The 144179-nt window shown below is 37.8% G+C and overlaps 4 protein-coding genes across 12 annotated transcripts; 2 read left to right on the top strand and 2 right to left on the bottom strand.

The window, feature by feature from the left end:
* Window positions 1-8475: 8475 nt before the first annotated feature.
* Window positions 8476-15816, bottom strand: PRDM13 (PR/SET domain 13). The gene is made up of 4 exons (XM_031679872.1): window positions 15673-15816; window positions 14075-14206; window positions 13651-13771; window positions 8476-10223 (listed from the first exon to the last, which is right to left on the bottom strand). The coding sequence occupies exons 1-4, from the start codon at window positions 15814-15816 to the stop codon at window positions 8476-8478; spliced, it is 2145 nt and encodes a 714-aa protein (XP_031535732.1).
* A 30169-nt stretch (window positions 15817-45985) lies between these two features.
* CCNC (cyclin C) lies at window positions 45986-67176 on the top strand. 2 transcript variants are annotated; one of them, XM_072965657.1, is made up of 12 exons: window positions 45986-46278; window positions 50377-50483; window positions 51339-51423; window positions 51635-51704; window positions 53254-53305; window positions 58033-58088; window positions 58826-58861; window positions 59538-59629; window positions 60240-60307; window positions 63273-63352; window positions 64366-64484; window positions 65297-65760. In XM_072965657.1, the coding sequence occupies exons 1-12, from the start codon at window positions 46247-46249 to the stop codon at window positions 65346-65348; spliced, it is 849 nt and encodes a 282-aa protein (XP_072821758.1). In that variant the 5' UTR covers window positions 45986-46246; the 3' UTR covers window positions 65349-65760. The 2 variants fall into 2 exon arrangements, with proteins under 2 accessions (XP_072821758.1, XP_006200317.1); XM_006200255.3 differs by lacking the exon at window positions 65297-65760 and adding an exon at window positions 65935-67176 and having other exon boundaries at window positions 45989-46278.
* Window positions 67177-70881: 3705 nt separating this feature from the next.
* Window positions 70882-80578, bottom strand: LOC102525001 (thiosulfate sulfurtransferase like domain containing 3). The gene is made up of 6 exons (XM_072965930.1): window positions 80350-80578; window positions 75833-76100; window positions 75572-75666; window positions 72907-73080; window positions 72647-72806; window positions 70882-72357 (listed from the first exon to the last, which is right to left on the bottom strand). Exons 1-6 carry the CDS (start codon window positions 80576-80578, stop codon window positions 72285-72287), a joined length of 999 nt encoding a protein of 332 aa, XP_072822031.1. The 3' UTR covers window positions 70882-72284.
* Window positions 80500-139063, top strand: USP45 (ubiquitin specific peptidase 45). Of its 8 annotated transcripts, XM_072965650.1 has the most exons (19): window positions 80507-80544; window positions 84840-84949; window positions 88622-88794; window positions 89997-90100; window positions 94104-94204; window positions 106654-106796; window positions 107180-107275; window positions 108587-108717; window positions 115545-115632; window positions 121531-121612; window positions 123640-123731; window positions 125441-125497; window positions 125833-125976; window positions 127298-127970; window positions 129608-129705; window positions 132355-132441; window positions 134358-134514; window positions 135321-135471; window positions 137469-139063. In XM_072965650.1, exons 2-18 carry the CDS (start codon window positions 84850-84852, stop codon window positions 135449-135451), a joined length of 2457 nt encoding a protein of 818 aa, XP_072821751.1. In that variant the 5' UTR covers window positions 80507-80544; window positions 84840-84849; the 3' UTR covers window positions 135452-135471; window positions 137469-139063. The 8 variants fall into 8 exon arrangements, 7 of the variants coding, with proteins under 7 accessions (XP_072821754.1, XP_072821756.1, XP_072821751.1 ...); XR_012074879.1 differs by lacking the exons at window positions 135321-135471; window positions 137469-139063 and adding an exon at window positions 130844-130935 and having other exon boundaries at window positions 80504-80544; window positions 134358-134419; XM_072965649.1 differs by having other exon boundaries at window positions 135321-139063.
* The last annotated feature ends 5116 nt before the right edge of the window (window positions 139064-144179 follow it).

Below are 144179 nucleotides of genomic sequence, written 5' to 3'. Positions count from 1 at the left end.
TGTACCTGCTACGTACCACAGGCCCACACTCCAGTCATCCAGTTACAGAGCTGAATCATAATCCCAAAGATGGTTTAGCATAAGGTACTTTTAAATAGTACACATGATAGGGAAATCAAAATTTGTTGGTAGTGTAGGTAGAAAAGAACTTTAAAGGTTCAAATGCACACAAACATATGTTTTCATTGTTAGCCTAACAGGATTTCCATGTTCCCTAGCCTGACGAAGTACAGTCCTAGAGCTAAGGTCACCCAAGGATTCTTTGCTAAATTCCCAAGAGAGCAAAAGAATGGGATAGAGGCCCTATTCTTGCCTCCCTTTGCAGAATATGGTCAAGAGCTAAAAGTGCTCTGAGTGTTTCCAACCACAGAGAGAAGGGGCAAGTTGAACAGTCAGCCAATCATCCATCTCCTAGAGGGTGGTCTTCCCCTCACACCATCCTGGCAGGCTAAGTCCTCACTGACCATCTCCCCACTGTAATCAGAAGTGACACCTTCTGAAAAATAACTGGACCCCACCTATAAACTCACTTAACACAAGTTATTCATTGAAGCATTCTCTATAGAAAACAACTCAACTGTCCATCAACAGAACAATTGGTTAAACAATCTATGTATGTCTACACACTAGAATACTATGAGAAAGCTCTCTTTGGACTGCTATGGAAAGAGGTCTAGAGTATATTATTAAAAGGAGAAGAAAAAAATGTAAGATACGGGGGAAAAATCTTTAGCTTAAGAAAAGGAGGATAATAAGAATATATCCATTCTTGGGTGTTTACACGTATGAAAGAAACACTGGAAGTATACAAGAAACTAAAATAGATAGTTATAAAGTAAAGATCCAGAGTTTGTACCCTCTGAAACTCACAGGATTTCTTTTTTTGCAGGCGCAGAGGGAGGCCACTTTAAGAAAAAGAAGACAAAATTAGATACAGGTCTTGAAAGGAGCTTGTGCCAGAGGGCTTCACAATAAATCTACCCCTGAAATTACCTCTAGGACAGGAGTACACAGAAATGAGGTGAAACTAAGAGTCCTAACTATAAACCTATTTATACAGTTTTTATCTTTGAGCATGTTAGCATATTACCTATTTAAAAAGCAAAAGTAACTTTTTAAAAAATACCTATATCCACACTCCTACATTGTTGGTAGGAATATAAATTGGTGCAACAACCATGGAACAACAGTATGGAAGTTCCCCAAAAAGCTAAAAATAGAACTACTATATGACCCAGCAATTCCACTCCTCGGTATAGATTCAAAAAAAACAAAAACACTAATTCAGAAAGATACATGCTCCCCTATGTTCATAGCAGCATTATTTACAATAGCCAACATATGGAAGCAACCCAAATGTCCATCACCAGATGGATGGATAAAGAAGATATGGTGTATATATGTGTATATATACATATATATATGTATACACACACACACACATATGCGCGTGCAATGGAATACTACTCACTCATGTAAAAGGATGGAATTTTGCTATATGCAGCAACATGGAGGGACTTGGAGGGCATTATGCTAAGTGAAATAAGGCAGACAGAGAAAGATAAATACTGTACGATATCACTTATATGTAGAATCTAAAAAATACAGTAAACTAGTGAATAAAACAAAAAAGCAGGCTAACAGATATAGAGAACAAACTAGTGGTTACCAGTGGGGAAAGGGGAGAGCAAAGGGCAATGTAGGAGTAGCAGATTAAAAAACAGGTTATTACGGGATTATATGAAATCATGTGTGTGAAATTTTGAAAATTGTAAAACACTGTAGAATTTAAAGAATCTTTCATTCAACTGGGAAAAAAAAAAAAAACAACCTGTACCCAGGCTCCAGTCATTCAATGTCTCACTCCTCCACCTCCTTCATTCTATCCCAATCTTCTTGTTCTAGTTTGACTTCAATCTGCTTTTCATTCTACTGCCTTGGATCTACTGGGATTCTGTCTCAGCCTGGCTCTTTCCAGATGATAATGTGCCTGGCATTCTATTTTGATTTTGCCCTTGTATTTCTCTCTTTCTGATCACCCTCAGTTCTACCATTAGCAGGGCAGCTTCAAGGAAACTTGGCTCCACCACTGTACCCTGCCTGGCCCAGACTCCATGAAATCCAGCCTGCTATATGTGAAAAGAGTATGAAAATTGACTGAATTGTACCATAGGTGATCAGTCCCAAGGGATGCTAGGAGACTGTGGGAAAAAAAATTGAGTCCTAACTTGGGAATTGGGTGGCAGTGCACAGTTAGTCCTAAAATTCTCAACAGAATCAAACTATCACAGCTTCCTTTCTACAGTCCTCGGGGTCACAGGTGGGCCACTCTAGATTCACCACTATACACAGATATTTGTGTTGAGTGAGTCCAAGCCAGGCTAGACTAAACTGAACCCAGACTTACAGGGATTTACCAGAATTCTAATAATTTTAAGTATATAACAAGCCAAAGATGGTCTCTAATTCAGATCTGTTTCTAGCTGAAAAAGCCTAGGAACCATTGATCTTTCAACTCACCTCATCATTGTCCTGTAAAACAGTCATTGGATCCAGCTGTAAAGGACTCAAATTGAATTTCTAGACATTTCTTACATCAGGTGACAGCTTTAAAGAGGATATGTAGTATACCGAGAGGCTGTGGATTCGACAGGTCTAGGAATGAATTCTGGAACTATTTCTAGTTGGCTGGGCAACATAAGCTTCATTTACCTTATCCGTAAAATAGGTTGTTACAAAGATTAAGTGAGATAACGAAGATTTAATGAATGAGAACTCTCTGCTGGAAAAAACCTCAAAGCAAAGCTATTTTTTTCCTCACTTTATAGGGAGAGTATTGGCCAGTATGTATATCATGAAGTCCCAAACTACCAATTCAAGACAATAATACACACATTGATTTTAGAAACAAATATAAGGCACTATATATATACAAACGCCTACAGATGGCAAAGCCAGTCCCCTGAGCTCACATTTCAGCATGTCACCTTTAAATCATTCAGAAAGCCTTCCCTTAACAAACCCCCTAATGTATTTTCTTTTCTCTATGTCTCCTTGGTTGCTAAGGCATTTCTTTCTCCAGCTTTTTGAAAACCACAAATAAGCTTATAAAATGAGACATCCTGCATTGACTCATTTCTCATTGGACTGACTTTTAGCATACCTGAAAGCATTTTGTTGCTCACAGATGTGTTCTGCTACGGTCCAATGCACTCAAGTAAGCTTTAAACTGACCTGGTCATGTCTCATTTTACCTTAAGGTGATAAGTAAGGAATCAACTGCTCAGTGTCAAGTGTAGAATCTTATCTTTCTGCCGGTTGTCAGGGATTTAAAATAGAGAGAGAGAAAGAAACTATCTTTGACCTTCACTATGTTCTTATGTAAAGTCATCTGCTATTGCATCTCTTTACTGTATCTCCTGTCACATAAGACATTGCCACCTAAGGCTTTCTACTCAAATCACTGGATTTGAGTGTCTCCCATTCAAATGCAACTTGCCACGGAACGCTGGATTTTAAATCATTCTCTACTTAAACTAACCTCCAGGAACATTACTGTACCACTAACATTAAAAATAAGAAATGTACATTTGCAGCCATTTCCTACAATACTGAATTATGCAAAAGTGTATGTGGATACCAAAAAAAAGTAGAGAATAATTCATGATATTTGGATATCAGATATACTTTTAATGAAGTTTCCTCACTCTATATGAAAACATTCCTCTCAATCTATTTGATTCTAATTACAAAAAAAAACCCGTCTTTTATGCTATCATTTTTATATTCTTTAGTGAACTTGTGCTTTAGTTTTCATCTATGTATATGAAATGCTAAAACTGAACTAATTAAAACATATTGTACTGGAGATAAAATCAGTGTCCTTAAAGGGTTTCCACGCATACACGTAGTCCACCTAATCTCGTTCCCTTTTTGAAGCGCCCTGGATCTTTTGCAAGCCAAAGGCATTAACAAGTTGTCTGTCGTACAACGGTTACACCTAATTTGAATTAAACTACAGTCGCAGATGACAGAAGCGCTCCTTTCATCTTTTGTAGGAAGGTCACCCAGCCCAGAGCGAGCGCCACGCTCCTTCTGGAACTAAACACATTGGCCCCGCCGTCTGTTGAGTCCTCCCCTTCACAACTCACACCTGGGTGGCCAAGGGTCACGTCTGACATCCCGACGGCGCCAGCGCCTCTGCCCTCTTCCCTTTGGGGAAGCAGCAGATGGCGAGGGCGCGCAGCGCTGGTGCCGCAGCTCCCCGCCTCCGCGGGCCAGCGCCACTTCAACAAGGACTGGTTCGGCGCCGGGAATTCCCTCGGCCGCCTTCTGGGCGCCCCCGGTGGAGGAGGGTGGGGGTTCCCCGCGTCCCTCTCCCTTCCAGGGCTCTGGGACTGTACACCAAAACGCGGCGAGATTCCCTCACTTCTCCAGGAACCGGGCCCCGGAAACCCTCATTCCCAAGAGCTAAGCTGTAAAACTCAAGAGCGCCACACACACAGGCGACGCCGCAACACTCACCCAAGCGGCTGCACCGCCACTGGGCCCGGGGTTCTCTCGCGGCGGCGCCTGCCCCGACCTTCGCGCGCAAGCAGCTCGCCACCAATAGCAACACTGGCTCCAAGGGATGAGCCAATGGGATCACCCGGACTGAACGGGAGCACCGCCTCCCGGCTCTGGAACCCCGCAATCTGTACCACAACCGCTCTTCCAGCTCCCGCGCACTGCAGTCCTAACCTGGAGGGCCGCCGCCGCTCACCCCCTCCTCAGAATCCAGACAGTGAATAAATTTTCCCCAGAGGAGAACCTTGGGGAACTGAAGCTCTTACCCTATGCTCTGCTCTCTGCTCGGCTCAGGAGGGGAGGTGTACACGCTCTCAAATTTCTCTGCATTCTTCTGCTTAAACTCAAGGCTCACCGCCCTCACAGCCAAGCATTTCAAAAATTACTGAAAATAGACGAATAACATTCTTCTTCCCTTTCACGTAACCACTATGAACCATCCGAACCGGTGTCTGAGTTTAAAATGGAAAGAAGTTCCTCTTTAGCAAAAATGTGAGAGGCCTTTATTTACTGAAGTTGGTGAGCATTTGTCCGGGGCAAGAAGTGAGCCAAGGGGAGAGCGAGTGTCCTGCAAAAAGGTGCTAATGCTTATGAAAGGGGTCTCCCCTTATGTCCTTCTTTGATGTCTTCCTAATGAAACCACAAAAAGTAGCTAGAGTTTTTTAAAATACTGTTTGAGAGCTTACTATGTCAGGCTTAATTCTGAAGTCAGTTTACCTGCATAAACTCATTCAGTCTTCACAACCACCCTATTGTTCATTTCAACCTGTTTCACAGATGAAATTGATAAAGATTGGCCGGAGATGCCAAGCAAGCCAAGCAAGTAAGGGGTGGAGACAAGACTAGAACCCATGTCTGTGTGATTTATTCAGGTTAGCAAAACATTTTAATGTTCAAATTGACTAGCCCTAACAATCTAGAGTCTTTCACTTCTGAAAGGCATGAATTCTATTTTTTAAAAATCTTTTGGTACGAAATATCCAGTTAAAATCTCAGGAACTTCCATTGGCTTCAGTGTAACCTTCATAGTTTCTGTCACCAGAATGAGAAGAATTGAGGGTTAGGGGGCGGAAGTGGAGTGAAAGAGATAGGAGACTGAAAGAAGTAATCTGAGAAACATGAAGTCCACTGAGCCAGTTAAAATAAGTAATACTGTTACTGATTGTAAATCACTGATTGATTTTCACTATTAAAATAAATAATTACATTAATTTTGCATGATGGTGTGCCCACCCACAGATAAATATACAGGTTATCTGAGGCAACCTATCAAGAATTACAAATGACCTGTGATTAAGTGCCTTTTAAATCTGTATTCAATTTTCATTTCTTATATTAGAATTTATTGATAGTAGATTGATATAAATTGATAGTAGATATCAGTTTATAAAGGTGAAAATAGAAGGCTGGGGGTTGTTTGTTTTATAAAATACTTATTGATTCTAAATGTGTTTCCGTTCCAAACTATTCTTAATTTTTTTTCTTAAAGGCTATTTCAAACAAAACAACAAGTTATAGGACTTAGGTACTGAGTTAGGATATAGGAGAAAGAAATGTGACTTTTTTAGCTGATGAAACGTCCTATGTTTCAAATCTGGGCAGCCTTTTTGACTTTCCCTGAAGACTTACACGATCTGATTTCAGAAAAGTTTTCCAATATTTCTGTGTAAGTGTGAATTTGACTTTAAGCAATAATTGGTTTGGTTCAAAGGGCAGGACCATGATACTAAGCAGACAGTGAGAAGCCCTGGGCTCCTGGAGCCCAGGCTGCCCACAGGCAGACGCTTGGGCTCACTTACAGTTCTGTGTGGCAAGGCCATCACTAAACCTGGTTCTTCTGTGGAGAAGAAATACAGATAGCATAAGGATCTGACACAGGGTAGATCCTCAATAAATGGCAACATCATTGTCACCACGTGTAAATGTTAATCCACACTTTTTCTCTTTATTTTTCTTTGGGCTTTTCTTTTACAAAGCGAAACACTTTCAGGTCAACTGATACTAAAAAGCCTACAATTCCCAGCATAAGTTTTCCCTCAGAAGAAATGTTTTTTGCTGATCATAACCCATAGAACTTAAATGCCCTTCACCTGCCACTCATACCTCCTGCTGTGACAGGTTAGAAAAAGTCTCTGCCAGCCACCTAGTAACTGAGACCGTGTTCCCAACTGTAAGACAGCAGGTTGGAGACTGCCAAGGTACTCAGGATGCAGAAAATAAAGGACATTTTTAACTGAGTCAGGCCATCAGGATTTTATCCAAGATCCTTTGGTGACCCACTAGAATCTTGCCACCAACCTCTGGGAAGAGCGCTGGCAGACCTGTGACCTTAGGGTATCTGCCCTTAGCTGAGGGATGTGACTAATCCTCCACGCCTACACAACTGCAGTGAAATCCTCCCCAGAGAGTATGTGGGGAGAGAGGATTGGAGGTAGTGGAGAAGGTGCTTTCTCATTTTCACACACAAAATGATATTCTTTTAATATCCTTCCATTAGTTAGCATTAATTTTATACCCATAAATAAAGTCACTGCTTCTAACTTTGTCTTCTAATTATGGGCCTCCCAGTAGTGACCTTGGAAAGTGTATTTTCTCTTCTGTAAAATGGAACCCATATGAACAGCAGTAAATTGTTGAAAGGGAAAAAACCTACATAGAGCAGGTAGATTGGCACCTCCAATAAAATAGATCCTCCTTTAGTATTTGTTGAATGAATACTAAAGTGTATGAATCATAAAAGTCACTATGCAATTTTTTTTTCTTGTTTCTCTTTTTTTTTTCTTTGCTACCCAAGGAAAGTTTTGTCAAAATGGCACATAACAAGAAATAGTGGTTCTACACTTCCATAATTCTTAGCTTCTTTCCATGAAAACAATTAGCATGATCAACAATGGTTTCAGAAAACAATTGTTTTGCCTGCTATCTGGGAGCCTGAGAAATGCATGTATTGAAAATGGTATGCTTCCTTATTACAACACTACTTAACATTTATTTAATGAATAATCAAAGTATTCAAGGGTCCTCTGATTGATTGCATTATGGCGTCTCCTCCAAAATTGCTTTCAAATTAAACTATTTCTTTTAAAAAATATGCTGAAATTGCTAAGTGAACAAATTCTCGCTTTTATCTTTATTTTTATTAAAGATTGCACAAACTGGAACCAAGACCAAAATACTGAATCCACTGTACATCATTCATTACAAAACAACATACATCACATTGGTACTCTACCAAATAGGACATTTTCTTTAAAATTATATATTGCGTGCTCTTAGATTCATGCTTTAGATATTTTACATTTGTCATTATTCTTTTATAAATAATTGCAGCTTGACCAATTTGTACACCTGCTACCACTATATATTCAGTGCAGCAAGGCGTCGTCTTTGACACGAGAACAGATGAAATGGAAACAAGTGTACTGATGTCATATCTACCGAACCGTGATCACTGTTCTGTCTATGCAGTGAGATGCTAATGTAAAATACACACAAAAAACATCGTTTCAAAAGGCACAATTTTCTCCACAGAAAAGAACAATTTAAAAATACGTGGCAGTTAAAATCAACGTCCTCGGGGGCGTTGTGACTTCACATTAATGTGATCCTAAACCTCGAGAGCAGACCGCCTGGGCTGGGAGGATCTATCGCGGAGTCCAGAGGCCTGAAACGCGCTGGTACCCGCCTCCCTCGGGATGCTCGAAAGTCAAGATTTCTTTAAGCCACCTCTAAAATTTTTTCAGAGTTTCAGCATCAGACCTGAGACCTCTCACGGTTCCAAATCAAAAACGGTTTTCTCCGCTGGGCCCTTCTTCTCACCACCACGAACTCCTTTTTCCCCCAGAACAGAACCCCCACTTCTCTGTCCCCGTCCACGCCCCCGCCCCCACAACACCTTCCCGGGAATTCTTATGAGTCGCGCTCTCCACCGCCTCCGGCCTCAGGTTCGCTCTGGTCGTCGGTGAAGCAGACGTCCACGTCGCTGTCATTGTCACTCTTGGGCTCCCCCGGCTCCGGAGGGTAGTCAGGCTCCGTGCCCGGGCCGTCGGCCGCCTTGGTGAGCAGGTTCTGGCCGGGGTGGCGGGACTTGACGTGGCGCTCCAGGTCCCGGCGGCGCACCAGCACCTTACCGCAGAACTCGCAGCGGTAGGGCGTATTGCCCTCAGCATGCAGCCGGATGTGCTTGTTGAGATTGCTGGGGTCGCCGAAGGGCCGCAGGCACACTTTGCACTTGAGAGGCTTGTAACCCGTGTGCGTTCGCATGTGGATCTTGAGTCCGTACTTGCGCGAGTACAGCTTGCCGCAGTAGAGGCACAGGTGGCCCGTCTTGGGCTTGCTCGCGCCGCCACCCCCGCTGCCGCTACCCCCAGTGCCACCCGCCGCCACGACGGCCGGGGGCAGCGTCCCCGCGTCCAGGCGGCTGCGGCCTTTCCCGGCGGCCATCTCCGACAACTGCTGCGTGTGCATGGCGATCTCTCGGTCGATGCTAGCCAAGGACCCCAGCTCGGCCGGACTTAGAGCGGCCGCCGCCGCAGCCGCTGCGGGCCCGCTGAAATAGGAGAGGGATTCCGGATACTTGAGCAGCCCACCAAAGTGCAGTTTGAAGGGGTAATAAGCGGCGGCGGCCGGTGAGCCATATAGTAGCTCCCCGTTGTAGACTGTAAAGGCCGGCATGACGGCGGGCAAGTGGCTGCACTCGCCGCCCGGGTAGCCTTTGAGGCCGCCCGCGTCCAGAGCTGGTAGCGCGCAGCGCTCGAGGGGAAGCCCGGTTGCCGGGGGCAGCTGTGCGTAACGCGCTCCCGGCAGCGCGGCGGCGGCGGGCGGGGCGCGCTCCACGTGCTTGAAGGCGGACGCCTCTTCCGGGGGCCCGGGGAGTAAAGGGAAGCCACGCAGAGACCCCGAGCAGGGCAGGCCAGGAGGCGGCGGTGGCGGCGGGTCCCCGGCGAGCAGGCACTTGGGGTGGTGGTGGTGGTGGTGGTGCCCGTGATGGTGATGGTGGTGCCCCGCTCCGCCCGCCGCCGGGTTCTCCGCGCTTCCCGGGCGTGCGCCCGCCCGGCCCCCACCCAACAGCCTGCTTAAGGCCAGGCCAGCCCCCGGTTTGCCTCCGCCCTCCTCCCGGTAGGGGTCGCCGTGCGCGGCTGTAGCTGCCCTGGCCAAGCCAGCGGGTTTGAAAGCCGAGCGCACACCAGGGTAGAAAGCCAGGCCGCCGCCCCCCGCTGGGGAACCGCCCATGATGCCGAGGAAGTGGCCGTGTCCCCGTGTGGTTCCACTCATATCCAGGGCACGGTCCGGCTGCTCCTTGCCCTTCTTGGACGGCCCCCACTTGGCCGGGGTCGGAGAGGTGGCCGAGGGCACGGAGGAGGCCTCACGCTTGATGCTCTCCCGCGCTCCGCAAGCCTGGAGGGCTGGTGGGGCCTGCGGGTGGGGCCGCAGAGTGCCCGGCGGGGCGGCCGCGGCGAAGTCTGGAGCCGGGGTTTTGGGGGAGAGACAAAGGCCATCCGCGGCCGGGGCAGCGCCTTGGCGAGCCGCGTGCTGGTGGTGCAGGTAGGCGCGGCCTCCGCCGCTGCTCAGGACGCAGTGGAAGCGTAGGTGCGCCTTAAGGCTGTTGGGGTATCTAAACGTCCTCCAGCAGTACCAGCAAATGTAGCGCTCCTCCCCTGGGCAAGAAAGAGTGAAAAAGCGACTCGGTGAGAGGCAAACAAGGGAGAGAGAAAGCGCTAGAGCATTAAAAGCAAAGCCCTGGTTTTGACCATAGGTTTGGAGAGAAGCAGAAGAATTCTTGGGCCCCGGCGAATAAGTGAGTTCTGGGGATTGCAAGGACGCCGAGAAGTCCAAAATGGCCAACTTTGTCACCATCTCCATCCTCTGGGACTACTCAGAGGCCAAGAGGGGTGACCTGGGCCTTTTCAACGAAGACTTCCTCCGGGCCATCCGAGCAAACCTTCGTTGGTCGGGTAGCGCTCAGACAGGCTGGCCCGGGAAGAGCTGAGAGCAGCTGTTGCTTTAAATCAAGTGTTGGGGCTGTGCTGTGCCTGGGCCCATCTGTTGGCGTTTGCAGAATAGGTGGCGTATGTCAAGGAGTTTGGATAAACTGAACAAAGGCCAATCTAATGGTCGTGAGCGCCTCATTACCAGGCGAGACAATATCCTGTATGTATGGGCCATATGTAATCATTCCTTTTCATAGAACAATGTCTTTTATGTCCACTACCCACCGTCCCCATCCCCTCCCAGCCTTAAACACTTTGCCTGAGGTTTTCATGAAGCGTGACCAGCTGAAGGACCACATAGGGGCTATGATTTGCTATTCTTCAAAATTATTTGTATCTTTATTTCCTCTTTAACCCCATTTAACTTGATAGGAGAAAAGAAAATTTTCTATGTCCTAATATTGTAAAAGTGGAAGGTTGATGTTGCGTTATCTTGTCAATTGTTCCACCTGGTAATTAATTCCTAGATAGCTGCACAAATCCAAGCTTAGTATAGTCCTTTGGAAATGTATATGGTGTGTGTATATGTGTGGGTATGAATAATATAGATATTCAGCTTTTTAATAAGTGCACAATTCTCTACCAGGAACTATGTACATGCTTTTGGTGTCAAACCTTTCCTTGTGTTTAATGTTATTAATGCTAGTTGTTTTTAATTTTGCTGAAGTATGAAACAGATTATGATCACATGGTAGAAATCAATTTGCAATCAAAAAGGTCATGTTACATCTCTACAGAGCAAAGTGAGCCTGCAACTAGGTTTCTTTTTAAATGTTATGGTTGATTGATAATACTGATGAGAAGGATATCGACGAAAAAGAAGGTAGTTGAGCCAAAGGAAGTAGCCAAAGTAAATGTCAGTTTCATTAAATGTAATGGGAAAGTTACATTTTTCCTCCTTGCACACGCTTGCACAGGCTTAAACTTCTAAAACATTACTACAGAAACAACAATGGTGGAAAAATTTCAGATCTTCCTCCCTTCATGTATTTTACTTCTGAGTTTGCATAAAGCAAGTAGTCTTCCCAGATAACTAAGGTGGAAGTTCAGGTAAGGAGCATATTATTCCAGCTGAAAACAGGGGAGAGCAGAAAGAAAAAAGAGAAGAGGGGAGGGTTTGCCTATGTGCCTTATCCCAATTGTTTATGAAAGATTTAGTTAAAAATCACTTCAACATTTCTGTTACCGTGTATTGAACAGCCAACCATGTAAAATAAATCTTGGAAAAAAGAGAGAAGAGACTTCTTGAGTTCTCTTGGTAGGTATGTTGATTTAATATCTTAACCTATTTTCTCCTAAGTTCAGAACCTCTCTCTTATCACCTCTTTTTAAAGAAGGCATTTTCAGAGGCTGCTCAATGCAAAGCCAGCAAAAGCTTTGTTCCTAAAACAAAGGGTCAGTATTTTCCTTAATCTTACTATGGAATTGAAACCCACTGGGGGTAGTCAAAATTGGAAGAATAGCTACCATCCCTACTTTTCTTTTCACCTACTTTTTTCTGTTCAGAGTTTAAGCAAGTGTATGTTTTCTGTTTCACTATGTTCATTTTTCAGTTTATCATAACTGACATGTTCTCTGGACTCTGAAATCCAACCCATGCCAAAAGTATCAAACACACTTCATATGTGATTTTGCCTCCTCTCCTGCATGTAACTCTAAGGTGGTCAAGATTCCAAGCATCTCAGAGCTGGGGAAGTCAGGGTTCAAAATAACTCACAATTCCCTAAAAGGAAAATGGTGTCTATTTTGATATCTGTGACCATATGATGTTTATAAGCTCCGTTGACTGAAATGAAAACACAGGGGCCACCACTCAAACAAGTTGCTTTTGTACTATTTGAGAGTGTCTAAGGAAGGGTGTTCTGCGCAGAAACTCCTGGTCCCCAAAGGCCAGTAGTCCTTGGACTTGTTCTACAGTGGCAAACTTGAGAGTTCTCCACTGTGAGGTTTTTGTCGTGTCTCTGTTTTACTGGAAGAAGTTGATAAGAGAATGTAATGTGATGCAGGGAACAAACTAGGCTAATTTTTTATGAATACTGTACATAAAAACCAACCCACAAAATTAACAATTAATTTACAGGAGACAGTGATACTCTGAAGTGAAGTGATTCATCATTTTGAATAAACTTCATTCTATCTTATTCCTGAAGTGTCTCTTCATTCCCACACTTATTTTAATTCCTTTAACCCTATTTCTACAGGAATGAAATTGAGCAGGCAGTTCTGGAGAATATGTTACAATATTTTACAGCATTCATTATGCTGACTTTAAATATAACTGTGTCTTCAGGAGAAATTACAGACAAACTAAACAACTGGCAAGGAAAAAAGAAAGTCATGGAAGCTTTGTGCATTAAAAGGGAGTCTCAAAATCTTAACTATTTTAGCACCTCTCAGCTTTTCTCCACAGAAAGTGTTCTCCAGTGTTCTAGGGAAGGATTGAAAATGTTTTTCTCTTTAGTTACTGCACCTTAATTTGCATAAATTCACTCTGGGCTTTGGAAGGAATCGAATAAATCTGAGAAGAAACTGGGATACATCCCAGTTTCGATTTAAGTAGGGAAAGGGAAATGAATAAATACCATTTAAATGGAAGGGCCTCAGTACCAGCCAACAGACCAGCTGTAAGTACCGTAATGCTTCTAAAATGCTGTAGAAATACATTACTCTCCTCCAAAGCAGTGAAGAGATGCCCTCCACCTTCTAAAAGCATTCCAGGTTTGAGTTAACGCTTTCTGGAGCTCATGATATGGTTATGCTAATAATACGTTAAAGAGTCTTTATTGATTCTTAAGTGAATTAATAATTATCCCTTTGGGTATGCAGTCAGAAAGGATGACCCCCATGAAGTTCGAGAGTATTTTTTTCCCTGCCATAGCCAGCCGGATTATTATTGTCTGTTGTTATCATTTACTGTTGGTTTAAGGGAGGTAGTAGTGATGTCGCCTCTGCCTACTCTGACAGGGAGCATGAATGCAGTTTTACAAAGTTCAAGAAAAAGACCCTTCAAGGCTGGCGACGTGAGCAGAAGACCGAAGGAGAGCTGGACTCTTTCCCACTTGCGCTGGCCCGGAGGCCCTCCCAGAGGCGGTACCTTTTTCGTCGTGCGTCGGAGTTGCAATTGTGGGGATGTCAAACCACTGTGCCAAGGAGTTGGAATACCACACGGTCAGCTCCTCCCCTGGCTGGACATCTCGCAGCGCTCGGTAGAAGATCTGGGACGTAAGGAACAGGACAGCTTGCTGTCATTTTCTGGGCAATCGGTGAAAACACAACTGAGAGAAAAGGTTCGATTCCCGCTCTGACGCTATGTGAAGCTGGAAAAGCTATTGAACTCTCTGAACCTCACTTCCCTCATTCTTCAAACGGAGAAAATTATAGTATCTACTTTACAGGGTAATTGGGACGTTTAAATGAGACTTCTAGCTAAAGTGCTTTGCTCTTAATTTGGTGGCCACATCGGTGACAGTTTGGTGTGTACAATTGGCAGTGGGGAGGAGGGGGGAAGCCCACAGTACCTGTCCTCCGGGTAAGTCTGCAATAGCTTCCAGAGTCTGTTCCTGGGGGTTCCTGGCTGCCCGGATTAACCCTATCCACTCCAGGGGGGAGCCCCCCGACTCGTCCACCAGCTCCCCTCTCACCATGCGCACCTGCAACACAAGCAGTGGTCGTTCTTCCTCGAGCCACGGCTAGGCTCACACCCAGAGGGAAAATGTATCCTTCACCCCACCCGATTCAGGAAAACGGTTGCGTTCCCTTTGGCCATATCTCTGAGGGCTGCTGGATGAATGGTAATTCCTTAGGATCCTTGCTTGGGGGAGGGAGGAAGAAGGAAGGCTGGCTAGTGTAAGAGTCTTCTGTCTTGTCCCACTTTGACAACACCAGGAGTGAAAGCATCCTCCCTAAGAGCCTGGGCGTGTCTCGTACAAGACGTCCTCTATCCCCACGCCAGGTCTCCCTCTTGCGGTTCTGAGAGAAGCCCGATACCAGGGTAGAGACATTTCGAAGTCGGTTCCAGAACGCAGGGTGTCCCGCACACCCTCGGGTTCCTCCCCATTCTCGATGCACCGCACCGAAATGCCGAGATGCCCCCGAGCCCTTGGGCTAAAGTGTCTGAACAAAGCGGCCGCGAGCTGGCCGGCCATTTAAAAGCAATTAAAGCGTGTTTAAAGTAGGCGTGGTGCGCGGCAAGCTCGGCTTTACTCCACTGGAGAAGAGAATGATTGCGTGAAGATCTGGATGCGGGTCCAGATGCCAGGCCCCAAAGCAATTCCTTACAAGAAATCTCTAGTCTAAGGTCCGCTTTCCATTCCCCTCTTCCTCAGCCACCGGACTCCTGCCTGCATTCCCAGTCGCTATTGGCCGACTTTTGCCCTCTGGGGTGCCTCAGGGCTGGCGTGGGCCTTCTAGAACTCCTCTCTAGTCAGGGGTCAAGACGCTGTTTGGGGAGTCCGAACTGGTGGGTTGGCCCTGACGCCTCCCAGCTGCGACCCTGGCCCCTCCAAGCCCGTCTGCAAGCGCCTGGCCCAGGTGCCCTTGGCGTGTGGGAACCCCTTGCCCTCGGAGCCCGCGTGAGATCCACCACCTGGCGCACCCTTTCTCCATTCATCCCAAACCATCAAGCAGACACCTGCGGAAAGCATCACCTGAGGAGGTTCTAGGAACTGACTTTCCCAAGAATAATTTTTGGGGGGTGCAGGAATGAAATTAAATTATTTGAAGGTAAATTTAAGCTTCAAATTAGCTTTTTGAAGGGCAGAAGGTAAGAAAAGTCTTCAATGCCCGTACGTTGTATAACAGAGAAAAGGCACATTTGCAAGGGAGGCGGGCGGGGGGCGCCTCTGCGAAGGAGACCCCAACGCTCTGAGGAAACCGTGGGTTCGGAGTGGACCGACGCTTAAACAGCCCGCGCACCCCACCCAGGGGCTGCCTCCTCTCAGCCACGTCCTCCCCCCTGGCCCGGCCCACGTCAGCTCCCGGTTAATGCGATTTATGGGGAATGATCAGAGTCCATTTCCATCTGGCAGAATTGGTAGGTAACGACTCAGTCACCCCTTTCCTGGGCCGGGGGAAGTGGAGAAGAACAGCCGAGGGCGGAGGTCAGAATGGCTAATACCTTTTTCTTGGGCCCGGGTTCCCTGCGGTCTGACAGGTACTTGCCCAGCTTGAAGGTTCCGGGCACGGGCCCGAGGCGCAGGCCGGCCGGGATGCAGCAATCGGCACTCACGCTGGTGGCCGGAGCGCGGGCGGCTCCGTGCATCGCTGCCGCCGCCGCCAGGCAGGCGCTTGCGCTCGCGGGGTCCTCGGCAGGGCGCGAGTGACAGAGACCGAGCCGCGTGCGAGCGGGCGAGCCGCGCCCCGACGTGCGTCCTCCGCCCGCGGAGTGACGCGGCGGGACATGCACTGCGCCTTTTCAATCTGGGCGGGCGCCTTTTGGCACCGCGAGCGCAAGGGCGCGGAGTTTGGTGAGAGAGTTGCGCTGTGGAGCAGCTGCAAAGTCCCACCCGAGAGGGTCACATGGAGTGGTTCCCTCAGCCCCCTGCATAATCGAGGCCTCTGAATGGCTGGCGCACAATGGTCCAGGCGACCTTCCCATTCCTAAAAATCCAATTTGTCAAGGGCGAAGAAAAGGCTCTGGTGAATCAAAGGTCCGGCGGGACCATTAATCCTCAGCATGGGGTATTGTCCTCGAGACAGTTACGATATTTTAAGTGACAAATCCACTGTATAATTTCGCCATAAATTTTACTTCCTTTTATTGTTCGCCGACAAACCAGTTTTGGGAAATAAGTGACTACTTTAAGTCTACTTGGCTGATTCTTTTGAGCCTTGGTCTACTTCAAAGATTTTTAATTCTCTCCCCTTGGCTTTATTGTAAAGGAGATTAAACAAAGAGATGGGGACTGTTTGGAGGACTTGTTAACTTCTATTGATTTCTGGCGTGTGCCATACAGAAATTAGGCAGGTACTTGATAGGAAAACACCAGAAAATACCTACACTTTTTAAATAACGACCATATTACCATTTCAGGGGATTGGGTTCAGGCCAGTGGTCTATTTAGAATCGCTTTATCGTCACCCCTGTCCAGTTTCGCCCCAAAGTACGAAGCGTCCAGACCGTTTTGGGGGATGAGGTCAGCTGTGTACCCCTAGGCCGCACTTTCTCTGGAGAATGGGACACGGCCGCAGGGCCGAGCATTGCGGGGTATCGCACCGCATCCGAGAATTGAAAAGGTGTTCTGCTGGCTGCGTTTTAAATCACATCTCACCTATATGCCAACTCACCTACTCAAGCCCTGATTTGCTTTTAAGTTTAAACCGAGGAAGAATGCCTTGGGGCTAGCTCCCCAGAACCAACAAACCGGACTTCTCCTTTAAAAGCACTCTAGCAAAGGTCACAGAAAAGAGGGCGAGGTGGGCTTTGATAACCCCCGCCTTTAGCAGGGTTCATATGTAGGAGAAGGATACTTTGGAGTTAAGCCAGAATGTTCCTCATTGTCTTTTAGGGAAGCTTCCGATTTGTGTGGGGACATTTAATTTCGTAAGACAGCCCAGTGATCGAGTTCATTAGGTATTTGTGACAGTTCTGCCCTCACCTGCCACCGCAAGTGCTCATCTCTAGCGCCGCTCCCCAAATCCTATGGACCAGGACGCGAACCGGACGCGGTATTCCGGGAGAGGCCTGAGTGACTGGTTTCCGGCCTGGTGTTGGAAGCCCCACCACTGTACAAATGGGCAGAGGACTTCTGCTGCTAGCACATTGAAAATCTCCTCCCGGCTCCGCCCCGGGAACGTGCGGTTCTTAGGCCACTGGCGGGGATGACTCTGATTAACAACGGCGACAGGACGCAAGGGGGCGACACCTATAATTTAGCATTTCGTCCCACGAGGCTTTCAAAGAAGCTCCGCGTGGCACCCTTCGATGGAGACCTGCGTTCGCAGTACTGAGCAAAGTCAGGAGATTCAGGGTCATTCAGTCTGCGCTGTCACTCAGGATTTGGGGAATCTTCAGGGAATTACTGCAGCACCTCAGTCTCATTCGTAAAATGGGAATGATGATGCAGATTCTCGGCTTCCACTCCGAGTTCAGTAGGGTTTGTGCGAAGGGCAACAGCAATGACCTGTAGAGTGAATGAATTTAGGGCTCTCCAAAACTCGTGGCTGCCTAACAGGGGAGTCCAGGCCAAGTCAAGGGTCTCAAGTCTAAGCATCTCAAGTCAGACAGTGTGGTGACACACGGATGACCGCTCAGTGCCAACTCCAAGGCCTGGGTAGAAGGGACCTCTGGGGCGGAAAAGAGCCGCTTGGCGGGTCTGGGCGGCCACACACTGCGGTCCCTCCAGCCGTGCATCCACACTGTGCCCAGGGCCACTTTCTGGGAGCTGCCACAGATTTCCCTCTTAACCTTCCAATTGCCCCTCTTCGGACCGCGAAGGCTGCCTGCGAGAGAGAGGAGGGAGCCTTTGATCCAGCGGCCCATGAATGGCAAAAGCCGGGGGAGGGGAGGAGGAGAGGAAGCCGCTCCGAAGAGTCGAGGGCAATAAATTTAAGCCATGAACATGTCCCTCTAACCTCTGGCCTGGCGACTCCGGGATGACACCCAGTTTAAATTACCAGCACCGCGAGCGGGAAGGGGCGAGCGCGGGGCCTGGGTTCGGGGCTCCTCCCCGGCCCTCCTTAATGAGTGAAAAAGCGTGAACGACACGCGAACAATTTTATCAATAGGACCATGTAAAGGCCGACTGGGAGGAAAGTTATTTATTAATATAGCCAATTGTGGCTGGTTCCCAGCCCCACGAGAAGAAAGGGACTGCGCCAGAGGCATTCACACCAGCTCGCCGAGTTTTATTCTGTCCTGTGGCTCAGAGTTGAAGTTCCCCAAGTGAAATAAATTGTCCACAAAGGAGGAAAGAAACACATTTTCTTTTATTTTTCCTCCCCTAAAAAGCAAGGGTGAAACCAATCTAATGTGCCCAGTGGAGCAAGATGGGCCATGAAAGGCTGGGTGTTAAAAGTAAAAGCGGGCTGTGCAGCAAATGGGATGGAAAATTAAATGAAATTAAATAGCTTGAACGGCCGTATTGTCCCTTATTAAAAAGACACATTAATTACATGGTCTCAGCCTTATTCAAAGACAATGTTGAGACTCAATCAAAACATTCCACTCGGCTTTTTTTATGGACTGAAAATGGGCGTCCAGAGGCCCCGTTAAAGCGAAATCCCTTCTGCACCGAGGTGCGGGGCCAGGCTGGTTGGGGGCGCTGGGCTCGCTGCCCACCTCGGAACCGCGCGGCTACCACCGCCGCCCCCGTAACAGGTTGCCCCAGTGAAGCGTGGGCTCCGGGGAGCGCAGAGACAGTCCGCCGAAGCCGAGTTCCACTGCGCGGCTGCGCTCGGCACGGCTGCGTTAGGGGGCGGCCCCCGCCCGCGCCTGGTGGCTTCCGAGCGCCAGGCTGGAAACGCTGCCAGCGGGGCACACGTGTGACCCGCCTGGGCTCCGCCAAGAGAAAAATAGCCCCCCCCTCCCCCCGAGAACTTCGCGCTGAGTTGCAGGTCTCCGAGGCGCAAAGCCCTTGGGTTTCTGATCCCCGTGGAGAGCTGAGTTGGTTACCCTCCCAAGCCCCGTGGCCCTTGACCTTGAGGAACCGATTGTTGGGAGTCACCAACCCCACCCCACCCCTGGGCGGCTCTCAGAGTCCCGAACCCTGAGATGGAGGGAGCGGCGCGGGGTCAAGGACCACAGGCGAGAACGTGGGAGAGGCAGAGACCTGGGGACTTGGGAGAGTTTGGGCCGGAGGTGGCCCGGGCCGGGGCCCCCGAGGGTGTCCGCTCAGGCCGGGCGGGCAGGTTAACACAGACCAGCTGCGCGGCCCCCGAGGTGCGGGTGGGACATTAAGGCCGGGTCTGAATAGGGCGGCGGCGACGGGCTCTGGGAAAGCCACCAGATGACACGCCGGCGACGGGGCCATTTTCCCCTTAATTGCGAGGCGGGTAGGTGCGCCGCGGCTGGGAGGCTCCAAACGCGCGCCCAGGACGCAGCCGGGACACCGCTGGTGGGTTTTGTGGTGCCTTTTTTGTTGTTTTTTAAGACCTTCATTGGAAGCGGCTCAATAAAAGTATTCAGAGTCCCTCTCAAGTTGCCTTTTAACCGGAGTTCCCCAACTTATTTCTTGGTTCTTTCGGTTGACATGGTGCAAAGAAAAGTCAGCGAGCGTGTTGCTGAATTGCAATGTCTCGGGGCACCTCCACATTCAACGCTCCTCTGCCGGCCGCTGCCGAATGAGCCCGCACTCAATTCGATTTTCCTTGCTGTTGGGCACATTTAGGAGTGCCTCTATTTGTGAAGTTCATTTCTAGGCAAATGTATTCAAGAGCTGATGGGAATGAATAGGACCGTGTGTCAGCCGCCCCTAATTGGGATTAAAGCACTTAGGAGCATATGCAGAGAGTGACAGAAATTCTCAGGTTGCATTGTGTTCAGACTTCCACCCGCTTGGACACTCCTTCTCCAAGGGAGATTTATAAAGCTTGCAGGGAGAAACTGAGGAAAGAAAAGCAAAACGGAAAAGAACCGGACTAATGGCTCACGATGGGGCTGTGGTTCAGCAAGTGGTGGTGACAGCTTCTGAGAAAAGATGCTGGAGGATAATTGAACGCGGGAGGGGGAGCGGGTCTGAACTCTTTAATCAGAAAGGCGGAGAGTTAAAAGGCGAAATAAAGATGTTCTTGAGATTTCCCAGACGGCTTTTCCCCCTCCCCATCCCACCCCGTCAAGAGCTCGGCTTTCTTTCTCTTTATCTCCGCCTCCCATCCTCACCCCTGAAGAACATACCCTCTCCTGGGGCAATCATAAGAACAATTTGGTATTTGAATTAAAGGGAAAAAGTCAAAAGAAACAAAAGTATCCTCTTTTGTATGTTAAAGAGAATTTCACACCCAAATAAGTCAATAAAAATATTTCCTGATGTGTGTGTGTGTATGTAAAATATCCACACGCTATGTAAAAACACAAGCATAATGATAAATATCCCTATACATTCAGATGTGTATATAGTTGTATGTTCTCTAGTAAATCTCCACTCTGAAGTGGCCACTGGGTTTCTGAGCTGATGGAGACAAGGCCTTTTAAAAGCTGGAAATCAGTTTGAGTTGAGGCTGGAACAGTCATCTAAGCAGAAAGCGGTGACAGCCTCTTTTAGCCCCTGAGGAGCAGGGAAGCTGGAAATGGCAGATGAAGGCTAACCAAAAGAATAGTAAGGGGAAACATAGTTAATCTAGATTTCCTTGTTTATTTGTTGTTTAAATCCACCTGGGGGATTGTTTGTTTAAATCCACCTGACTTGATTAAATCATCCTGGAGTCAGTTTCCCTGAGAGATGGGAGATGCTGCATGTCTAAGCTCAGGGACAGGTGGGGACTTCTCACTTTTGGTGTCATTTTGGTATTATAAGAATATATTTCCAATTAAATTTTTTGAGATTTAATATTTTATTTTAAAAAGTCTGCATGGGAGCAAGGGGGAAAGAGGGAGAAAAGAAAAGGAAGCTGATCTGTGGATCTGGACAAGGAATAATTACCAATAGTTTTTGTAAAATAATTTCTACTCAAAATTAGGTTAGCAAACTCAGTATCCCTAGGGACACCTCCCTCTCCCTGCCTGGTGGGAAGGTAAGTTCTCCAACTGCAAGGAGGATTCCGGGAAGAGTAGATAACCATGTGACAGGTAGACAATCCTCAGTGGTGAACCATGAGACAAAATTTTTTCTCTACAGTTCCTCCACAGGCCTAAAACCTTCCTTTCTCCCCAAGCCGGCCCACCTCCTGAAGAAAGAATGTGTAAATCTCTGTTCAGGAGGCACAGAATTTCCCTCATGACCCAGTGGTGTGTGATGGGAGGAAGTTGTCTTGGCAGATATCTATATCATCCCTAGGACAACCTGTGAGTGATGGAAGTTCATTAAGTGGTCATTATGATAGTAATAGAAACAAAACAGTAAAAATAGGCAGCTCATGTCACAACTAAGAATTGAATTCAGGTTCATAACCAGCATCTTTGAATAACAATTAGTAGGTTCACCAATAGGATCCTATGTACGCTTCTAATGTCACCACTAATTATGTGTTTGCCTGATTTAAAATGTGATGCCATCACTTGTGTTACTCATGTTATTCATACTCAGGTTATTCTTGTCTATGACCAAATGATGATACATTTTAGTTTCCTGAAAGCATATGTGAATTTCATAGTAGGGACTTCATTTTATGGTAGGAAATCACATTCAGATAACCTTTCATATATATATACATGATCACAATATAGAAATTAGGTTAGGTTAGGTTAGAAAAGGTACATTTTTATACACATACACATTCTTCTTTGTTAAACAGCTTTATTGAGATATAATTCACATACCATACAATTCACCCATTTAAAGAGTATATTTGGTCAGGGTTTATTTTTTGTTTGTTTGTTTTAGTATATGCACAGAATTGTACAACCATCACCACAATCTGATTTAGGACATTTTCATCTCCCCTCCCCAAAAGAAAGCCCATACACATTTGCTTTCACTCCCCATATGTTCCCAAACTCCCACGTTATAGGCAACCACCAGTGTATGCTCTGTCTCCAAAGGTTTGCTTATGCTGCACATTTTTATAGAGATGAAACCATACAACATGTGGTCTTTTGTGACTGTATTTTTCACTTAGCATAATTTATCAAGGTTCATCCATGTTGTTGCATGTATCAGTGTAGATAATATTTTATTGTATAGGTATATTTTATTTATCCATTTATCAGTTGATAGACTTTCTGGTTGTTTCTACTTTGCTATTATGTGTAATGCCACTATGAACATCTGCACACAAGTTTTTGTGTATATATATCTTCATTTCTTTTGGATATATACCTATGAGTGGAATTGCTGGGTCTATGTTATGCTCTTTGAATAAATGTCAAACTGTTTTCCAAAGTGCTGCACCATTTTAAAAACCCAACAAGAGTGTATGAGTGTTCAAGTTTCTTCATATCTTCCAAAATTTCTTATTATCTGCCTTTTTTAAATTATACCCATCTTAGCAGAAGTGAAGTGGGATCGGAGTTTTGGTTTCCATTTCCCTAATACTAAATAACTAATACCCAAGCATCCTTTCATGTCCTTCTTGCCATTTGTTTATCTTCTTTTGAGGAATGTTTATTCAAATCCTTTTCCCGTTTTTAGCTGAGTTGTCTTTTTATTATTGAGCACACATATATTTTTATAACTTTTTAAATACCCAGCACAAAACAGGCTGTTAGGTTTAACCTTAATAACAACACTCTGAGGTAGATTTTATTATTTATCTTTTACGATTGAGAAAAGTTCAAAGAGGTTAAGAAGCTGGCTTAGAGTCACCCAGCAAATAATAGATTTCCTCCCTCATCCTTGAGTTTAAAGCCCTGGTTCTTTGTATTGGCCACACTACATTCAGAAGTTTTAACTGACTTCACATGTCTGCTCTTCTCTCTAAGGATCATTAAGTTATGATGGGATGTCCTAGTGGTTGAGACAGTGGGCTCTTGAGTCAGAATAGGTCGGTTCAAATTCTGCCTCTGACACTGACCAGCCCTGGGAACTTGATCAAATGTAACCTATTCCTCATTTTCTTTATCTGTAAAATAGGAGTAAGAAGGAGACCTACTTATCGTAGAAGGAGACCCTACTAGCTCAACTGTTGTTGAGATGATTATGAAATGTCAATGGAAGGTGCTTAGCATAGCACTCAGGACGTAGGATGTACTCAGAATGTTGGTTATTAATATTTTTATAATGATACTTGTTCTTATCTTTCACTGAGCCCTATCATAAGGGACTGTACTGCTAGGCTGGAAATGGTACATGAAAAAGTAAATGGGCCAGGACTTCTGACACCAGAGGCCACTTAGTCAGGCAATCACATAAGATACAGCCATGCATATCTCAGGGCAACAAGTAATTGAAGTCCCTTTATAGACGTATTCCAGCTAATAAATGAAGGAAGAGTTCAAGAATTCAAATATTATCATTTTGTGACCCTTATGGAATAATGAATGCAGGCAACGATCATCAGCAGCGGGTAGCTTCACAAAGAGCAAGCCTCTCAGTGGAAGCGTGCAACGCTGCCTGTGACATAGCCTTGTCCAAACAACCAAGCAGGCAAACAAACAAAATTAAACCTGAATCTGATTGCTCTGATAACAGCAAATAGAGGAGACAGATGAATCTGCCAAGCAAGTCCATGGGGGCCCAGTCAGAAACACAAGCAGACTGTGGAACCCTCTAGTAGAAAAATAACCTGTTTTTATTTTTCACAAATAGGTTGCAAGGGGGAAAAGGAAAGGGAGGGGAATTAAAAGATTTAAGGAGGCTTAAAGGATGTGGTAGTTTTAAAATAGGTCCACAGATTCTTTGACAATCCCCCCCCTCCAAAGGTGGAGCCTTGAGTGTGAATCAGATTTAGTGACTGGTTTGTAACAAACAGAATATAAGGCAGAAGTAAGTGTGTTATTTTCGAGAGTAGGCCATAAAAGTCATTGCAGATTCCACCCTGATAATTCTAGAACTGACTAGACATTTAATGATATTAGAGATTAATGTTAATTATAAGTGGAGTAATTGTAGTATATAACTCTTTAATCCTCATTTTTCAGAGATACTTTTCAGAAATATTTAGACTGAATATGTCTAGGATTTGCTTCAAGTAATTCTAAGGTTGGGGGCATTGGGTATAGGTACAGATTGGGTTTTTTAACCTCAGCACTATTGACATTTTGGATTGATAATTCTATGTTGTGGGAGCCATCCTATGAATCATTGGACATTTAACATCATCCCTAGATGCTGGTAGAATCCCTGCACTAATTATGACACCAGACATTGCCAAATATCCCCAAGAGTCAAAAATCACCCCCAATTGAGAACCACTGGGTATAGATGAAACAAACTTGGCCATAAATTGATAATTGTTCTATTTGAGTGATGAGAACATGGGGTTCATTATGTACTATTCTCTCTACTTTTGTTTGTGCTAGAACTTCTTCCAAAATGAAATGTTATTTTTAAATAATTAAAAAAAAACAGTAGAGCAGAAGAGATCTGAGGCAACCAATGGGTGTGTGTATATTGCTAACATTCCATTGAAATCCATGAAAAAAATAGATTCTTTGGTCCTGTGATCTTTTAAGAAGCTATACAAGGGATGAGCCTGAGAGCATGTGTTGAGTTACAGAGTCTGTGATCTAAACGGCCATCTGGAATCCTCACAGCTACCGTGGTGCCCCACCAGGCCCAAAGACCCACAGGCACAGTGTCCAAAGCTCTCACAATCAAGCATGCTAATCCTGTAACATCGAATAAAACTTTTTCTCCTCTTCTCAGCTGGAACAGAAACCACCAAAATATGGTCTGTGCTTGTCAGGTGATCAGGCTTTAAGTCATTTTATTTACAAATTTCTTCCTCTAAAAGAAATCAGTAAAGTTATTTTACATCCACTTTTGACCTCTGAAGGCTTGCAGTTACATTTTGGAGACCAACAGGAAGGAGGGAAGGCAGCAGGGAAGAGGAGGCTTCTGTATCACTACTGAGTTTGGGAGTACTCGGCCCCTAACTTGACGTCCTAAGACATACCTTCATCAGTGAGGGTTCTTATGTATTGTTATGGGTTGAATTGCACCCCTCACAATTCTACACTCAAGTCCTAACCCCCCAATACCTCAGAATGTGACCTTATTTGGAGATAGGGAATTCACAGAAGTAATCAAGTTAAAATGAGGTCGTTAGGGCAGGCCCTAACCCAACATAACTGGTGTCGTTAGAAGAAGGGGAAATTTGGACAGAGACACGAATATGAGGAGAACATCACGTGAACACAAAGACAACCATCTACAAGCCAAATGGTGAGTGAGGCCTGGAACGGATCATTCCCTCACACCCAAGGTTGTTCAGAGAAACCAATCCTGCCAACACTTTGATTTGGAGACTTCTGGCCTCCAGGACCGTGAGACAATAAGTTTCTGTTGTTTAAGCCACCTAATTCATGGTACTTTGTCAACAGCGACCCTAGCAAACCAATCCAGGTACTTTATTAATAACCACCCTAGCAAACCTCCCTTAGTGGTTGGATCAGAAAGGGATGTTAGGTGGTCCTGATTATAAGCAATGCCAAAAAGTCTGACTTGCAGGCTACTTCCTAGGAAAACTGCCCGAATTAGACCACAGTATGGCTCTACTGGAGGCATAACAGCAGGACACAGGCCCTACAAACTGCACTGCCAGCTCTGAGTATGGACCTCTGCCACTGCTGCCTCGGGAAGCATTGTATCTCTGTGCTGCCCTCAGAAACATGGATTTTCACAGGCACTGGCTTCTACACATTAGCTACTTCCAAAACAAAGTCCTGGGTGGTGGTGTCTGACTCAGATTCTAAGCTTCACTGCTATGCCCTGGATGCAAAAAGAAAGCTGAGAGAATGAGATTTTGACTTACACACAGGGGAAGGGTGGGGCCGCAAGGTAGGATACTCCCAGTCGTAACTGAAGAGTCTTCCTAGATCCTGAAGCAAAAAAAAAAGTAATAAAAATAATAATATGATACAATTTCGCTAGATTGCCTTAGTCATTGTAGCAAAGTCTTCTTTTTCCTCCCAAGTTTCCATCCTCACCATCTCCTAACAGAACTCTAATTACATTACGTTCCAGCTGGTTACCTTGCTGTGGAACAGAGGCTGTGTGGCTCAGCCTCTTTTTAGCTAGTTATGGTTATGTAAATTATGGTTAATGTGATATACAGAATGTTGTCTGAGACTTAGAAGACGACTTAACCCACTTTTGCCTTTCCTATGCCTCAGTACAGATACAATGGCTGGTGCTACAGAAGCCATTTTGGTCTATGAAATGACTCTCTGTATGGGAGTCATGTGCTGAGGATGCCCAAAAAGAACATAAAAGGAAGCAGGATCCCAGGTGACTTAATGGAAACACCACACCAAACCTGGATTACCTGTGTCTGGACTTCATTTAGGTGAAAATGAACACTGAGGTCTTTAAACTATTACTATGCTTGTGTGTGTGGAGGAGGAGGAGGGAAGAGGGGCTTATTCACAGCTGAAAGCAGTTCCTCAGTGGTTCTACTGGCAAATGGAAGATACTGGTTTATCTCCTTTGGAGCTTTGGCATGTGCGTGTGTGTGTGTGTGTGTGTGTGTGTGTGTGTGTTATCAGTGAATTGACTCTTTCAATTCACTTGTAATTTAGGGCAACTTTTATAGTTGAGGGGCATATAAATATATAAACCTTTTAAGCTGAGACACCATTTATTTTATTTTACCCAAAATATTTGAAGAATAAAAACAAAATTTCAAATTATTATTAAAACAGAAACAATTCTCTTGAAACTTGCCACTTAAATTTTAAAAATAGAGACATCCTTTGAAACCAGCACACCATTGCTGTATTCATGGATTTGTGTTCTGTGGTATGAATTACAGACATTGTCAGTCGAGCCAAAGTTTAAATATATTTTAGTAGATACTTAATAAAAGACATTCAAATATTCACGTAGCATCTATCTTCTTCAGTTTCTTATTTTTCAAAATTAACTTATTTATTCCTAATATCAAACAGCTGTGTGACATATTTCAAGTTTCTCAGGGGAAAGTAACAAATGCAAAACTGTGTTAAGTGCAGAAGGTAAAAGCAGGTTCCCATCAATGAACAATGAAGGAGATACTCTTACTGGTTTCCAAGATCAAACCAAAGGTCATAACCATATAATTTACCACTGATGGTGACAACAGAGGATTTTATTTAATTTCAGCCACTTCAGTTTAAGTCATGTGAGGAACTGATTTGAGAGAGGGGAATAATAGCAAAGACAAATTGAGAGAGAGAAGTAGATGATAAAAGGGCAGGAGACAGGAAAATGAAGAGAAGGGAGGGAGGGAAAGAGAGAAGCTGTTAGAATTCTTTACAGTTGAACAGCAGAGAAAGATGAAATGATTTGCTGATTACTATGATTGAAAACAGGAGGAAAGATGGATTCTTCCAGGACAGCATCTGGGGTTAACACTTCATAAGGAAAAATATAATTCAGTAAAATGTTTCTCCTGTGATGACTTAACAGACATTTCAGTGCCTACTAGCCACAAAAAGAGTGTTTTAACAAAAGAGTAGCAATCAGAATCTACTTACTCTCTCATAATTATACCAGAGTAAAAAGGACATGTCTTTTTAGGATATGTAGCCAAGTAAATAATGAAGTTGACAAATTGAAGACAATTTTCTGGTTCTTGTTTTAATAATGACTTTTGTTTTCACAACCCAGTGATGCTAGATAGACCAATGGACTGAGAATAAATTAGGACAAAGCCTGGTTGCTTTTCTACATGGAAAAAAAAATCAAGGAAAATGCTTCATTTTCACCCTGTACCTGATTCTTCCATTCTTGAATTCAGTTTTAGATGATTAAATCTTATTAATTTAAAAATGTATAATAAATCATATATAGCAAAAGTTTTACTCTGCAGGCTTGACACTCTCATTCCACTCAGTCACAGCTGAGAGAAGTTATATAGTATTCCCCCAAAGAACAGCTCTTTGATTTTCACAATTCTTCCAGTGATTTTACTTTTCTTTACAACGGTTCATCTCCTGTGGTAAATGTGGAATACTTATCCCCAGTGAATCAAACCTCCTGATATCCATACTCTTGAATAGTGTCATCTTACAAAAAGATTCTGGGCTTGGCCATGTGACTTGCTCTGCTCAATGAGACATAAGTAAATGTGACACAAGCAGAAACCTGGTAAGTATTTGCACACTGGGGCTTGCCCTTTTGATACACTGTTGATTACCATGTTAAGAAGTCAGTTTAGCCTCCTTAAAAATGAAAGATCATGTGGAGAGGGAGATCCAGCCCCCAGCTGTCCACCAAATGATTATATCACTCGAATAAGCCAAGGTGATACCAGCAAAGGATCCGTGCAGGTAAGCCCAGCTCAAGCTGTAGACTCATGTTCTCTGTCAAATGCTGCTGAGAGATGAGGTAAGTCAAGGATTTAAGAGTTGGCCGTTAGATGTGACAACAAGGTGGTCAATGCTGACTTTGGCAGAAGTTTCCACTGGACTGATGGGGGTGAAAGTCTCATGAGAAAGGGGGGTTCAAAAAAGAATAGGAGAAGAGGAAGCAGGGCCAGTGACTACAAGCTACTATTAAAATGAGTTTTCCTATAAAGTGAGCCAGAGAAATATCATAGTAACTGAAGGAGGATATGGGAATCACAGACTTTTTAAAGGCTGGTAGCTACTACAGCAGGCTTGTAGGCTGATGGTTATGATTCACAAAAGAGAGAAATATTAATGGTGCAAGGAAAAAGAGGGGACAACTGCTGAGTTAATTAAGGGTTAAATCAGAATGATTTATAACAACATATCTCTGAAAATGTCTAGCATATTGGGAGACAGGCTCAACAATTCAATCCCTAATACTACTCCTCTTCATCTCTCATCACATCACAAAACTGAAGGCCTTAACCAGCATCTAGTCCAACCCATTTCATTGTACAAAAGGAAACCGACGCATAGGAGGTAGCTACTCTTGCCCAAAGCCATACAACTAGTGAGAGGTGCATACTGCCCCCTCCACCTCACCAAGCTTCTTCTCGTGTAATTAAAAAGGGAGGTAGTGAGAGAAGCAATGTCTCCTTTTCATCTTGGGCCTCTCATGCCTCCTCTTGGAAGTCAGAGGGATTGACCCTGTCCCTTGCAGTCCTCTGCTGCAAGGGAGGAGACTGGCCTGCATGGTCCATCAGCTCTCCTGCCAGCAGCACATGGTCCCAGTCAATTTGGGTGACCAGGATATAAATGAGCTTTTTGATGCATTCATACAAAGAGTTTTGAGTCTGGGGTTTGAAATCAAGATAGTTTTAGTCTGAGTGATGGGGCATTCAGTCTAGTTTGAATTGATCATTTCCTCTGGGGCATCATTAAATTTTCTCCCAAGCCTGGCTGATCTCCCATCCTTTAACACAGCCCTACCAAACACTGCCATAATCTAGTTACTAGGCAACACCTAAAAGCCATTTGTATTGTGTTTCATGAAGCTAAGAGTCTCAGAACCAAAGGGACATAAGAGGCTCCAGGTCTCAACCTTCATATATGTTTATAAAATCCAAACACATACATACATTTATATATATATATATATATATATATATATATATATATATGTCGAATGAAATAAATAGGACTCTTTTAGCTTGCTGAATTAAATGAAATCCCACAGGACATCTTGACTTTATATTTACTGATACTGGAACAGGTGATCATCTGAGAAATACAGGTTCTTATCTCTGTTCCCTCTTTATTCCTCCACTCTAGGCACAATTGATCTCCCTTAGTCTCAATATTTTATGCTCTATCAAAAGAGAGATACTTCCTTTCTCATTTTAACAAATAAATTATACCAAAAGTTGGGGGAACGCCACGCAGGCACTTTAAAGTCATCAAAGAGCAGGCATAAATTCAGGGCAGGTTAGTATTTCCAATAACATCCTCTGTAGAAACATCTCAAGATCTGGTGCATTTAAGGGAAAAACAGTTTAAAAGCTTCACTTAAAAGCCACTGAAATATTTCAAGAGTTATAAAAAGTGACAAAATGTTTATTTAATAATGAGAATACTAGAGACACAAGCTACGTTTTCTTGAATTTTATTCCATTTTAAGGAAATTTAGCTACTCAGTCAAGGCTAAATGGCCCAGGTATCCAAAAAACAATAATTTAAAAAGTTGATATTGTTTAAATGCTGGATATCATTACTCTCAAAATTCTAATTTGATTATTTTACATGATGAAGACGATGACAGTGGAGAATTAACTAGTCTCCATACAACATTAACAAGGAAAATAAATCCAGTATGTGTGTTGACCACTGAAACCATTCCTACTTCTTTCATACTGTCTATGTAATGGAGAATGAATTTTCAAGTCTTCCTGTTATTGGAATAGAAGACTAAGGAGATAACACATGAAGAAGAAAATATTATTTGACCTCAGCCTCTTCCCAGTTGGAAAGAATTTGTGAACTAAGGATGGTTATGATTTATTCAAAGCCTTAACCTATGGCTTTTCATTCTTAGCAACCAAGACAATTAACAAGGGAGAAAATTAAAATTGAGAATATTACCAAATTTATTTATTTATTTATTTATTTATTTATTTATTTATTTATTTATTTCCAACTAAATTTAAGGCAAGAAGTATTTAGATCTGGCCAAATGAAATATTCATTTTAAAAGAAGATATTTGCATAAAATGGTGTTACCTGGAAGAGGAAAGATCTTTTGCTTTCAGCATCATAAACTTGTTCCTTCCAAAACACATTCCAAATTAGGCAGTACTTTCTATCTGCTTGGTAGAATTGTTCAAGCTGAGAAGATCAAGGAAGGTTTAGCTTAGATACATAAATTTGAAAGCACCAGTGCTTCAACTATTGAAAAGTCCTGTCCTAAGGAAAGTTTCTGCCCAACTTTTTTAAGCCTAGGCAATTAGACCTCCACATCAATGAATTAGGAAATGTTTGAATAAGTTGACAATATTTGTAACCCTAAATGTGAGATGTGGGTGTTTTGCTTCTTCCTCTTGTAAATTAGGAGTTGAAACAGAAGAAAGAAAATTGCTGGGAGAAGATTTAAGGGACCAATTTTCATCTGATGTTTTAACTAATTTTTCTAACCAATATTTTCCCTTCTATGCTTGCAAATAATTTACCCTTCAGTATTGTTTGGTCTTTCAAAAACTGGCCAGAGGTTTGTAATAACATTACAACTCTACTTCCTTTTTAGAAATATATTCGAACAATCGGTTCTACATTCTAGTGATACTGCTACAATGAATGCTGGATTCAAAGATTACTCTATCTGCATTTAGTCGGGATCTCTAATGACTAAATGGGTCATCTCCGTACAAGAAATGCTTGGGCATAAGATTTTACGTTATTCCATCAAGGTGATCCTCAGGAGCAGAGAACTCCACACAATGCGCCCTTTGACAAACACAGAAGTGAGTACGGAATGAAGTGTGAGACTCCATCAGTTTCCCCATGTGGTTGTTGAGCCCCCCTGGAAAATTTGTCTGACCTCGGGCTTCGGCAGAAACGCAGGTGCTGAGGGAGCAAGCAGAGAGAGGAACGCTGGGGATCTTTGTGGGTCCGGTCGAGGCCCGCCCCCTGTCGCCGAAGAGAGATGTCCCAATCCCCCGGCAGGGGACTTGGGGCGGCATCACACTCGGCCCTTGGGCGCCCGCAGCGGTGACCAGAATGGCTCCACCCGCCAGCTGGTCTCTGGAGCAGAAGAGCGCGAGGTCTGGCGTGGGCCCCAGGTCCTACGGCCAGGGGAGGAGGAGCTCCTGGGCCTCCTCCGGGGCTTGGAAAGGACGCGGCTCCGTGATCCCTCTGCTCTCCTGCTGGGGTTGGACCCTCCAGTCTGCTGTTTTCCTGCGGAGGCAGAGAGCAAAGGCTGGCCCCAGACTTTCACGCGGGACCTTTGCCTCTTCCCAGTGGACGTCTCACGCCGCCCTAACGCCTTAGTGGTCGGCTTGTGTGGCAGTGGCCCTGGGACTACGCGCTCCTGGGAAGCGGAGCGCAGCGACAGAAGCGCTGGCGAAAGCGCGTGTAGCCGAGCGCCTCAGGGCTGATTTTTGGAGCTGCGAGCGGAGGGCAGACGGCACAGGGTGGCTATTCTGCGGACCCCGCTAGCCCCTGCGCAGCACCACCTCTCCGCGCCTGCGCCGCACCCGCTCACCTACCGGTAGCATCGCTGACCTGTAGAGCGTAGGGCGCAGCGAGCCCAGGCTCAGGGTCCCGCGGCCGCATAGCTCCAAGAAGGTTGGAGGGGGTTGGCGGGACGTGGGTGCCAAAATCGGAGGGAAGCAGGTGTAGCCGTAACTGTACCGGTCTGGGTTGGTACTCCCAAGGCAGGAGGCCTTTTACAATAATTCCATTAAATGCTTTTTACTGATAGACATAAATGACAATAAAAGAAAAGCAGGAGCTCAGGTTTGTCTGTAAAAGTTTGAGTAACCAGCCTCTTGGTGTGCGCACCCTACGTTAATTCACGGCATCACTCATGCTGTCCATGAAGACGTAATGAGCACGTACTGTGGGACAGCTCTACACAAGCTTGTCAAGCATCGTGCTAAGCTCCTCCAGGCTCTTCAAATTATGATTTTCAAATGTTACAAAGACAGTTTTCAAATGGCCTGGAGAGCTTCGTGACCATTATAAAGGCATGCTCACGCATAGAAAAAAAGTTGTCCAGCTCACTGGCGTGGTTCCTGGCTCATGACCGGAGTCAGGCCCAGGTTTTGATGCCTGAGGGGAAAATGGACCAAGGTCAAGGACTTGGTGCTGCCTGGGGGAAGATTAGCAAGACTCCAAAGAAATTTTTTTAAATCATGATTATTATTTCTTTTTTTAAAAAAAGTTTAATTGTATAAAAGTAATTCCATTTAGTCAGAGTTAACAACTACAGCTGAATAAAGCTGAAATCAGTATAAGATTCATATCTTAAGGGAAAATACAGAAAAATCTATAAAACTGTGATTGTAGAAGGTAATGAATTGTTGGTTTCCTTTGCCCACAGTGGGCTGGGAATATGATTCTGTATATTATGAAAGCATGAGTAACAAGAAGGGTTTTTTTCTTTTGTTAAATTTTGTAGACAAAAATGTTGAAATTATCAGGTGAAGTCTAACACTGTCCTTAAGTAAGACACAAGTGGCAGGAGGGTACAGATGCAATATTCCTCGTGGGAGTTTAACTCTTCCTCTGTTAGTCCTCCCTTCCCACCGTACCCTAACCCCCGAATTCTCTGCACAACAGCGGCAGAACTGGCGGTGTTTGGAGATGTCAGGCAGAGGTAACAGGGCTTCAGGGCTCTTTTTGATTAAATAAAAGATACTTTCCTGGGTGCCCAAGGCCGGGCCAGTTGACAAAAAGATGACTCGGGGAGGAAAGAGAAGCACACACCGCCCGGCTTTCGCCTGTCCTGCTGCCGTTGCTGTCCACCGGCCTGCTCCAGCGCGGCAGCCGCGCTCCCTCCTCCTGATCGGTCTGTCGCAGCTGTTGAAGGTTTAAGACACAAGAGAAATTTCAAGTTCTCTCTGGAATTCCGCCCGTGAGGCTGGCCCCTGGGCACGGAGGGTTTCTCTGGTTCCAGCTAAACCTGCCTGGGAGAGGAAGCACCACAGCAGCGATTTTACCCTGCCCGGACCGAAGTGAAAGCACGTCTCGAAGGCCCCTGGGGCACCGGGCGCAGGCACGCGGGGGGAGAAGCGCTGGGCAGCGCAGCGCCGAAGCTGCCCTCTAGGCTGCGCTCCATGCACTTCCCTCCGCTTGGAATCCGCAGAGTCGAGCAGAATTCGGGGGTGAGGGCGTTGCTTGGGCTCCGCTGCTGTTCTGGTCCCCAACCTGGGGCTGTGGAGGGTAGTGCATTGCTCCCTGGATTGCCGCAGGCCTGAGCCGCAGCTGGGCCGACGCTGGGATGACAGGTGTGTGCTGTCGAACCCCCGAGCACCGGAAAGCGTCGGCGAGCGAGAGCAGATCGCCTGGGGACTAGTCCGTCGGGAGGAATCATCTGGCGTTCAAGCAGCTCCAGAGTCTGTTGCCGGCGCTGCAGATCGGTCTGTGCCGCGGGAGACCCCGCAGACTCCCACGCCACCCAGAGCCGCCTTGCGCTGGTCCCAGCCCGGAGTTCCCTCTCTTAGACAGAACACGTAGCGCGTCTGTTTTTGTTCTCTAGTGTCGGCCTCCACAGGAAGTTCAGTGTAGTCGTTACCTTCCTATTCTCAGCTCCTAGAGCGGTACGTGGCTCACAGAAACGCTCAGTAAAATGATGGTTCATTTATTTAACAGGAATTTGTTGAGCGCCCACTATCAGCCAATGTGCCAGGCACAGATAAAGAAGTGAACAACACAGACAAAATATCTGGCCTCAGCAAGCTTATATTTCCAGTTGGTTGAATGAATGAAAAAAGAATCAGGTATCAAGAGCAACTGTAGTAAAGAAGATGCCACCTCTGGACCACCTTCCTACTGATCACCTCAAAGAAGACAGGAAGGGAAAATGGAACCAGGGGGATAAAACTAGAGCCATTCCCCTCCTCCGTCTTCCTTGTTTCTCTAGGGATGATTGAAGGGCTCTTCTGCAATGCATTTTATGGGCAGATTACCTACTTTCTTATAGCATTCAGTGCTATGGTCTGAATGTTTGCATCCTTCCAGAATTAATATGCAAAAACCTAACATCCAATGTGATGGTATTAGGAGGTGAGGGCTTAACGAAGTGCTTAGGCCATGAGGGTGGAGCCCGCATGAATGGGATTAGTGCTATTATAAAAGACACCCCAGAGAGACTCCTTTCCCTCTTGCCATGGAGGGCTCAGGGAAAAACTGATGTCTGTGAACTAGGAAGCGAGTTCTCAACAGACCTCAATCTGTCCGTATCTTGATCCCAGGCTTCCCAGACTCCAAAACTGTGAGAAATAAATGTTTGTAATTTTAAGCCACCCAGTTTACAGCAGCCTAGATGACTAAGATGTTCAGTATATTTTCCACACTGGGGAGAGAAGTCGGTCTTTAAAATCTAATCACAATCTACTATTCTAGTCTCATGAAAGAACACCCAAAGAAGGCAAAGGCTTAATAAATAAGGTGAATAAAAGTGGAGGGGATGAGAAGGGAGTACCTAGGTAGTCCAGAGATTAGAAACAAACAAACAAAAAAAAAACAGTGGGGTTAACATCATGTCCTATTTTCCCTTCTCACAAAGAAACAGTGTGAGTTTAAGTCATGTGAATTCTCCACTGTTTATAGCATAGATCAAGATCTGCCAATTAAAAGAATTAGAATCATAAAGTAGTACATCCTGACAACCTTGCCCTAAAGCGGAAGTCATTACTAAGTACACTTCTTCCTCTTAAGCTATGTTAGCTTCTGGCTTTGAAAAGATGTGCTGGCCTGTATTCTGTGCCTAGGCCTTAATTTATAAAGGTGACTGAGTGACAACACAGAGAGGTCAGTGCTACTGAAAGAAAAGTTTAACGTTATTCTCCATTCCCCTAGAGACAAGAGGGGCAGCTCACCACACAAGGCCACAGAAAGACCAGGTTTTGATCCTGAAGCAAAGGCAGGAGCAAGCAATACACTTAGGCCAGAGGTTTTTTTTTTTTTCTTTTCTTTTTTTTTCAGTGTTGCTGTGGGAAAGGTAAAGCAGGGCAGGGTAAGCAGTTAAGATTGGCTAGTTTGCATAATTTCCTTGGCTTTAGGGGCTACAGGGATGGCCCCCAGTTGCCTGGCACCTAGCTCTGTGATGATTAAGGCAGAGAAATATTACCTTGAGGGTGTATGAGCCAGATAGAGAGGGTGTGGCTCTGGATTCGTTAGTTTACATATCAAAGACATGCATCTTGTTGGACACTTTGTATTCTCTAAGAATTGACTAGCCCTGGTAGGGGCAGTCTCTCCCCAGCCAGACAGACTTCTTAAGATGCCAAAGCATCATAATATTAGAAAATTTTAAAAAATAATTAATACAGCCCAGGGCCATTAAAAAGGGGGGGTGGGGACAGAAGTTTCCTGTGGTCTTTGAACAGATTGCCCCTGAGAGTCTAACCTCTAGGCAGCTCCATAAAAAGCTTCTTTGGAAAAGAAGCTGATTTGTTTGGGTGAAGAGGTGATGAAATCAAATGAAAAATTCAGAAAAATAGATTCAGAGAAGTAGGATCCAGTGAAGGAATGAAATTATTAGCCACACTTATGGTGGGCTTTGTGACAGTTCTATACTATAAATCAAACCTGTGTAGCAGACGTTGAGCTGATTTTTCCAAAGGAATGGGTTTCCTATCAAATGGGCCTCTTCAAACTTAGAATTTGAGACCATAAAGCCTTTCATTTGTTCAACAGATCACATATTCCGAAGACTGCCTCCTTGTGTGGTCCCAACATTGGGAAGTAGGCCCAGCAGTTCTTGTTGTTCTGATTTTAAAACTGAGCCTCAGATAAGTAGTTTGTCCAAGGCCACGTAGTTATTTAACCGAAGAGCCCTTGTTAACATCTGAGTCTGATGCATAGTTCACTGCTCTGCCCAGCATTCATAAATAGTATAGGTCTGTTTCAACAAGGACATTCTAAAAAAATTAATCATAAGCATTTATTGAGGGGGCCACTAGTAAAGAGCTCACTATGGTGCAAGGACCTGTGGGAGTGTGATATTTACTGGTCTTTAATATGTTCAGTGTTGACACATAACCAGATTGTTCCTTCTTGGTACTATCAGTATAATGCAGAGGTCATACCCACTCCAGACACACTGGTATTGTATCCTGGCTCCACTATACGACATATGTAGACCTGGGCTCATTGTTCAGCCTTTCAGTCTAAGTTTTCTCATTCATAAAAAGAGTATAATAATACCTACTTAATAAGCATGCTAATGGGACTAAATAAAATAGGTACATGCAACTGTTATTAACTATGGTAACATTTCCGGTAGCTGAATTCAATTTCATGTAGATAGGAGATTGAGACTTGATTGCCCAGGAGCTGAATAAGGCTTCCTGTATTCAATGGATGTGCATTTAAAAGACTGCTCATATGAAGTGTTTCTAATCATGATTAAATTTACAATTTATAAAGAGAAAGAGAATTAGAGCATGGGCTCACTGAATTCAAATATTTCCTATTACCAACTTGACTAAATCATGGCTTTCAAATTAAGGAAAACTTTAAAATCAGCTTATCCAAGGCATTTCTCTTACCGGCCATGGATGCCTAATTCTCATGTTTCCAGGGTGGTCACTAGTCATCTCCTGTTAAATAAATAGTTCCCAATGACCATTTAAGGCTTTTCGCTATGCTCTGTATTCCTTGAATTCCTCCCTCCTATCACATCAGAAAGAGAAAAAAACAATTTTTTTTCCTACTTTCATTTACCCGTTATTTTAATAATTAACAAAAAAATTCCAAGTTCAGTTCCAATAATTTTTATAAGATGCAAATTTAAAAAGATCATACTATTTCTTTGCCTTTTTCATCATGTTAAATGTCTTTGAACAGAAAAGTTTTGGAGCTGTTTCCTCAAAGAATATGTAAAAAGTATAATATATGTTTCCTAATTTCAAGTCACTTACAGATAAATTTTATTTGATTTTTTGAGAAGTAGAACAAAAAGAAATCAGTGCAGTTTGACAGGTTGGAAGGGTCCAGGTGAGCATATCAACAACTGGAACTTATTTTGGGGGGCTTCCCAGAGTAAGTAAGATTTCAGATTGGCCATTTCTTCTCACCATGGGACACCCTGTGCTTATAGCCCCATCACATTGCTTGCCCTACTTCTTTTCTCTCTTTCTGTGTCAGTTAGGATAATCTTGGTTGTCGATATCAGAAACAGCAACTGAAAGTTGTTTAAACAATAAAGGGACTTACTATTTCCACATAACGAGAAGTCTGGAGGCAGGTGCCTGATAGTGGGTTAATTCCACAATGTTGTTATCATGAACCATTTTTTTCCTTTTAGTTCTGTCATCCTCAGTCTGACCACCTTGTCCACAAGACACCTGCCACATCACATTTATCAAATACATAGTTTTTCAATCTGGGCAGTATTGACACTTTGGGATGGATGATTCATTGTTTCACAGGTGGGCTTTCCTGTGAGGTGTAGGACATTTAGTAACATCCCTCGCCTCAAACCTAACATACTTTTAGCACCCTCCCCACCGCTGTGACAAGCAAAAACGTCTGCTATTGCCAAATACTCCATTGAGGTCAAAACTACCCCAGTTGAGAACCACTGATATACAGACAAAGCAATCAGCAGCATCTGGAGGGACTGGGGTTTTTTCCCCTCCAGATGCTTCAGCTTAAGACCAAGGAAGAGCTCTCAATGGACTTTTCCTTTGTTGCATTGCCCAGAATTGTCACATGCCCGTGCCTTGACCAACCACATGCCTGGCAAATGGGGACCAGTACTGCCCTTAGACTCGGTCAAGTGAAATGATGCTTCAGTTCACATCTCAGGGGCATCTATACTTTGGAGTACATACATTTTTACAATAAATCTTTTCTTTTATTGAAATATAGTCAGTTTACAATGTTGTGTCAATTTCTGACATAAAGCATAATGTTTCAGACATACACATACATACATATATTCCTTTTCATATTCTTTTTCATTATAGGTTACTACAAGATATTGAATAAAGTCCCCTGTACTATACAGTAAAAACTTGTTTATCTTTTTGTTTGTTTAATTTGTTTTCTGGGGAGAGGCAATTAGGTTTACTTAGTTACCTATTTTTTGATAGAGGTACTGGGGATTTAACCCATGACCTCATGCATGCTAGGTGCACACTCTACCACTGTAAACTTGTTTATCTAGTTTACATACAGTAATTAGTATCTGCAAATCCCAAAATCTCAATTTATCCCTTCCCACTCCCTTTCCCTCACTGGTAACCATAAGTTTGTTTTCAATGTCTGTGTGTCTGTTTCTGTTTTGTAAATAAGTTCTTTTTTTTTTTTTAGATTCCACCTATAAGTGACATTATATGGTATTTTTCTTTCTCCTTCTGACTTACTTCACTTAGAATGACGATCTTCAGGTCCATCCATGTTGCTACAAATGGCATTATTTTATTCTTTTTTGTGGCTGAGTAGTATTCCACATATAAATATAGCACAAGTTCTTTACCTATTTATATGTTGATGGATATTTAGGTTGTTTTCAAGTCTTGGCTATTATAAATAGTGCTGTTATGAACACTGAAGTGCATGTATCTTTTCAAATTAGAGTTCCTTTTGGATATATGCACAGAAGTGGGACTGCTAGAAAATAAATCTTTTATTTTGGAACAATTTAAATTCGCAGACAAGTTGCAAAGATAGTAAATTCATGTATAACCTTCACCCAGCTCTCCCTAATACCAGCATCTCATATAACTGTGATACATTTGCCAAAATTAAAAAAGTAATATTGGTACATTACTATTAACTAAATTCCACACTTATTTATATTCTGCCAGTTTTTCCCACTAGTGTCCTTTTTCTGTTCCTGGATCTCACTCAGGACACTACACTACATTTAGTCATGAAGGCTCCTTAGTCTTCTCTTGTCTGCGACAGTATCTCAGTTTTTCCTTGCTTTTCATGACCATCACAGTTTTAAGGAGCACTGGTCAGATGTTCTGTAGAATGCCCCTCAATTGGGGTTTTTCTAATGTTTATTCTCATGACAAGTTATGGGGTTATGGGCCTTTGGGAGAAAGATTAGAGGTAAAATGTTCCTACGATCATATCGTATCAAGAATAACAAAAGCACCGTTGTTGTTAACTTTGACACGTGGTTAAGGTAGTGTTTGCCATGTCTCCGCTATAAAGTTACTGGTTTTCCCTTTCCATAATCTATTCTTTACAAGCAGCTATTAAATTCAGCCCATACTCAAAAGGAGAGGGATTAAGTTCCATCTTATGGATAGGGGAAAGTATTTACATGTATTGTTTGGAATTCTTCAGTAAGGAAGATTTATCTCTTTTACACATTTATTTATTCAAGCATATACTTGTATCAGTATGGATTCAGGTATATTTATTTTATTCTTTGGGTTATAATAGTACAATATTCTGTTGCTGTTGCTCAAATATTTCCACCATAGGCTATTGGGGTCTTTTTCAGCTGACCCCTGTGTCTTTTTGACGTATTTCCATCCTTCTGTTTTCTGAGCATTTCCTTCCTTTCCAGTAGTTTGAGTCAGGACCATCTTGTATTTTCCCTGCCTAGTCTTAGCTATTTCTTCAAGGATCCTGGGTTCCTTTTATTGGAGAATGGTATTTAGAAATCAAGATTTGGTGTGAATGCACTTATTGCAGTTGGGTGTCACTGCTTCTAGCTCCTCTCAGCAGACAGAAATAGGAAATACATGTGTGCATACTAAATCACGTGTACAAACATATCTATAATTATTTCTATGTCTATCTCTGTAATAAACTAACAGTTAATTCTGTGATTTCTGACTCTAATTTATTACCTTAGAGTTCATTCTATCCTTCCTCCCTTGATATTAAAGTATGGTCGATTTACAATTTTGTGTTAGATTCAGGTGTACAGCAAAGTGATTCATGCGTATATATATTTTTCAGGTTATTTTTCATTACAGGTTATTACAAGATATTGCATATAATTCCCTGTGCTCTACAGTAGGTCTTTATCTATTTTATATGTAGTAGTGTGTATCTGTAATCCCAATCTCCTAATTTATCCCTCTCCCCACCCTTTCCCCTTTGGTAATTATAGTTTGTTTCCTATGTCTGTGAATCTATTTCTGGTTTGTAAATTAGTTCCTTTGTCTCTCTCTTTTTTTTTCAGACTCCACATATAAGTGATATCACATGGTATTTGTCTTTCTCTATCTGACTTACTTCATTTAGTATGATAATCTCTAGGTCCATCCATATTGCTGCAAATGGCATTGTTTCATTCTTTTTTAGACTAAGAGTTCTTTTGGTTTTTAATCTTACAGTTTCCAGTGAAGTACATCTTTTAATCAGAATTTTTATACAGAAACAGACTCCACAAAAATTTTTGCCTAAGACTCCACATATTTGGCCCTGTTCTATCTAACCTATTAAGCCCATTATCATTTTAATGTCAATACATATTCTTCCACAATTGTCTCCTGTATCAAACATAAGTAAGCACACAAGCATACAAAGACATGTACATGTACATTTGTTCTACAGAAGACTTTGGTCTGGAGGTAGAGTTTGAGAAATCGGATGTTTTAGAAACACCCCACGTAACTCCAAAGGTCAAGGACCACTACTCTAAGCCAGTCATGGTAATTCTAATCAGGACTGCCTCTAGGTGTGTGGAGTCCCAAAAAAATATTTTTGTGTGTACGAACAAGTTAACAAAAGAAGTACAGAATGAAGTAGAGTGGAAATGAAGCTTGTACAGAGAAAAGCTGAAGAGCGTGAAGAGCACACAAATTAAAGTTACAACAAGAAGTGACTGTGAAGCAGACAAAATATGGGGGGATAATATAGACTAACTCGGGACAAGAAAACATAGAAAACACACGGAAAGAAGTATGCCTCAATCCTGTATAATTTTCTAGTTACAATTCTAGTGTCAAGACATGCTCTTTTTATAGTGAATTGTAAACTCCTGGAAGCAACATTAGCAATCAAAAGAGTCCAATTAAAATATACAGATTTGAAATAGGAATGAATGAAAAGATGGAAGGAAATTGGCCAGTGTTCTAGGGATAAAGGATATGATGGGAGCAGTCAGGAGAGCATTCAGTCAGTAGCTAGATAGTGAGGTCCATTCTCAGATTGAAGAGAAAAGTGTATCAAAGTCAGATTGTAATCATTTGGGAAGACCACTGAGACACATGGATTTCCTCCGGGTTTGAGGACCTGGCTTTTATTCTTGTAGACCCAGAAACCTGAGCTGCCAGCTTACCAAGTCTAGACTATCTCTTAGGTATGGACACACATTAATGAAGCACACAGAAATTTATGTTAAAAACTCAATATAAATTTATTGATCTATGGAGATAATAATAATTGCCAAATTGACCAGATGCTCTTGTTCACTGCTCAGAGCATTATATTTCTATAGGCAAATCCATGCGGAAAGCCAAATTATTACTGGAAGATTGTTAAGTATACAATTGGATCAATAGGAGTCAGTGCTGTCAAGCTATATCCAGGTTCATTCATGTTGCTGCAATTGGTATTATTTTATTTTTTAAGGCTGAGTAGTATTCCATTCTACATATATACCACAACTTCTTTATTCAGTCATCTGTCAATGGATTTTTAGGTTGTTTCCATGTCTTGGCTATTGTAAATAGTGCTGCTATGAACATTGGGGTGCATGTATCTTTTTGAATTAGAGTTTTCTCTGGATATATGCCCAGGAGTGGGATTCCTGGGTCATATAGTAAGTCTCTTTTTATTTTTTTGAGGAATCTCCATACTGTTTTCCATAATGGCTGCACCAAACTCCCTTCCCACCAACAGTGTAGGACCTTTCTCCACACTCTCTCCAGCATTTATCATCTGTGGACTTTTTAATGATGGTCATTGTGACTAGAGTGAGGTGATATCTCATTGTAGTTTTGATTTGCATTTCTCTGATAATTAGTGATATTGAGCATTTTTTCATTGCCTATTGGCCTAGAAACAGTTTTTAACTAGTATGCTTTACTATAAGTTAGAGGGTTAGCCATCTTCAACAAATACAGATATCCAGGAATTAAAATAAAAGGAGGCACAGTGAATGATTAGATAGACTAGAGGACATTTTCACAATAAAGATTGTTAGTACCAAAGTAAATTACAATAAGTAAGCAGATGGTTTCAAACAATAGTGTTTGGGAGGAGAAACCTCTACCAGAAACCTGGGATAATGTGCTTACAGTACATTTAGTCATTACAGTTTTATTGAGGCTATACACTTGGGTGAAAAGTTCATTGCTTTGGGAATCAGAAGAATTGTATTCTAGCTCTTCTTGCCACTGACTAGCTAAGTGTGATTAAAGCCACCAAATTTCTAGGCTCTAGTTTCCAAGAAATAGTATTCATGTTGCTGGAGAAAGCACTGCAAGAAAAATGAAAAATGCTTTCTTGTCACAAGAGACTCAGTATTAGCATCAAGAATTTACTGATAACATTCCTTTTTGAAAAGCACAAAGTAAATGAAAAATTAGAAGGGACAAGATTAATTGATTTCAGTGAGTTTAAATTATGTGGGTAGTGAGGACTGAGAACTAATACGCCTAAAATTATAAAGAAAAGTTTTAAAAAATTATCAGAAAAAGGAAAAGAGCAAACTTACAGGGCTCATCATCTTTTGCATCCAGTTTAGCTCGAATATCTAGGCATTTTAACAGTTTCTGTAAAATGGTCTAATCCACCAGAGATATCCTAAAATGAGTTAGCTTTTGGTTCAAGTCAATTCAATTCAACCTACACTTAGAGGATCCCTCAGAGATGATTTTACTTTGAAACCAATGAAGTCTTAGCTTCAGGGCCCTGACCTGCACATCCACTGGGAGCACTGGGAGCTGCTGGGCATTTGGAGTTCTGGGTGGGAAGCAGAAAGCAGGTTGCACACAGGAAGCATTTCTATGTAGCATTTCTGGTAAATCGCCTAAAAGTTCACAGAAGGAAGGGACTTAAATCTCCAATGCTCTAGTAATTTGTTGTGATTTCTTTTTGCATTCTTTTTGCACTCACTTTTCAAGCTAATTTTGTGTCCATAATACTATGTTCTCTTTTCTTCAACCTGCTCCCCACACCAACCCCCAATTAAATGAGTCAGGTTCAGGTACCAGCATCTGCTGTGCCTAGTATGTGTGATGCCATGAACTAAAGGAGATACAAAAAGGAAGGGGCTTACAGTTTTGTGGGGAGAAGAGTGCAGAATTAGGTATGAAACAGAATGCTAGTCTGGTGGTACAAACAACATGTAATTGGGGTACATAGGAAAAAACATTTAACAATGCTAATTTGTTGCAGTATCCTTATCTTCTGAAAGATGTCATGCTGACAAAAAACCTTAGAGAGTTGAAGAAATTCTGTTGAACCTCTGTTAAGCAGCCTATGACCTAGTGTTTCTTCAGCTACTGCCCTTCAAACTTTTTTGACTTGTGATCTGCAGTGTTGTAGACAGTAGTGTTAATCAATCATACTGCATGCTCCCCTACATTTCTCAGTCTCCTTTGCAGTTAAATTAGAGGCATATGCTTATTATGGTCAACAGGTTATCAGAGAAAGTGCCTGTGTTGTTTCAGATTCAAGTCTCTTATCACTGATTAAAAACCAGTGAGAGTCCTCTGCACTCTCTCTAGAAAGCTTTGAAACCTGGAATCAAAGACCCAAGATGGAGCGTAGTTGACCCTTGAACAACTCAGGAATTAGGGGCATAGAACACTTCTACCTCCAGCCCAGCTGTTGAAAATCAGCTTATCTTTACACTAGGCCCTCTCTATCCTGGGTTCTGCATCTGAGGATTCAACCAATCTCAAATAGGTTCCATATCTGAGGATTCAACAAACTGCAGATGGTTTGGTGCTGTAGTTTGTATTTTTTTTTTAATCTGTCTATAAGCAGACCCTGCAATTCAGAGCCCTGTTGCTCTAAGATCAACTGTAGCTGAAAGATGGAAATGTACTAGATCCTTGACATCTGGAGGATAAGCACGAATGGAGCAGTCCAATCCACATCAGACTTTATGGGAATGGCATGTGACATAAAATATTTTATGTTAAACTACTAGAATGCATTTCACAACTTGATCTAGTACTTATATACATATGTAACTGAATCAAAGTTTTAAAATTATACCACATAGATAAACAACAAAAATCCTACTGTACAGTACAGGGAACTATATTCAATACCCTGTAACTGCCTACAGTGAAAAAGAATATGAAAAGGAATATATATGTGTGTGTGTGTGTGTATATCTATATATCTATATATCTATCTATCTCTGTATCTCACTATGCGGCACACCAGAAATTAACACATTGTAAATCAACTATACTTCAATAAAAAAAAAGAAAAAATATCCTTCCTATTTATGTCATATTTGATATTTTTATTTCATTTAGGAAAATGCGTAACATAAGCACTTAAATTTCACTACAACCTAATAGGTTTCCAAGCACAATGTGCAAAATACTGTCTCAAGCTACCTCAAAACACTGATCTTCTGTGAACAACTTTCAGGTGTGTCTAATTATGAGTTAGCAGTTTTACAAAAAAAGCAATGTTACAACGATAATAGAATGGGAAATACGAATTTCATCGCGTAAAATTAAATTATTGCATATTTGGCTGTACGTTTCTATTTGGTTCACACGCATATAGACACACACATATATACATGTAATAAAGGAAAATGTTTCTAGCTTTTTTGCAAAACTGATGGTCTCTGGCATTAAAAGAAAACACTGCTGCTCTAAAATTTTGTGCTTCACTCCAAAAGAACTCCATTAAGAATGTATTCGCCTTGGTGCCGCTAGGTTTTGGTAGGTCCTTGAGGCCAAAATAATCTTTATTTCTCTTTCCAAACGCAGGAGAAAGAATGAAATCAGAAAAATCTTATACTCTAACACAAAGCCACTGTAGTGCTTTGGGAGACTGTAAAATGGAATAACAAAACCTTGAACTGGGCTTCTGGATTTCAACCCCGCTCTGCGAATGGGAGCTGCCGCAAAAGATCCAGCTGCGCGGGCTCTACGCCGGAACCGGTGCGAAACTCTCGCGAGAGCCTCTCAACAGGCGCGAGCCTTCGTGAGCGCCAGTTTCAGTCTCCTATCTCAGACTGCGTGCGCAAGGGCTGTCTCTTCCCCGCCGGTTTCCTCTGCTACCACGGGGCGGGCCGGAACTTTTCTGCATAGGAACGGATTTACACAGTAGAGTGTTGCTGGCCGGCGTTAAGGAGAATAGGGTGCCATCCTCTTCCTCTCACTGTCCCCGCCGCGGAGCGGAGCCGACCAGATCAGATCGAGGAGCGCGGTTACCGGGCGGGCTGGGTCTATGGTCGCTCCGCGGGCCGCTCCGCCGGCTGGTGCTTTTTTATCAGGGCAAGCTGTGTTCCATGGCAGGGAACTTTTGGCAGAGCTCCCATTAGTAAGTGATCTTCTGTCTTCTCGCCGGAGGCTGGCTTTTGGGGGGCGGTGTGGACGGGGCCTGCGACTCCCCTTGGCCTGGATCCCGGCCCCTGTCCCGAGCGCCGCGGAGTCTCCCGGGAGGCGGCGGCGGCCGGAAGCGGGATGCGCTTTTCTCTGGCGACTCCTCTCGTCTCGTCCCCTGGCCTGGTTTTAGAGGGGTGAAATCTGTTGAGTGGGAAGGGAGGAAGGGGGTTCTGTTGCCGGGGAAGGACAGTTTAACTTCGGATTTTTGGATTAGGTAGGCCGGGGGTGGTGCAGGGAAGGGGTGGGGCCCGCGTGGGTTGGGATGGGAAGGGCACAGGTACGGGAAGAGTGACACAGTTCGGAACTGTGAGGCTGGCTCTTCAGGACAGAAGTGGTTCGGTTTTGCCTGGGATCTTCAGTAGATGGACATCGTAGTCTTTTGTCATTCATCTTCTGTCTTGAGTGGATTTAATATTACTCCGAGAGAGAGGAGCGAGTCAGGCTTGTTTCTGCTCATTAACTGCTTCCTGCAACTGCCTGAAGCCTAAATGGAGTTTTATGTTTGTAAAGTATAGGGCAAGTATCCTCAAAGTGTACCCGTTTCATTAGTCTCTGCCTTATATTTTGTTTTAAAAGTGTGTTTTTCAGTGGCTGCCAAAATATCTTTAACCTTTTTTCGTGAATAAGTTTTTGTTTCTGTCAGTACCATGGAAGAGCTAGAGTAATATTGAGAACATTTCTCCCTAAATACATTGTTTAAACAGGAAGGAAGGTGGGTAATGGGACTAATTGAACTTTAGCTAGGCTTTCCACTGTATAATTGAAAAATGGACAGATAAAAATGATATTTGAGTGTAAACTTTTAATGCTAAGAGAGCATTAGTAAGTAGTTTAAAATTTGAGTTTGTGAAGAAGATGGAGTCATATTATTCAGTTTTTTTAAACGTTTACACTAGAGGAAAAGAAACAGTGGGCTTTGAAACCTATTTTCAGAAAAGCAAGTTTCCTTCTTGTTATAAAGTGATTGGTGGAAATGAGATGCTATGGAAGCTTTAATCCTGGTCATATTTTTATTTGGCACTGTTTTCACTCACTGAAATATTTGCTCGGGTAAAATTTTAAAATATGGGAAATTTAGGTGTCGAAGAAGAGGTATTCTGATAAACTTCGAAAGAAGCTGAGAGAATTGACATATAGTTAACTATGATTATCAGAAGTTACAGCCCTTTTTCAACTTAAAAAAAAAGATTCTGCGCCCTTTTGATAAGCATTCTCATTATGCTTTCATTTTCTGTTGGCTCATCAAAAGGGGGCCAGGATCTACTTTATAAAACCAATTTTTTTTCACTTTTCAAATATAAAATTATTATAATATCAAATGTGCTTTTTTGAAACTGTCCTTGCCTCCCAGTTGAAACAGTTGTGGAGGAAGGGGCCACTTGTCTTACTCAAATCCCTCGAAGAATCATGGAGTCCCTGATCTGCAGAAGGGAACAAGTATGAAAGACAAGATAGTCAATTCTGGAAAAACAAAAAGATTATGAAAGCCATTGTTTTAGGTGATTTTGGTGAAAGAGGAAACTTGACATGGAATATGCTGTATTTCATGGCTTTATATTGCCCGTTTTAACATTTCTGAAATCATGGCAATTTATTTTTAGTAGCACATGAAATGATGGTGACTGCTATAATCAGTGTAATCTTAAACTTGATGATGTGCAGTATTTCTTGGTTTATCATCCATATTACGGGCTGTGAGGGAAAACTTTAAAACATTTGTTTGTGAAATTTATCTTTTTAAAAACATAATGACTGTGGAAAAGAAATTAATGATATATCTGGAACAAAGCAAATGACAGTATTTTCCAGAAAGTTAAAGGAGAATACAAGGCATTCTTTGGCCATGATGTGGTCAAACTAGAAGGATACTAAGTATTGGCTGGTTGACTGAATGTAGTAATGAACAGATAACAAAAATAAAACTACAAAACCAACTCTGGATACTTTGCTGTATCAAAGAGGAAATGGAAAATACAGTAAATAGTATCTAGGAAATAACATAATGAGATCAATATATATTCATATCTGTGGGATGAGGCCAAAACCAGATTTATAAGAAAATTAACATCTTGAATAACTAAAACAGAATAAAAATGAAATATTTTACTTAAAAATATTAAAAAGGAAACAGTGAAATAAACCTAAGGAAAATAGACTTAATAAAATAACACTGATATTAATGTAGTAAAAGGGAAAAAATAGTCAGAAATTATAAGAGCTGGTTCTTTGGAAGGGAAAGCCAAAATGGTAGACTAAACTATGCTAGCTGAATAAAGGAAAAAAGGGATGATACAAAAATACAAAATTAGGAATGAGAAAAGTAAGTAATCCCAGATGTACCTTTGGGTTATCTCCATGGTAATACATTTGAAAGCAAATCAAAATTACCAGAGAGCTACTCCTTTAAAGAATGCTCCAGGCCTACATTATTTCATGGGTAAATTTTTTCCCACTTTCAAGAGAATCTGCTACTGAAGTTGTTTCCGTTCACACAGAAAGCTTGCTTTCTAGTTCTCTTTGTGGAAGTCGTGATAACACTGATAAAATCTAGCAAAGGTGGCACTAAAAACAGTCACTTTTGATTATTGATGCAAACATAAATTATTATCAAATGGAGTCTCTCATTACATTTAAAGTATAAAAAAGTGGGATTGATTTTATTATAGAAATACAGTCAATATTAGGAAGTCTGTTAATAAACAGTGAAGTATTAAAAAGACACCTAATAAAATTCAACATCTGTTCTTGATGAAAGCTCTTACTAAAACAGAAGTAGGATGATGTCTTAACATGATAAAAAGAGCATTAAAAGAGATATCTAATGGTGAAACATTAGGGAAATTAGGATGCCTCTTTAACATTGTTCTGAATATGCTGCTCTCAATGTAGGAATGATAGGAAAATGAGATATAAAAATGGCAAAATTATCAATATATAGAGATAAAATTAACTAGAAAATTTAGTTAATTGAAAAATTATTAGAAATAATGAAGATTTAATAAGATGATCAGTTAAAAAATGTAAAATAGAAAATTTTCTTTAATGATAATGGAAAAAATTAATTTGCCTTTAAGATGTAAATTATTTAAAAGATTGGAAGTAACCCCTACAGTTAAGTATTTTAAGACATACTCATGTGAATGGAAATTGATGTAACTTTTATGGAAGGCAAGCTGACAATGAGTATCAAAATTACCTGCAAAATTGACCCATTAGTTCTACTTCTCAGAAATTATTCCAAGTATTAATCAAATATGCAAAGATGAATTATAAAGTTCATTAAAGCATTACTTGTAATAAAGAAAAAATGATCTTACATGCCTATCAGTAGGGATTAACTAAATAGATAAAGATCCATCCATAATGCTGTGCAGCATTTTAAAAGGATGCTGAATAACAAATTCATTGACAAAACTTTCAATACCTACTGAATGACAAAAGCATGTTGCGGAGTATCTTTTGGGATCATGTCAATTGCATGTGTTTAAAAATAGACTAGACTAGACTAGGCAGGAGAAGGAGGCTATTGGTATAATAAATTCTGAAGTAGCTTTTAACATGATTGAAATTTGTAAAGTAGGGAAATTAAATACTCTAATTACTCATGAACAATCGAGAAAACATATACTTCATCAAATCTAAGTCACCATCAATTAGTGTCAAATAATTTCACCATTATTTACCACAAAGTATGTGTAAACATTACTGCCCATTAAAATGCGAGGCATCACTGAAGATTCATCTTGATACCACAGTCTTAGAATCAATGAAATACTATTTAATAATGATAGGGAGAGACAGACTGAGAAGGAAGAGAGAAAAGATTAGGGCAGATTATTTTCAGGGCATATTTGCATTGTTAGTGAGATAATTCTAGGTGTCAAAGTTTCAAGAAATGTGAAAAACACTGTCTTTAATGGTTACTTGTATTTTGTACTTCTCAGAATATTAACGGCCTGTTTGATCTTAGAAAGTTTTCTGTGATTTTGTTAGTTGATTTTCTATAGGATGTCTGAATCTTTGCTTCTTCTAGTTTACAATGGATTTTGGATAAACAAGATCTGTTGAAGGAACGCCAAAAGGACTTAAAGTTTCTCTCAGAAGAAGAGTATTGGAAATTACAGATATTTTTTACAAATGGTAAACTTCTTTTTTAATTGGTTGAAATGGTACAGTTGGTTACCTCTGAATTGAAGTGTTTTCCTATAGTAATTTGTGATGAACTGTTTTAGTCCCTACTTTACATTTTTACATACACATGTATTCTTTTTACAACTTATATATCTTTCTTTTTAAGTGATTTGAATAGTTTTTTGGACTTATACATCAGAGACACTCAAGACAATTTAGAAGTATTTATCTCTCTAAGCCTTTATAATGCATCATTAAACCCAATGTAAGATTGGCTAAAGCAAAGGACTTTGAGAATAAATGATTATTTGGATTGACATCCTTTATTGGTCATCCCTATCTTACAAAGTTTGCTCTGGAGGAAAGGGGATTTATAGTTAGAAGATCCTCGCTCTGCTACATGGTAGCTTTGTTACAGGATCTTTCTTCCCTCAGTTCATTCTTCTGCAAACCTACCTCTGTTGTTTTGAGGATTTGTTTTTGATTTTTTTATAAACTTTATTAAGCGGTAGTTATAATGCTGATAGGTGTCTAGTAATATGAAAAGCACTGAAAATACTTAGGAGAGGGGAAATACCTATCATTCAACCTCCTTGATTCAAGAATAGTTTTTGTTGTGGGGCATTTTCTGTTTTTTTGTTGTTGTTTATGCATACCTATATATATATATATATTTTTTTTTTTTAGCAAATGTGCAATCCTAGTATTGGACCACTGTGATCCAAGTAGAGCTTTATAGCATGTGTAGGTTTTTCTCTTCATTAAAAGAGAATATAGTCATTATTTAACTGAATGGGGTTACTGTTTAATGTTAATATTATAATGATGTCAGAGATACATTTAACATTATTATTTTTCTTTTAGTTATCCAAGCATTAGGTGAACATCTTAAATTAAGACAACAAGTTATTGCCACTGCTACAGTCTATTTCAAGAGATTCTATGCCAGGTATAAAAAAAATGTTTTATTTGAGGAATACATTATGCCTATTTGAAACTCTTATCTAATGTTTATGAACCATATATAAATGAATCATGTGTTTGCCATAGAATTGTCCTGATTTTTTTCCATATATATGTTTTCTATATGAATTGTGGTTTTAAATGTTTTCTGTGTGAATATTTAACTTTATATTTAACTTTATTTGATCATATTTTAGGTATTCTCTGAAAAGTATAGATCCTGTATTAATGGCTCCTACATGTGTGTTTTTGGCATCCAAAGTAGAGGTATGAAATAATTTTCTGTCCATCAACATATGGTCAACGTGTATTGGCTAATCTGACCCAGTTTTCACAATATCTGTATGAAAGTAATAACAGTGATTTATGTAAAATACTGAAATTTGTACAAAACCAAAGAAATACATACGTGTGTTTATTTTATATACTTAACAAACACTTACTTGGCACTTTACTATGAACCAAATGCTGTTCTAAGTCCTCTTACAAATATAACTGATTTCTGACTATACTTCAGTTAAAAAAAAGTGAAAAAAAAAACCCATCGTCATGACTATGTGATATATAGTTGAAATATTCTCATTTTAAAAGTGAGGAAACTGAGGCACAAAGAGATTTAAGATCACAGAGCTGATAGGTGACAGAGCCAGTATTTGAACCCTGGAGTCTAGGTCCTAATCCCACGCTCTTCGCTGCTTTGCGCTACTGCCTCTAAGACGTTTAATGTTTGGCACTAAGGAGTATTCCCTAAGTGCCACAGCTTGTCTACTATAACCTGAGAGTGTTCTTCCTTTCCCTCCATATGCTTCCTATGTCCTGTGTTCCTTCCTGTGTTCCTTCCCTATCCTCTTGATGATTGCCACCTAGTGAGCCATAGGGAGAGGAAGGATTGGGGTGGCGTTCTAAGGAGGAATAGTTTGGGTAGTGAGGGTAGAGAAATTAGATGAGGGACAGAGAAGAGAAATGGGAACTTGCAACTGAGACCAAATCTCTGCTCACCTTATTTACCTTTTCAGTATTTTTAAGAGAGCTCAGCTAAAATCCCAGATAATAATAGCAGATATTGACTGGCCTTCATAAAAATCCTTGTAATCTTTAGTAATATGAATCCTTTATATTATGTTTCTGTTTTTAGATGATGTCTTTAGAAGAGTAATTGTAATGTAAGTGGTAATTTAAGGAGGTAGAACCAGCTCAGTTGTTTTTAAGTTCTTTATGGAAAAGAAGGTGTCTATAGAAGACCTGTATTCTGGGGTGCTTTTTTCCAAATGTTACCACTAATTTTATGTTTCTGAAGGACAGTCAGTACGGGAAACCAAGACCAGTTCTTAAACTTCCACTCTTGTAGATTGACTTGGAGTTTTAATTTGTCTTTTTGGTAAATATCTTTTGTTACATGACTTACTGAGTAGAACCCTGTTTTATGATTTACTAAGTGAAAGTTTCTGCTTTTAAGAATTTTGGGTAAAGAATTATCCCTGCAAAAAGCTATATCCTTTCATATTTGGTTATAGTATTTTTTTTTAATCTTTAACTGTGACCAGATCTTTCTGTGTTTTGTATTGAAATGGCATTTAAGATGTCTCAGACATTTAATTTTCAGTTTCAGTTATTACTTAAATATTTGTGTTAAAGTGTAGTAATTTTAAGGAAAGTTAATTTAGAGATTTAAGTACATCATCCCTCAAGTAGGTAGAGGAATAGACTGTAAACATTGGAGGAACACAAGAAATACTCTGTTTTGAATAGACCTCTAAATAGCCTTAGGTTCATTGGATTAGTACATACCTAATCTCGTTTACTTTTCTGTCTCTAGGAATTTGGAGTAGTCTCAAATACAAGATTGATTGCTGCTGCTACTTCTGTATGTAAGTGCAAAAATATCTATCTTGATTTAAGAATGTAATTATAAAGATAGTTCCATAGGACATAAATGTTTTTCAGTTTATGACACTTGGGAGAGATTAGTTGGGTCTGTTAAATCCCTTGAGATGAGATTATCTTTATGCCTAATATATTTGGCTAAAAATTTTTTAAACCACTTATAGTATTATTTCTTAAGATATTACTTTTAATGTAAAAAGATGGATAGTAACTGTTGATCCAAAAATATCAACTCAGTGACTCTTAATTTTACAATAAGGATAAAGAAAATTTTATTTTTCAATTGTATAGCTTCCTAGTGACTAGCTATTGTGTCATTCTTGTGGGTAGAGTGAACTATTTCTTTAGCACTTATATTCCATATATTTGATGAGGATTATGTATTTTCCTTCCATGCTGAAAAGTATGGTGCAGAAAAAAATGCTGACTCTAGTCAGTAGAGCTGATTCTAAGCCCCAGTTCTGTTTCTAAGCAGCAGCTGCATAACTGAGCAAGTTGCTTTACCTTCTGGCCTTAGTTCTTTATCTAAAAAGATGGGGTTTACCTGCCTGTGGATCATGGCATTAATGGAAATAGCAATTGTAAAGTATTGTACATAAGGTAGTAACTTTATGCTATGCTTCATTGGTTTAAGCAAAAAGATATCACCTAGCAAAAGATAATTAAAATTTTTTTCTTAACTTTGTGATCTTACACAGAAGAAGAGGCAGAAGGCTTTCTGTGTTAAGTTTCTGAGCCAGATTGACTAATTTTTATATTTTTGAGTCATTTCCCTCTCTGAAATGAATATAATGATCTAATTCAGTCTTTTCCGTGTCATATCTTACTCTTTTAAAGATAGAAGAGTTTTACTGTAGAATTTAATATACCAAATATATCCCATTGATGAAGTTATTGAATGGTCCTCTGGAAAGTCAGGTTATTAAAAAATTGAAAAATGACTACAAGGAAATTTACCAGAATGTTAGTAGTGCTCAGCTCTGAGTAGATTATAGGTGCCTTATTTTCTTCTCATTTCAGTCTCTGTTTTCCAGATTTTTTAGAAGGTATATATTTTTGAAAATGTAAAATACCTGTTGCCAAGGCTTGTTTATTTCTCATGCAAAGGCTTAAAGGCATATTCATAAGAATGTTTGTATCAGTGAATAGGAAACTTTTATAGTAGATTGTTTTATTTATTTCATAAGTTTTATAGCGTTTTATACGACCCAGACAGCTTCAGTGTCAGATTTCAGCTACAGTGCTTTCTGCGTGACAAAGTATAACTTTTCTGTTAATATTGAAGATATTAATACCTATGTCATAGGGTTGTCATGAGGATCAAATAAGTTAATACCAATAAAGCTCTTTGAAAAGTGCTTTGCTTAGTGTGTTAGTTTGCTAGAGATGCCATAACAAAATGTCAGAGCCTCAGTGGTTTAAACGACAGAAATTTATTTTCTCGCAGTTTTAGAAGCTTGAAGTCCAAGATCAAGGTGTCAACATAGTTTCTCCTGAGGACTCTCCCCCTGGCTTATAGATGGCTGCCTTATTGCTGTGTCCTCACAGGGCCCTTTCTCTCTGCATGTTCATCCCTAGGGCTTCTTCCTATTGTAAGGATACCAGTCCTATAGGATTAAGGCCCCGTGCTTATGACCTCATTTAACCTTACTTGTCTCTTTAAGGGCCTTGTCTCAAAATACAAGCACATTGGCGCTAGGGCTTCAACACAGGAATTTAGAAAGTGGGGGATGCAGTTTAATCCATAATACTCAGTCAGTTGTAGTGGCTGCTCTCATTGTCATCAACAACAGCATCATTATCACTGGAAAACAATATACTGGATATAATGGTGGATAGAAAAATAAATACAAAGAATTTAAGGATGAGAAAATAAGACATCCGTATGCAAATAGCAATATAGAGGAAAATAAATGGCATAAGAGAGTAACAGAATGCAGTAATGTTTTGAGTGGAAAAAGATTATTTGTTAGATGAATCCATAAAGGCTTAAACAGAATTTGGTGAAGACAGAATTTGAACCTGGGGAAATGTAGGGGAAAAACAGTCTAGGAACACTGAACAGTTTGATCAAAAATAAGGGAAAGCTAATGAGTTAATATTCAGAAAATGCTGAGTAAGGAAGTAGCGAGGAAAGGCCCTACCTGACTAAGGCGAGATAGTAGACAGCTTTCAGTGAGGAATCTGCAGTTTGTCCTGTTGACAGTGGCGGTACCTTTGAAAGCTTTATTTTTTAACATGAGGGTGATGCCATAATTGTGCATTAAGAAGGTGAGTCTGACAGAATTATGTAAGGCGAATTGGAGGAGAGTGAGAGTGAAGTAGACAGACGAATTTTGAAGTTTTTTATGTGATACAGCATGGGTGAACCTTGAGGATGTTATGATAAGTGAAATAAGTTACATAAGTTATAAAAAGATAAATACTCTGTGATTCCACTTACATGAGGTACTTAGAGTAATCAAATTAATAGAAAGTAGAATGGTGGCTGCCAGGGGCTGGAAGGAGGGGGAAATGAGAAATTGTTGTTTAATGAATATAGGATAGTTTTGCAGGATGAAAAGAATTCTGGAGATGGACTGTGGTGATGGTTACACAACAATGTGAATATACTTAGTACTACTGAACTGTATACTTAAAAAGGGTTAAAATGGTAGGTTATATGTAATGTATACTTTATCACGATTTAAAAACTACCCGAAAAAAGAAAAACCTGAAATAGTTTTATATATACTGCAGACTGTAGTGAGTGCTGTTACCACTGGGTGCTGTGAGAAATAAAGTTAACAATTTTGAGATGGAAAAAAACTTTAAGTTATTGAAATAATCCACATGAGCACTAATGAAGGCTTAAAATAATGTTTTGGTAGCCAGCAGAGAGGCTTAAACAACAGACATTTATTTCTGGAGGCTGGGAAGTCCAAGATCAAAGTGCCTACCTTGGTCAGTTTCTTGATTGGCAGTGATTTGTTTCCTGGCTTGCAGGCAGTTTCCTTCTTGTGTTCTTATGTGTCAGTCTACTTAAAAGTCTACTTTAAAAAAACAGAGGAATATAATTTGGTAGAGGTTTTTTGCTTTTAAGGGAAATTTGAGCATATTAGTAAGTGATGGGACAGATTCATTGGAGGAGGAATGGTTAAAAGTGTAAAGAAAAAAAGAGTAGATGATGAAAGCAGATGCACGAGTGGTAGGGGTAGCAGTAGAGAGGAGAGATGCATTTTCCTCCAGGTCAGAAGAAAAGAGTTAGGAGGTAGAAAATCAAAATGCAGAACAATTTTATCATGGAATAGGAGAGAAGTTGATGGCATCAGGTAAATCTAAGTTCAGTATATTAGCTGTCAAGGTCTAGGGGTTAGGGATATAGATTTGCTTTATGTACGGAGATTATTTTACTTTGTTGATTTGTTAATATTATATAAGTGCCTGTTTTGCTTGTACACTTCACATCTTGCTTACATCAAACAGATTTGTAAAACTCAGAAATCTTGATAGGTACGTTTTCAAATAACTAAAAGAAGAGGAAAGGAAAGTTAAGTAAAAATTTCCTAATGTCGAGTTTAAGTGGTTTAGGATTCAAATCTTGGGAGATGTTACCTATCTAAATTAGTTGTTAGGATATTCGATTACAAAATAAAACTTTGAAAATACAGAACATAGAATAAATGAAATTCTTTTTAATCTCTGTACAGTCACTTGGGCTTTGTACAAATGGAAGGGGTCACAGAACAGATCCTCTGGAACCTGTCAGTAGTCACTTATAGATTGAAATGTTGCATCATAATGACTTGAATTCAGTTTTCTCAAATAGTACTTGAATGTATATACTCATACCATTTTGAGGAAATAGAGGATTGATTGTTAACAGTTTTTTTTGCTTGTGCTTAATGACTAAGAAGAGTGTATATGTGTTTGTGTGTGGTATAAAGAAAGTCCTTAGAGACCTTTGTACATATATTTATGATTTTATTAAAATATATCTCTTGATAAAGAAATACCTATTTATTATTTAAAAAGTTTAGAAAGTACAGATTAGTAAAAATCCTTAAATCTGAGATAACCACTGTTAACATTTTTTGGTTTTATTTTCCTTCCAAAATTTACATATACAGTTGACCCTTAAAAATGCCAGGTTTGGGGTCTGGCCTTCTTCAAAGTTGAAAATCCACATATGCAACCTTGGCTCATGGGGTACATATTTATTGGAAAATCCGTGTGTGCATGGATCTGTGCATTTCAAACCTATACTGTTCAAGGGCAGTTGTATGTATTTACAAATATATATATGCATATACTTACGAACACATATGCAACCTGTGTTCCTTGTAAGGAACTGAGGAATTACTGAGGAATAGAGCAATACCATTCTAGAGCTGGAAAGATTATAGAAATGGTAAAAGCTAGTGATTTTTTTTTTCCATTCCCTTTAATTATTTTCTAAGCAGCAGAACTATTACTAAAATTTTCTTAATATATTAAATATATCATTGAAACCCTCTAATTGTGATATAGTTGGGGGCCAGGGCTTCCTACTGCTCAGTCTTTGGCCTTGCCTGAAAACAAAAAACATCTGTGTCCCTAAGCATCTTCAAGAACTCCTAGTAAAAATGACTTAGCTTTGCCTCTGATATTTTACACTGTGTTAGAGAAATTTTTTGTTAATTCACTTCTCCATTTTCTCAGTTTAAGGTTTTTGTTTGTTTGTTTTCTGCAGTAAAAACTAGATTTTCATATGCCTTTCCAAAGGAATTTCCTTATAGGATGAACCATGTAAGTATATTGTATAAAATAAAACTACTTATCAAAGCTGTATATAAACTAGCTCTGTTTTATATTAGAATAAACTGAATAGTCTCCTAGAAATGGCAGTTTCAAATTCTATAAGGAAATTGATTTTATTTCTAAATTAAAGGTAAATTGCTTCTACTATTTTAAAAAATACTTTATAGCAGTGGTTATCAACCCTTGGTGCCCATTAAATCACCTTGGGAACTTTTTTTTCAATACCGATGTCAGGAGCTCTCCAGATGAACAAAATGAGAATTTTCAAGCTTGAGACCTGGACATTGGTATTTTCTAAAAGCTCCCAAGTGTTACTAATGTGCAACTGATGTTGAGAATTACTATGATGGAACAGTATGCAAACCATACTTGAAATTTTACATTATTTTAGATGAGTTTTTAATTGCCATTTTAATAGGCATTTCTTCTTTTTCCATCTTGCAAGGGATTTCTTTATTCTCTTTAGATTGTATTTTTTAACTTCATTTTCAGTATTCTCTCTTACTGATTTATAATTAATTTGTGATTAAAATGTTTTATAATCATAGTTACATGTATTGTATGATCGTAAAAATAATTTTTATTGCATATGTTCATTCTGATATAAGCTATTTTCTTGATCTAAAAATTTTAATAAAAATGTTTGATAAATATCTCTAAATTCTTATGTTAGACTAAGTAGACTCATCAAATTTGGTTTCATGTTCTCTTTTTTTTTTTTTTAGGTATTAGAATGTGAATTCTATCTTTTAGAATTAATGGTAAGTATTTCTTCCATGTGATTAATAGAGTAAAACTTATTTTCAAATTTAGTGAAGCCATAAATTTAAAGAAATTATTTGTAGGGAGGTGCATTTTAAAAAAACCAAGCGATATGTGATGGTGAAATTGTACTACCTAGTAGCATCATCACCTATATGCTCTTGGAAGCCTGTAAAATAGTTTGTATATCCTACTTAGGATGGGAGGATTTTTCTGTTCTATAGTAACTAAAATATGAGGATTAGAAGCAAACCAGTGAGGACATTAAGCCACTGTAAATTATTTGCACAATTTGTGTATGTGTGTGGTGTTATATTTAAAGATAGATTATGTCTTTGGCAGAATTCTGCTCCTCCAGTTGGGAATTACGGATTAATAGGCTAATAAGAGGTTTCAGTGTGTTGCAGATGTGACACTTTGAGTCTCTAAGGGAATGGATGCTGACTGACTGCCAACCGATTTACCAAGGTATATTCCAGAGAGAGCACTGCCTTCACTATTATAGTAGAGTTTAGGGCTGCCATACTGCTTGCTTAAGAGAATAAGAGGGAAGCAAGCATGAGTTAGAAAAATATATTTTGAAATACACAATTAAAAATCAGTTGGGTAATGGTAAGGTTTTTGTGTTGTAATAAATCTGTTTTTATACATACACATTTTTTAAACTGTTTCTAGGATTGTTGCTTGATAGTGTATCATCCTTATAGACCTTTGCTCCAGTATGTGCAGGACATGGGCCAAGAAGACATGTTGCTTCCCCTTGCATGGTAATTAGAACAGAAGTTATTCATAGTGTAACATGTTGTTAGTGAGGAAGGTTGACAATTAAATATGAAGTATTCTTAAAGTAATTAAACTAGTGCCCCAAGTTACTTTATGTTGAGTGAAATGTCTGCTTGTTGAATTGTAGTAACTACATTGGTATAAATGCCAAAATGATAAAGATCTTTAAATAATCTATTTGATGAATATTTAAATTAAAATTTGATTCTTTTTATTATTTTATGTTTAAAATAATCAGAATATTTTTTGGTGGTATTCAACATACATATTAATTCATTGTATAATTTCTGGTAACCTATCTGGTTTTCTAATTTTGGAAACATTAGAAAAATGTGTTTATCTTATTAAAATTTATTGTGAGGTTTTAAAATTTTAAGTAAATTTAGCTGTAATTTTATTCATTAAAATTGCTTATTCATTGTCACATTCATATATCTTTTTCCTTTGATGTTTTCCCCTTTATATCTGTGTTACAGTAATGTAAAGAGAAATCAGCGTATACAGATATGTGAAATCTGGCCCTCTTTGGGGGGGGAAATGTACAATCATGAGGTAGTTCTGCTTTCAATAATAATATGATTTACATTTCTGTAGGAGGATAGTGAATGATACCTACAGAACGGATCTTTGCCTACTGTATCCTCCTTTCATGATAGCTTTAGGTATGTAAACGTGGTGTACCTTTATTAGTCAAATTGTTATAATCTACTTAGGTCATCCTAAAGAAATTTCACCCTATTGTACTTTATGTTTTTATGTTCCTTGAAGTAATAGACTATTCCTTGCATGCGAACTTTCAATAATATGAACTGCAACTGTCACAAATCAGGATTATTGTAGCCCCACCCCTCTTTTTTGGTAAGTTTTTGTTTTGAAATTGTTTGAAATAAGTTTAACCAGTGTCTGAATAGAACATTTTTGTCTGTTCAGGGAGATAAGTTCAGATTTTAGCCTGCTAATATTAGTTGTAGCTTATATAAAGTAGCCAGACCTGTCTTTAATTTCCTGAGCCCAGTTAACTCCTCAGAGGGCAAGTGAAGGAGCCTTTTTGTGGTCCTTAATGCCTTGCTGGAAGGAAGTTAGCCACCATTCTGTTATCTGGAAAGCAGTACTGGCATGGGTTAGAACAGTCTTTGGAGTCAGATTGTTCTAGGTTTAAACTTTGCTTCCTTTACAATTATGGGAAAATCATCTAACCTTTCTAAGTTTGTTTCCTTAATTATAAAACATGGAGGGTACTAACACTCAGTATAGAGTTGTTACAGGAATTAAATGAGGTACCTTTTACATAATGACTGCCATATATTAGGTACTCATTAGTTTTTGTTCCCTTTTTGTGTTCTATTGATTTCCATGACTCTTGTCTTCTTGATTTTCCCCCTATTCTTTGACCAGTCCAGACTTATTTTCATTGGTTTCGCTTTATTCAGTTATTTCTTAAATGTTACTGTTTCTCAGCCTTCTTACATCAGGGTGGCAAATGGGCTATACTTTTGTAGTACTGGATGCTTCCTGGAAGTACTGTATTTGGAAGGATTCTGAAGTGGCTTCTGGGTTCAATAGGAAGGAATGTTGGGATCTGCATGGGTAGGAAGGCCATGTGCCACATCTTTGTCATCCCTGCTGTCTTTTTTCTACCTGAGTAGTCTCACTGAGGCCCATGGCTTCTACTGTCTTACGTGTTGAAACATTTAAATTTCTTTATTTAACCAAGATCTTGCTCCTGAGCAAGTCTATATATCAATCTCTGCCTTTTGGATAGCTTCCTTTGGCATCTAAAACCTCAGACTCATGATTAGGACTGAACTCATCACTTTGTCCCAAAATATACTCTTTTCAGTGTCTTTGCTAGGTGGTGAATAGCATTAGTTACCTTAGTTGGAAATCCAGAAGTTAGGTTCTTTTATCGCCCATCATACCTACATCTGGTTGGTAACCAGTATCTGTTGTGCCTTCCTCTTTAGTAATCTCAGAGCCATCTTCTCATTTCTATCCAGGTTATCAAAGCAGTCTCCTTTCTGGTTAATTGGCCTCTCATATCCCTCTTTCAGAGAGCCAGTCTGTCTTCCTCACTTGAGCAAGGCTAGTAGTTCTCAACTGGGGATAATTTTGCTCCCCATGTGATGTTTGGCAACGTTGAGATGGTTTGGGTTGTAACAACTGGAGGTGAGTGCCACTGGCTTCTAGTGAGTAGAAGCCAGGGATGCTGTTCAGCATCATGCAGTGGATAGGGCAGTCTCAGAGAACTGTCCAACGTACACTGTCAGTTAGTGCTAAGGTTGAGAAACTCTGAGCTGGAAAGAGCTTTTTAAAATGCAGAATTTGTGCCCCAATTAAAATCTTTCAGTACGCCTCCCAATTTCTGGATAAAATCCACGGCTATTTTTTCATCATTTCTATACATAGATTCTCTGCTCCCACTCTCACTTTTTTTGAAAGATTTGTCTCAGATACCATCTCTAGTGATATCTTCCCCATCCCCAGACTCCCTACATCACCTCAGTCTGGGTTTAGGATGTCTTTCTGTCCCTGATTTACTCTATGTGTGCCCTGTCACAGCATTTTCCACTGCCCACCCCCCTCCCCACCAGCACTGTTTTTAATTACCTGGTTTTATAATTTGTCCTTTGGCCTCTCAGTTTCTCCTAGACCTAAGCCCTAGTTTATAGCTTTGTTTAACTTGAGGCAACCAATATGTCAGATCACATCTGAGTTGCTGTTTGCCTAGAATGTCATTCTTAGCAAAGTCACATGAGTAACCATACCGGGAATATAACACTTAACAAGCTTCTGTAGGATCAGAGTAGCCAGGCTGCTTGGAAGGAATTATACTAGGCAAAGTTACGACGTAGATTATTGTCTTTGGGTTCTTTCACTATCTTTGTTAGTTTATATTGTAAATGATGTATATAATTACATTGTATCTATTGCTTTACATTTTTTTCCTCCGTTCTACTTGATTACAATACTGAACTCACTACTAGGGTGCCTGGTTTTCACATAACTTGATTATATGCTAATAACTTTGAAAATCAGAGAGAGCGCTGCTTTTTTAAAAAATTAATTTTTCCCCCTTAACGGAGGCACCAGGGATCGAACCTAGGCCCTTGGGCACATCAAGCACGTGCTCTACCACTGAGCTATAGCCCCATCCCCTAACACTGCTTTTAATTGAAATACCAAAACATATGCAATATTGTTCATATTTACTAGTGTATTGATTGGCTGTTTTTTTGTTTGTTTGTTTTTGTCACACTGACTTTTGGGTGCATTTTGACCACTACATGTACTGCTGTTCAGGGATTCTTTCCGTGCTCTTAATTTTCTCAGTGGATTTTTTTCCTCTCTGACGTTCCCTAACAGCCAAGGCAACTGCAACATGACCAGCTCACAGTGAGAAGCAGATGTCAAGAACCTTAATATATATATATATATAGCCCAGTAACTTTCTGTATAAGATTAAATTGATGGATGGTCAGTCGTAACTACTATATGAATCCATATAATTTTAAAAAAAATTAGAAAATACACATAAAATTTAAAGTAAATATCTTATCTTTAGTTCTAAGTCTAAACATTCCATGTTTGTAGTTAAACATGGACCTCTGTCTCTCATTTTTTCTCCAGCTTGCCTGCATGTAGCTTGTGTTGTACAGCAGAAAGATGCCAGACAGTGGTTTGCTGAGCTTTCTGTGGATATGGAGAAGGTAATCTTTTAAATTCCATTAGTGGAATATAAAGTTGAACATTTTAATATTGTATTTAATTACCATGAGCCTAAAATCTTTTTAAAATTTTTTTTAATTGAAGTACTGTCAGTTACAGTGTGTCAAGTTCTGGTGTACAGCATAATATCCCAGTCATGCATATACATACATATATTCAGAGCCTAAAAATCTCTTGATGTCAGCTAATCTAAGAAGATTTTTGGTAAAGAAATGTTAAGAAATATGTTGGCAAGAAGAACTGATGTTGACTATTAAGGTTGTATTTCTCTTCAGTTTAGGCTTAAAGAGAATGGTAACCTTATGGTTTGTTTGATTGGTTGCAGAGCAGCCTCTAATTTCCAGGATTATTTTAAAAGCTACCTAATGACTACTGTAATCCTACTGTAAACTTCTATAACACAGCCTTTCTCCTGACAAAGTAATTTTTGCCCCTTTTTTTTTACTTTTTCTGCTAAAATGTTCTAGAATCAGTTCAAGGTTAGATCTACTCAGGTGAAGAAGAAAAGGCTAATTTGGAAACTGGATTTGATAGGTTTATAGCTGCCAGTTTCTGAGCACCTTAACTCCTGTGTAGAGTAGTTAACAGAGAATCAAAATAAAATCATCTGTACGCTACCTCCCATTAAATTGTTTGAAACATGGGTATTAGAGGAGTGTATTCTTTAGTCATCTACTTCATGATTTAGACCTCTGTTCCCAGTATCTCACTGTTTTGTTTTGGTTTAAGGTATCAGTAGGTAGAAGGAAACCAACTGCAGAGATGGATGAGGATAGACCGAGCATACATACTAAAAGATGAGAGGCTGGGAGGAAAAACCTAAATAGCAGTGTGGTGAAAATACTGCTTTCACGTTCATCAGGATTGTCTATTCTAATTTGAAGGACAGACTGTCTTTTCAGTTTTCTGAGGGATGTCTGGTATATGATGTGTGTTCTTATATGTACTAAATGATGTTTGATATTGCCACTGAGAACTTTTAATTTTTCTCTAGATTTTGGAAATAATCAGGGTTATTCTAAAACTATATGAGCAGTGGAAGAATTTTGATGAGAGAAAAGAGATGGCAACTATTCTTAGTAAGATGCCGAAACCAAAACCTCCTCCAAACAGGTACTTTGTAGACTATAATTATTGGTTTTATTTAATTATATATCATATGCATTATCATTTTTTTTCATAAATTATGTTGTTTCGTAAAATTTCTTCCAAAACTTCATGACACGCGTTAATTTTTTTTTTAATTTTGTGACTTGATAGATTGAGAATGTCTCATTTTTAAAACTACATTAATCTGACCATCTATTAAGTAACTTTTCCTAATGCAATGGCAGTCTATTACAGGTATCCCTCAACATATGGCTATATACTACATGTAGATTTAAACAGAACAGAGATAGGCAAGTTCATCTAAAGTTTAGGATAAAGAATTCTGTAGTAGTTCCATGTCGGTTTGACTCTGTGCCATCTCCCCCCCGACCCCCCACTGGCTGTTATCCTTTTTATAAATTTCAGTAGCATTTTCAGCAACGTAGATGATTGCTCCGATATTGTAAAGATAAAGAATTTTGGCTTTAGAGTGACCTGAAGATCCACTGCACCCAGTAACATAATTTTGCTAAGTATGAGTCACTTGTGCTAAGAGGACTTTTTGTTGTGGTGGGGTTTTTTTTGTTTTGTTTTAATAGAATCTATTCATTTAAGTTCAGTGTTCTCAGCTCTCACTATACATCAGGTCATTTGGGGTAGGGAAAAAAGGTTAGAAGGGAAATAAGGAAAAGCTATCCACCTTAACTGTTTGTCAAGAAAAATAAGTTACATAATATTAAGGTAGATTTGTAGATCTGATATTTTAATGTTGACTTATACAAGGAGCTGTTTAAGGCAGTCATTCAAACAGCTGCGTTTGGATGCATTTTTTGCAGAAATTCCCTGAGTGATTCTTCACTAGTGGCAGGGCCTGAAGCTGCAAGATGATGATGGACAAGATAAGGCAATAATCCTATTGCCACAGTTACTGGTATTTTTCAGTTTTAGTTTTTATTTTAAATATTCAGCATTTTCAAGGAAGTTACCATATCTCTTTCTGACTTATAAAGGTTTGCTGTATTTACATACGGTTTTATTATGCCTTTAGATAATAATTTTTTTTGGAAGAACACTTCTTGATTTTCATAATTAGCAGGAATAAGATTTTACATGTACGATTTAATTTTATAAGAAAAGTTGTCTAAAAGAAGCTCTAATCTCTATGTTGAGTGATACCTGTAATGACAATGAAATCCCATACCCTAATTTAAATTTTTTAGTGTATATGGACACTAACTTCCAGAATGCTTGCTATGTGTGAGGGCACTAAGTTACATAAGAATAAAAACATAAAACCAAATGTTAGTCTTCTGGGTTTTAATTTTTCCACATCTGTGTCTTACAATCGGGAATGTCTTAGTTTTTTAGAGTTGTACCACAGAATAACTAACTTTAAAAATTAGTAGGCTTATCAGGGTGTTGAAAAATGAGTCTTTTAACTGGTGTAAAATCTCTTTCTTCCCTACTTGAACAGTGAAGGAGAGCAGGGTCCAAATGGAAGTCAGAACTCTAGCTACAGCCAATCTTAAAACATTCCGAAGAATTCCGTAGTGGACCAGTTGGAAATAAACCATTGGACAGATTTCAGTAATGTCTTCAGTGGAACACAAATGAAAATGAATAGCTTGTTTCTGTCAAGCATACTGGGAAGTGATTTTATTTTTGCAAAATAAGTTTTTCTTTACCTAATTTGATTCTAGTACATAATTAAAATCTATTGCTTATGAAAGTTTGGAAAGGTTCTAAGGGACCTACAGACAGACATACATAGACATTTGACAATAAATAGCTTTTGACTAGTATAATTTTTCTTAATTTGGATAATAGAAATTGTAGCTTTTTATTAAGCCAGGAAACAACGCATAATTTGTTTAAAATTCTCTTTGGTCATTGAACGACCAAAAAAGGAAATAAAAAGTCAAATATATGAGGGTTTTTCCCCCTCCTTAAGTTAAACTTTAAAACTGTATTTAAGGAATCAAATCTTACAAAATCCTGGAAGGTTTTGGTAATGGTGTTGATAATTTCAGGGAAATTAATCAAGTACGTATTGATTTTAAAGTGTATTTTATTCAGTAGTTTTGGTATCTTGCCATGGAAGATACTAGCCCAGCCTAGCAGAAAAGTGCAATATGTATAGCATACTTTGACATTTTAAAAGTTATATTAATTCCATAACCATTTTGAAATGCTGGGCAAATGTTAAAAAAAATCCTATATGAAATTATCTGCATTTAATTCAGTTAATCAGGCATTTTGAAGGCTAATTGGATAAAACACCATAATATGTTTGAAATTTGGTAACATTTTAATATTATTTTTACTCTACTGTGAAAAGTTTTTTATATGACATACACACCCTAGTTTATTTTTGTGTCTCAGTGTGGACTTACAAATTTACTACAGGTATCCTGAGCCAGGAACACAATCAGGTTTCAGGCCAGTTTGATACTGGCTATTCTTAATTCTCATATGAGTAGGACTTCAGACTAAATGTTACGTCAGTGGGACTGTGCTGTCTGTGGAACTTAATAAATTACAAGATCATTTTCTTCAGACTTGAAGGAGAGTAATAAATAAAATTTGGAGTCATAGGATATTGATGTACAATTTACGGATTAAAATTTTTTATAAATCAATTGTGAACAATGGATAATTAAATTAAATGTTGACTTCCTAGTATAAAACTGCAAGAATAAAAGTAAATTCTCCAGCTCTGCTGACTAGTGTCTTGAATTTATCTTTTTCAATCTGCGTTATGTTATTTTCTGAAAGTCCTTCTTCCTTTGCATAAGTATTAAAGCCTTCTATAGTTTAGCAAGTGGATAATTTCAAATGGTTTATAAACAGATTTACAGAGTTCTACTTCCTTGTGGAGAGTATCAGATAAATTGGAAAGAGAGATTATAAAGTCAGTACCAATGACAAACATAAATCTCCTACGCTTATGACATAAACAAAAGCTCTCCTCAGGTCTGAAGGAATTAAGGTTGGGCTTGGGGTGGAAGGGCAGAGTGAATATATATCATCATCATTGATTTAACCCTAATTTTTCCTTTAAGCTTACATATATATTTTTTAAAATTTTATTTTGAAAATACGTATGCCTTGTAGTGGTTTTCAGCTTTTTATTGTGTAAAATTTAAAACAACATATACGAGAGTAGACAGAATAGTGTAATGAGCCTCCATGTTCCTATCAAATCCAAAATACCATTTTGTCCATAATTATTTCAGTATGTGATCCTAAAAGATAATGGCTCTTAAAAAAGATAAAGGTCTTATTGTATCTAAAAGAGAATTAGTCAAAATAATTTTGTAATATCAAATACCCAGTGTTCACATTTTCAGTTACTTCATTAATATCATAAAAAGTTGTTAAATCTCATTTCAGTTATCTCATTAATATCATAAAAAATTGTTAAATAATTCTACTCAGGATCTAAAGACCACACATTGCAATTCATTAATAAATCCTTTACATATTTTTAAATTCATGGATTCCTCCTTTATTTCATTTAAAAAGTTCCCCTTTTGGTTTGCTTGTACACTTAAGTTTCCCACCACATGTATTTTGCTGACGTATCCTTGAGGTGCTACTTAACATCTTAATATGTACCTTTCTTCTCTGTATTTCTATAAATAAGCAATTGAATCCAAAGACTTGATGAGGTTTCAGGCTCAATTTTTTTTTTCCTTTATAGACTGCTGTATAAAGTATCTTTAATCAGGCGTATAATGGCTGGTTGTCTATTCCTGTGATTTAGCAGCCTTGGTGATGTTTTTAAAGATCAAGTGTTACCACAGGCTGCACTGTCCAGTGTGATAGTCACTAGCCACATGTGGCTATTGAGCATTCAAAATGTGGCTAGTCTAAATTGAAATGTGCTGTAAATGTAAAAATACACATTGGATTTCAAACACTTGGTACAAAACAAAAAAATGTAAAATGTCTAATTTGTTTATAATGATTACATGTCTTAAATGATTTTTCAGATACACAGGAGTAAATAAAACCCTATTAAAATTGACTTCACCTCTTTTACTTTTTTAAATGTAAGAAAATTAAAGACCACATAATGGCTCGCATCATAATTCTCTTAGCGTTGCTGTAAGACATAAAGAAAATGTTAGATCTCAGTCCCATTTTCCCTCTCATTCCGCTCCACAGAGCAACTTTCAGACATTTCTCTGCTGTTGTGTTCCTTCCACATTTCCAAGTAACGAGCTTATAATTACAGCATTTATTGAGCACTTAGTATGTGACAAGTATGTTCTAAGCTCTCTACATTATGAAGTCATTTAATTATCAGAACAATCATTTTACAGATGAGGAAACTCAGGAACAGAAAGTTAAATAACTTACCCAGTCACAAGTAAATGACAAGAGCTTGGATTAGATTCTTACTAAAACCTGGGCAGCGGGGTTCCAGGGCCCAGGCTTACCACTTTACCATCCTGCCTCTTCTGCTTACTCTCCAGTTTCTCTTTTCTTTCCGTTTGATTTTTTTCTTCAATTGTAAGTATTATCTATTAAATTCCTGCTATGGAAGATGAAGATTTCATTTTCTCATACACCTATTCTCCACTTCCAACTCCCATCCCATCCTCCAACTCCCTGCGCCCAACCCATTCTACACTGGGACTTGTGTTCCCATGATCGGCCCAATTTAATTGTATAATTCTTGTGAAACTCATATTCAGTATGTATTAAGTTTACATAGAAAATGTGTTCTCTAGTGTTCCTTTTAGAAGAAGTTTTTTGCTTTCTGGAAGTATTAATTGCCTTGCAATTTGCTCAATATACTTTATATCTTTTATTAATTTATCACCAGAATTATTATTTTCATTTATTCCACAGATCACTCACAGGGAGACATTCCTCCTTGACTCTTTCATCTTTTTGTTTAGGTATCCCAGTTACAGGGAATCCTTTTTTTTTTCTTTGCTTACTTATGCCTTTGTTTTAATGGCGTACATCCTCTAGCTTCTTGAGAAAAGGTGCATTGAAGGTTTCTTTTTCTTTTAAGGAGCACCTTGTTTGTGTATGAGAATGCAATTTGTTATCATTCTAAGGATAATAATTTAGGGTTCTTTTGCTTTAAAATTTTTCTTTACTCCCTGCATTCACATTCTTTCCTTGAAGTTCCTTTTTTTCTGTTTGGTTTGATCGGAGTCTTTGAAGTGAGAATCAGGATACTTCACACTTGAGAGGCAGAGAGAAAGCTAACTGAAGGCTTCTGTCCAAGAGTAGGACTTTTCAGTGGTGGGCTTCACAGCATAAGGGAGCAACAGAACTTTTTTATGACCCGTCCCTCCCAACCCCAAAATCATTCTGAAGCTTTTTTCTTTGGGATGGGTCAGTTTTTCTAGAGAGGAAGCGTCTAGCTTTCTATCAGAGGTGGTAGGAGCTGGGTTGTCAGAGTTTTGGAGGTGAGTGAGGTCAGGAGGGTAGGTATCTCATTGTTCAGTACTTGGAGTTTCACTTTATCTTCCTGTTTTCTGTAAGGCATCTCGCTGCCATTCCTGAACCCAGGTGTTTAACTGGAAGTTTCAGCAGCCTTCTTTATCCATTAATGTTAAGTGAATACAAACAGCAACCCCAAATATCAACTACCAATAAGCAAATACCATTTTGTACTGATTAACACCATAACACTAATAACACAGTATTAAATACTTGATGTGCATTATCTGACTTAATCTTCAGAACAGTATTATCAGGTAGGAACTGTTGCCTACACGTGGATACACTTTAACCAGAGTCTACTATTATAATTTATTAAAATTTCTCTCCTTTTTCCTTCTTATCCTTGCTCTTGTTAAAACTTATAGTACTGAGAAGAGCTGGTGGAAAATTACATTTTTCCATTAATAAACTGATGCCCTTTTAGACAAAAGTAAGTCTTCCTGGACGGTGGGAGAAGCATTCAATTTTCCAGTTTGTCTTTAATATAAATTTCTCACAGATTAGCTGCTGGTCCTTCCTCTGTCCAATATTTCTATGGCATAAACATACTAGACAGCAAAATGGTGCATTATCATAGAATCCGAGAGGCCTCACAGATTATAAGGCAGGTAAGAAATGTACAATGAAAAAGAAGGGAACTTGAGACACTTTGTTCAGAACCTGAGGCTGTGCACTGTTGCCACTTTTTCTAGGACATCCTCCTCCATTAAGAAAATAATATATAGCACCTATAATATTTAAAAACATAATCTGGCTAGTCTGCATTTCTAAAACTTTTGATCTCTTGCATTACCAGATTAAAACTGATACTCTCCCATGATTGAAATAAAATAGCTACCTGTTAATGATGTATTAAATCATATGCTATTTTTTCACATTTTGAGGCATCTGATACCAGACTTTGGTAATGGTTTTACTCTTAAGTCAGTAAAAGTCAGTGCAGTTTCAGATATATAATTTGTTAAATTTTTATTTAAGAATACCAAATAAAATCATTTGTAAATTTGATCTGATATAGAAAACAAATCATTCTAATTAATTTGTTAATCCTTTGCTTTTTCCAAAAGATACAAGTATAATTGTATTTGGGTAAATAAGATACATTATAAGTTTTTTTCTTTAAAAAAGTACCAGGAATCCAAAGGTATTATAATTGTAGAATCTGGTTTACATGTCTCCAACTAAGGATACCGAGTTCCTATCCCAAACATGTAAAAGGTAAAAATAAGTATTCATTTACCCACTAAACATGCTAAATAAAATGTTAACCATACTGTTACAACCTCCTGTGTTCTTGTCGCAGAGGAAGCCATTCTGAGTTTGGTATTTATTATTCTCATACTTTATACTTATACTATGTGTACATACATACACATGCATATATAGGTATAAACTAAATACATAATATATAGTATTATTGTGCATATACTGTACTGTATATGTTTCCATAGTTTGCCTTTTCTCACAACATTGTGGGAATCATCCATATTAATATGTGTACCTTATTTATTTCATTTGTATTAATTATCTCATCAGTTGTGTCTAATCTGTTAAACCCATCTACCATCTACTGGGTTTTAAATTTCAGTTACTGTGCACTAGTGTACTAACAAGCAAAATGTAGGACTTAACATTCCAAAGGAATATACTCATGCTAGTGGGAATCATTTATATTTAAACATTTTTCTGTTTTCATTATTCTATTTTTATTTTCATTATTCTAATTGAGATATAATTACAGATAATGTATATTTTTTAAGTGTTCACATCAATGAGTCTTGATAAATGTATATGCCTATGTACCAATACCTCAATCAAGATACAGAGCACTTCCATCACCCTAGAAATTTTCTTCCTTGCCTTTTCCAGTTAATCTCCTTCCCTCCACAGAAGCAACCACTGTTCTGAGTACTATGCCCATGGATCATATTCATTTTTTAAGTTGCAAATTATATCACTGCCATGCTGGTCACCTCTTTGATGAAGAGTACAGTACAGAAGCTATTCTAACACAAATAGTCACACGTTATGTTTAGGTAGCAAAAGAATTCAAGTCTTTTGGAATACTATAGAACTATACTAAGCTATTTAAAAATTAATTCCTAGAGTTCCAACCCTTATATTTCCACGGTAAACCACATGCATTACCTCAATCCTCAATAGCCTTTGGAAGAGGGCAGGGGGAAGTGGGATTCTCAATTTACAGATGAGAAAAAGATTCAACAAATTAACTGACTTATACAAAATCCCCTTCCCATTAATCACTGGTGCCACGGCTACTTTCTTATTCTTTTGTTTCTTCCAGTATCCTGGGCTGCATGTACACAAGGAAAGGGCCAGCTTGTAGTCCAAAATTCAATGTCCTTGTTTCTTCTCTGAAAATTCATAGGTTGCCCACTCCTTCCATCCTCCAGCATAGTTTTGAGCACTAAAAACGTACATCAAATAATTAGTGCTATAAACATTTTCTCCTGCTTTATAGCACAAGGTTGACAGGAACTTTAGAGATTTAGATAGGCAGTGGCTTTTCATCATACTACTTAGACTTTAGGACTGTTTTAAAGATTGAAGGATGGTAAGCAGAGACTCCTAGTCTCGTTATTCTGCCGTTACCAACACAGTAATTATAAGAAATTCTTCAGTAGACCAATAAAAATATACCTGTGAAACAGTGGAATACACATTCTTAAGCCCATTTTTATACTTCATCTACACACCTGTTAAAGCCCAGAGATAATGCTGTGTCCAGAGCCTTCTTGCTTCTCACTCCGGCTAAACAAGAAAACACTAGACTGTCAGATTTGGATGGCTTTACTTCATTGTACTTCTCTTTGAAGTCTTTCGGGTTCATCTGTAGAGCTTCACCTACCTCATCCACTGCAAGAAACATGTTAAGAATTTCAGTTAAATGTTAGATACAGTACATTACTGGATATGTATTTTTCTAACGAATCAGGTTAAGGCACATGTCACTTACGTGGTATATTGACAGACCCGGGGATCTTTCCATACTCAAGAATTTCCCATGTCTCTCTAACATCAATTAACATAATTTTTTTTGAATTCAAGAGTTTTTTAAGTTCCATATAAGTGACATCTTTACAAATAGCAGTACAAAAATTGTGGCAGCTTCCTTTTATTGACTTTAAGCCTGGAAAGAATAAAATAATTTAGTTACCTTAAAAATGACTTTTAAAAAGAGTCGGTCACAGGAATCTTCCCTTTTGTTCCAGTTAGCTAACTATATTGACCCTTTGACTTTACTGAACTGTGTGATCGATATATGTATTTTGTACATGGCCTGACTGAACAGTAAGGTACAGCTCTGTCCTCCTGCCCTGCACACTTATGGCTGGTCTTGTGCCGAGTCCATATTCTGCTCTCTTCAAGCCCTTTAATTGGGGGCAGTTTGAAAATACACATGCAGCATTTGGTAACTGAATCTTGCAAATGATTTGTAAATCTTACCCTAATCCAAGTTTTTCCTGTGTAGTAGAGTCACATCAAATTGACACTTAACTTTCTCTAATTCAGCAAGGGTGGGCGGGCTGGGGGGAAGGGAGAACAGGAGGAGCAATCGGTAAGTCTGGATTTCCTGCCTTCCCATTCAGTAAGCAAAAGCCTGAAGCAAGCATGGTCCCTTGAGAGTCTCAGCTCCCCCAAGCCTCTCACAGTATGAGCCTGTACTCCACACTAATTATTTAAAGCTATTGTGTGTGTGTGTGTACACAACATGGCCTCTACTTGTAAATGAACCACTTCATCGGTGCTCAACCAAAGAAACAAAAGAAAAACTGGCTGTTTGGGATTCCTGAGAGATGATGTGTGGTTCCCTTGAGGGATTTTCAAAGGTAATACAGACTATGCCTAATTTTCACCTTTTGAGCTTAACTTTGAATGAACTCCAATTTTGCTGTTTCCACATTGGTAAATCCAACCTCACCAGGTTAGTCCCTTCAGCCTACATTACAGGCGACAGTCCAAGATTCCTATATGTTCTATAATGTCCTTCAACCCACCTTACCAACGTAATTTACCAAACTTCCTCCATTCTTCTCTGCCCCAGTTATCCTACCCTCCAGCTACACCAAAAGTACACATGTGCTCTAACCTCATTTTTATAGTGGAAAGAACAGGGATTTTAGAGTCAGATAAACCGAGGTTCAAATCCTGGCTTGCCCACTTAGCTCTGTGACCCTCAGCAGATGACTTAAACTATCTGGGAGTTTGTTTCTTACTTGCAAAATGGGAATAATATTATTTAGCTTTTTGAATTGCTGTGAAGTTTAAATAATCTATATAGTGAACAATGAATATCTTCACCTTTCCTTAAGCACACTGTTCCTTCTGAAGGGAATACCTTTCTCTCTCATTTCTACCTGCACACTGTTTAAGTCTCCTTTAAGACCCTGTTAAATGTCACTTGTCACCTCCCCTTTGACCCAACAATTCCACTTGTAGGAAAAATACTTGAACATACACACAAAGAAGCATACAATGATACTTACTGAAGAACTTTTACAAAAGCAAAAACAAAAATGGAAACCAAAATATCCATTAATAAGGGAGTAGTTAAATAAACTATGACCCATACTATGGGATATATCCAGTGGTTAAGAGCTATGTGTGCTGCTATGGAAAGCTCCTGAACACTTAAAGTGAGAAAAAAGTTCCAGAAAAGTAAGCACATATATAATCTTATTATAGATAGATATCTATAGTATATACTATATATAGTACATATAGATCTACATAGTGTATCTATATGTAGTTCTATCTATATATGTAGTGACTTACATACATGTAAAAATATACACGTGGTGTTTTCATGTGTGCATTTATTTACATCTACTCATGGAAAAGTGTTTAGAAGGATGTGTACCAAACCATATCTGAGGAGACTCATGCTGCGCTGTGTTGTTTGTTTTAATATAATGAGAATAAAATCATGTATTAGAAGTAGAATTTTTTAAATGAAACAGGTACCTTTTCTCTAACAACTTCTCCAACTCGGGTGGAGCCGGGAGTTCTCTCCATTGCAGTCTCACTCGACTAGGCTGTGTGTGGTGATTGTTTATCTGTGTCTGTCTGCCCCCCCAATATGGTGAAGTGAGCTGTATCCCCAGCAGGACGCCTGGCTGATTAGGTGCTCAATAAATGTTGATTAAAGGTAAAACCAAACAACAAAGAATCTGCCTGAACAGAGCGTCTTCAACTACAGAAGATGTACCAGGAGTTATAATGGAGTAATTGGGGGGAGGGAGGAGAAAGTGTTGCGCTGGGGCCCCTGTAGCTTTATCCACAAAACTTGTTAAAGGAGAGGCAGCATGTAAAGCAAAGAGAAAGGACTGGAGGCCTGCTCTGAGTTCTAGACACACACCCGCCACCCTCCATTAACGACCTTCGCTTCTCTGGCTTCTGCTTCGCCAGCTGTAAAACAAGGGGTGGTACCGTTACAGCCCCACCGTGTGATAAGTGTAGATTTCATCAACCTATGAGCGCCGCTCTCTAGTGGGTCACAGGTGTCACTCGCAACGCTGCGCTCGTCATCGCGTCTCTCCCGGGCAGGAACTGGCCGGGCCATCAGGCTCAATTCTCTTGAGTCGCGAACTGACCTTCATCGCTCAGTCAAGCACCAGTACCTTTATACATGGTTTCCACGCGAGCTCCCTGGAGCAGTGTGTACCCCTCTCCCTGAGTCCGCCAAGAGCAACCCCAGGCCCCAATAGCCCGGGATCTGAAGGAACAAGAGCGTAAGTGGATGTTACTTTCCCTGGGGCCAGGTGTAATGGGTCTGATTTGTAACAGGAAGTCTTGAAGAAGCGACTGCCCCACTAATGACACCCCTTCCCAGGGGTCCAAGGTTAGGCGTTCTCCATTTCCCCGAGGACCACCGAACTCACCCCAGAGCGCAGCCTCCGCTGAGCCGAGGATCGCCCAGCGCGCACTTGGGAGCAGCAGGAACCGCGGGAGAACCATCCCCGGCTTGCGCTGCGGGGCTACTGACCACTTCCTGCTCCGGCTCCTCCTCCTCCTCCCGCCGCGGGGCGAGCCGCGCGGGCCTCTCGAGCGCCCTCCAGCTAGGCGCCGGCCGAACCGGGTAGTGCCACCAGGAGTAATTGCGGACGGAAGCGTGCCCTGCTTTAAAACTTAAAGTCGTTTGGAAAGAAACTAAGGTCTGGGATTGCTTTTTTGTTTTTGATTATTATTTTTCAAAGGAGGGACATAGTTTACAAGTGGAAAGAAAATATAACAAAGATAATAGTTAAAGAAAAAAGTAAACGAAGTTCTCCAATTCATTTCACAACAAGCTTCTCATGTATTGGATTAAAAGCAAACTCCATGGACACTTTTCTAAAGACTTATTTCTGATTCCCACATCTGGTTCACTGATGTCAGCTTTAAGATAATCTCATGCTGTCGTCTTTTCCCCACAACATGAAACTTTGTCAGGGTTAGGTCCAACTATTTTATAAAATGTGTTAGTTACTAATTGATACTACAAGTTACCACAAATATGTTGGCTTCAAACAACACAAATTTATCATGCACAGTTTTGTAAGTCAGAAGTCACTTGGCTAAAATTAAGGTGTCGGCACCCATGTGTTCCTTCCGAAGGCTATAGGTGAGAATTTCTTCTCTTAACCTTTCCCACCCACTAGAGGCTGCCTGCATGCCTTGGCTATTGGGGTCTCTTTCCCCATCTTTAAAGCCAGTTTAGCATCTTCAAATCTCTATCTAACTCTGATTTCTGCTTCTGTTGTCAGGTCCCCTCTTTTGTTCTAACCCTCTTGCCTCCCATTCATTAGGACCCTTGTGATCAGACTGGGACCACTGGGATAATCTTAATTTAATCCTAAATGCAAAATCCTTTTGCCATGTAAGGTAACACATTCACAGGTTCTGGGAAATAGAACATTTTGGTTTGTGTGTGTTGTGGGGGAAGCATATTCAGCCTATCACATACAATTTCTTATTACCTTATAGTTTCTTATTATCATATTCTTTCTTATTGTTTTTAATTTATTCTCAGCTTGGTTCATTACTTTATTTTTCTAATTTATTCTCAATTTGGTTTCCAAGTATAATTAAAGCCTTATTTAACTGCAAATTGATTCACAGTGAAACATATTTTCAATTGGTTTCTAAATGGCATTATTAAAGTATGTGTCCAAGGAATAATTTCTTTAAGCATGCACTTTTAAATTATTCAGTTTTTAATAATTTAATAATTAATAAAACCACTTCAGATTTCTGTACCAATGACATCACTTACAATCATGTTTTTCCAATGCATTTGGATTTTAACCATAGTCTCTGTGTAATCCATTTTGTGAACTGACTTTGAACTAAAATGTCATTCTATATTGTACATGTATACTCTGTGGCATCCCCATCATAAACCACAGGTAATAAAGACACAAATATGGAAACAATGTACTTGGTCTCAATGAATCACATTTAATCTAATGTACACTTTTGCAAGAGCACATATTACTAAACAATTCTTTTTCTAGTGTTCATGACTGATTACTTGAGAAATATTTTTCTGTATGATTTTTTTTTCTGAAAAGATGAATATGTCCTCCTGTACTTAGCACAGTGCCAAACTGGGTTTATTTAAGAGGTCTTAGAGCAAAAAAATCTTGTCAAACAAGAGTATTGACAATTGCTCCTTGGACACTTTTTCTCCTTGGACAAGTGTCCAAGTTCTTCCTTCAGAGAAGGTGTGACAGAGGGAAATAAGGCTTAAAGTGGGATGAAAAGGAGAGAAATAATTTAACTCTTCTGGGAAAGGTCTATTAGTGCTGAGCTAATGTGCATCGTTAATTCTGAAGCAACTCTTTTTATTTTTTGCCACATTGCAAGTGAGAGACAACTGGAAAGGAGGGGATTTTTAAGAGCCTTGGGATTTTTTCTCTTTCTTTCTAAATCCACATCAAGCCCCCAGACTTTAGATAAATCAGATGAAAAATTAGGAAATGTAGTGCCTTTCATGCAATATTTTTTTCAAGAGTTTCTATCAAAATGAACATCTGTTGACTCAGCATTTTCGCTGCTACCAGTTTATCTACCAAAAATATCTGCACAAGTAGGCAAAGAGACAAAGGCACCCTAACAGGGGACTGATTAGGGGAAAAAAATGATACATCCAGTCCTAAGTAATCAGTCAAAAGAATGAGGCTAATGTGGAGAAATGTCCAAGATATATAATCAAGTGAGAAAAAAATCAAGTTGTAGAATAGAATGTAGACTAATCTAACCTGTGTTCTCTTTTAATAAATGGTAATCATATGAAAATGTGGTACCAATGTACACCATATGTGCAAAGACAATTCCTGAAACTGTACATATGAAACAGCAAATATAGAATAGGAAATGTTACCTCTGAGGAAAGGAAATGAGAGTGTGAGAAAGAAGAAAAGATGAGGAACTTTATACTAAACTGTCATGTATTACTTTTATAAGAAAGAATGTATCTTTAAAAACACAGAATAAAAACTTAAAAGATATATGTATAGACTATACCTTAGCAAAGTATTCCATATGTTTCCAGACAGAACGATGATGGTAAAATTAAGATATTTAACATTATTTGAAATGTATACACAGCTGATCTTAAGCAAATTTATATTTTTATTTGATTTTTTTCATAATGTTTTGCAATAGCACTAAAAATATACTTAAAGGTACCATTTAAAAATAATTTCCTTCCTTCGAAGAATACATCAAATAGTAAATTTTATTTTCAATTAAGTGAAAAGATAAATAATTTGAAGAACGTCAGAAACAAAAACTTAGTATCTGACAAGTTTTCTCTAACTCATGCCACATTTTGAAATGGAGATTGCAGTCTCTGGAGATTTTGACCACATTAAAGGTACATCTGCTAGAAATAGGATAGCTTTGGAATTTTGTAATTTTCATGAAAAATTGCATGGTATTGTATGGTGATTTCCATAATTCCTAAATTTCTTTGTATTAGAAAGATAACTTAAAATTCCATATTCTAATTCAGTCCCCTCCCTTTTTTTCTTGTAAATTGGATTCCAATTTATGAAACATTTTCAAAATCCCTTTTACTGCAATGCAATTTAGCATTCAAATTATTTAGATTTGCTCAAGTTTGCATGTCTTTTTCCTCTCCATATTCTGTTTGAAAGCTGACGTTAAATGATTTATGAAGTAGACAATTTTGAGTTCAAAATTACAGCAAGACCTATTATTATTTGGGGAATATTTTCTTTTCCGTAGAGAAAAATTACCCCTATCCCGAAACACGATTATGTGTCCCAATACTTAGCAGTGACCCACATATTTTCACTCAGTTATAGCTGTTCAATTAATGGTTTCCGTAAGCACAGTGCAGACAACTGTAACCTCCTTTGTCAAGTTCTCTACATGGAAATAGTTTTAACTATTTCATAAGAAATGAACTAGAGTTTTTAAGGCAAAATCAGAGTTTGGGAGATTTATTTCTAAAAACTTTTGACCTGTAATCCACGGCTCTATCCATAGGGCCACACCTGTCCCCTGGATGAAGAACTGCCAAAGATTAAAAGACTTACAGTTTATTCATAACTAATATTGATGCTTGCAATATTATAATTGAGCAGGACCCTGTGGGGCCTTCCAGGGTCAGACCCCTTCCCATATCCTCTGCTGTAGCTCCTCTCTTAAGTACCCAGATAATAAAACTCATATATATTGCCTTAGTTTTTCAGATGCCTAAAACCACCATCAAAGGGAAGAAATTTACTTGATGATGGAGAGTGCATGGCCCTCAGACCTTCTGGCACCTAGGAGTTGATAATATTGACTATCCTGTTACCTCAACATCAACCAATCAGAGAATTGTGCACCAGCTAATCAAATACCCTGGGATCTCCTCCCTTACCTGGCCTTTAAACCTTCAGGGAGTTCAGGGTTTTCTTGGGAATGAGCCATTCGGTCCTCCTTGCTCAGCCCTGCAATAAACCTGCTCAAACTCATGTTTCAGTTTGTTTGGCTTCATGGTACCATGATGGAATTTGCCGTCATGGTAACAATATTCAAACAAAATATTTTCCTACCAACTACTTTTACAAAACACATGCAAAATACAAACCATTTTAATGGATATCAAGCTTCCAAGAGGTATAGCTTAAGAAATATCCTGTCTAATAAAGTGAGAATGACAAGTAAGACAATAATAATGGGGAAAAAAAAGGCAAGAGAATATTCGATGTCAGATGTGACTATACTGCTCAAAAGAGCGTGAGGCAGGGAAGTCTGAGGCTACCTCCGCAGATGCCCAGCAACAAGCGGGACTAAATCCCGACTCGCGGAAGACCCGAGCAGCGAAACAGGCCACTCTCCGGATCCAATCAGGCGTCTACTTACACTATTCTAAGATTAGCCGCAGCCTACCAGGCCCTACGCGTGTAGAGAACGCAGGCGCGACACACGCCGGTCCAGCCCTGTGCCCAACTCAGGGAACGCGGCCACGCGCCGAGCGCCCCGAAGTCGCCGGGACGTGGGGGCGGGCACACACGGCCCCGCCCCTGCCGGCGGGCAGGGCGGCCGCGCAGGCGCAGTCGCTTCTGGTCGTAGCGCGGCCGCTCGTCCGGAAAGGGTGAGTCTCGGGTGCGGTGCTGTGTTCGCCGCATTTCTCCCTCTTCCTTTACGTGACCTCAGCCCCTTGCGGCATGACGGACCTGGGACAAGGCCTCTACATATGTATTTCCCAATCTTTGCCTTCGCCTTCCCAATCCTTGGAGGCACCAGGCGGCTACCGAGGGCCGCGTGAGTGCGGCGGGGCCGGCCCGGTGTCCGGGCGGCGGCGGGAGGAGCCAGCGGAGGCGGGGCGGGAGAGGGGCCGCCTCACCTTGCCCGAGGGGCGCGGCGGCCCGGCACCCTTCCGGCCTGCCTCCCGTGCTCTCTCTTCGCAGCGCGTTTTCTCTCCAACAACTTGGAATGTTTTTGTTAGTGACGGGGAAGCGTGTCTTTCCTGGGTTTCCGGCACAATTGTAGTATTACGAGTCCTGGAGGTGGATTGCCTAGGTTCAGATCTTCATCCACCACTTACTGGTTCCGGGACCTCTCCAAGTCATTTAACCCCTGTGTGTCAGCTGTAAAATGGAAGAAATAATAGTAACCTGTTTCATAAAGTGGTACGTGGTTGTGAGGATGAAGTGGGTTAGTATCTCTCAAGTGCAGAGAACCGAGTGTGATGGACATAAAAGTATGTAAGTGCTGGTCATTTTTTTGAGCCTTGTATCTAAAAGGAAAGTTATGTCCCTTTCTTACTACCCATCCCTTCTCCGAAAATTATTGCCCAAAAGTACGAAAAAAAGGTTTTTTTCCTTTTTGAGAATATGGACTTTTGTTTGCATAACCTGTTTTTAAAAAACATTTCTAAACAGTCTAGTTGCACATTCTACGTTAGAGAAAAGACAGATGTTAGGGTAATGCAGAAGTTGAAAACTGAAAAGTTTTGTTCAGGAAACCCCGTGAGAAAAATAGCCAGAACTTATTTGTGCTGAGAAGAGTTAACATAGTAGGCCTGAGACAGCTCTCCTTAGAAAGGCCTGCTTGCAAGGTTAGCCCATGCTTGGCGTCTGCGAACAGTATGATTTATGCAGGTTACCAGCCAGCCCGCATAAAAATCCTGCACCTGTGAGTCTGTAATAGGCATCCCTGGGCAAAAACATTGTATAGACATTGCTGGATTTTACTTACTGCCTGCAGAGTGTGCTATGTTTGACATCTCCTGGGAGAGAGAGAACCTTAGGGAACTGCAGGATTTCTCTAGACTTCACTTGTGTCTTTTCCGTTATGATCAGGCTGTATGCCCTGTACTACATTGATGTAATAAATACTGGCCATGAATACAAATATATCCTGGGCCTTGTGAGTTTGTCTAGTGAATCTACAAATGTGAGGGTGGTCTTGGAACTCCCCAGACACAATATTGATGATAGGAAGTATTTGAAACACTAATAATTGGACTTTAATTTTTATCTCTTTTTGCCTGAAAGGGGAATTGAAAAAGAAAGCTATACAGATAAGTGATTGCTAAATAGTTATTTACTGCCCAAAATGAGTCTGTATGTTTAGACATACTACATGTGTCAGAAAAATCACTGGAAATTTACCCTACACTGCCAAGTTAAGCTTGAGTCTGTTTTTGAAAAAAGCATAGGCCTTTTACAGATTCAAATACCAAATTCCTTTAGTTATTCTGCCAGCATTCGTTATGTGTTAATGCTCATCTTTATGAAGAGTACCTGTGTAAGGAGGGTAAAAATATGACCAATTTCTCATGGGCCATTTTTCTTGGATTCTGTTGTGTCTATCTCTTTTCAGGACATCAAATTTAAATAGTTGAAGTAAATTTCTAAGTTTTGGGGTGGAAAGATCAGATTTGCCATCTGATTATGTCTCTTTTTTCTCAGTAAAGTAGAAGAATAAATTATATTGGTGGAGTAGGGAAATGAAGGAGTTGGGGGTTTGGGAGAGTGAAAAAGATTTCAAATGGCTGTGTGAGGAGTATGTAAGTTAGTCAGAGGTGTAGTAGGTAAGGGGATGTCTTGATCCATTTGAGATTGCGATGATAAATTTAGTAGACCCAGTCTCGTTTCTTAAAAGACTTTCTCCAGCCTTTTTGGATGCAGACATGGGGAAAGCAGTTAATTGGGTTCCTCTAGGATTGAGGTCCTATTCAGGGGGTGATGTGGTAGTCATTAAACCTGGGCACACATATTCTGTTCTTTCTGAGTACATGATAAGGTCGTACTCTCTGAACACGCACCCCCATGCCCACCCCATCCCCCTTTCTACTTGAAGTTAAATGTGGCCATATGACTTGCTTTGGCCAGGTAAAGTATAAGCAGACGTGTGTCATTTGCAAGTGAAACTTTAAGAACCAGCAGTGGATTTGCCACTTCCCTTCCCCCCTTCCCTGCTATTGTGATCATGGAAGCACTTGTTGAGATGCAGCCCCCGGTCAGCCTGGGCACTAGGAGTGGCTGATCAAACAAGCTAGAAGAACTCGAAGTTGTGATCAGAGAATGGAATTCTTGAATTAGTGATTTTGCAAGGGGGAACTGTAGGGGTAAGTGGGTGAGACAGTCTGGAGGGACGAGGCAGTCAGAAATGAAGTGGGCAGGGGACTCGGAGGTCTTGTGCACCTCTCTAACCCTGAAGGCCTTCATTTATTGCAGCTTAGTTGAGTAGAGATGACCCTTAGACTTAAATGGCTCTTAAGATGATAAACTCAAAAGCGTCCTTATGTGGAACATGGTATGACTGAATCAGGATTCAGAATTGTTACTGAGTTTAAAAATTCTTCAATCTTGATCAAAAAGCAAATAAATAACCACAAAAATTACAGTGAAGCTTAGCCGTGAAGAGCGTGATATCAGGTAGGATTTAGGATGTAGTGGTGTAAAAAGATGTGTAATTTTTATCTAAAATCTTTAGAATTAACTCTGAATTTTCAAGATATATAAGAGATTTCTTAAACATATATTTAGAGGTAAATAACACCATGAATTGAGAGATAAATTCGGTGTGGGACATTATACAGCTCTGCTACTGAGAGTGTGTGTGGTCTGTGGACCCCAGCAGTGGCTTCCTGTTGGGAACTTGTTATACAGGCAGACTCTCAGGTCCTGTGCTAGACTTGAATCAAAATCCACATTTTAACAAGATCTCCAAGTTGACTCCTGTGCACTGTCCTGACCTCTCAAAAAAAGCCAGTGTCTTAGGAAAGTAAAGACACTGTTAACTCTCCATTTGTTATGGGAAGAACAGTTGTAGATTAAAAGATACTTAAGAGACATGACCAATACAAAGTGTAAACCTTGATTGAATCCTTATTCAAAAAACCAGTATGTTGTGCTGAACACTGGAATTTGACACAACATTGTAAAATGATTATAAATCAATAAAAAATGTTAAAAAAAAAAAACCCACCAGTATAGAAGACACTTTGGGTCAGCTGAAGAAATTGGAATATGATAGGATATGAGATGATATTAGGGAATTACCGTTATTTTTCTTAGAAGTGATAATGATATGATTATATAGAAGAATGTCCTTAAGGGATACATGTTCTCTGCAACTTACTTTTAAAAACAGTTAAGGAAACAAAAACAAACAAACAAAAACTCATATACATGTATCTATATATGTCTATATACACATTGATATTTAAATAAAACAGATATGGTAAAAGGTTCTAGATATGGACCCTAGATAGTATGTGAGTGTTCATTATTCTGTTCTTTTCACTTTTGTGGAAGTTTAAAAATGTTCATAATAAAAAAGTGGGGGAAAAACACAAAAAATGCAATAGTTTAAAAAGATAGAAATGTATTTGTCTCTCAGTAGTCCAGTGCTGGGTCCTGCAGTGCAGGTAGGGTGGCTCTACTGTGCTTGGCACTTGGCTTCCATCCCTGGTCCTTTGCAGCATCTCCTAGCCGGTGAAATGGGAGAAAGGGCAAAGGGAGCATGTGAACCAGAAGTGGCGTAAACTTTCGTTTTTTTCATGTACCTGATATCACATGTCTAAGGGAATGGTTGGTACAAGTCATATGTCATGTGCCATTTGTGTATTGGTTTAATAAAGACTTCTTTGATTTTCACTGATGTTCCCCTCTTCCTGTGTTAATCAGTTAAAATTGAAGCCACTTCAGAATGAATGTATGTATATTCATGTATGACTGAAAATTTGTGCTCTATACCGGAAATTGACACAACATTGTAAACTGACTATAACTCAATAAAAAAAAATTGAAGCCTCTTCAGTTTTATTTATTTTTACTTATTTATTTGTTTTTGCCTCTTCAATTTTAATACACATTAAGTAAAATACGTAAAATTTTACTTTTGAGGATTAACGTGTAATTTCCCCCTCCTTTTCAGTATATAACAGATGCGGGTGAAGGAGCCATCCGGAGCTTTACCTGAGAAAGCCAAAAGAAGTAAAAGGCCTCCTGTACCTCATGATGAAGACTCTTCAGATGACATTGCTGGTAAATTGTGATGTCTGGCATCCTGAATAGTGTTGCAGAAAAGAAATAATAATACCTGTTTTAAATTAGTAAACCCTTTGCTCTTGATTTTTACCATTTTTCTGCGTGAACTTTAAAATCAGCTTGTCTAGTTCCAAAAAATCCTGTTGGCATTTTCATTGACATTTTGTTTATTTTACAAAGCAACTTCGAATTGGCATCTTTTCTTATTATTTGTTTCTCACGGCTGTTAAAAGCAAGCCCTCAAGCCAGCGAGGTTGTGGCAGATGACACTGGGGAGCTGCTGGCTTCCTGGCTTGCTTTTCTCTTTAGCCTTATGCCTTGGGTTTTGGCTTCTGCGGATTTTCCTTACTTACCAGTTCAGTACTCCATTTAGAAAAATGTTTTTAATATATTATTTCCAGTTTTAAGTGTTTTTAACTTGGATAGTGTTTCAGGATAGTTAGATTGCTGTATTGAAGGAAGTCTGAATTATATCATTAAATATTTGATCTATTCTGTCAATATGGTTTTCTTCAGGGATTCTGAGTATTCTCATGCTAACTCTCTTTTACCATCTTCCATAGTTATCATTTTTCCTCAAATCCTCTAAAACTATTTCCTTTTCCTTTTGCTTGCTATTTTTATTTTTATTTTTTACTGTGTTTTCCACAGTGTCTCTTTCGCCTTATGTTCTTTTTAGTTTTGCCTTCATTTTTGTGGTGTTTTGTTTTTGTTTTTGGTTTTGGTTTTTTTAACTTCCTCTTCTTTCCTGAACTCTGCTTGTCACTTCCTGTTGTCTTGCCATCTCAGCCAGAAGTGTTTGCTTCTGTTTTGTGTTTTTATTTCATGGCTGTGATTGCTCTGCCATTTTTCCTTTTCCTTTCTTCCTCTTTCTTACATTCTCTTAGCACAGAATTTGTCCTTTGACTACCCGTTCTTCAATGTGGGGCTGCTTTTCTTGGGCCAGTTCATTTTGGAACATCTGTGTAAGAAGGAGGGCTTACACCTAACTGGACTTTCAAGTTTGAGCTCATTTAGCTTTTACTGCTCTCCAACCAACAGGATTATGCAGCCCTGGGTTTTTTTTCAGAATCCAAGTGATCTTTTCTTTCCAGCTGCCAGAGAGATAAGGCTGTTCCCTGCAGTTATGGCTTGCTTTTCAGTTTTCACTTCGTGTATGAGAAATCCCCTCCTTTTGCTTCTTCTCAAAACAAAAGTGGATATAGGGGAGCTCCTGCCACTGTGTGGCAGCTCTGAGGTTAGGTTTTGTTCTATGGCTGCGAAGCATACGTTGTTCTTTGTGAAATCTCCTGAGGGTTCTCTCTGCTTCCTTCTGTACGTACGTACGTGCTCCTGTTTGATCTCTGCTGCTTTGAGGTGGGAGGCTTTCCGCCTAATTTGTGACTTGGGGCTTCAGCTGTCTCCTGGTTTCTCTGAAAATGAACTTTGTGTTTTTGTATCCTGTTCTTTTTGCCCTTGGATAGTTTTGGGGAGGAGAAAGCAGAAGTGTTAGCTTTATACCACCATTTGCAAACTGGAAGACCTCCTTGTGAAGTTTTTATTAATATTTAAAGTAAAAAATATGGAGATTTTGATTATCATTTTTGATTTGTTAATGTGAAATAACTACAGACTTTAATACATTTTAATATTTTTATTCAGGAAGCTCTAGAGGACCTATTTGTCAGATGAAATTTAGACAATTATATGATTAAACAAATTGCAGAAAACTGAGGAAATTTACTTATTAAGTAGAGGGAAATTCTTTTACATTTCTCCCCCACAAAAGATAGTGAATACTATTCAAACACTGGTTAGCTTTTATAGGAGAACTTCAGACTTTTACATTTACTTATACTTATAAAAAGTATATTATGGTTCAGACATTTAAAAGCTAATAGAGTTAATTTAGGGGCCTGAAATTTTTTGATCTTAAATTCACTTATCTCTGAATTCATAAACAATTTCAGTTTTATTACGTCTGAATTGTAGAGTCAGAAAATGATTAAGTTGTACCCCTGGCCATATGCCACACCAGAGATGATATAAACGGTGTGTAGAATGATTTTTTTTTTTCCCTTAGAATTTTAAAATTTAAAAACTCAAAGCAATGACATTTGGTGAACCATCTCTAGGTCCTGTACTTGTGTGGCTATTTTTATCAGTCTTTCCCTGAACAACCCTCTCTTTTAATGGCTTTTCAAACACAGGACTTCAGAATTGTACCTTTTATGTCTATTCTTATAACTTACTTCTTGGGGTAAAATTAGAAGTTTCAATCTATCAAGGGGGGAGGGTATAGCTCAAGTGGTAAAGCACATGCTTAGCACGCAAGAGGTCCCGGGTTCAATGCCCAGTACCTCCTCTAAGAATAAGTAAATAAACCTAATTACCTCCCCCAACCAAAAAAAAAAAAAATATATATATATATATAATATATAAATATATATATAAAAGAAGTTTTAATCTGTCAGATTTACATATTTTTGTTGAAATTATATTTTATTAAATATTTTGTCAGGAATCACATTCTTTGTCTTTAGAATGAAATGGCAATAACGCTTAGTCTCTAGTTAACCGGTAGGCGAAGAGAAATGCTTTGCATTCTGGAAGGGAAGTGGAGAACGTTCAAATGTACATACTCCTTCTGTTTCCCTCTTCAAGGTATTGTCTCTGCCTTTGTTGTTTGATTTTGGCAGGCAGTTGTAGGTTTGGAGTTTGGGATATTTGAGGAGGAGAAATTGAAGTGTTCAGGGAGAAATGGAAGTATTATTAAGCCCTTGGGAGAAGAATATGGTTATTTGAAGAATTAAAAACATATTTGCTCTTTGGCCATTTGTCTCTACACATGCACACAGTGGGACTCTGTTATAAAGGATAATTAAGGACCTGCAAAATCACTTGTTATTTGGGGATATTCATTAAGGAGAATTCTGAGAATTCTTGTTCCTGCAAATTATGCCATTGTTTATTTCTCTCTTTTTTTCTTCCAACAGTGGTGAAAATAGTATCTTAGCAGAAATAGTCCATGTGAAAAGATTTGACTTGTGTATCTCAGTGAAAAGAAAATACATTCAAAATGATTGACATATAGTAGCTGCTCAATAAATAATCTCTTTATTTATTAAACTTGTAATTTTTGAACTAATTTTAGATTCATAGGAAGGTACAAAGACATATACAAGGACATCCTGTTTACTCTTCATCCAGCCTCTCCTGATTTAACATTTTGTATTTCTAGAGCACAATGTCAAAACCAGGAAACCGACGTCAGTACAGTCCTCAGAGTTTATTCAGGTTTCACCGGATGTACATGCACTTGTGTGTGTGTGTGTGTGTGTGTGTGTGTGTGAGTGAGTTTGTGTGCATGCACACATGTGCAGTGTGATTCCACGTGTAGCTTTCTATAACCACCACAGTTAAGATACTTGACTACGCTGTCAGCACCCTGAGTGCTACTTCTTTGTAGCCAAATAAACCACTGCTCCCCATCTGTAGCCCCTGGCAACCGATAATCCAATCTGTTTTCCAAATCTGTAATATTTCACAAATGCTTTATAAATGAAATCATGCAGTTTGTATCCTTTTGAGTTATTTTGTTTTTTGAATCTCTGCTTTTTAGTGTTGTTGTTGATTTTTGCTTGCTGATGGTAGCGAAAATATGTTCCCATTTCGTTTTGTCTTAATCAGTAGGTTTCACTTGCCAGCATGTAAGTCATGCTATCAGTGTGAATCATGTGAAAAGAGCAATAGCTGAGAACCTGTGGTCAGTTTGCTCGGAATGTTTAAAAGACAGAAGATTCTCTGATGGACAGCCAGTTCTTCCTTCTGATGTTTGGTTGTGCCTCAAGTGTGGTTTTCAGGTGAGAAAAGTGTCTTTTATGTGTAAGTTTGTCTTAAATGTTTTCCTTAAATGCTTATGTGAGTTGGACTATTGGTAATGCTTAGAATTTAAGATAAATTTATTCTGTGTTTTGATAAAACTCTCCAAGGCTGAGCTTGGAAATGTTTAAGGTTAAGTAGAATGTATGTTATGTTCAGAAAATAATCACATGTGGTTTATAAATACTTCGAAAGGAAATCCAACACACTTGTACTTGTAGTAAGTCACATATATGGACCTGCCTTTACCTATTTGTATTTGCTTAGAAAATGGATCCAAGTTTTTTTTTTAATCTTTTTAGATTCTTTTTTTTTCTCTTTGAAAAGTGATTATTCTGCTTTTTTCTAGTTTTTTTTTAATTTGGCAAAATAATTTCTTAAGAGCTTTGAAGTTATTAATATCTTTAATAAAGGAATTTTTAAATAAAAATTTACCAGTATACGTTTTTAAAAATAAGAGACATCTTTATTATCTCACATAGAAGGCCCAGAGGTAGGGCCACTTCAGAGTCAGTTAGTTCAATGGAAAGAGCACTAAAAACAGATTTCTTCCATTTATCTGCTGTGCCATCATCGGTTTCATGGTTTCAGGATGGCCAAAGATGTTTCATTCATAATATATCACACAGCAATCCCCAAAGGCCAGAAGGAGGACAATAAGTACATCCTTTTCCTGTATTCTTTTTTAAAATATGTAAAACTTTTCCAGAAACATCCATTAGAGTGCCTCTCATGGCACATTGACCTGAATTAAATCTCATTTCTTTACTTACCTGGTGATGGAAATTACTGTGATTGTTGGTCTGAGTCTCACTAGTTTTCAGTGGAGTTGGGTGGAGGTGGGTACAGTATTAGGAAATGTGCGTACAGAGGAGGGACACTACTGGCCTGTGAGGCTGCTCAGTGTCCCATCATGCACAAGCTAGGGAGTGTGTACTTTTTAAATGGTCTGGAAATTAACTTGGCTCATGACTGTTTTCCTACATAACAAAAAGCAAGTTAGCCTCTTTGCAAGAAATGGAATTTAATGAGAATCTTTATTGCTTTCTGAAACTTTCCCCTCCTGCTTAAAAGTAAAAACAGAACACTTCTAGTAGAAATTTGAGTATGATTTAATACATTTTGATTAATTTGAAATAAACTTATATGAAAATCATACAAATAGTATTGTGTTAATCTTTAGGGATGTGGTAAAAACTCAGAGAGCCAGCATTCACTGAAGCACTTCAAGAGTTGGAGAGCAGAGCTTCACTGTATTATAATTAGTCTGAGCACATGGATTATATGGTAAGTTAGATTTTGTTAGTATTTATGTCCACTATAAAAATTATCTTTTTCTTTGAGTTTTATGAGGTAAAATATTTAGAGATATTATTACCAGCTTATGCTTTTTAGCTGAACACAACCTATGGAATAATTTTTTAAAAATAACATTATCCATCAATGTAAAATTTAAGTAAGAAAAAATTTAGTCATCCCTCTAGTTTTCTTTAATACTTTCTTCAATAAAGAAAAATTCTTGCCAGTTGATTTTTTTTTTTGCAATGAACTTGCTAAATTAGAATTCCACAGTTCTAGAGGAGGAAGGTACTTCCAGCATTCAGGTGGTTTGGCAGTTCTCTGCAGGGAAAAGGAAAGCCTCAGTACATGTGGTTTGTACAGATTCCGCAGGTGATTCTGCTACTTACCCTTGGTTTGAAACCAAGTCCAGTTCTCTCATTTTATGTATAAGGACACTGAGTGTCATTTACCTTTTCGTGGTTACAAAGTAAAAATCCAGACGCTAAAACAAGTCTTTTGATTCTCTAGTTCCTTACCAGCATACCACACTGCTTGAGGGCTGTAAGTGGGCACTGTATTTAAAAGCTTTTCCTGTATTTTACAACAAAAATTTTCTAACTGGGATTTATAGACTCCTAGAGTTACTTGAATGAATTTTCCAGAGTTTTCAAGTTTTCTGTAAGACAAACATATTTTAACTTTTTGCTTCATTTCAAGGTTTCAAAATTAATATAAGGATATTTTGGTTTATAAGAAAGACCATCCTCATAATTTTTTTAAACGACTTTATTTTTTTTTAAGTTTTTTTCAGCTTTTTTGAGGGGATAATTAGGTTTATTTGTATATTTATGTATTTATGTATTTATTTAATGGAGGCACTGGGGATTGAACCCAGGACCTTGTGCATGCTAAGCATGCACTCTATCACTGAGCTGTACCCCCCTCAATCATCTTATAATTTAATTCAGCTACAGGTTCACATGCCTTCTGCATTTGTATTTTTGTTGCTGTTGGCCACAGGTACTAGAATTGGGGAGAATGAGGAAAGAATAGCTGGAACTTAATATGAAGTGAAGCATTGTAGCCAAAGGAGAGGGGGATGATGCCAGAATGTGACAGCTCACTAAGCATTTCTCTGTGGTCTGAATTAGGCAGTGGTCTCCAACGATGGGGTGCATAGGATCACTGGGAGAGCTTGTTAGAGTAGATTGCTGGGTCCCAGGCTTAGAGATTCTGGTTTAGCGGCTCTTGGGTAGGGCCTGAGAATTTGCATTTCTGACAGATTCCCAGGTGTTGCCATAGCTGCTGGTCTGGAGACCACAGTTTGAGGAGCACTGAAAAAGAGGTGGTGGGAGAATTTGAGTGGCACCTGGTAGAATAGGCTCATCTCCAGTGAAACTGAATTAGAACTTCTGTTGTAACTCTTAGGACCACAATTATACTATGAGTCATGATTTAGTTTCAGCCAAAAAGCATTACCTGGCATAATACATTAGGGTCATTAGTAGTAATTTAATTGATTTTGTAGTTTTGTTTTATGTTTTATATTTAATTGTAATTTTGCTTTCATAATAAAGTTACAAGGATGGTGATTTATTGAGTTTTGTGAGATGGGTGTGTTAGGTTTATATTATAACGAAAATAATTTTAAGTCACATTTGGGGTTCTGTAGAATTATATCTATTTCAAAGGAAGATATTAAAGTCTGTCACATGCACTTATAAAAATTTAAAGGTTGTGACTGTTTTCTCTTTTTCAACTAATCCTTGAACCTTAAAAAGTTTATAAGATTCAGTAGAAAACTTTGCTAATTTGGATTAGAGAAGGCCAGCTGGAACTAGAGAAAAACCTGAAAAACCTAAGAAAAGGAATACTGTAATTTTAATCATTTAATCATGACTAACAAAGTATTGCTAGATAGTGGATTTAATGCTGCTTAATAGATAATAGTTATCAGTATGGCGGTTTCTTACCTCTGATTTCACATCAGAATCTCACAGGTAGAATCTGAAAAACTCATAGTTACCTGTGGTCCCCTATTAAATCAGGGCTTATGTATTTTTAAGTTCCATTGATGATTCTTATGCTTAACTATGGTTAAGAGATTAACATTTAAAGATAACATGTAAATGAGTGCTTTTAAATCGCTTAAAAGTTTGTTGAAAGAAGGTTTAACATATCCCTTGTACTTTTATTATAGTACTGATTTATGAGCTCTATGTCTGTTTCTCGCCTGTAAAAAGAAAATATACTTCTATAAAGCTATTTATTTTTTCAATGATAATACTTTTTTTTTTTATCATTGTGAGAAATTAAACCAGAAAACACATATAAAGTTCTTTAAGCAGCGCGTGGCACATAGTAAATGGTCAATTATTTTTTGGATTATTTCCAATGGGAAGAAATAGAATTAAATTATCTTGAGCTGTCCTCTTTTCTCCAAATTCCCTGCCATTGTGCAGTTTTTATTTACATTTTCTTTTTGTACTCTTAAATTTACAACAATATATGTAGTAACAAGTGAAAACTAAATTGCAGTATCAGTAAAAATTTGACATTTCAATATTTTGTAAGTGAGCAATTATATTTTTATTATTTTTGCCAATTATTACATCAGTAAATATTCAGCATCTATTATAATGAAAGCTTGATAATTGTAATTATTTAAATTTCATCATGGTCTATTGGAAAAGATATTTTGGGAGTGTTTTCTATGACTCAATTCCTTCACAGATTTATGTGTGTTTCTGTGTGCAGAGTAATAGAGTGGACACTCAGTAAACATTGGACTGAATTGTGAGTGCTGTTTAGAAAAGAAACTCAAACCTAATTTACAGCCCCTGATCCCAGAGCCACCAGTAGTTATAAGCAAGAAGATTGTGAGTGTGTCAGGTCATATTGGTATAATGTGTTACATTTATAAAACACTTTCAATACTGTCAAACACTGTTCTTATTTGATTATTGGATCTCATTAAGATGATAATATATAGGTGAAACCTTTATTAATATTGTATGCACTGAGTCAACTTTAGTGGAGGGTGGTTTTCTGAAAAGGAATGTGCTTTTGAAAATCTGTTCCCTAACTCCCTCTTCCTAAATAAGCCCCAAACAAAATAAAACTCTTACCTCATCCAGTCTTCCCTGTCTCTTTAAAGAGAACCTCCATCACATAAGTATTCAAGCCAGAAGCCTGGCAGTTATTTTCTTCCTCTTTTTATCTTATTTTATTTTTCAACCTTTTAACAAAAGTAGACAAAATGGCAAAATGAATTCCTCTGTATCCATCACCCTGCTTTTAACATTACCAACTCACAGAATGTCTTGTTTCATCTGGACCGGGATTTCTCAGTCTCAATACTGTTGTCATTTGGGCTCATGACTCTGTGTTGTGAGTGGTACTGTCCTGTGAGGGGAGAGAATTAGCCGCATCCTATCCCGGGCCTCTAACCACTGGGTACCAGTAGGAGCTTTCCCAGTTGTGACAACCAAAAATGTCTCAAAACCTTGCCAAATGTCCCCTGGGAGGCAAAATTGCTCCCCTTTGAGAATCACTGACTACCCCTATCCGCTTCTCCCTTCCCTCTTCCTTATCTTTTATATCCAGTTCATTACTGCTTCTACCTGAAAATATATAAGTCTGTTCATTTCTCTCCAGATCCACTGCATCTGCCCTTATCTGCTACTATTCCTGATGCCATCCAATCCGACATTAGTAATGTTTTTAAAATGTAAATTGGATCATATCACTCCTCTGCTTAAAAACCTCTCATGGCATTCCATTACACTTAAGATAAACTACCAAAACTTTCATTTGAACGATAAGGCTCTATATGAACTGTCTTCTGCTTATTTCTGTAGACTTACCTTATTTCTCTTGCCTCATCATGTGTATCCCCCTTATTGCATAATTTAAAGACAAAAGTAGATAAATACCAACTTTATTATCTGACATGCCAAGTTACTGAAGATGCTTTCATAATATATGCTTAAATTTTGTCTTTTTCCAGGTGTTATGAGTGTGATGAAAAATTATCAACACATTGTAATAAGAAGGTTTTGGCTCAGATAGTTGATTTTCTCCAGAAACATGTTTCTAAAACACAAACAAGTAAGTTAAGCAGTTGCTAAAGAAATCTTATTGAAGTATAATATTTTATCATTCTTATAAAGAGATAATAAATTCATGAAGAGTACTTTGGATTTTACTGTGACCTCTTGGTATGAGTGCCATGAATTCTTAGGTAGCAGTCTTATGATGTTATCTTGTGTTGTATTTACATAACAATAATGAGAAGCTGGAGAGAGTAGTGATTAGATTGTGAGTCAAACAGTGCTGAATTTGAATTTAGGTTCCTACTAAGTTACTTCCTGTCCATGTGGCTTTTTACTCGTAGTTTCCTTAAGTAAAAAGTTAGTACAGTAGTTCCATCTTATGGGATTGTTGTGAGGCTTAGGGACGTTTTCTAAAGATTTAGAAATGGTGTGTGTAAAAATCCTTGCATAGTGCCTGACATGTATTTGTGAAATGACACCTGTTACTTGTTACATAATTGTAGTGCAGTTCTGACACTAACAGCCTGGAGTTGGCTAACCTTGCCGATTGAGGCCTCAGTCCCCCAAAAGATTGCCCTTACTTCAGATGACATTCTCAAGCTAGGGGTTCTCAGGCCACCCACATTTCTGACTGATTGTCTACTGACTGTGAAAGTTCCCACTGCCCTCTTAGGTTCAATAATTTGCCAGAATGACTCAGATAATAATAACATTTTCATCAGAGAACACAGAAAGTGTTATACTTACATTACAGTTTTGTTATAGCAAAAAAAAAAAAAAAAAAAGATACAAATCAGGACCAGTTGAAAGAAGAGACATGTAAGGTGAGGTCTGGGAAGGTCCCAAACATGAAGCTTCTGTATCTTCCTGTGGAATCAGGACACATTGCCTTCCTGGCACACTGATGTGTCATAATAAAAACACACACTATTGATAACCAGGGGAGCTCACTGGAGCTTTGGTTACAATTTCATTGCATAGGTACGGCTGATTGAATCATTGGCTGCACGATTTAATTCAGTCTCCAATACCCTAACCCTCAAATCGCACGCAATTTGGTCTTTCTGGCATCACTGGCTCCCGTCCTGAATCATCTCATTAGCAAAAATTGTGTAGGGTCCCACAATGAATAAAAAAGATAACTTTTTAAGCATAAGCTATCAAGTGTGTGGTCTGAGGAGCTCACCATGAATAAAGCAGACACTCCTGTCACTCTGGAAATCCAAGGATTTAGAGGGTGCTTCTCAGGAACCTGGGACAAAGGGCAGCCAAATCCATTATTATGCAATAGTAATGTGTTATATATTACATACTTTGTTATCTAACATATAAGCAATATATAATATATGTTAATATAAATTAAGAATATATCAGGAAGCAGTTTCTTCATTCAAAAATGTTAAGTGCCTACCACATGCCAAGTTTTATGCTTTATGCTGTATGTCGTAGTAAAACAAAAACAGTTACATCTTTCCCTCTTGGGGTTGAGAGCATAATGGAAGAGACACAGAAATGTAAGCAAATATCTGGTAGGTGCCTCGAAGGAAAGGAGCAGGTCGCGTGAGAGGTAATAACCTGGAAGTCGTAGTGATCAAGAAGGGCCAGTGCTGCGGAGTGTGGTTTGCTGGGAGCGAGCAGAGTGTGATGGAGTTAAGAGGTAGGAGGGCAGGTCATGCATGATCCTGTAAGGAATTCCATGGTGAAGAATTTTTATTTTATTGGAAACTTAATAGTGGAAGCTATTAAAGTGCTTTAAGCCGAGGAGTAGTCATTTCATCTTTTAAAAAATAAAGGTAACTCTGCCAAATGGGGAATAGACTGTCGTGGGTTAAGCGTGTAGGTGGGGAGAGGCTTACGCAGGCTAGAGGGGGTTATTGTGGTGGGGCAGGTGAGAGGTGAGTAGACGTCCTGGTGGAGAGTGGGTGGGTTAAATGTGAGGAGTGAGGGACAGTAGGAGGAATCAAGTGCAGACCTCAGGATTCTGATTAACTCAGTGAATGGGAATAAACAGCCATAATTTTGAAATGCCTTTGGAGCAGGAATTAAACTGCCTAGTAGGTGGCATCAGAGACTGAAAAATTATATAAAAATACAGTTTTCAGCTCTGTTTCCTATAGCCCAGTATATGCTTGTTTTGGTAGCTGTTGCTCTGAGACTCTACCAGTGAAGAAAGTGGAGGAGGAACTAGAGGAGGTAAACTCAGGTTCTTGGACAGCAGCAGAAGTGATTAATTTCATCACTCATTCGTTGGAAACTATGGTGGTTGTAGACATTAATACTTACAGAACAGATGTTGGTCTTAATGTTGCCTCCTGAAAACTGCGTGTTAATTTGGTTGGCCATGAGAAGAAATGTAGAGATATGATGCCAAGGGAGCAAAAAAATAATTGTAGAAATTATTTTCTGTGGATTTTTTACCTTAGAGTTTCCATGAGGTTAAGAACAAAGCCTGTATGATTCCATTTGATTTTACAGATTTCTTGAATACGTATTATCACAAAGGATGTAAGGTAGGGAGCATGGATGGTATGGGAGAAAGAACACAGGCCCTGACTCACGGGTGTCTGGCATTCAAATTTGACTCTTTCCATCACTAGCTCTGTGACCTGGGGCAGGTTACACCTGTCTGAGCCTCATTTTCCTCAGCACTCTCTCTCCTGCTTTCCCATAGGAATAGAGATTGTTAAGACACTTCCTTTCCTAAAGAAGTTTAAAGAGGCTTGAGATTAAAAAAATAATGCTATAAGCCGAATAGAATTTGTATTTTGAGGGATGTTCCAAGAGTCCTTTAAAGAAGGATGCAGTGTTCAATTGAAAGGAACTCAGAAGGAAGCCAGGATGAGCTGGCTTCCAAGCTGACCCTTAAAGGATGAACTTCAGATAGATAGGAGAAAAGAAAACATTTCAGGTGGTGGGAAGGAAGCGCCAAGGTAAGCTTTAATTGTCTTTACAGAACCATGGGTAGCACCTGGAATAGTGGGAAATAGTTTCTTGAAGGAGGTGGAGAGTGTAGAGCCTTTAAAGTTAGGGAGAGCCGCATTTCTGAATTCAAGGTTTCCAGAAGTTCTGGGGCAAAATGTTATTATCTTCTTCGTGTTCCAAGTTACAGCAGCTCTCAGGCAAGTTGGATTTAAAATAAGATCCCTTGGTATCCTAGAAGTAAGTTTTTTGGGATAGTAATCTGCTGTATTCTTTCTTGCATGAGGGTTTAGTATATTTTCATAAAATACTCCATGAATCAAATACGAAAGTTGCTGTTGGGGTCTGTAAGAGTGCTGGATATGATTATGTAGCTATTTTAAATGATACACGTGAAGATTGTAGAAATGTAAAAATGTCTGTATGTGGTAATTCAAAAAGGATATGAAACTAAATACTGTGTTTAGGTGAGAGGATAAGAGTGACTTAAAAGGAATCTTTTTATCTTTTGCACTAAGTAACTATTACTGTCAAGAGGAAAGCCTGTACCTGTACCTGAAACATTTTTTTAAGTTGTACAGTGCCTGGGCTGGTTTCATATGTGATACATCTAATTTAAGCTTCTCTGCTCAGTGAATCTCAACTTTTGTTCTCAGTTGCTCCTTAGACTCTTAAAAAATTTTTGAGGACTGAAAGAGCTTCGGTTAGGTAGGATATGCCTTTCAACATCATATTAGAAATTAAAACAAAAAATTAAAGTATTTATTAATTTATAGAAAAATAGTAATAATCCCATGATGTGTTAACACAAATAACATATTTTTAAGAAAGATAACTATTTCCCAGACAACACAAACTTAATGGGTGGCATCGATTTAATTTTTACAGGTCTCTTTAATGTCTGGCTTAATAGAAGTAGCTGGGTTCTCATATCTCCTTGTGCATTCAGTCTGTTCTGATATTACATGGCCTGTAGTCTCTGGAAAACTGCATTGTATAATTGAGAATGAATGAAAGTAAAAAAATTAAATAACATCTTAGGCTTATTGTGGAAATACTTTTGACTCTAAGGACACCTAAAAGGGAGTTGTCTTCAGATCTACTTTGAGAACTGCTGAACTAGCCCATTTCCGTCTTGAGAGTTTCTGGCTTCAGTCTTACTTTCCCTAAGGCTCAGCTCAAATCCTACTTCAGTGACACTTTTCCAATCCTTTGTTTTGTCTCTTCCTCTATAAGCATACTTTAGAATCTTAACTCTCAGTTTTGTGGGGTCAGCTTTCGTGTATATATGTCTTCCTTATAAAACTCTGTGCCTTGGGGGATTGTACCCTGGCTGCTGCTCTTTTTGATTCTCATATGACTGGGCAGCAAATACTTGCTGAGTTGAACTGAACTAGCATGTAACCAGTTTTTACTGAGGAAGTAGATAAACATTGCATTTTCACCAAAACACCCTTGAATATTATCAAATTACTTTATTTATCATTAACTCTTTTAATATATTAGAGTTTCTACCTTACCGCCAGATGCTGTGCTAGATATTGGAGATACAGTAGTAAGTAAGACAGATCTGTTTCTCAGTTCCTGCCATTATTGGTCTTTTGGTTAGTGAGGGATATTGACAGATCACAAGTAGAGTTGCTGATAAATAGTGCTGTGATGGAGCAAGTACAGTGGACTGTGAGAACACGCTGGAGCAGTATCTAACCTGGACTAGAAGTGCTAGGAATTGTTTATTTAGAGGAAGAGATTTTTTTTCCCTTTCTTTTGTGTTTTTAGAGGAAGAGATTTCTAAGCTGAGAGCAAAAGGATATCAGCTAAACAGAGAGGGAAAGGGGTGTTTGCTCCAGGCAGAGGAGATAGCTCATTGGTAAGGGAGCTTGATCTGTTCAGAGGATTTTATAGAGCTGCAGAGTTGAGCTTTGTGATGCTGGGGATGGGGAGAGGTGAGAACCTAGAAGTAAGTAGAAACAGATATCTAAAGGCCTTATAAGTAGAGTTTATCCTATAGGCAGTGAAGAACCACTTATAGGTTCTAAGCAGAGAAGTGGATGATCAGTTTTGTGTTTTAGAAAGATCACTTGACTGTACTGTAGAGACAGATAGGAATGCCTCTGTGTGTATACCTGTCCATTCAGATGGCAACATCAACTTATATGAGCAGATAAAGATTTCTAAGGCTAATTGTTAACTAGGTAGGAGTGAGTGGAATTTTCAGAACAAGCAGGTGAGATAATGATTATTTGGTTCCAAGATAAAGGAGTAGTGGGATAGCAAGTTTTTCCTTTTTACTCTTTAAAGACTAAACTTCTTTTCAGCTGTAGAAATGGGCAAATTACATTAATACTACATGACTGGTTTAGGTAATTGCATTAAGCAGTTGAGGGAACCCCAGTGCAGGTTCCCAGAAGAATGCTTACAGCTGTGTGGATTTCACATCTGATGCTAGGATTTGCTTTAAAAAAAAAAAATCTTTCTACACCCCGCCTCCCCCCAAACAGATACCAGAAAACTAAAACATCAAATAAAATCCCTTTATAATGAAAAGGTCATATATAACACAAGATTGAAAAATAGCAGGAAAACTTTCTTGTGAGTCCCACCCAGAAATACATACTGTTAATAAGTGGGCCAGTGTTCTCTTATTTGTCACTTAGTCTTGTAAGTGTCATGCAAGTATTCTGCAAACACTTATAGAATCCAGGAATTCCTGGTGAAATTGTATTGTTGAATATTGGTTTGCAATGTGTGACCCAGATAGATGATTGACAACCTCACATTCTTTTCTAAACCAATAAATTTGACCCACAATTTTAATACTGATAGGATGCCATTTTCAAAGAACTTAAAGAGAGCATAAAATATTATATTCTGTTAAATTCATTAAGCTTATGCTTTTGGTGTGAAAAGACATATTGGTTCTTTTGGTTTTAGTAATGTAAGATTGCTGCATCTTCTTTTGAAATAAAGTAAATGGTACATTTGGGATCTGAAATAATGTATCTAAGTATAAATAATATTGTACCTTTTTATAGTAACAATTTGACTGTAATGTAATACTTTGACTTTTTTTTTATAAAGAAGTACATTTTCTTCTGTGTAAAGTGGCAGTCATATGCCTAAGAAATTTACGTGTTCAAGAATAGGTACTCAAGATAGTTATTTCCATATATAAAAGGGGTTAGGGACCAAAAAAAAGGTTGAACATTAAAAAAAAAAAAAACCTGTTACCTGTAGGGGTTTAAATCCGGGGTTCCTCATTCAAACTACAGAACACAGAATTACTTGAATGACTATTTTCTCAGTTCTCCCAAAAATGGCACTAAGTAGTACCTTTCTGGATATATAAGGAGAAGTTAACCGCATAGAGTGGGTGTCTCGGGCATTCGGGCTCTTTTTTTTTTTTTTTTTTTTTTGAGGAACCTTTTGAGAAGGGCTGCTATAAACTTTAATAAAGCTATAAATTCACACACCAAAGACATCCAGCAATTGATTACATCTAGCTTTTCCTTTAGAGTAGTGGTCTTTTCTTTTATATCACCACTAGCATTTTATTAGTGTCTTAAAACATCACACTCATTAACCTTATCATCCTTTGTTATACAGACAGATAGCGGATCACATTGTTTTAATGGGTGGATTCTGGAGCCAGACTGCCTGGGTTTGAATGTACTCTCTATAACTAGCTGTGTGCCTTTAATCTGCATCTTTACAGTGGGGAGAGTTATCAGAGGAGAGAAAGCTCTTAAACTTTCTTTAAATAAGCAAACAGCAAAATAAAGTTGCTTTCCGCATGCCTATGGGAAACTCAGGATGCACCAGTGTTCCACTCTGGGTTTAACCAAGGCAGTTCACAAATACTTACACCTTTGAGAAAAGAGACATTTACTATTACTTGGTAACAAATCCACTATTGGTAGTTTTCAGTTTTCTCCTATGATGAGCAAAGCTGTATCTCTGAGTACTTGCTCTTAATTTCTGTAGGTTAAATTTTTTGGAATTTCTAGCTAAGTTATAAACACTTCTAAAATTTGATTACTGTTAAGTTGCCCTCCAGAAAGCTTACAAAAGGTATAGTTGACAAGAATACTCATTTTTCCATATGTGACTTTGTTTGTAGTTTTTAGGGTTTTTGTTTTTGTTTTTTGTCAGTAATGGAGTTTTTAGTGTCACTGTTGCCAAGTCCATCAGTTTTTTCTGTAATGATCTTTTAGCCTTTGTGGTCATGTTTTGAAAGTCTTTTGTACTTCAAGATTATACAGATACTCACCCAGAATTTTCTGGTATGCTCAGGGTTTTTTTGAAATTTATAATTCAGTATCTTTTAACTTGATTTAAAAAAATAATTAGAGGATCTTTGTGTTGGAGTCATTTTTATGGTAGAAAAATTTGAGGTACTTTAGGTTACTTTTTAGATAGCCTTAGTCTTAGCCAAGTTGTTAAAAAAATTTTTTCTCTCTATTTTTTGGCTTTGCTGATGCTTCAACCAGTTTTCTGTCTTGTAAGACCTGAGGTATGTACAAAACCTATCAGGTCTATTCAATTAAGCAGCAATTTTTTAAGTACTCAGATTATAGGCTTATTGTAGGCACAGAAATATGAAAGATCTTGAAAAATTTTATCTAGAATACCTGAAATTTTCTTTTAACGTTCTTTGCATTTTGAGGAGGGTCTATGTTATTTTATTACGTAAGTGCAATATCAGATGACAGCATTGATAAAATAAAGGAGATAAGTAAGGTGAGATTGTATATATATATAAGTAATATATGTTATTAATAAAATAACCCTCTAGCCCTGAAGTGTGATGATTCTTTTCAATTATGAGCAAGTCATAGGCTCAGGTAAAACTTGAGGAAAACAGATCAAGTGATCAAAACTTTGTTTAGTTTGTCTTTTTTGTTACTGCTGTAGCAGCTTTGTCCTTTTAATTATACCATACTTCAAAACATCTTGAAGTTCATTCCTTAGTGCATTTTGTTCTGTGCTCATAAAGGAAGAGTTCTTAAAGTGAATGTGATGTAAAATCACTGCCAGATTGAGAAAGCTTTGTTCTCTAAAAACAAAATGATCAATAATTATTCTTCATTAGAAGTAATAAATTGCTTTTTATTAAAAAGCATACCTGTTTGTAGGTCATATAATTGAGAGACTGATTCAGATACCATTGTTTTAAACTGGAATCTTAAACTCTCAGCTAACAGTTTCTTAGTGAGCAAATATACATGAATACTTAGTTTCTGAAAGTTTCACCAAAATGTTACTAATTTAAAAGCTTACTATCTCTATACTATTCACTGTATGTCAATTCCTTATGCTCTCACCATAAATCATAAGCAATTAAGTATAAATAATTACAGATAGTGGTTTATACAGTACCTGGCACACAGTGGACATTTGATAAATTAATTGAATTTGAATTGTTACATTTTATAAACATGCTACTTAGTAAAATGAAAATCTAGCACTTTAAGTAAAATACATGTAAATAATTCTTAGAAAATGTCACTTTGTTTTCTGGTTATATTATCTGATCTATTTACTATTCAAGTCTAAAAGCATAATTAATTTTGAACATGTTCTCACAGACTTACATGTAAAAGTCAACAGACAGACTCTTGCCACTTGTGTGAAGTGGCTATTTAACCATGAAATAAACTATTTTTATTGCCATTGCCCCGTGGATATGTTCTTTCTGGCAGTGCTGTCCATATTTGGTGGCTGTGCATGGAGAGCCAGGTGGTGCTGAAAGGCATCGCACAGTGAAGCGTGGATATATCTAGGTTCGACATTTGTCATCCCTTACTGCTTAAGGGAAGGGTAAAATCTGTTTTTCCATATGCTTATGCTTTTTTTTGCCTGCAGTTTTGACCAGATGGTCTTATGAACATTGTTTACTTTAGGATGCTGTCCCAGATGTTTTGAAAACTGATGGGTAAATGTGGTACACAGATACATAAATCATTTGTATGTTACAGTTTAAAAGATGCTATTTGTTCTTATAAGATTAAAATAGAATTTATTTCTGAAAGTATTTTCCCAAGTGAATAATAAATATATGTTTATAGGTATATATTATATATATATATATATATAATATAGTTAATGTAATCTATGTAGTTTATTTCCCCCAACCACTCAGTTTTCATATTAATAGGCTAAAAAAATATTATGGCAACCTTTATTAAGAATGTTAACTGAAGGAAATACTTTTGGGGAGTCATATTTGTTTGGGGTAACGTATACTTAAATCTGTAAGAATTCTGCCTACTGTTTTTGTAATTCTTTTCATTATACATAAATCACTGAAGAGAAGTTAGCTAGCAAAATGACAATGGATTTATAGTCAAAAGATTATCGTTATAACCTTGGACAAATCACTTAACCTTTTGGAGACTGAGTTTTGTAAACATAAAATCAGACTAACAGCCTTACACCAAAAGATTGAGCACTGCTTGGATTTAATTAGTCTTTCATCTTAAATCTCTTAAAGATCACTGTGAAACCATCTAGTGGCAACAGCTATAATGAGAGCCTGAAACCTGCCAGTTCAGGGCTTTAGTTGGAATCTCAGATATAATTACGAGGTGGACTGCTCTCTTTTGCAAACCCTGCCGGGATCCGTATGGGGCTTCCTCTTGTTTGTTTAGTGCTTCTTAAGCCCCAAATGGCTTTTTTTTCCATTTGCTTTTACATTCCCTTGCAGGTTTGAATACTATCTGGCCTTTCTGTCTTTCCCTTTTCTCTGTGCTTCGTCTTTGCACTTCGGTGACCTCCACTGATTGTGTCAGCCTTTGCCCCCTAGCTCTAGTATGGGGTTTAAATCTTATCCTTTATTTTTTGATGTTTGGAGGACAGGGGAAGAGATCTATCTTGCTAGTTCTTTTCTGTGTTAACTCTGAATTCTTGGATTGGGAGTTGAAAACAGTCTTCATTATCTGAACAACAGATATCCAATAACAACCAATAATGTTTAAAGAATAAACATACAGGAATAAAGGAGAAAAATAGGTAATTGGGTCTATAATAAAAAATTGCATCACAGGATAAAAGTTAAGACTTGAAAGAAAAATCTTTTCCTTGTAATAGATTTGTTTAATGAAAGAAATATCTGAGAAACCACCAATTTATTTTTCTCAGTGATATGTTTCCATGCGTTAGAAAGAAAAACTAAGATCATGAAAACCACAAAGTCAATATAAAAAGCAGAACTCATATGAGCAATTCAGAAAAACCAATTAGAAATGAGATAAACTTGAGGGAAACCACCCTCCCCCCAGAAAGTACAGGAAATGATTAAAGAGAAAAAAGTGAGAGCAGATAAACAATGGACATGAAGGAAAAAGGGAGAGAAAATAAGCAATGGACATGAAGGATGGCTTGTGAAGATACAGATTTGGGCACAAATCACAATTTCGGGGGGCTCTGGGGGCCGGTTTTCACATACTCACATAGAGCTTAGTGTTCCAGGTGCTTTGCAAAGCAAACTTAGCTCACTTAATCCTTAGGAAAATCGTACGAGAAAATATGTTAATAATCCCACTTGATTAACACTGGATTAGTCCCATATCTAGATGCCTTTTCTTTGGCAAAATTCCTAGGTGCCAAGTCAGGCCTTGTTTGAACCAATAAAATGTGCATGATATCAGTCTGCCAGTACCTAGACTAAAGTTTCTCTTGATGGTGTTTGTTTCCCGCTGCTGTCCCTGAGAACAGGGGTGCCTCCACTCCTTTCACCTCTCTTAATGCTCTTGTACAGAAGGGCAGGGTGGGGAGGGGATGTCTTAATTTATGTACCTCTTGAGAACTCATTGGAGACACAGAAAGCTGAAATTTGACTATATTTGCTGTTTAATCTTGCAGATTTTGAAATTTGAAAGCTGAAATTTGACTATATTTGCTGTTTAATCTTGTAGATTTTCATTTAAGTTGAATTTTTAAAATGTATGTTCTTCCCGACATCACACTCCTGTGGAAGAAAGAGCAGTCATAAGAGACATTCCCTGATCTCCATCAATCTGATTGGAAAAACAGACAGCCAGACATTTAAAAAGTTAACTAGCAATGCAAGACAGCAAACATGTCAGTATTAGGTGAAAAAAACACATGATTGTAAGTACTGTGAAATCTGAGAATTGAAAGGAATTTAAAAGAACATTTAGTTAAAACCAAAAGTGAGAACTTGGGAATTTCCTGTTTAACTTAAAATCACACTGGTTCAGAAAGTGATCTGTTGTTAAATAGGTAAAATCAGTAATCTCAGTTCATAAATGTTGGAAATTGTTCTTTTTTGTATTGTTTTTGAACGTGATATACTGACATAATTAGCAAATCTGCATTAATTATCCATGTTGGTAAGCCTAAAACATGCACTTATATACCATACATTTATGTATTAGGCATTTTACTTTTTATATTATACAGTGGGGCTCCCCTTCCCCACCATCCACACTTTTGCTTCCTCGGATTCAACCAACCGCAGATCAGAAATATTAGAGAAAAATTCCAGGAAGTTCCAAAAAGCAAAACTTGAATTTGCTGCATGCTGGTAACTATTTACATAGTATTTACATTGTATTAGGTACTATAAGTAATCTAGAGATGATTTAAAGTATATGGGAGGGTGTACATTTATATACAAATACTGTGCCATTTTTATATAAGATTTGAGTGTTCATGGATTTTAGTATCTTTTTATTTTGACGACTTCAAAAGTACAGAAAAGTTTCAAGAACAATACCAAAAAAATTACCACTGTAGGGTTTTTAAAAAATCCATCAATATTTCTTTTGTTTATTAGTAGGCATTCTCTTGTAGGGAAGTTTTCTCTCTTTCATCCTCATTTTAAAATCTGTTTTATTACAAATTCAGATTCATTCTCATTTTGTTCAGTGAGTAATAATCTAATAGTACCCTTTTTTGTTTTATAATGACAAATTGTTCCAGATTGGACCATTGGGAACCTATTCAGAATGACACCTGTGTATTTTGACATGCTCATCACTTTTTTTGAGCACTTCCTTATTTTCTAGCACAACAGATTGTTATAGGCTGATTTTGCCTGTTTGCTGCCCCAGGTTTAGAATCAGCATTAGAGTCTCCATTCCTTTTGGTAGGGAATGGTATTTAGAAACTGATCTTGGGGGAGGGTCTAGCTCAGTGATAGAACACATGCTTAGCATGTACGAAGTCCTGGGTTCAATTCCCACTGCCTCCATCAGAAATAACTAAACAAACAAATATAATTATCTCCCCCAAATTAAAAATAAATAGAGTCATAGAAACTACGATCTAGTCTTTTCTACTTTTTCTTTAGCTTCATTTTTTAATGTTTAGTTTTTAAATTCATCTGGATTTTATTCTATAATGTGGTTTGAGATGCAGATGTGTATATTAAGATGAATTAAAATTAGTTGCGTTAGCAGTAAAATACAAAACCCGAGACATTTATTTGTATTTGTATTCTTGCCCTTCAAGAACACTCATTCAGAGGCAAATCTTATTTAATTTTAAATAATACATTTAAATTATGTCAGATGATATGTATTTAATTTTAAATCTCATGTCAATTATGTTTTCTCTTAGATGCATTTTCTAGAATCATAAAACTTTATGAAGAAAAATGTGAAACAGGTGAAAAAAATAAGGGAAGAAAAGGCAGCAGTGTAACATCTGTGAAAGGAATTACGAATTTAGGAAATACTTGCTTTTTTAATGCAGTCATGCAGGTAAGAGCCATGAGAGAGCTTTGAAAAATGTAAAAGTTTATTTTAATTAATTTGTGTTCATTGGCACACCTGTAGTCTGTAAAATGACTGCCAAATGTTCATCTAGAACTTTGTTTTCTATTTGATTGTTTCAGGCTGTCTGTAGCCATTGTCATACACACACATACACTTTTTTACACACTGCTTCTGAAAGATCTTCTCTGTATTTTACTGGGACTCTATCAGTAATAGTGATATATATTAAATGTAAAATGTACTCAGCTAAATTTTCTAAAACTTAAAAATTTCTTTTTTGCTATGCCAGGTGATATTTAAAACCTTTAAAACTGTAAAATCAGAGGCATATTATAACTGAATCAGATGTTATTTTTGTTTTCTTTCAGAATTTGGCACAGTCTTACATTCTTACTGAACTGATGAATGAGGTCAAAGAACATGGTACAAAACTCAGGATTGTTCCTTCCTCAGACTCCCAACTGGTAAGAAGCATAATTATCTGAATAATAGCTCTTTTCAGATGAGTCAGTGATGTTGCCAAAACCTATCTTTCCTAGTTCTCAGAATTGTCAATTGAGATGATAGTCCTAGAATTTGAAAAATATAATTCAGAAGCATTTTGTGAAAACAAACAATTAGACTTAAAACTTCTAAAATAATAGCTTTAAGATATGTTCTGGTTCAAACATATCATGCATGGGTCAAACAACACAAAAAATACTTGAGGCAGCTTCCACGCAGACATTCTAGAAAAGACAAAAAGGGGTTTGACGTTTGCTGAATGAAATGTCTAGGTCCTGTTTCGTAGTTGGTGGTGACATTTGTTTAAATACAGCATTTTGGTTCTTTACAGGTAGATTCAATTCTATAGTGACCATCTCAAAGTTTTTTGGAGCCTACTTTGATAGTGGGTTTTTAAACTAGTGAGAAAGGGGTTGGGGAAAGCAGCCTCTGACATTCAGAAGCTGGTCTGACACCCGCAGTTAGGTCGTACTAGACTGGTGAAATGAAACAAAGCAAGGCTACTTCATAATTTTGTCAAAACACAAACAAAAACGAGGTTACTCTACCACTTAAAAAAATCCCGAACACCCTCTCTTGGCCAAAATGAGTCACTGCAACTTTTTCACTTGTTCCAGCTTTATCCTTATTCTAGTCTCCCTTTACTGAGATACTCAATCATAAAATCACCCCCACTTTCTGACAGCATCCAGTTGGGTTACTAGCAAAGATAACATTTTAGAAAATAAAATTTGATGGGGAGAAAGTTCTAGAATAAAGAGCGTTGATCCTTCACACAATTTTAGCTGCTTTTGTCAAGCTTCATGTCTCTCTCCTTTAAAGGAGGGAGATGGTGTACCATTTTTGTGACATAATTTCCCATTCCTTATTCTGTTAGTGAAATATTTGGGGAAAGAAGGGGATGGGGTATTGCTAGTGAATGTAATTTATTATTATTTGTGAATATGTACAAATATCAAGTAGATGAGTAATATTACTTTAGGAGAGCATATTGAGGGACAGTTACAAGCAACTAAAGACTGGTTTTTCACTCTGAAGCTAATGGTTTTATTAAGTAAAGGGCAGAGAATATGAGAATACTTGTATTTTTCAAGTTAAGGTATTAAATTTCATTTTTTATATATTCATTTTACATATGAGGGAATAAAGTTTCTTAATACACTTGAAGCAGTTTAATCATCATTTAAAGAAAGTGTAACTCTTAGATTTTTTAATAATGTTTTATTTTAAAAGTATATATTTCTGACATAGAGTTGATCATGTTTTTAAAGGACCCATTAGTGGTGGAACTTTCAGGCCCTGGACCGTTGACCTCAGCCTTGTTCCTGTTTCTTTCCAGCATGAAGGAGACTGAAAAAGGACCACTTTCTCCTAAAGTTCTTTTTAATCAGCTTTGTCAGAAGTAGGTACATCTACATTCTTAATATAAATAATCATCAGTTATAAAATATGAATGTATTTATTACTTGGTGTGAGTAGTCTGACTCTTACTGTAACATTGCTTGCATTGCGTTGACCACCGTGAGAAAGAACTAACATTTTTTTTAGTCGCAACTGTGTGCTTTATGTAAATTATATCTCAGAAAACTAAAGAAATGGTTGTGTATCCCCATTTTCTATGTAAGGAAACTGAAACTCACAGAAGTTGAGTCGCTTACCTTGTTTCATAGTGACAAAGGCAGGATTCAAACAGAGCTCTGTCCTGACTTAGAAGCCCATGATGTAATACCATAAAGTGAGAGAACTACAGAATTATAAAATCCTGAAGTGTTACAATAGGACTCCTAACCTAGTTTTCTTATTTTTAAAGATGAGCTTGGAGACATACAGCGTTTAAGTAAATTTCTCAAGGTATTACAGTATGTTTAAAAACAAAATCCTTGTGTACCTAGGATGTGTGACACATGTCATGAGGGACTTGACTCAACTTTAATGCACTCATTTACTTCTTCATCCAGAAAATTGCAATCTTACTTTGTATCAGGTACTTGCTGGAATCCAGGGGCACGCAATGTATAATTTATTAAAAACAGATCCTGCCAGGAGCTCATACACTAACCCAGTCCACAGGAACTGAATATGTAGAAACAGAATTCTTTAAATGTGAACTTGCATTTTTTTGTGTATCTCTAGGCTTTAAAATTTCATTTTAATTGACGCTAGTTACTTGTGCCATGGTATTATGTTATATTTTATTTTATCTCATGGTATTATACTAATGTTAATTTCCTTTTTAAAAAAATTGTATTGTGGAAAGAACTCAATACGAGATCTACCCTCTTAAAAAAATCTCAAGTGCACATATATGATTGTTGACTGTAGGTGCAACGTTAGGCAGCAGATCTCTAGAACTTATTTATCTTGCTTGACTAAAACTTTGTTTATTGTTTAGTAACTGCTCCTTCTCCCCCTCTCTCCAGCCCTTGGCAACCACAATTCCACTCTTTGATTCTATGAATTTGACTATTCTAGGTAACCTCATATGATTGGAATCATGCAGTATTTATTCTACTGCAACTGACTTACTGGGCATAATGTGCCTTGGTATTTTAAATGTAGTCCAAAATATGGAGGGCTTATTTCATGTTTCATTTGGTTGCCAAAGGGTGTTTTTTCAATGCCTGAAGAACAGTAAAGCCCTTAATAGTCTCAGAGACATGGATGCCTCATAGAGTTAAGGTTTTAGGACATTATAAGCTTTAGGAACTTTTTTTGGTGGGGGGAGGTAATTAGGTTTATTTATTTATTTTTTTAGAGGAGGTACAGGGGATTGAACCCAGGACCTAATGCATACTAAGCATGCACTCTGTCACTTGAGCAATACCCACCCCCATTATAAATTTGTTTTTGACTCTGCCAAAAAGAACTTTGCTTTGTTTCATTTTTTTCTGGTTTTATAAACATTTATAAAAATTTCAAAATATTAAAATAATAGATGCTCATAGATAAAAATTCAGACTACTGTTATTTGTTTCTTTATTCTCTCCAAAAGTGATTATGCATACACAGACAAATATAAAAATTGTTTGCAGCATGCTTGTTTTGCTTAATATATTTGCATCTTTCCATATGAGCACATGGGGATATAATTTATTTGATTTTACATATAGATATATGTGTGTGTGTATATCATTGCACTTGTGAGAGTATGTCTGAAGGATAAATAGAATTACAGGATCCAATGTTTGAAAATGTTCAAAAATTGCATTTTCTTTTGCTTTATTGTGTTTACTTTTAAAAAGATATGTATATACTAGCAAAAGTGATTTTTAAAAAATGGTGAAGATTTAAGCCATGTTTGTTGAGTCTGTTTTTGGACTTTGTTATGTTCCATTGGTCTATATATCTGTTCTTACCCCAATATTGTATTGTCTTGATAATTGTAGCTTCACAGTAAGTCTTGGAATTGGTTGGCATGAGTCCTCAAAGTTCCTTTTTTTTTTTTTAATGAAACTATTCTAGGTCCCTTGCTTTTTTATGTGAATTTTAGAATTAGTTTGTCAGTTAGGATTACATTGAATATGTAGGTTCATTTGGGGAGAACTGACATCTTAATAATTTTGAGTCTTCCAATGTGTGATTATGACATACCTTTTCAATTATTTAGATTTTTGATTTTTCCTCATCAAAGTTTTATGGTTTTTATCCTACAAATCCTGCACTCATTTTGTTAAATTGACCTTAGGAATTTCATGTTTTTTAAATGCTATTTATTGTAATTGGATACTTAAAATTTTTTTTTTAATTTTCAGTTGTTAATTTCCAGTTTTACTTAATTTCCAGTTTTGTTCCTAATATCAAGGGCAGAGCATTCAGTCTTTCACACATAAGAATGATACTGTAGACTTTTCACAAATTCCATTCATCAGGTTGAGGAAATTCCCATTCCTAGTTTTTTCTGAGAGGTCTTACCAGGAATGAGTATTGGTACACCTTGACTCCTGGCCCAGAGTAAACATGAGATGATAAATGCTTGTTGTTTTTTAAGAAAAAAGAATAAGTATTAAATTTAATAAATTTCTGCATCTATTAAAATAATCATGTTTTCTTTTAATCTGTTGAAATAGTGAATTGTATTAATAGATGTTCTGAATAGCTTTAGTGAATATATTTGACAAGCAATAAACTGTTTATTTAAAGTGTACTGTCAGTTAAGTTTTGACATACGTATGTACTTGTGTTGCCACTGTCAATATGATGAATATATCCATTACCCCAAATGTCTTCGTGGGCTCTCTTGTCATCCCTCTCTCTGGACTCCCTCTGCTAAGCCCCATTTTTGTCACTATAGATTAGTTTGCATTTTTTAGAATTCTGTATTCAGTTGACCATTGAACTACACAGGGGTTAGGGACACCAACCCTCCCCAAAGTCAAAAATCTTCATATAACTTTACAGTTGGCCCTCTGGATTCTGGGTTGCACATTTGTGGGTTCAGCCATCAAGGATTGTGTAATATTGCAGTATGTATTTATTGAAAAAAAAGTGTGTGTAAGTGGCCCCACGCTGTTCAAACTTGTGTTGTTCAGGGGTCAACTGTAAATGGAATTGTACAATATGCCCTCTTTTTTTTTTTTTGTCTGGCTTTTTTTATTTGGCGTAATTATTTTGAGATTCATTCATGTTGTATATATACATTGATTTTTGAGAGTTGAACTCAGTCTCTTGAAGCATCTGTTATAATGGTGATTTGTCAGACACTTTGACCACTTGTGATGAATTATTGGGAGCAAGCTCTTCAGCTTTCTTTTGGCCTTTTTTTCCCTCTTCAATACCTTGTTATTTTGCAGTAGTTTTTAAGTCTCACAAAAAGTGGCAAGAAGAGTGCAGAGTTCCTATGTACCTTCATCCAGCTCCCACCAATGATAATATCTTACATAATAGCAGTGCATTGTCAGAACCGGGGAATTGACATTAACACAATGCTGTCAACTCCAATGTAGATCCTAATGGATTTCACCAGTTTTTACATGTACTCTTCCTTGAAAGGTTCAGAGATATTGTAGAGTGATTCTGTTTCTCCAGTCACACCCATCTTTTGCTTCCTTTATTCCCTCAGATTGCTAACTAATATTGATGTGCTGAGTTTTCTTTGGTTTTGTCCATGAGGAAATTACACACATATATAGTCCTAGTTTTGTGATATTCTTTGGTGTTTCATGTACCTTAAGAGTGCCACCAAATTATCAAGAGAGAATGAAAGTTCAGGGTACATTCTTCAATATTATTATCTTCTGCTTTATTCTACCCTTCAACCATGTATAGTTCTGAGTTTCTCCTATCTTTTGTATTTTTATGTCTGTGGTTTTATTTTCTTACTTCTAATATTTTTAATTTGTCATCTTGTATCTACATACTCTTAATATTTTTCCTATTTTTTTAATATCTAGGTTTTTATTGGCAATTATGCTCATATTTTATGTTTTTAGACATTCTCAAAATATTTAACATCTTTGGGAACATGCTATAAAATTTATTGGGAGTGACGTAATTTCATTTTGGTTGTTGATCTAATGTTGATTAACATTGGATTTCTTTATGTATTTTATAGTATTGGTTTGTAGGCTTCTTTGCGGGTGAATTCTTTATTTTTCCACTCCCATCTTTCCACCTGTGCTTTCTCCCATTTCCTCCACAGCTGTGAGCTTCCCCATCCACTACCATCTCCTCTCCTTCCTCAAACCGACCCTCCTCTCTTTGCCTGAAATTTTTAAACTTTGAGATAGCCTCACCCCCTGTCTCCAGGCTGGCCTTGGAGATCCAGGTCTCTTAATGGTTCAGTTACAGTGCTGTGCTGGTTCGGGGAAGTGAGAAGAGTCTGTGGAAGGCTTGGCTCAGCTCCAGGTCCCTAGGCTGTGTCTGTGCCCTGTTGCAGCCTTAGGCAACACTTGCCTGAGGGCTGCCTTTCCCCCCTTGGTAAGATCAGCCATCCTGAAATGATGAGCCTGGCCCTGGTCCCTGTCTGCAGTACTTTCAGTTTTCTTTACCCTTCAGGTTTGAGCTCTTTCAGGCCTGGAGCCTATCAAGTCTGTTTTTCTTTTTTTCTTTTTTTTCTCTGCCTACAATTTTGTGTTCTATTTTTGTTCTGTGGATTTTTTTATCTGAAAATCCCACTTAGACCTTTTTGTTTTGTTTTGTTTTCTCTTTTTACTTTTATGTTTAGAGCAGAGAAAGTTTTTGGATTGTGAACAAATTGATTCATCTCCACAAAGTTTCTCTTGTTCTAAATTTTTCTCGACAGTCTGTTCCTGTTTTATGAGTGTACATACATTTTCCTCTCTGAAGGAATTTGAGGTCTTTTAAAGTTCCCAATGCTTTCCCATAGTAACACTTTTACTAAGGTACAGTTCCTGTGAATGTTCCCTTTGTAATAGAGTGAATTTTTTCATTTATTTGGTCATTTTTCTATTCATATCCTTAAGTTTGAAGATCTCTTCTGGTGTTGGTAGCTCATATGGGCTCCATTAGAGATTCTGTAAAGCACTGAATGATTTGTTCCCCAGTCTTAGGTAAAAGAAGAGAAAAAAGAAATCTAGATTTATTCAGTTTTCTTCAGTGGTTTAGAAGGCAGTAAGTGCTTTGTGCATGGCTGAGATGGGGCTGTAGACAGAGACGTGGTGGAGGCCTTTTCTCCTTTGTTACGGAAGATTTCTTGCTGTGTGTCTGCTTTGAAAGCCATGAACTGTCTTCTCCTGCCTACCACCTGGCTGGTGAGGCTTTCTGAAGGATTCCTCTCTTTCTCCTCCCTGTCTCCTTCCACCTCACTGACCTTTCCTGGCACCTCCAGCACAAGTGTAGTGTCAGGCAGTTTCTGCCTTTCATGAATTCCAGCTGGGGAGACCCAGAGAGGGTTGGAATTGGTGTCCATATTGGTTTCTGTCCTCATCTCTGATCTAGGAGGTGGGCACTACATGCAGAAAAGAAAACCCACCAGGGGAGCGTTCTCAACATCATGCTGCTCTTTGCTACTTCTTAGCAATAGTGAGTAACCAAAATAATGGTTCCCATTACAGACTAGATTCACTACTGGTTCAGAGAGTTTTTTAGCACCAGGAACTCAAATTAGTACATTACAAGGGTTTTATCATGAGATAATGAAGAATAATGCTCAAAGTATTGGACTCAAGAATCAAAGGACCTGGATTTATGTCAATGGCACACAATTGTTCTTCAGTATAAAATGGAGTTTGTATTATAGTTGTCCCTCAGTATCCATGAGGGATTGGTTTCAGGACCTCCACAGATAAAAAAATCCATAGATGCTCAAATCCCGTATATAAAATGGCCTAGTATGTAATTATGAATTCCTTAACAGCATTGTTGTGTATAGCAAGTGAAATATGTTGTAATGTCATGGTGAAACCATTGTAAACTTGTCTTATACTACCATAAAATAGTCTTACTATCTTGTATTTTTTAGTTGAAGTACAGTCAGTTATAATTTGTCAATTTCTAGTGTACAGCACAATGTCCCAGTCATGCATATACATATATATTTATTTTCATATTTTTTAATTAAAGGTTATTACAAGATACTGAGAGTTTGTATCATTTTTACAAAATTCTTTCTTCATCTTAGATCAGAGCACTTTTTAAATTTAGTACTTGTTTGCATTTAAGGCAGAAATGTTCATTTTAGCATTGAGTTCATTGAAGAAAATACTATTTTTCAAAGTTACTGAAATCAGCTAAATATTTGCTGTCGATATCTCCATGAATAACACCTGATCCTTTTATCTAATATGCAGGAAATATGATTATCAAATTAATAAATTGAATACATTCACAGAGGTATCAGTTTGTAGTTCTTTATATTAGTATAAATAATCTCTTGCTTTACTTTGAGTTATTTAAGGTAGGAAGATAATAAATCACAGTGGTTTGGGTTTGAATACTGTTTTTTTGCCCACTGTGTGACCTTGCAAGTTATTTAAGTAATCGATCTGAGCCCTCATATAAACTAGAGAAAGTAAATTCCAAGTTTGTTTGAAGATTATATGACTTAGCATGTGTAAAACTTAACACATGTACTTGTGCTTGGTGTGTAGTAGTTGCTTAATAAATGACAGCCATGTTGCTGTACTGAAGATCTCAATGTCTTTCTGCTTAGAAAAGAGTAAATTGAATCTTTGACTATGTGTTATTTCAAGATGACTGTAAATAATAGTAACATATTGTTGATAAAATGATTGTTCTTTTTTTCCCCCTTGTTTTGGTCTTAAATCATAGGGCCCCTGGATTTAAAAGTTTTCAGCAACAAGACAGTCAGGAGCTTCTTCATTATCTGCTGGATGCAGTGAGGACAGAAGAAACAAAGGTTGGGTTTCTTTATGTTTATCATGTATACTCTTTAAGAAGAGGGCACAAAACTGAAGGAATTAATTTTTACCAAAATTTTTGTGTACAGTTGAGAATAATTTGATTTTTTTAACTATTTATTGTCCCCTTGCTTTTTTTTTTTTTTGCCTCTTCTACTATAAGATTATTTTTTTCATCCTTTCACAATCCTATTTTCCTTTATTAGTTAATACTCTTTGGCTATAAATAACAAATTAATTAAAACTAGCTTAAAAAAGAATGGGGAATGTAATAATCCAGATGAAGGTGGATATAGGACAGGAAGGTTCTTGGGAATCCAGAGACTATTCTCCTTTTTGCCCCCAGTTTCGCTGGCTCTGTAGATTTTCTTTATTCATCTGTCTGCGGACAGAGTAGTGTTTTTGCTTCTCTGTCTGAGTGGTACCACATGATCACCATGGTTTGCATGTTGCAGCTCCACGTGTATAAAAACGAACCTGGCTATGTGTGAATCCCAATTCTAAATTTCCAAAAGAGAGAAACTTTGTTATCCCATGCTGGATTAGGATCTAGTCAGGGACCAAGGGATTGGGGTTCCAGCCTCCTGGATCAGGCAATGTTTCTGAGTAAAGAAGGACTGGATAGATTTCCCAGTGTTTATTGTAATCCTCTCCCTTAATTGAGTGGCTGTTGGTTGACTTCAATATTAAATTAGTTATATTCACCTTTTTTGGTGGGGTCCTATGCGAATAGGATACAATTTTCCAGACAAAATGCAAGATATTGAAGGTGTCAAATACACAGCACATGTCCTCCATTGCCCCCATTTCTCACTCACAGCAGACCTTGCTAATCATTCATAACAACTCCACTGAGTCAGGATTCAGTCTTAGAATCATTCTCAACATAGCACTCTGGGTAGCCCCTTCCAATCATAATTGTCATAACAGGTGAAATCTATTTCCTGTTCAGGAGGAATGGAGGAATACCATTCTTAATCTATATATGAATATGTAGTAAAGCAACCAGCTGGAAGTGAAGTGCTGATATGCCTGTGGTGGGTGTTTACTATGTCACTAGGCATCGTGGACCCTTCTTTTTTTTAAATCCTGCTTTGAATTGTGCATAACATTGTAGTATTTCTTTTTTCCTAATGAACAGTTTTCAGTGAAGAAAGAGTTATCATTCTAATATTTTCTTATAAAGTATCTTAAAGAATGAGTTAATTGCTCCCTCCTGCTTCCAAAAAGTGTGCATTCCAATCCTATTCTTAATTAGCTGTTAAGAAACTTTCATACTAAATTAGTTGAATTCAGGTTCTGAAGGGGTCAGACCATTTCTGCCATCTATTTTTATATATTTTGATTATGAACTCTACCACTTTTTATTTAGATTTATGTCTGTCATCTGTCTTAGACTGTGATCTCCTCAAGGAATGGTGTCCCATGTGCCTTGCACATAGTAGGTGCTCAGTGAATGTTTCTGAATATGTTGTCTGTGCTTACCCTTTAAATGGACAATTGAGAATTTGAATGGGGGAGAAAACAGTCTCTTAAATGAGTTATACTGGCTAGTTTCTTGGGGATTTGCAGTTATTTTGAATATAATTTGAATAAATTGTTAAATTGACAGTAATTCTGCGTTATATTTTATTTGTGTATTGTTTTAAAAAATCAGTTAAGAGATTTATAATTAGTTGAGTTTTGAGAACATTAGCACAATCCCCCAAGCTAATGTTTGATCACATTTTCTTAGATCTAGAAACTGATACCAAGAATGAAGATTCAAACCGAAGTCTTCCTGACTACCAAACTAGTGATCTAATTCTATACAATACTGCTTATTAAAGCTTAATTTTAATGCTTGGTCATCAGTGACTAGTATAAATAGTACATTTTTAAAGCTTGTTATTTAAAATTTAACCATGATTATTTCACTATTTGAAAAAGTGTTAAATCTGATTCAATAACTAATATATTGATACTCTTACTGAAGGGGTTGATACAAGGCAGCAAGGTGGAGAGAGATGCTCTGTCTTTGTATTATGAATAGTAAACACGTTTTGACCTTCTGAGCCTACAGATAACTTAGGAGTTGCTTTAGGACTCAGACTCTTAGTTCCTAGAATGATTTTTTTTTCCTTACGATTTGCAGAAATATCTTTAATGCATAGTGATCAAGTATCATTGTAAATGGAATTAAAGTTACCTCTTTACATTGGTTTTCTCTGTTGATATTACAAATAAAACAATAAACTCTATCCCTATAATTTTTTTCTTTTTACTTTTATTACTTAATGGCATTCTTTGTTACAGTTAAATTTTTTTTTTTGTCTTAATGGTGCATTGGGATTCACAGTATCTTAAAAACTCAGGCAATAAAAGCTCTTATCCTCCTTCCCCTATTTGAGGGTTTTAGATGGTGTGGCAGAATTAAAATGTCAAGCCTGTGGATCTGTTCAGCCTCATAAGCAAGGACAGTCGTGCCGGTCAGTTACAGTGTGTACCCAGGCAGGAGCTGCATTGTCTGGCCTGGGAACTCCACAGCTGTTAATCGGGCTGCTGTTGTAGTTTGTCACTGCCATGTGTTTTTTGATTGAAGGAACGCTACAGCAGTATGTCTGCCACCAGAATCTTTTAGTAATGATTAAAAACTATTGACCTCTTTTCATATTGTTTCATTAAAGTCTTTCTTATAACTATGAAGTTGAGGAATATAAAATGGTCCTGCTGAGTAGAGGGCTAAAGGGATCATCTGTGCAAAAATTGTAAATTTTTTATGTGTGAAATAAAATCAAATTCACTGTAAGAACTTCTTCTATAAGCAGTCTTTTCAGCTTAGAAATACATGCTTCTTCACTTTTTTCCTTTTAATTTGAGCTATCACTAAATTAATGATACTACATTTTTATTATAGTCTCAAAGATGTATCACTTTAATACATTATTGGGTAAGATTATTTTAAACGTAGAATATCTCAGCTAACTTAAATTGAGTTTTTTGCATTCTTATTTTTGAAAGAAGTTTAATATGAAGATTGAACTAGTTGAACCTTGATATGCTAACTGATTAATATGCTGCAGTTGTTAGCAGCTCCCTGACCAAAATCTTTTTTTTTTTTATCTAAATGGTTCAAAGCACAACTGTTAATGATGAAAGGTTGTAGATGGACTTGTTCCCATTTATTGTATTCAGCATGATGAATTACCTATTAACTAAATCTTTAACAGTTTAGAGCAGAGAATATAAATTTGTGGCTAAGATACAATAAAAAAATAAAATTCTAATAGTTTAAAAGTTATTAATTTAAACAGCTTCATTGGTTTTTTTACTTTTTTTAAAAGAGTGTTATCGTAGCTTACATTTCAGAGTGTGGTAAAGGCTCATTAAATCATATTGAACACATCTGAATTAGTAAAATGTTCAAATTGTACAATAACTTTACAGACTTCTAAATTAAGTTTATCTTTAGTAGCTGGAGAGGCTTTTTATAGTTGTATTCAATATTTATAGGTAAACATAGGTATTTATTGGAATCTTTCATTTAAGTCCATTAAATATTTCTCCTGCATGGAATTTGTACCATTCTAATTTGCTTATTTTAGTTCAATAAATTCTTTTTTCAAGGTGCAAAAGTCAACTTTAGCTTAGACTCTGCATGAGTTATATCTATTTTCAAATTTATTGAGTCTGAATTGGAGATTATTTCAATATTTAATAGCTTCTGGGATACATTATTTTACTTTCCTTCATATATATATTTTAAGACAGCATGACATGATATGGATTGCTGTATGTTTACTTTTATACCCTACTGTGCATTTATTTAAGTTTTTGAATCTTGCATTAACTTTGAGAATGCACTGGAACAGAATAGTGATCAGTTCTAGGAAATATAATATACTGATCATAGGCTAGTTAATAAACAAAACTCGATTTCATAATTACTGGGGGAGGGTGTTAAAATTTATAAAACATATCACATATAGAAGAATGTGTACAAATATACATATGGTTTAAAGCATAATGTAAATACTATTAGCACTCCTGCCTACCACCACCCCCAGAGTTAAAAAAAACAAAAAGAATGTTATTAATACCATAGAAGCTACCTATTCCCTTTTTGTCCAAACACTTCTTCATCGGAGGTAACCACTATTTTGACTTTTACAGAAATCATTTCATCGATTTTTCTTACAGTTTTGAGAGCTACCTCTGTATGCTTAAACAGTATATAGTCTGATTTTATAAAACTGAGTAGCAAACACAAACCTATTGTCATTATTGGATGAAGGTTCCCAAAAGATGATGATTTGAAAGAATCTCTGGAGCATAGTCTGGCTTTGGCTTCCCAGAGTTTACAAGAGCTCTTTCTGGGGAAGTCAGGAGGCAAGATGATGACTGTGTTCTGAGCCACGATTGTCAAAGTCAAAGTGACTGGCAGAGATGTAGGAGAGACTAGGTACTAGCTCTCTGGTCCAAAAGTTTGGAGGTTGCTCTGTATTTTCTGCTTCTGAGTTCACCATTGCCCATCACATAGCTCTCAGGAACAGGTCCAAGTAGAACAGTTCTGGCGGGTAATGTGTATCCTCTGCTGACCCAGGTAGCAGGGCACAGAGGGGAGAATAAGAACATTAGTAGTTCATTCCCCATGTATTCTGTTCTTGGATTAAAAACATGGTACAGCGGCAGAGGGGATCCTGGTGTTGACAGAACATCCATCTCCTAAGTCTGATATACTCCAGTCTGGATTGGTCACCTCCCATGTTAGATGCATAGGCATCATTCTGGAATTCTTCCTAACTGTGATTCTGGGAATTCCCTTTGCCTTTCTTATGTGTCAACCCTGCTGTTGCCTGTAAACCACGTTGTTGTCTTTCTTGATTTATGCTCTCATTTGGTGGTGTATATATATGTGTATTTTTTCCTTTTTTTCAAAAAGTGGCATATACTATTTATACCTCTGTCTTTTTTTCAGATAACGTTGTAGCAGTCTTTCCATATCAAAAGATAGGAAGCTTCCTTCTTTTTTATTTAAGCTCAACATATGTAATTCCTCATTGATTGTCCCTTGTATGTTGTTTCCAGTGTTCTTGCTTTTGTAAACAGTGCTGTGATGAATAATGTATATGTTATTTTGCATGTGTATATCTGTGTAAGTACAGAAATGAGATTGCCTGATAAAATGATGCATACATATGGAATTTTAATAGCTATTACCAAATATCCCAATAATATCATTATTGACAACAAATTCAAATAAAACTACAATTAAGATTTGTGGTATTCTTGCTGAGGACAGTATTCTGGACTTTAGTCACATATGTGTATGTAAGTAAAATAATCTGCATGGAGATCATAGTTTAATATGTTTCTTATACATTAAGATTTTCTTCATAGATAAGAAATTTCGTATGGTCTGTTACTCTTTATCCTGATTAAGGAATAAATCATTTTAGGGACAGAGTAGGAGAGAGGGAGGGGGGGTGAGAGACAGGGAGAGATAGGGGAGAGAAGGGATAAGAAGGAGAACTTACTCTAACCTATAAGAAAAATGAGACTAGGCTGCTTGCTTTTGGCAGACTGAGAAAAACACTTTAAACGCAAGAGAGAACCTAACCATAGGGACCTTGGCTTTTGTTTGGGGGAGAATTTGGCATTAGAGAAGTATTCATGGAATTTTAGAACTGAAAGAAAGGACATATTTAATTTTTTTAAATTCAATTATTTTATTTTACATACTAGGGAACTGAAATCCAGTGTACCTTGCTGTTTGAAAGTCCTCCTCTTACTAAGAGAATGAGGCTTGAGTTGACTGTTATTAAACCAGTTTCTGTTCACAGGAACACAAAATAATGCTTTGAAAGAATACATTCTAGTATAGATTCTTATTAAATTCTTATTACTTTGTTTTATAGCGAATACAAGCTGGCATTCTAAAAGCATTTAACAACCCAACTACTAAAACTGCTGATGATGAAACTAGAAAAAAAGTCAAAGGTATGTTGATTCTTTCACTGTTAAAATTTTCTTCTTAAAAAAACTTTTTTCTAGAAGAAAATATTAAGTTTTGTTTGTGGGAAAAAGAACTGAGCTTTATGTGAACTAATTCTCTGAAGTAGCAGTCTTAAAAGGAGGGTGTACTTAACTCCTGTGGCTGCAAGATAGTCTAATGGGCCATAGAAAGAAAATGTTAGAAGGTGGTGTGGGTATAGCTCAGTGGTAGAGTGTGTGCTTAGCATGCATGAGGTCCTGGGTTCAATCCCCAGTGCCTACATATAAATGAATAAATACTTAATTATCTCCCTCTACCCCTCCCAAATTAATTAATCTTAAGAAAGGAAGAAAATGTTAGAATCCATGTGAATTTTTAAAAATAAAACTAACATTAAATACACAGATTGACACTGATGTCCTCAGATGAAGTATCCTATGGGAGACTAGAAAGGTTGTTGAAAGTAGCAACCTCACTTTGAAGTTCACTTTTATCACACTGTATCATTTTGCAGTTGAAGTTTGCTTAGATAATCAGATTGTGGACATTGTCTAGTTTTAACTAGACAAAATGTGTAAGTGCTGCAGAGATTCCTGTAAGGAAGCCATTTACTAAAGAGAGTACTATTAAGTCAAGCATACATGTCAGCTCCCAGTGTTGACTCTTCATTGGCCAAAATATGAGGCAAGAACGTTAACTAACCAAAGCTGATCATTTACAATGATCAGTATTTAAGTGTGGGTTTATATCCCATGTCATGGGCAATTTACCTTGTCCTAAATGTATATTCTGCCTTGAGATAATAACTAATGGTAATGTGAAGTCATCTTTTTTAGAAAACTTTAAAAAGTATTATTTGTATTTTATTTATTCTCTTTTCTAACCTCTGTGTTTTGGTAGCATTATATGTATATTCTGTATGTATTTAATTTATAAAAAAATACATACATTATGATTGTATATGACAAAATTTTATATACAGTTAAAGGTTCAAGATTTTTAAAAATATGGATTCCCAAGGATGCTGTTTGTTCTTTTGTTTTGAAATAGTGCCATCTAGTGCATGTTGAGGATAACTGCTCAGTTTTTCTTTCACCCCCTTCCAGTTTTGTAATCTCACTTATTTTCAATACTTCATGCAATTTTTCTTAATGAAACGTCTTAGTTTAACATAATTTCTAAGTAGTTATCATCATAATTAATAAATGTTTATTGATATATCCAGATAAAAGTCTGCTCTGTCATTCAGTGCTTCAAATAATGTTTGATTTAAAATGTTGTTTATATGAAATTTGAAGGCTGAGATCCAAAAAGGATAGAAGTCTGAAAGAGGAGTGGATAGGTTTGTGAATATGTTTTCCCACATGGTTTATGATGGAAAATTTCCAGCTTCCATTAGAGAGAATAGTATAATGAAGCCCATGTGTGTGCCTATCACCCTACTGTGGTGTATTATGTTCGTCTTGTTTTCCCCAACTCCATATTATTTTGAAGCAGATCACAGGCATAGTTTTATTTTATTTATAAATATTTTGCAAACAATAGTTTTAGCATTTTTTATATACTTGAGGAGTAACATATAGCTGAGTTATTAATTGCCATGTTAATTCTTTACACTATGCATTGTTTACTTGTCTGTTACTATTCTGTTGTTTCCACAGTTACGGTCCTGGCATCTGTAATCCTAAACCATAATCTCTTTTCCCATCCCTCTGCCTACTTCTGAGTTAGGCACAGAGGCTTCAAAGAGTCTGGTGGGAGCAGTTGAGTATGATGTGAATAGCGGTTACTATTCTATGTATTTTACTTCTTAAGTTTAAGAACAGTTTGTTATTTCTTGGAAACTACTGTAGTTGATAGTTGCATTTTCTCTGTGGAATTACTAAAGGAGAAAGATATAACATAGAGAAAAATATGGTATGGATGTCTACCTTATTTAGATTTCTTCTGATTCAACAGAAAAAAAAAGCCTGTTACATTGTTAGGTTGATAATTGACATGTTTTTTACATTAAAAAGTATTTTTTTTACAGCATATGGAAGAGAAGGTGTGAAAATGAACTTCATAGATCGTATCTTTATTGGTGAATTAACTAGCACGGTCATGTGTGAAGAATGTGCAAATGTAGGTACTTCGAAATTCGCTTCAGTACAGAATAGATTATGGTCACATTGTTTTCATTTTCTTTCGCACATAATTATCAGTAGTCATTTATTTTTATTTGTGACAGATGACTACGTAATAGTTTTTGGAAGTCTTTTAAAAATAAATCCTTCACATAATGTATAAATAAATATAATGTATAAATAAACATAATGTATAATTTTTCAAAGTAAATGTGTTATCTAGTTTTTCCTTTTGACACACCTGTGAAGTTCATTTAGCCTATTTTAATATGCTCCCATGTGTTAGCTGCTTGTTTGGATTGAAAATGAAAGAGAAATTTCTGTGGAGAGAGTAACTATGTTATATAAGTATGCATTCCCCTCAATTATAATCTCAATAGTAATAATTTAATAATTTAATAGTAATAATAATTTAATAATTTAACAATGTAGGCTGATCTACTTTAAAATATTTTACATTTATATGATTTGTTGAAGGTTTTTTTTTTTTAAAGCAGACTTGACTCATCTTTGAATTTAGTGATAATTTTCATTTTGAATGCCATCTGTACTTTAACAACAACTTAAATCACGTACAAATTTTTATAGGTTTTCAGTTGCTTGGTAAGGAAAGCATATGACTTAGAGTATAATGGGTTTAAACTTCTTTCAGATTTTAATCATAAAAGAGAGTCTTTGTGTTCATTTTCCTCTCCCAGAGTCTGAATCACCTTCCTATCTCTCTAGTCTTACAAAGTCAGGGTTTTATATTATATCTCCTTCTAGCCTGTCATACTGAGGCACAGACTGTGTCACCATGATATTATGGTTGACCCTTGAACAACATGGGTTTCAACTGCAAGGAGGCGCTTACGCAAAAATTTCTTTTCAGTAAATACTACTACAGCACCACACGGTCTGCGTTTGGTTGAATCTGTAACTGCAGAACCCTGGATAAAGAGCCCTGACTATAAAGTTATACTCTGATTTTTGGCTGGTGGGAATGATGGGGGTCAGCACCCTTAACCGCTCCCCCGCCCTCCTGCTGGCATTGTTCACTGGTCAACTCAACTTACATTTCTAGTGTATTCAACATAGAAGTTGATTTCTTTTTCACAAGCTAGACAGGAACTTTTTTTTTTTACTTAAAAAAATATATATATGTTTTTATTGAAGTATAGTCAGTTTACAATGTGTCAATTTCTGGTGTACAGCATGATGCTTCAGTCATACATGAAGATACATATATTCGTTTTCATATTTTTCACCATAAGTTACTGCAAGGTATTGAATATTTGGAGAGGAACTTTTAAGACAGAATTATACTGAAGAATCTACGAAACACAGTCAAGCTCTGGCTTTTTCATGGCTTTTTCTTAATATTTCATGTTTATTTTATGGCCTTAATTTCACCAAAAATGTGTTTATATCTTCAGTTTATCAGTTTTATTAAACACAGTTTATTTTAAAGTTACTTTAAATATTACAGGTTAGTCATATTAGCAGAATTATAAAATTCAGCTGGGTTGCACTTATTGATGTTTTGAAATATCTTATTTTGATTAGCAAAATAAGTGGCTGTATCCAATTAAATTAGTTTGTTCCAGGAACATTTTTTAACTTAAAATTTTAAGTTGCCTGGGAAGTTTGATTTCTTTAAGACTTTACAAAACTACATTATCTATATTAGAATTCTAACTGAAGTTCTCAATATGTTTTCTTTTTAAGATCTCCATGGTGAAAGATCCTTTTATTGATATTTCACTTCCTATAATAGAAGAAAGGGTAAGGAGAAAAAACTTTAGGTCTTTTGTGAAGGGCATTGATTCATTCATATATTTAGACATTTGTTGAGTGTATTGTCAGATATCTGAGAGTCATTGCTTTTTGTAGATACTAATTGAGTTGGTACAGTGTATTTGATATTGGAGGTTGTATACACATGAATAAAGTATGATATAGTTCTCAAGGAATTTAAGCCCTTATGTTTTATGTTTTGAGAATTAATGTTAAGGAAACTGTCTACATTTCAAATGAGTTAGAAATTTTCAAAAGTAGATTACATCCAGAATTTATTTTCTGAACAAGTTTTGTGTTGTGTCCATGGTGTATCTATATAGGTTTCAAAGCCTGTACTTTTGGGAAGAATGAGTAAATATAGAAGCTTACAGGAGACAGATAGTGGTCAGTACAGTGGCACTGTCACTGTAGAGAATACTCATCAACCCCAAGCCACCAAGAAGCATTCTTCATCTAAAGATAAGGTAAGATTATATATATTTGTGAGACAACCTTTTTTTTAAAAAAAACTTTTTATTAAGAAAAACTTCAAAAGTATACAAAGTAGGGGAAAAAGTATAACTCCCACATACCCTTTTCTCAGCTTCATAGTTATCAGCTCACAGCAAATCATGTTTTATCTGTATCTATCCCACATTCTCCTTCTCATCCGGTATTTTGAAATAAATCCCAAATATATCATATACTTCAATGTATATTTCTAAAAGGTGCTCTTTTTAAAGATATACCATAGTACCATTATTATACCTAAAAATATTTTAAAAACTTCTTAACATCACAAACATCTAGTCATAGTTTAAACTTCTGCAACTATAAAATACTTGCTTTTTGTTTTTGCTTTTTCAAGCATATTTGAATTTAAGATCTAAAAAAGATCTATAGATTGTCATATTTCATGAATGTCTTAATCCACAGATTCTACCTTTTTTTTTTCCCTTTATAATTTATTTGTTGTAGAAATCAGGTCCTTTTTTTCATCAGTTTCTCACATTGCCACATCAGTAGTTTTTTGGGGTTTTTTTTTTTGTATGTTACAACATTCTGCATGTTATTGTAGTTCATTTTACATGTAGTAATTCACCTGCATGTTGTTAACTGGTGCCTCTGTCCCTTTTATTTCCTCTGTAAGGCAGTTAGAGCTAGAGGCCTAATTAGTTTTAAGTTTGGTTATTTACTTAATTTTTGGCAAGAAAACTTTTAAATGGTGGTGTGTATCTCCATCAGGACGTGCACATCATGTTTGACCCATCTTTCTGTGATGTTATCAGTCACTTGACGACCATTGTGTAGACCCATTATTTCACTAGAGGCACACCTGGTTGTTGAATTATAGTGTATAAATTTAAATAAATCAATCTGAACTTGTACCTCATTTTAAAATAAAAACCTTTTTACGTGATATGATTTGTACTAAATTGGCAATTGATGTATTATCACATTTAATTTTCTCTGTTGGAAGGCCCTTTAAATGACAAGACCAGAGAGTATGCAAAAGTTTACACTTAAAAAGCCTCCCTCATAGCACTGTTCCCCAAAAGTCCTGTTCCCTCTTCATAAATAGGTAACCATTATTGTTGGTTTCTTGTGTAAAAGTTTATTTTTAAATTAGAGCTTTTTGTTAGCATATCTTCTATTGATTATGGTTTAGGTGGATTTAGGAAATGGATTTCAGAGGTACTAGAAATAGTATTTTAGTAAATGTGAAATGTTTAAATAAGACTTATTGGCATTTATTTTCAGTAAGGTCACAAGATTCTTTTCTCTGAAAACACTGTCAACTTACAGAATCAACTAATTCATGGCAGAAAATGTACAAGAGAATTGCCATCTGGAGAAGATAAAGCTGTTGTCATACACCAGGAAAATGAAAACCTTGAACTGAATGGAGATTCTCCATTGTTTGCAAGCATCATGAACACTGAGTCAGCTCTGACTGACAGTCCTACCGATGGCAGTGAAAAAGAAGCCAGCCTTTCTGAAAGTAGTGTTGATGCTGACAGCGAGCCCTCAGAATCTGAAAGTGCCTCTAAGCAGGCTTTGTTGTTGAGATCCAGCAGTGGCTACTGTGTGCACACAAATGGGCACCTTCGTCGTCCATCAGAGAGTGAACCACTCACCAAGGAGAGTGACAGTGATGATGACAGAGTGGCCGAAGCTATTTCTGAACTTCATTTGAGAAGCACTGTGACTGGAGATAGGGATTTTGACAGAGAAAATCAACCACTAAATGTTTTAAATAATTTATGTTTTACAGAGGACAAGCATGTGGTGTCTCACAGCCCCCAAAATGCTTTTCAGACCCTTTCTCAGAGCTACATAACTTCTTCTAAAGAATGTTCAGTTCAGTCCTGTCTCTATCAGTTCACGTCTATGGAATTACTAATGGGAAATAACAAGCTTCTGTGTGGAAACTGTACTGAAAAGAAGCAGAAGTACCAAAAGGAAACCAGTCCTGCAGGTAAGTATTTAGCTTACTTTTTTTGTTTTTTCAAGTATTCATGGATTATCTGAGAATCAGTGACTAATGGGTTATAGATCCCAAACAGAGGAACCTAAGAACCTTGTCTCCATACTTCAGCTGCTCGGAAGCCAGGGGTTGTCTTACTCATATTTATACATCAGCACTGAAGACGCTGATTGGGCAGAGTAAGTTTTCAATAGATTTTGTTGAAATAAATTGAAGAACAAGAAATATCCATCTCTGCCTTGAAAATGCAACTTTACATAATCTTATTTCAGAGGATTGGCTATCTGAAATCTTTCCAGAAGACATTTCCCTAAGACTTAAAATTGTATTACTAGTGAGATTAATGTTTACAAATCCCATCAATCTAGTGTAAAGTCATATCTTAAGATACAAAGTTGAAGATTTTAAGTAACTATGTTATAAAGCTAGCAGTATAACAACTATGAAAAGTGGAAAGGGGGGATTTGTCAAGTAAGAAATTTTCAGTGCACCTCTAGCCTTGATTAAATGGAGAGAACATTCTGATTCTTAGTGACTAGTTGTTTGAGAATGTAGGTTTTGTTATTCAGGTATGGTGAGGCCAACAGGTCAGGAGATGATTGCCACTGAAATGGTAGTTTATTACTTAACAGTTCCAGTAGTTTATTACTTACAGTTCCCAAGAGGAGGGGGCATGCTAAACCATGCCACGCAGGGCCACAAGGGGAAGCACCAGGGTTGGTCAGGAGACAGAGTGATGGGGAAAACGTGGACAACAGCCTTTATTGTGGTTTCCGAGGGAAGGGATGGATGAGGCAGGGTAGACAGGTTTAGGATTGAGTAGTTTTGAATAATTTAAGTAGACTCTGAGGTATAGGGGCTGTCTCTAGCTGTCTGGTAGCTGGCCCTGGTATGATTAGGATGGGTGAATGGCAGCCTAACATATTAGCGCCCAATAAAGAAGGTGGTGGGGTATGGGCTTTGGATTGGGTGGTTTGCATATGAAAGGCACACTTAGGTTGTTTGCTATCTAGGAATGAGCTAGGTCTGGGAGAAGCCCTCTCCATTGTCAGCAAGGCCCCAGATGTCAAACCATCAGAATGAAGACATGCTTAATACATTAGTAATTAAAGAAATATCTCAATGGGAGAGGAAGAAATGCCAGCTTACATTAATGCAACTTAAATGTGCAATTGACCATATTCAGATCCTATCATAAGTCCTTTCTGGCAGCCTCTTACTGAAATGCCCCATCGTCCCCATGATACACGATCTCCTTTCGCTGCAGTGAGTAATGACCCAATTTTTTTCAACTACAGATGTGTTTGTGGTGGTCTTTGGAGGGCACTGGCATAAGTCACTACTGGTCTATTTGCTTTCCAGCTTCCAAAATTATGTTGGAAGTGTCACTTCCCCTATTATTTCTCCTTATAGGTGCATGCCTAAAAAAAAAAATAAAAAAAATCCCTTTTATTTTAGTGAAGTTTTGGAAATGAGTAGCGGTTCCCTGTAACCACAAGTTAATTTCTTTTTTAACATTTTCATAACTGTGGTATGATGCATCTATATAAATGTTTACCATATTATATGGTGGATAATGTATAAAATGGAATTTTACAAATAAATTTATTATATTATATTTTATGCAGAAAAGAAAGCAGAAGGGGTGTATACTAATGCCAGGAAGCAATTGCTCATTTCTGCTGTTCCAGCTATCCTAATTCTCCATCTTAAAAGATTTCATCAGGTAAATTCCCTTTAGTATCACTATGGTAATTTTTATCATCTGTTTTGCAGACCCCTAAGTCTTGTGGAATAGTGTCAAGGATTAGCCAGTAGTTTATTGAATTTAAAAATTTGTCATTTGACATTTGGGATTTACTGCTTTTTCAGCCGTAATAGCTTATAATACTTTTCTAAGTAAAATTGTTTAACTCACAATATTTGAAGATTTTGGTAGGACCCTAAGTGGTGTGTGTGTCTCAGTGGAAAATAAGATTAAGAACCCTTAGAAGCAGGGAGATAGCAAAGTGCACATAGCTTTCTGAGCTTCTCATGATCCCAGTGAGAGGGGTACTTGAGCTAGCTGTGGCTGGCTGGGAATAATTACAAAAAGGGCTGCAAAGCAGGCCTCACTTTTGTCTGACTGTAATGGGAGAGAAGTTAAATATTTTTAATGCATCAGATTTTCTTTCAGTTATTTATAGTTTTATTCAATGCCTTCACTTTTTTTGCATTTGATAAAATGATTTTAAAGTTTCTCTGGAAGAATCTTTAATAATTAAAACATGCTTTACTTTTGGTGGGGTGGTAATTAGGTTTGTTGGTTGGTTTGTTTTTTTATTAATGGAGGTACTGGGGATTGAACTCAGGACCTTGTGCGTGCTAAGCATACGCTCTACCACTGAGCTACACCCCCCCCCCAATAATTAAAGCAGTATAGTCAGTATTGTCAATAAATAAAACTCGAGTATAATTTAAAGCTCTTTTGTTATGATACAGGACGAATCTTGAATCATTTGGGACGGAGGCTAGATTATTCAGTAAAGAACTTAGGAAAGATAGGTGTTTGAATAAATAAAAATTTAGGATTTCCTTCTATACCATATATATCGGTACTACTTTCAGATAAATGTTTTTAATTGTATCAAACAGATTATCGAAAGACTAGAAGAAAACTTGATGAATATTATTAATCTGACCTCTGTGTGAAAGATTTTCTAAGTATAAAAAAACCCTTAAAAGAAATCTCAAGGGAAGGGATTGAGAGCTTTGATTATATATCTGCAACATTTCAGGTGGGCCACAGATAAGCAGAAGGAGGTTGTTCTTTATACCCCCATCTCTATCCACAGAAATTAGATTAAGTTCTTGATTTTCTACAGCCAGCGTTGCAGAAGCTCAGTGGGAATGAGATGGTCATGGAGAGCAGAAGCAGATGTATCGTGTCTCATTACAGCAGAATGCTTAATGGAAGGTGTGTATCTGCAGCAACTCCATGTGAACAGGATAGGGTCATGCCAGACCTGAAAAGCTAATTTCATGATGTATCACAGTTATTTTATATTTGGTACTTGCTACCCTTTTAGAAACAATTTACAGAAAGAATTCGTGCTCTTAAAGGGAAACATTTCTACACATCTTTGTCCTTTCTTGTTCTCAAGCTAAATATAATGTCTGCAAAGCTACATTCTCACTCCCTGGGACTGTGGGAGCAGAGTCTCTAAGCAGTGTCTCTGCTTCTGTCTTTTTTTCTGAGGGGAGGGAAATAGCTCAGTGGCAGAGCGCATGCTTAGCATGAAGGAGGTCCTGGATTCAATCCCCAACACCTTCATTAAAAAAAATACATAAGTGTTTTGTTTTTTTTTTTAAGAAAGGTAACAAATAGGCAACAGATCTGTAGTAAAATTATGTGATTAGTATGCAGATAAAAAAACTAATCATGGGTCAGGGTTATGGCTCAGTGGTAGAGCACATACTTGGCATGCATGAGGTCTTGGGTTCAATCCCCAGTACCTCCTCTAAGAATAAATAAATAAGTAAACCTAATTACCTCCCTCTCAATAATAAATTTTTTTTTAATTAAAAAAAAAGATTACTCATTGAGGTAAGTCATGAAAGCCTTGCATTAAAAGGTCTATTTTATTTCAGATTTAAAGTATGTTCTTATTCCCATAGAGTCCATTTCTCCTTGTGGATTTCCTGTCTAATACCTTTGATAGTCTTTCAGCAAGTTTTTATCATTACTTAACACAAAGAGTATATTTTTCAAGGCCTGCCTTTGGAAACTAAAAATAGAGAAAGAAATAGAGCTTACTTAAGAACATGAAGGTTCATTTTGACTTATATAATATGTAATATTTACTTTTATAGATAAAAAATTTGAGTGGTCAGGCTCTTTCTGTTTTAGTGAATGAAAATTACTGAATTTTAGAGCTGTAAAAGATCTAATCTAACCCATTTGCAACCATTTTCTGACTTGATCTAGAGGAGGTTGTCAAGAGTCAAGTTAGCTGTTAACCACTCACTGAGTCAGGCCTAGGATACAAGACTCCTGATTCTTAGTTGAATACATTTTTATGGTAGCGTATGTGTCAGTAGCTTAGCTTTTATTGTGATGAATTTATTTTTCCTTAGGTGTTGAGAGGCACAGTGAAAGTAATTATTTCCATATTGTTGTGGTAAAAATACCTGTGTAAATGGATGATCTTTGCAGTAATAGTTTAGGAAACCTAATTGAAAACTTAGTCATATATCAGTTTTGGACTGTTCATTACTCATGTTTTTATATCTATGAAAAAACTAACTTCCAGGATTCCTATTTTGGTTTTAATTAACAAATGCAATGATCTAGATTAATTGTTTCATTAAGAAAATTTTTTTTCTTTTTTTTAAGTCTGGCTTGAATCTTCGCAAAGTAAACAGACATGTAGATTTTCCATCTATGCTTGATTTAGCACCATTCTGTTCTGCTGCTTGTAAGGTATAGTATATCATTAAGATATTTAATTGACTTGCAAATAATATGCTTCAGAATATCTTATGTATTGTTTATTAGGCCATGTCTATCTCCCTTCCTTCCTTTCTTCCTTCCTTCCTTCCATTTAAAACGCTGAGTATGCCTTTTGTATTTTGGGAGATAGAATAAGTTGAAAAGATGCATAAAGCATCATTGAGGCATGGTGTTCATAAAGATCAAAGCTGTTTGTAAATGCTTCTAGAATCAGATAGTTGCTGAGAGAACCAAGCAGAATTTGTGTCCTTTCCTGTTCCTTGTGAATGATGTGCTTAATTGGTAGTAGTTTTAGCATTGGAGGAGTTCTTTATATTTTGTTAATCAATGTACTAGTGCATTATTTTTCATGCCATTTCAGGTACACTACTGAGAATAGTGTACTTGTCAACTGAGTATGAAACTTTAAAATTGCTAATGCTTTAATAATTAAATGTAGAACACAAACTGGTTCATAATTGCTCATATTTACATGTAAGAACTCTGTAGGTGAAATTGATGTTTTCTGTGAGAGAACCAGACAGTTCTGGGGTATAACACGTTGTCCTGCCCATGATTACTGTTTAGCAGTCTTAGGTGTTTTGGTACATAATAGAATGCTTATTGAACTTAATACTTTGATTGATCAAAACAAAAATATCTTAAATGCAACATCATCTGCTGTGGAATACCAGCGTCTGCTGTAGAATAGCAGCCCTGTCTGTCAGTTAGTAACATTCATTATTCATGGAACTTGATAATGTGGTAAACAAAATGATAAGTAACAAACTATTAAATTTATGAGAACACATTTTTTAAAAGTATCTATTATGGAGAATTTCTAACCTACACCAAAGTGGACAGAACAGTGCAATGAACCTCTAGCACTCATCCCCTAGCCTTAAAACCTTAGATATATGGCCAGTCCTGCCCTAGTCACAGACTCATCTACTTCCTCCTCTTATTATTTTGAAGCAAATATCAGGCATTTCATTCATAAATATTTTCCTGTGTATCTCTAAAAGATAAGAATCACTCTTCCCTTCATTTTTTTAAACACAGCCACAATACTACCTTCACACTTAAAAAAAAAACTATTTTTTTCATATTATCTAGTGTATATATTTCCAGTTGTCTAATAAATGAAATTGTTCAAATGAATTAGTATCCAAGTGAGGACTACATATCATGATTGAAAAATATCTTTCAGTCTCTTTTAATGTACAGTTTCCCTCCCATCTCTCCTCTTTGCAATTTGTTGAAGAAACTGGGTCATCTTTGTGATAGCTTCCTATAGTTTAGATTTTGATGATTATTCCTCTATTGTCTTTATTTCCTACAAATAGATAGTTGGACCTAGAGAGGCTAAAACAGATTCATTTTTGATATTCCTGCCCTGGTAAGGTGGTTTTTTCAATTTTTGAAACAGTGTAATACACTATTATATGGAAACATTATACTTTATTTAGCCAGTACCCAATTTATGGACATTTGGGCCTTCTCCAGTTTTTTGATATTACAGATAAATCCTGCAATTAATAGTCTGGTGCATGTCTTTCTGTATTTTGTTCATCTGCTTGTGAGAGAGAATCCTAGAAAAAAGGATTGGTAAATCCAAGATATATCCAATTATATATGTAATTTAGCTAAATAGCATGAAATAGTCCTGAATAGGGGTGTACCCTTTGCATCCCCACATGTGAGTACTCTTTTCCTTGTAGCCCAGGCAACAGAGAATGTTGTCCACCTTTTGATTTTGCTGGTCTAATACATGTGGGAAGGTATCCCAATGTAGTTTTAATATGCATTCTCTTATTTTAAGTAGGACGTGCATTTGACTTAATTTTCCTTATAATAAGATTTCACTAAATATTAACTCATTTGAGGTTTTTTTCTTTGTCTAAAAGGGTGTAAGTGTGGGAGATAAAGTTGTCTATGGTCTCTATGGAGTAGTGGAACACAGTGGCTCGATGAGAGGAGGTCACTACACCGCATACGTAAAAGTGAGAACACCCTCCAGGAAATTATTGGAACATATCACCGGAGAGAAAAACACTGTAGCTGGTATGCCATCCTAAGTTTATTTTATTCTTAAAAAACAAATGAATTCTTCCTATTCTGGAAGGGGTAAGTTATTTTATGAATACGTCAGATGGCTTCACTTTGTTAAGTGAGACATACCTTTAAGAGTACTTAGATGATAAAGAGAATCTTAAATATCATAAAACTGCACTCTGTAGGTGATGTGAGGGGACACCCAGTTTTTCAAGGTGTTAAGTCATCATGTATTGCAGTGGAGTAGCATTTTATTTAACAATACCATTAGTGTTTGAAGATGTATATACCAGGTCCTCAGGATACAGCTGGAGTTGAAATTTGCTGGTTTTGCTTATGGAACAGCAGACTAACTTTGTATTTTTTTTCTCTTTTAGTGCAAATGCTTCTGTTCCTTGAATAAATTAGTATTTACAAGACTATCTAACATTTCACTAGATATTTAAAGTAAAATAATACTAATATGAATGCTTTGGAAGAGTACATTATGGAAGATGGTTAACCCCCCCCACCAAAAAAACAGACTTGGGGGGAGGGTATAGCTCAGTGGTAGAGCGTGTGCTTAGCATGCATGAGGTCCTGGGTTCAATCCTCAGTACTTCCATTATAAATAAATAAATAAATAAATACATACATACATACATACATACATACCTAATTACCTACCCACCCCCCCAAAAAAAGGAAAAAAAAGGAAACAGACTTATGTGATACAGTCTAGCATTAGATAAATATAGTTTGTGATGAATGTGTTGTTTATAATGTAAAGTGAGAACATACTTATTGTAAAATTAAACTTCTCTTTGTTTCACTAGGTTTCAAAGAACACGATAGTGAATCACCGGGCCAGTGGGTCCATGTTAGTGACACTTATGTGCAAGTGGTTCCGGAATCAAGAGCACTTAGTGCCCAAGCATACCTTCTATTTTATGAAAGAATATTATAATTATTTCTTAATTATTAATGGTAATGACTATTTAGATCACTTATTTAAATGCTGCTACAATAACCATAATAGCGCAATGTGCCTTTGTAGTCTTTTCTCTTCTGTAGGAATAGCATGTCCTTCAAATGCTCCTGAACATTTTTACCATTTTGGTGAATCCTTTTAAAGTAAATTAAATTTACTAAATGCTTTCAAAATTATATTCTTAAAATAAAAGTAAACACATGTTTAAAAAAAATTTGTCTTGGAAAAAACTCAGAATTTATAGTAGTAGAGGAAACCCCTTTATGATGTGGCTTATTACAAGCATTCAGAAATGATGCTGGCTAAATCAAATCATCCCTTAAAACAGTTTTTTCCAAATGTGAGTCACATCCCACCTTTCTGTTCTCGTATATGTGTGTGTGTGTGTGTGTGTGTGTGTGTGTGTGTATATGCCATTTTTCCTATGCCATTTTTACGTATTATTTTTAACCTTTTTAAACTATAGTCTTGTTTTGAGCATATTCCACATTTTATGTGCTAGTTATATTTTTTTAATAAACAAAATAAATATGTAACTATTAAAGAAAAATTGTTCATTCATGTAGCACTCCACTTAGAATCATCTCAGGGCTATCCAGTGGTATATGTACACTGCTGCTGTGTGGGTATATGTACATTGCTGTAAGATATACTTAATACAATTGCCACTGTGACCTTGTCATATTTTGTATGATTCAACCATATAGAAAGCTTCAGTAATATGGATTTACAAATAATACATTGATTAGCTTATTGCTTTGAGGTTTTGAGAACTAGAAAAATGTTGAAATATTTTATCAACATATTTGCAGTCTATTCATGACAGAGTTGAGGACAGTTTGCAAGTGATTAGCCAAGGTCAAAATATATCTATAGATAATTGTAACATGCAGAATTGATAAACAGATGTTGTTAATCTGTATGGGACCATAGGATACCTTTGAAATGCAAATTACCGAATCATAGTTGTAAATGATAGAGAATCATATTCTTATTATACTTAACAGGAAAATATAATACACTTTTTAGTTCTCTAGGTCAGTAAATATTAATCATGGTTTTGGGGTTTTGAAATCACCTTTTGTCTTCAGCAGGCATCATTAATAAGTTCAAGTCGGTTTAGCTTTTATTTTAATGGGGGATAAAGATGGCATTTCTGATATTCTTTTAAAGTTATTAATAGCAAAAATATGGTAGTTTTCCCCACCTAGAATATAAATTATTAAGCAGTCAAAACTTGGCATGAAAATGTTATTGTTACTTAGGCTTAAATTTTTAAACAATGACTACTCTGGTGTTAACATTATTAAATCAAAACACGTAACTGCATGTTCAAGCATCCTAGTCGTTAGTGCTAACAAGTGATAGTCCAGGCAGATGCCGAATAAGTGCCTGGACCTAGTTCATGCTCCTCTTACTAAGGAAGGATAAAAAGAGTGGCTGTAGATAATGTGTAGAAATATTTAACTACACTCTGACCCTTCTTAATACTTTAGTATGTATAATATTATCAAAGTTACCAGTGCTGCCTTTTGATATATGGATGACTGGAATCGTGATTAATGTTATGGATGATAATATTATATACAGAATTCACACTTAAAAATGTCATTGCACAAATTCTGTTTTTAAGCTGTTGAAATTTCAATAGTAGTGTTTTTCTTGATTTTTAACAGTGAAATGATGGAGAAATAATATCTTTATAAGTTAATCTACAAACAGGTTGTGTCCTATAAATGGTAAACAATGTTTAAAGTGTTTTGTGTTTAATTGTAATCCATTAACATTGAAGATTTCTGTGTCAGAGCAGTGAAATTTGGGGGGAAAATATTAGTTAAATCTCTTTATTCAAGTCAGCCACCTTGATAATGACAATTATCATCCCCTCCCCCAAATGTAAATATTAAATTGCTCATTTTTCTCCTAGAAGAGATATCATTAAGAGGCATGCACTTTTCATGGGATGGTCACCTGCATTTTCTTTCACTGATAGATGGACAGATGAAAGAAGGAGGGAAGGGAAGAAAGAAAAAAGAAGGGAAAAAAGCAAGAACATTCTTTTCTGTTGCTCTTGGCATATCCCTTACACAGGTCAGAGATGGTGAGTGACAGGTGAGGGCAAGAATCAAGGAAATGCCTGGTTCTTGTTTTCCTGGATAGGATGCCAGGAAATGAACTAATGCTATGTTTATCAAATAGGAGATCTTTAAAGCTTTATTCTGAATACCCATTAAGACTGATTTTTCATAAAAAAAAAAAAAGACTGATTTTTCATTGAGTGATACATTGTAGCTTTTGAACCTCAGTACTCAAGTACTACAGTAGTTTTTATGCTTAACTTCACATTTATTTATTAAGGATATATTTATTGAATACCTACTAAAGGTCAGGCATTATTTTAACATGTTTTAAAATGAAGAGGCCTATATAAGTTTTCGATATTATTCTAGAAGTAGTGAGATACTTTTATTTTCATTTCCACAACATTAAACGAGTTAATTCAAAAATCTATTTTTTTATGGCCTAGAGTTTATGAATGTTTTGCTTTTTCAGGTCTGTTGGTGATGGAATAAATTTGATCTTTAGATGCCCAAGAATTCCTAAAGATGGGTTAGTAATAGAGAAAGTATGTTAAATTACTGGCTCTACATTTAAATTTTTGTTTTTATTTTGAATATTTCCAAAGCACATTTGCAGGGATAACAAATTGTGAAGCTCCTTTAATAACAGTAGCTTCCAGATGACCTCAGGAAACAGTACAAGTCAGTGAGAATGTTTACAGATCCTCAGAACAACTACCATAGCGTTTGGCCAAATGAATTTAAGAAGTAAAACAAGTTTCACTAGCTTTATTTGGAAACTGGCTTACAGTGTATATCTAACTTTGATTTCCCCTAGTTTTTCCATTTTTAAAATGATGAATTTTTGATTATATGCCAATTACGTGAATATTTTTGACACAACAAATATATGTTTATATTTAAGATTTTGTCATTTAATGTTTTTTAGATTGATGTGAAGACCACCTTTTTGGGTGGCCAGGGAGAGTGGTAGTTGGTGTCAGTTCTAAGAGTAGTTGATACCTGTTTTCTTATTTCAAATGCACCAACAAAGCTGTTTTACTACGATGTATTTAATAGCTCTTAGTTCTCCTGCGTGACTTTAGTCAGTGATTTTATACAATATCCAAATAAAATTTCCTGAAGATTAAGCTGTGAAATGTATCACCTTCATCTAATTTTTAAGGTATAAAATAGTATCTTGCCTACTTTCCTTAAATTCATACTGGTAACTTATTTGTCTGCACGTTACCTTGATGAAATAAGCCTAAACCAGATATGTGCAATAAAAGTGATTCTTTATATATATCTATTCCAGTAAGAAAGACTATTTTTAGATATTTAAAATGTTTTAGTTCATGTAGAAGTCCATTAATTCAAATCTGTTTAAAAGATAGATGACTATATTTTTAATTTTGAATAACATTGATTATATATCATTCTTACTATTTTATCTTTACTTTTTTTTGCAGTTTTTTGAAAAATAGCTATGTAACTTATTGAACATTATTTTGATGTTACTGTATAAACATGCATAATAAATATTAAATTCTTATTTACTTTGTTTCAAGCTTTGTCCTGGAGTTTTTTCAGTGCACATTATGGACAGAATATTTTGTGTATCAAGACTATATTTGCTTCCTGAGCTATATTCAAAATATCCTTCATATTTTAGAAATTTATTATTTCAGAATAAAATATCTCATGAGCCTGTTTCATTCAGTGTCTCCCAAGGGTGAGTCTTCATCCTTTCAGATATTTCTCAAAATGTTTGAGTTATTTAGGCAGGATAATTCATTAAGAAATACTTTGTCTACCTGTTTGTATTTAACCTTTTTTGAGTCTTGAAGATCTGGGTCATGAAGCTCTTCAGGATTATGATGAAAGTTACAGACCATCTTTCATTTGTTCAGTAATTTAATAAATATTTATTCAGTATCTGCTGTGTAGTAGGCATTAGGGATATAGCACTGAACACAGGAGATAGAAATCGTTCTAAGAAGTGAGGAAAGACTTTCTAAGAAGTGAAGAGTAAGGAAAAGATATTTCAAGTGGTAAGTGAAATGGAAAAAAATCAAGCAACATTATCCAGCAAGCCATATGGGAATTAAGGTCCAAGGGATGAAGGATGTTCTAGGGGTAAAAGGTGTCTGGTATTAGTCCTGATAGTCCCAAAAGAAGCTGTAAGTGTTGGGGGAAGGAAGTGGAGGCTTTTAATTCTGGGGCCCTCTCGTCACTCCTGCTAATGGCAATATAGAGACTGGAAAAGGAAGTCTTGACATTTATATTTTCTCAGAAAAATATATGCCCCAGATTTTTGTATGTAATTTCAGAGATACATGGATTCCCTGAAACTATTTTCATAATTTTTAATTTGTACTCAAGCATCTAATATGTTTGCATTCCCGTATGTATTAGAATAGACTGGGTGATGCTGCAGTAACAAATAACCCTACATTCCAATGGCTTAACACAACAAAAGTTTATTTCTTCCTCATCCAAAGTCCACTGTGAGTCTGGGCAATCTGCAAAGGCAACTGTTTTCCAACGGGTGACTCTCATCCCAGCCAGTTGTCTTCTGGCTCTATCATTTTAACACCAGGCCTCTCCCCACGGCAGGGGAAGAGAACACCAAAAGGTCTTGCACGAGCAACCAAATTCTTCATGCTGGATGTGTCACGCACAACCCATTGTCCAGATGTAGTCACATGGCCCAGCTTAATTGCAAGGGAGGATGGGTAGGAAAGAGCAAGTCTCCTGGGACCCAGAAGAAAAGAAGAACGGGCTATGTGAGGGCACCAGCCTCGCACAGTCTACCAAGCTCAGCTCTTCTTTCCACACGTGGAACACAGTGACTCCCTTTTCAAGAGATACAGCCTCAAAGTACCGTCCAGGTAAAGGGTTATTCTCCAAGACTAGGCTCTTTAGAAGTGCTATGCCAGGTCTGGAGGTTGCCCCAGTGGTCTGGAGACCTAGGAAGCAAAAGGTCACGCTCTGTTTTCTAAACACTTACTGTGTAGTGGTAAAACCGGTGGAACTATAACCACAATAAACCTTCTCTTTCAGAAAGGGGAAGAATGGAGGTACTGTCAGTCTCTTACCCTGGGTGAAGGGAATGTTAATTGTTAGACCTTCCCTCTGTTCTCTACGAACTCCATTCTCCATTGTTCTCTGTGACTCCAGACTTCACCCTTTGGAAGAATCTTTTTTTTATTAGCCTCCTTGGCTATGTCTGAATGGCTGTTGAGGTATATGCCATCCTTGGAGGTTGCACAGCTTTTTTTTCCAGTCTGTTTCCTAGGTAATTGGGGGCTGAAGTTTTTTTTGTTTTGTTTTGTTTTTTAAGTTTGGAATAGTCACAAGTTCTGTTAGCCAAGGCTTATGGTTTCTTTTCCAGAACAGCTCTTAAAAGCTTAATGGGCCTCCTTGTTTCCAGTCAGATTTATATGCCAGTAATCATAACATTTTTTTGAGACAACTAGTTCCTGGGTTGGCTGTATTTCTTTCATTTCCTACCTCCATACCTCTTTCCTGACCTTATGGCAGGTAACTTCTGTGTACATACAGTGATGGGAGAAACATTTTCACCCTCAGTTATTTTTTTTTCCCAAGAGAGGAACAAAATTAAGGTTACCTTAATTAGATCCTTAATTAGCCCACTGAAAATTTCCAAAGTAACTATGACGTTTACACCCTTAGTTGTGATCTTTGCTGCAAGGCTGAGTTTTTCTGATCCTTTGTCACTTAAAGTCTTTCTCAACTTTATCTCCTATTGCTTGAAGTTGAAAAACACAAACATGTGAGGCTCAAATATTCTGGTTGCCTCTATTCTCTCATTTCAGTTTTTATAAATCAACCATTCCTTTCTGAGTTCCACTCTTGTAATACCTTGTCCTGTGCATCCAATAGCACCCTCCGCTGTCTTACTTTTCAACTTCTTTCCCTAGCTCAAAATTCATTAGGTACATTTTCTGCCTCCCAGGTTACTGTGGGTGATGGTTATATTAAATTTTTTTACCACTGCATAAACTGCCATGTTTCTAGCCTCCAATAGTTCTCCATGTATCCCAACCAACTTCTAAGCTACCACCACGTTTTCAGTTCTTTGAGTAGCACCCAACTACAGTTACCAATGTCTATCTTTGTCAGGATTAGTTAGGCTTATGCTGTATTAACAAACGATTCCAGAATCTCGGCAACTTACTTTGTGGTCACTGCAAAGTCTTTTGCTGATTTGGGGCTTTTTCTGGCCACTGTTTCCCATTAGGCAACTCAGTGATCCAGGCTGACAGAGAATGACCTGTAGCTGCTCCTTTATCTGAAACATGTGGCTTCTTTGGCTGATGTGACAGTGCATCTGGTCTTGTAAGCTTAGGTCCAGAAATGACAGTCACCACTTAACCCAAAGCGTACTGGCCAGGACTAATTCACTGAGTACTCTCTAAAGGGGCTTACAGTCTTCGATGTGCTGTAAGTTGGTGGAGAATCAGATACTGATGAACGCTAATACTGTCTACTACATCATACAAATGAATTAAGTATAGAAACAGTAGTTTAAATCACAAAAAATTTTAAAGGAAGAATATGCCAGTCAGTGAACATAGTAGGTTTTCCTTACTTTCTCCAGTCTGGTCTAAATGATCACCACCTGCATAAAGCCCAGTTTGGTTTATTGTTAAACAACTTAAGTAATTATTATTTTAAGTTCTTATAGTTCATTGTGCTAGATACTCTACTTTCTAGGTGGTGCTGAAGTAACAATATTTAATAATTAAAAGTTGTAATTTGTAATAATTTGTAGCATATTAGCTTTAAATATTCTTTTATCCTCCACTGCATTTTTTATTGTGATAAAATACATATAACATAAAATTTACCATTTTAACCATTTTTAGATGGCAGTAAGTACGTTCACAACATTGTACATATGTCACCATTTCTAGAACCCTTTTTCCTCATTCCAAACAGAAACTCTGTACAATTAAATAATAACTCAGTATTTCCCTCTTCCTCCAACCCTCAGCAACTGCTATTTCAGCTTGTCTATGAATTTGCCTATCCTAGGGACCTCAGATAAGTAAAATTACACGTTTGTCCTTTTGTGTCTGTGTTATTTCACTTAGCATAATCTTGTCAAAACTCATCCTTGTTGTAGCATGTACTGTATGTCTATACCATAGCTTTAAATAATTTATTATATATGTTTCAAGTACAGAGCATTATAATTAAACATCTGTATACACTACAGAATGATCACTACCACAAGTCTAGTTACCATTAAATAATTTTTGTTCTTGAATTTTAAGATGGATGTGATATGGAACTCAAGGACACCATAAAGTTTCCAATCTCAAAAAGCAGGAATATTTCTTAATGCTGCATCTTTTCCACATCTCATTTAGCTTTTTTCCACTTTACCTTAAGGATAACTTGTTTCCATAATAATGCAGAGTACTAACTTGAACATACACGCCTCTTACATTTTCTACTTCAAACATTCTGCAAACGGGAAGTTGATAAAAAAAAATTTGTAATTTACAGAGTCCCCGAATTGGTAGTCATAAACAGCAGATTGCTACGACTGGCAAGATGGCAGCTGCTCCAGCACTTTCTGGTCAAGGTGCAGAATGACGAGACTGCAGCAGATCATGGACACCAGCAGCTGCTCAGACAGACAATTTAACAGAAACACACATTCTGATAAAGTATGGTGTTGAAATACATATACGTCACTGATGTCTCCTTCAGTTACAGGGAAATCCTAGGTGAAAAGTGATGAGGGAAAGGGAAAATAGGGGATTGCAAAACTCATTTCCTGGTCTGGCAAACAATGATTGTTGAGTGTCTCATTAAACTGGCACAAGGAACAAATGTGAAGTATTTAATAATTCTCTCATGCGACAGATGGAGAAATTTCTTGTGCTAAGCAGCATGCTGGCCATTTGGAGCACAGAGATGCTAAGAAAACAAAAACAAAAACAAAAACCAAATCCCTACCAAAAAATTACTTCAACTTTACTAGAGAAAACAAGTAAACAAATAAAAGATGATTATAGAAAGTAGAACCATATGAAAGTTTCTCTAGGGCAAACAGGTTTCACACAGAAGATAGAATGTTTCTCTGATTACAGTGTTTCTCGGAGAAATAAACTTAAAAACATGCAAAAAAACTTGGGAAATGAAAACTATGAGCAAAATCAGAGATAAACACTGATAAAATGTGGTAAATGTCCTAGTTTTTGTTCCATAAAGTGACTTTAAAAATCACATTAGGCTGTTGTGTAGTCTTTTTTGTGCTCGTGTGTGTGTGTGTGAAATTAGAAAAAGGGTCAAAGTAACAATTTTCTTTTTGCCTCCAGTTATATCATTATGCGCTTACATGATGGTGTCGCTAGGTGTAATTTAATGAGCTTCTCTCACAAGATGAAGTTTGGTTTGGAGGGCCACTTGGATTTGAAGACCAGCAGATCTTTAGCTATTGAGTGAGGACTCTGATCTAATGCTGACCCAGAAGTATCTGGGTTTCAAGTATTTTATTCAAGAAGACTGAAATTCATGCAAATAACATCTATAATCTCTTTATTTTCATCCATCTGGCTGTATTCTTACTTATTTTTCTACTATAACTTGCTATTTCTTTTGCA

This window comes from Vicugna pacos, chromosome 8, assembly GCF_048564905.1.
Source record: "Vicugna pacos chromosome 8, VicPac4, whole genome shotgun sequence".
Classification (NCBI taxonomy): Eukaryota; Metazoa; Chordata; class Mammalia; order Artiodactyla; family Camelidae; genus Vicugna; species Vicugna pacos.
Note: the sequence above shows the minus strand (reverse complement) of the source record. Positions and strands in the feature narration are given on the sequence as shown.

Coding starts and splice junctions, on each gene's coding strand:
- LOC102525001 (XM_072965930.1), bottom strand. CDS start 80,578: ATGCGGCGAACACAGCACCGCACCCGAGACTCACCCTTTCCGGACGAG. Junction 76,101..80,349: donor CGCCTGCGTTCTCTACACGC/GTAGGGCCTGGT, acceptor CCCAGACCTTAG/TTTCTTTCCAAACGACTTTA. Junction 73,081..75,571: donor CGTGGAAACCATGTATAAAG/GTACTGGTGCTT, acceptor TATTCTTTCCAG/GCTTAAAGTCAATAAAAGGA.
- PRDM13 (XM_031679872.1), bottom strand. CDS start 15,816: ATGCACGGAGCCGCCCGCGCTCCGGCCACCAGCGTGAGTGCCGATTGC. Junction 13,772..14,074: donor CAGACTTACCCGGAGGACAG/GTACTGTGGGCT, acceptor CTTACGTCCCAG/ATCTTCTACCGAGCGCTGCG. Junction 10,224..13,650: donor TCCGACGCACGACGAAAAAG/GTACCGCCTCTG, acceptor TTTCTTGCCCAG/GGGAGGAGCGCTACATTTGC.
- CCNC (XM_006200255.3), top strand. CDS start 46,247: ATGGCAGGGAACTTTTGGCAGAGCTCCCATTA. Junction 50,484..51,338: donor ACAGATATTTTTTACAAATG/GTAAACTTCTTT, acceptor TTTTTCTTTTAG/TTATCCAAGCATTAGGTGAA. Junction 63,353..64,365: donor TTTCTGTGGATATGGAGAAG/GTAATCTTTTAA, acceptor ATTTTTCTCTAG/ATTTTGGAAATAATCAGGGT.
- USP45 (XM_072965650.1), top strand. CDS start 84,850: ATGCGGGTGAAGGAGCCATCCGGAGCTTTACCTGAGAAAGCCAAAAGA. Junction 107,276..108,586: donor CTTCCTCAGACTCCCAACTG/GTAAGAAGCATA, acceptor ATGTTTTTAAAG/GACCCATTAGTGGTGGAACT. Junction 115,633..121,530: donor TGAGGACAGAAGAAACAAAG/GTTGGGTTTCTT, acceptor TTTGTTTTATAG/CGAATACAAGCTGGCATTCT.